The 115,963-nt window shown below is 36.6% G+C and overlaps 8 protein-coding genes, 5 long non-coding RNA genes, 1 other non-coding gene and 1 pseudogene across 36 annotated transcripts; 5 read left to right on the top strand and 10 right to left on the bottom strand.

Annotated features, from left to right (window-relative positions):
• Window positions 1–12,598: 12,598 nt before the first annotated feature.
• On the bottom strand, window positions 12,599–18,237 carry LOC126621075 (probable WRKY transcription factor 14). Its single transcript, XM_050289443.1, has 3 exons — window positions 17,199–18,237; window positions 15,992–16,132; window positions 12,599–13,963 (listed from the first exon to the last, which is right to left on the bottom strand). Exons 1-3 carry the CDS (start codon window positions 17,885–17,887, stop codon window positions 13,321–13,323), a joined length of 1,473 nt encoding a protein of 490 aa, XP_050145400.1. The 5' UTR covers window positions 17,888–18,237; the 3' UTR covers window positions 12,599–13,320.
• A 10,318-nt stretch (window positions 18,238–28,555) lies between these two features.
• LOC126621073 (uncharacterized) lies at window positions 28,556–33,474 on the bottom strand. 2 transcript variants are annotated; one of them, XM_050289442.1, is made up of 14 exons: window positions 33,319–33,474; window positions 32,973–33,206; window positions 32,679–32,853; window positions 32,511–32,594; window positions 32,060–32,301; window positions 31,427–31,673; window positions 30,906–30,985; window positions 30,741–30,825; window positions 30,401–30,532; window positions 30,168–30,281; window positions 30,011–30,058; window positions 29,422–29,506; window positions 29,169–29,225; window positions 28,556–29,073 (listed from the first exon to the last, which is right to left on the bottom strand). In XM_050289442.1, exons 2-14 carry the CDS (start codon window positions 33,176–33,178, stop codon window positions 28,931–28,933), a joined length of 1,698 nt encoding a protein of 565 aa, XP_050145399.1. In that variant the 5' UTR covers window positions 33,179–33,206; window positions 33,319–33,474; the 3' UTR covers window positions 28,556–28,930. The 2 variants fall into 2 exon arrangements, with proteins under 2 accessions (XP_050145399.1, XP_050145398.1); XM_050289441.1 differs by having other exon boundaries at window positions 32,973–33,214; window positions 33,319–33,454.
• A 934-nt stretch (window positions 33,475–34,408) lies between these two features.
• TRNAG-GCC (transfer RNA glycine (anticodon GCC)) lies at window positions 34,409–34,479 on the bottom strand. Its single transcript has one exon. It is a non-coding gene; the product is annotated as a tRNA-Gly (tRNA).
• A 16,241-nt stretch (window positions 34,480–50,720) lies between these two features.
• LOC126621097 (uncharacterized) lies at window positions 50,721–51,557 on the top strand. Its single transcript, XR_007622798.1, has 2 exons — window positions 50,721–51,101; window positions 51,284–51,557. It is a non-coding gene; the product is annotated as an uncharacterized LOC126621097 (long non-coding RNA).
• Window positions 51,558–54,636: 3,079 nt separating this feature from the next.
• LOC126621081 (protein G1-like1) lies at window positions 54,637–55,543 on the bottom strand. Its single transcript, XM_050289457.1, has one exon. It carries the CDS (start codon window positions 55,436–55,438, stop codon window positions 54,743–54,745), a length of 696 nt encoding a protein of 231 aa, XP_050145414.1. The 5' UTR covers window positions 55,439–55,543; the 3' UTR covers window positions 54,637–54,742.
• Window positions 55,544–64,679: 9,136 nt separating this feature from the next.
• LOC126621094 (uncharacterized) lies at window positions 64,680–67,351 on the top strand. The gene is made up of 4 exons (XR_007622795.1): window positions 64,680–64,937; window positions 65,034–65,222; window positions 66,240–67,232; window positions 67,337–67,351. It is a non-coding gene; the product is annotated as an uncharacterized LOC126621094 (long non-coding RNA).
• Window positions 67,352–69,656: 2,305 nt separating this feature from the next.
• Window positions 69,657–70,567, top strand: LOC126621095 (uncharacterized). Its single transcript, XR_007622796.1, has 2 exons — window positions 69,657–70,323; window positions 70,367–70,567. It is a non-coding gene; the product is annotated as an uncharacterized LOC126621095 (long non-coding RNA).
• LOC126621086 (receptor-like protein 19) lies at window positions 70,240–78,788 on the bottom strand. 15 transcript variants are annotated; one of them, XM_050289474.1, is made up of 15 exons: window positions 75,224–76,493; window positions 75,037–75,131; window positions 74,915–74,950; window positions 74,696–74,752; window positions 74,089–74,169; window positions 73,907–73,936; window positions 73,651–73,826; window positions 72,924–72,972; window positions 72,227–72,499; window positions 72,028–72,150; window positions 71,823–71,912; window positions 71,405–71,732; window positions 71,165–71,366; window positions 70,867–71,039; window positions 70,240–70,773 (listed from the first exon to the last, which is right to left on the bottom strand). In XM_050289474.1, coding segments are annotated over exons 7-12 (765 nt in total). In that variant the 5' UTR covers window positions 73,653–73,826; window positions 73,907–73,936; window positions 74,089–74,169; window positions 74,696–74,752; window positions 74,915–74,950; window positions 75,037–75,131; window positions 75,224–76,493; the 3' UTR covers window positions 70,240–70,773; window positions 70,867–71,039; window positions 71,165–71,366; window positions 71,405–71,504. The 15 variants fall into 15 exon arrangements, with proteins under 15 accessions (XP_050145431.1, XP_050145430.1, XP_050145425.1 ...); XM_050289473.1 differs by lacking the exon at window positions 74,089–74,169 and having other exon boundaries at window positions 74,230–74,752; XM_050289468.1 differs by having other exon boundaries at window positions 73,907–74,752; window positions 75,224–75,275; window positions 75,405–76,493.
• An 89-nt stretch (window positions 78,789–78,877) lies between these two features.
• Window positions 78,878–80,837, bottom strand: LOC126622887 (receptor-like protein 33; annotated as a pseudogene).
• A 1-nt stretch (window position 80,838) lies between these two features.
• LOC126621096 (uncharacterized) lies at window positions 80,839–83,571 on the bottom strand. The gene is made up of 3 exons (XR_007622797.1): window positions 83,018–83,571; window positions 82,737–82,784; window positions 80,839–81,990 (listed from the first exon to the last, which is right to left on the bottom strand). It is a non-coding gene; the product is annotated as an uncharacterized LOC126621096 (long non-coding RNA).
• A 483-nt stretch (window positions 83,572–84,054) lies between these two features.
• Window positions 84,055–86,107, bottom strand: LOC126621099 (uncharacterized). The gene is made up of 3 exons (XR_007622799.1): window positions 85,948–86,107; window positions 84,400–84,496; window positions 84,055–84,193 (listed from the first exon to the last, which is right to left on the bottom strand). It is a non-coding gene; the product is annotated as an uncharacterized LOC126621099 (long non-coding RNA).
• Window positions 86,108–87,119: 1,012 nt separating this feature from the next.
• On the bottom strand, window positions 87,120–91,621 carry LOC126621072 (protein CHUP1, chloroplastic-like). Its single transcript, XM_050289440.1, has 8 exons — window positions 91,081–91,621; window positions 89,813–90,271; window positions 88,544–89,464; window positions 88,266–88,397; window positions 87,928–88,109; window positions 87,731–87,842; window positions 87,508–87,651; window positions 87,120–87,415 (listed from the first exon to the last, which is right to left on the bottom strand). The coding sequence occupies exons 1-8, from the start codon at window positions 91,393–91,395 to the stop codon at window positions 87,335–87,337; spliced, it is 2,346 nt and encodes a 781-aa protein (XP_050145397.1). The 5' UTR covers window positions 91,396–91,621; the 3' UTR covers window positions 87,120–87,334.
• Window positions 91,622–91,831: 210 nt separating this feature from the next.
• Window positions 91,832–96,996, top strand: LOC126621069 (pentatricopeptide repeat-containing protein At1g30610, chloroplastic-like). Its single transcript, XM_050289437.1, has 9 exons — window positions 91,832–93,134; window positions 93,846–94,037; window positions 94,512–94,593; window positions 94,716–94,907; window positions 94,986–95,099; window positions 95,539–95,629; window positions 95,705–95,862; window positions 95,995–96,426; window positions 96,545–96,996. Exons 1-9 carry the CDS (start codon window positions 92,077–92,079, stop codon window positions 96,962–96,964), a joined length of 2,739 nt encoding a protein of 912 aa, XP_050145394.1. The 5' UTR covers window positions 91,832–92,076; the 3' UTR covers window positions 96,965–96,996.
• A 684-nt stretch (window positions 96,997–97,680) lies between these two features.
• On the bottom strand, window positions 97,681–103,783 carry LOC126621085 (60S ribosomal protein L8-3). Of its 5 annotated transcripts, none has more exons than XM_050289466.1 (3): window positions 103,208–103,783; window positions 102,317–102,516; window positions 97,681–97,980 (listed from the first exon to the last, which is right to left on the bottom strand). In XM_050289466.1, the coding sequence occupies exons 1-3, from the start codon at window positions 103,645–103,647 to the stop codon at window positions 97,841–97,843; spliced, it is 780 nt and encodes a 259-aa protein (XP_050145423.1). In that variant the 5' UTR covers window positions 103,648–103,783; the 3' UTR covers window positions 97,681–97,840. The 5 variants fall into 5 exon arrangements, with proteins under 5 accessions (XP_050145423.1, XP_050145422.1, XP_050145421.1 ...); XM_050289465.1 differs by having other exon boundaries at window positions 97,681–97,918; window positions 102,255–102,516; window positions 103,208–103,782; XM_050289464.1 differs by lacking the exon at window positions 102,317–102,516 and adding an exon at window positions 99,529–99,765 and having other exon boundaries at window positions 97,681–98,180; window positions 103,445–103,774.
• A 5,365-nt stretch (window positions 103,784–109,148) lies between these two features.
• Window positions 109,149–114,676, top strand: LOC126621078 (UDP-arabinose 4-epimerase 1-like). Of its 4 annotated transcripts, none has more exons than XM_050289453.1 (11): window positions 109,149–109,435; window positions 110,219–110,262; window positions 110,463–110,587; window positions 111,662–111,775; window positions 111,864–111,971; window positions 112,066–112,157; window positions 112,414–112,555; window positions 112,646–112,740; window positions 113,423–113,552; window positions 113,822–113,966; window positions 114,079–114,676. In XM_050289453.1, the coding sequence occupies exons 2-11, from the start codon at window positions 110,250–110,252 to the stop codon at window positions 114,321–114,323; spliced, it is 1,209 nt and encodes a 402-aa protein (XP_050145410.1). In that variant the 5' UTR covers window positions 109,149–109,435; window positions 110,219–110,249; the 3' UTR covers window positions 114,324–114,676. The 4 variants fall into 4 exon arrangements, with proteins under 4 accessions (XP_050145410.1, XP_050145407.1, XP_050145408.1 ...); XM_050289450.1 differs by having other exon boundaries at window positions 110,107–110,262; XM_050289451.1 differs by having other exon boundaries at window positions 109,149–109,542; window positions 110,107–110,262.
• The last annotated feature ends 1,287 nt before the right edge of the window (window positions 114,677–115,963 follow it).

Here is a 115,963-nt window from a genome sequence, read left to right as displayed (position 1 = left end):
ACATAGGGTCAAATCTTATACGCTTCCCACCAATGTCCCTTAAACTACTCAATTTCCCAAACTAGACCATTGTCTCGATTATTCATTCTCATTTATTATATGGCTGCATCTAACGTCTTGTTAGACTACCTACGTACCCTAAACAGCAATCAAGCCATTCGTAGTTCATATTAATCATTTATAGTAATACACATATGGATATATCATGATGAAATCTAAACTCAACCATCTCATAGTATTTTATAACATATAAATAAATAAATATATATATCATGGCATAGATTTCTCAATTTTATTTAAAAGCATTTATAGAATTATCAATCATGAAAGATATGATAAGCAAAGAAAGATCCACTCACCTGGAGTCCGCGCTACAACTTCCTAGCACAAACATTGAGGCGTCACAAAATATCGGTGCATGTGACCAATTATCAAACCATATCTCAGAATTCTCGTTGATACAATACATAACTTACATCGCACATGAGTCTACGTAATTCGGTCTAGAAGATCTACAAATCAGATCTCTAATCCGTAACTTCCAAGGATCCACAATATGCTTCTAGAATAACATACTAAAGTTTCGGAACGATCCAACGGTCGAATCTCCGCCAATTGCCAAAACCAAGTGGCGGTTAACATTTTATTTTACGAACTTACAAATCTAATTCAAGAAGATCCGTACTTCAGATTCCCAATCTGTAAGTTCCTATATTCCTCAAATATTATGAATAATAACCTATTAAAGTTTGATGACGATCCAACGGTCGGTTCGTCGATTCATATAATAGCCTATTAACGTATCTTAGAGAATTTTGGTTCTAACGATCAATCTACGTCATTAAATTCTCAAAACTGAATGCAAGGCATCAAATATAGTCTAAAAATAGCATTGGCAGCCCTCTAGCCAAGTGCCGCCGCATGCGCCGCCGTGGGTGGTGGTTGGCCGCCCTACTCGCCGGAAAAATCAACTATTTCTAAAAATTACCAAAATTTGGATATTTGAAGATCTCAATGAGTAGAACAACTTTCATATGTGACCAAGGCCAATTTGGCCTGAAAAGGCTCCAATTTCATCAAAACCCGTCGGAACCCTAGAATTTGGGTGTCCTCAATTCGACTCCATAGCAATTCCGACACCTCCAAACTTGTTTGGACTTTGTTCCTGGTCTCTAGAGGAGTATTTTGGTGGTGAAGATTGAATGTATTTCATTCGAAAATGAGTGGATTGTCGCCAAAAGCTCCACAACACCATTGCTGACATACCCCGTGAAATAGCTTCATTTACTTCGAATTTTTGGGTGGTTAACTAAGGAGGGAATGTGTGATGATGTTTGTAGGTGGTGGGAGGTTGTAAAACACTATCGGGTTCCTCTCCTTCTCTCCTCCTCTCCTTTCTCTTTTTTCTCTCCTCTCCCATTGGTCCCTCACTCTTTTCTTCTTTCTGGTTGGCCCAACTTTTCTCTCTCTCATGTTCCGATTGGGCAGCTCTGCCCATTTCTTTTTCTATGTTTTCCTTCCTCTCCCCCTGACGCCTTCATCTCCCTTTTCCCCTAATTCTAACAACCATTCATAAAATAATAATACTTCTCCATATATACCTATAAAAGTATACATAAATAGTAACAAAAATAAAAGTACTTCTCAAAAACACTAATGGATTAATTCATACACTTCGCTATACGTTGATCAACGAAAGTCAAAACCCCTGCCTCTAAGGGCATTTTTGTAAAATCACGCTTTTAAAATTAATAGAAATGTAAAATTTGGGACGGGTTGTCACAAGAGGTGGGTCTTGAAGGATTATTTTGTGAAAACATGTTCATTTGAATAACATCTATAGCATGCATTTAACATTTATATGGCGGAATCATGCTTGCATGCATTCAAAAACAAAACATTACCCATGAAATTCAAAGCCTAGTAGATTGGTGAACCAAGAATCAACTCAAAACAAAGTGAGTTGAAATTTATACCTTTGTAGATTCCTCTTTGCATAAGCAAAGGCTAATCACCCAAAGAGAGGGCCTTCATTCCTTGCATCTAAAATCTATGGATTTGGATGGATGAAAAGGTTTCTCCAAGTTCCCAAAATTGAGAACCTCTAAGTCTCTTCACCAAGGAGAGATTGGAGAAGAAATGAGTGACCTTGGAGTAGTGGGATTGCTAGATGCACCCTCCAAGGGGGCCTTCCTCCTAGAGAGAAAAGGAGAGACAAGTTCTCACCAATTTTCTCTAAAAGAAACACCTAATAAATTTTAGGCTATAAAGTTCTTTATATAGTCTCTTCAAATAAGTGACCTAAAGGACCAAAAACCCATTCTTCTAACATGGCCGGCCACTTTAAGGGATTTGGGCTTTTGGGCATTTGTGAATCTTTATTCATTAAATTTTCATACAACTTAAGTCAATGGGCTTGACGTTCGAAGCCCATTGGGCCTTAAGGTCCAAAACTATCCCGAGGTCTTTAACGAACTTATTTGTTTGATTAATTAACATATTAATTAATCCTTGCCATAAATAATTAAACCTTTTAATTATTCTTACTCATCTCCATTGTTTCTTCAATCTCCACCTTACACGGTGTACGATCCATTAGGTTCCTTTTAGCGAGGCAGTGGGCGATTAAAACTCTTTCAAATCGATTGTGAATTGAAACTTACTTTCAATTCTCCCTTTAGTGATTACACACGTTTAGGGCTTCCACAAACCATGAGTGACACCTAGCAGCATATCATGGTTACCCAAGCTAATCAGAAGAGGTGGAGAACCTATTCAGTTTAGGATTACAAATGCAATACGGTATTTCTCTAATACAATACTCTTGACCACATTGTTTGGTTTGATAGTTTATTCATGTCTACTATCCAATGTGATTCGTGTGCTTATATGATTACCTTGAATGTGATTTGGAACGCCTTCCTAAATCTCATTCATACTTTGGCCAAAGATTCTTAATCATACATAGAGTATTCTCCCTCAAACGGTTTGAAGGTTAGAGATCCCTTGTTGCGCATTCACTTGCCTCCATGGCTAAGTAGCTTAACCCCAACGATGCCGTGGACACCCGCGGATGGGGTGACTTTGACATAATCAAAGATCAAGGACTTAACCACAAGACAGCTGTGATGCCTCAGGTCAAAGGACTACTTTGTATTATCTCAACCATGAGTTCTCATGTGACATGAATATGAGAACTCTTCGTTGATCGTGTTCAGTGAACTCATTCTCTATTGAGCACCTACGTACTTGTCTTGATGTCACACACACCAATGACTCGAGACTAGTCACTCTCCCTAAGAGAAGACACATCACGTACTGATCTTAACGGACTGTCAATGCCCAATTGGCAATCCTATGATCAGGAACGTTTAGGATGTGTCTACGAAAGAATGGTCTCATGAATCTAACTTCTTTAGATCGTATTCTCCCAATCACATATTCCTTGGACTTATCGTTTAAGCATATAACATTTATATGAAACGGCTTAAAACAATAATCTATGCCCTTGATATTAAACTAGATTAGTTTAACATGTGAAATGTCCGTAAAGTATCATCATATGATTGGTTTTAGGGCACATTTCCAACAGGTCCCCCATGTAAAAAAAAATTAAATGATTTTATTTTTTTAGTTTTTAATATTTAATTAATTTTTTGATATTTTATTAACTTTTTTAATAGAGAATGGGCCATGTCTCAAGCCATGTCACTATTTAACGGAATGATTGACAGACAAACTAACGGAATGTATGAAATTGTAACAAATTCGTAAGATGAGGTATGACATTGACATTTTTTAAAGATGGGGTATGAAACTATGACTTGCCCAATAATTGAGGTAGTTTTATGTAATCTATCCCAAAATATACATAATAATATGTCATCGAAAGAGTTTCTTAGTTCAAATTTCTTTTTAGCAATACATGATCATATGACTAAGAGTCATTGAGTTATACCAAAAGGGATGGTAGCTCGAAATACGATCATTCGTACTTCAAAAATTCTCTACAAACACCATCATACTCACAACCCACACACACAAAAATCTCACAGAAGCCAACTTGCTTTATGCTCGTCGCAACCTCTCTCAATCTTTCCATGTCGTAACGAACAGTTTAGACCACATGACATAGGGAAGAGAAAGACTTATATGACACTAAATGCCACAAGAGCAATTTACAATCCACACCATGTAGTTGTTTTTGTAGAAAGTATGAATCTCACAATGGAAAAGTGAGGGACGTTGCATGTAATTGGGTTACTTCTTATATTGCCAATTAGTTTTATGGTGTAACCTCAAGTAAAAAACGTTAGTCTCTAGTCGGGCGGCAGGTTGGGGCTTGGCTCCTAGGCGGCTAGACAGTACCTAGGCGGGCGTCTTGGCGGACTAGGCTGATTTAAGTAAATTTATTGTATTTCATGTAAATAAGTGTGTTATACTTAAAATATATATAATTTCATCATAAACTAGAAAATAGAATGACATATATATTATGAAGTATTGGAACATAATGAAATTATGGGGAGCAAACATATAATATGTGTTTATTTAAGTGTTCAATGAGTCTCTTACAATTTATTAGAAACAATTAAAATGCAAAAGGAAAGTTATCTATTTTCTATCTAAGTGAGTTGCAACCTAGGTAGGTGTCTAGGCGGGTCTTGATGGGTTAGGCAGGTGCCTAGGCAATCTAGGTGGGCGCCTCAGCAAATCTAGGCGCCATTTCTTAATTTTCAAACGCCTAGGTATTAATCGAAGCGGTGGCCAGCCGCTTAATGCCTAGGCGAGGATTTTTAGAACAGTGACCTCAACTATCTTCATGGTATAGAGCAGCTTGTCTCATGTATGAAGCTCAAAGGCCACACGTGCTCCACATCACTCGATTTGTGTTGTTCATGTGTTAAGCATGAGAATTCTCACACATGAGGGTGTGTGTTGAAAGTATGAATCCCAAATTAGAAAAATAAAATATTTTATATGTGTTTGTAAGTAACTAAGCTACTACTCATATTACTAATTAGTTTTATGATGAAAATTTCAGTTACACATCCAAAACACTAAGGCGTTCAATGGATTTGCTTTTCAGACGATGCAGGCATGTTGCCTCGTTAGGATTCCGGCAAGTAGCAACAACATGACCTTTCTCCTTCTCCAGCAACTGTTTGACCTATACAAGACACAGAAAAATAAAAATGCCGCAAATTTGAGGCATCAGTACGTTATTAAGTCTCTCTTGACACACCAAAAATTCAAAAGCAAATCATTGAGAAGAAATGTTACGAAAACCTTGTTTTATCTGTATATACATTGAAAGCATGCTACATATAAAAAAACGCAGAAAAGTTATATAAACATGTATAGTATAATAGTATAAATCAAGTGAGCTAAGAAAAAGAAGGCTCACAAATTCAAGGCCAATTTCTTTAGCATGGAAACCCCACCTTCCCGTTTCCCAGCGGAAGAAGAAACTGAAGCCCTTTGCCTCGTTACCCGCATTAGTCTCAGAGGTCTCATCGCCGCCATGGATGCGCAATGTTGGTTCAGAAACAAGTGCCTCCGTTTGTGCATCTTCGCCAAACCACCAATTCGGAATGAGACCAACCGATATTTCTGCATTGTTTGGAGCTTGCTTTTCTCAGCTCTGCAAAGTGCAAACTAGTCTGCTGGACCACTGGGATTGAACCAAGGAAGCCATGAAAATAATAAGTTCCTAATTCATTGCAAATTTTGGCAACGTAACACTTGGGTTTTGCGGCTGATAAGACAACCTTCCCACCTTTGTAGTATTTTTCCGCTTTTATAGTCTTCAACTTTGGCTATTTTGAGAGGGTATGAGTTGGCTGCAGCTTTGGGGCATCGTTGGGTAATCATTGAGTCTGATTTGAAGGATATCATCTTTATCAACTTCATTAGAAAATGGCAGGTGGGAGGCCTTTCCTACCTTAACGGTTGTTAAATGGTTAGGGGAGTCCTTTCAGGACTGTTGCTAGTCTTGTGTTCCGAGGTCAGCCAATACGGCAGCAGATACTTTGGTGTTGCATAGTAGTACGGAGATGTGCAATATCACTTGGGTTAGTAGACCTCCATCTTCGTTGGTTCGTGTACTCAATAAAGATGACTTACCTTGTCCCCCTTGATCTCTGGTGGCAGTTGTAGGGGCGACGCTTGAATCCTGTTATAGTGTCTTTCTCTATATCCCCTTCACTGCTTTGTTGCGTGTTGGCCTCGGTGTAGGGTTTCCTTGTACCTCTCTGGCATCTTTGCCCTAGTAATACATTTTCAGTTTCCAAAAAAACAAAAAAAACAAAAAAAAACAGAAAAAAGAAGCTTAGTTGGTCCAATCGGTGCAATTTGGCCTACTTTGTTGTAAACTTAGGTTGGACTCTAGAATTTGGGTTGTGAGTTTTGAATGGAATAAATTAAAAGAAAATCTTCTTCTTAAAAGAAAAAAAGTAGTGCTATTCACATATCTATTTTTTACTTTTTATACTCTTTTCAATTTTCGACCATCGGATAAAAAAGATCATAAATAAAAATTAACAAAAGGATATAAAAGTAAAAAAATAAAAATGTGTGAATACCAGTACTAAAAAATTGAGTGTGGGAAAATGCTAATCACAGTAGTGCCAATTTTCTTTAAAAAAAAACAGTAAAAAATGGAGCAAACTCAATCCAAGTAGCATCATAATTGTTAATGGAGTAATGATGAGAAGTGTCGTTTAGGCCATGATCTGACATCCAGAATTTCCTTGATACTTTTTCATTTGAAGTTCCATGATTTGATTCGAGTCATTCACGATTGTCCTACGTTGTATCATTATCTAAACCGTTAACTCACAGCAATCTAATTAGGGCGGCTATAGCTTTTGGTCAATTCATATTCCCACAGCTACAAATTTAAAATCTGCATTAAACGCAGTAACTTTCTCAAGTAGAGACTATATAATAAGCTTTGACCAGTCAAATCATCAAAAGTCTCGAATGCATGCCTATATGTGTTCAGCATTATTATGTTCGAGGTCTCAAGTTTGAGCTCTCGTCAGTTTTCTTATATATTAATTAGAAAAACTAGAATTTTCTTTTTGTTGGAAAAGTGATAAACTATTTTGTCACAACTCACTTTCTGCCTGCACGATTTTATTCTCGGGTCTTCAAATTTAACACGCGTCTTCCTAAAAGAGATGAGAATTTTTAATTTTTACATGTATAGCTTCACAACCCACATGACATTGAACTAATTATATAGACAACCAATGTTATTATTTTGAGGTAATAAACAAACGATATTATTTACACTAAATATGAGGGGGTGAGTTTAGTCTTACAACGGGTTAGTAATAACGTGGTTCAAATTCGCCTTTGGCGAGAATTAAATTTAAAACCTCTCACTTACAAGCAAAAATGAATACTACTATATCGTAATACTAAGTGATAATACAATATTATTATTAAAACCCAAAAATTTCAACACAAAATCATCAAAGTCATATATGGCCAACAAACCCTAATGTAGTAATAGACAACAAGATTGGGGTTGATGAGACGGACGGTATATTTATAGGTCCCACACAAATAATAGAGGGGGCGCACAATATAAAAGATATGCCAAACCAAAGCATGTTCTGATCACCAAAACTTCGAATTGTTAGTGTACCATACCTTATAAATTCATCAACTAGATGTTTACATTTTTATTGCTTTTTTATCTTCTAAATAATTGAAATTTGAGTTGAAATCTCTATATTCAAACCAAAAAAGATGAAAACTTATCTGAGAGGCAAAGGAATAAGATGTTAAAAGTCGTTTTGCTGACCCTTTGTAAATGATTTCTATACTCTCACACTTAATTCTGTCAAGTTTCTTAAATAACACACAAGCTTTTGCGAACATCATCAATGTCATTTTCGAACATTTTTTCTATTATTTTGCAGGGACAACTGGCAAAGCTCCTGCCTATAGTGTGGTAAGCCTTAAAAGATAGACGGCTCGGATCACTAAAATACATTACAAAGTGAGTCCCTAAAATACATGTATAAAAAATTATGTAGAAAAAAAGTGCTACTGCTCCATCCCATATATATATATATATATATATATATATATATTGTTCCTGCAATTGGTATATTACCAAGCATCTAAATATATGAAGACATTGAATGATCTTTCAAGTGCATATATATGAACAAATGTCGTAAGATTTTGTGATGGGTAAAAAATCACCAAACATTTCAAAAGGAGTATAAAATGGTCATGAAACTTTATGGCATGCCATCATTTATAACTCCAATTCTTTCTTTTCAAAATCATGGTCACAGTCACTCCCATTAACCCAGTTGCACCCAATTTTCGGTATGCATAATGACTCTTACCCCATCAATCAAGAACGCGAAACCATTTAAGGAGAACTTTTTTGACTCTTCTTTCCTAAGTGTTAAATTGTAAGGGGTATATATGAGAACATCACTCAAAGTTGATCGATTTGACAGAACGTGGTGCCACTATTTCCCAATAAACTGAGTGAAAGGTTGCTTCCATTACCAAGGGAGGCACATTGTTTGGACGTGCATGCAAGATCAAATCGTGATACAGTAGGTTCAGTGGATATCTCAAATTCGAATTTCTTTATCTAATCCGAAGTTATTGAATTCCCGTCCCTCTCCATGGGCTCCTGTGATACAAGAAATAGAAGCAAAAAAGAACACTCGTTAGTCCTAGTTTCATTTCATATAGTATACAATATTATAAGTTAAATATCAACATTGATCATAAAAAGGAAACCAGACACACAACTAGTCACTTGATCAAGAAGGAAATTTACCAAGAAGAATTTCGGAAAAATTGATCAGTTTCTGCTAAAGCATTTTGTTGATATGTTTGCCTACATTAATTTCTAGTTCCCGAAAGACTTTGAATTGCCAAATTATTTAAACCTGCAAATCCAAATACTTATTTATAGTTTTTTTTAGTATATTGATATTTTTACACTAGGGAGATGAGGAGTTCGGCTAACCACATACAATAACCTTTTTGGAAGATAGCCTTGAAATGTACTTTATATTTCTTTTTCTTTTTTTCTTTTTTTGTCGAAAATGTACTTTATATTTCATTTGCAGATACTCAGATCAGATCTACTTCATTTCATGTTCGGACATTATCTTAATTTGTGATAAAATTATATGGGCTAATCACATGTTACCCCCCCCCCCCCTCCCCTCTTCCGTTTAACGTGAACTTTAAAATGGCTCAATTTTTCATATTACACTCTAAAGTTGACATTTAATCAATTTATATCCTTCATTTATTTGATCATATGATACTCTGTTAGGTTAATGATGTGATAAATATAGAACTTGTTTTAAGGCTAACTAGCTATATGTGTCACATTACACCATTGTATTTGTGATTGATTGTCGTTTTGAAATATGAAGCAATGATTGAGTAGAAACCGAATCTTGAGAAGCTAACGCTTCAGGCTTCATAAAGACTAGTTTTCATCCATGTAGTTCACCTGTACTTCGCACATCAACCAATATATTGGTCCTAATTTTTTAACTTCATCAATTTAATGAACAACCAAACAATCAAACAACCAGAGACATGGATTGAAACGGCTTAAAAATATTATGGAGCAACGGGAGAAAATTGAAAACTGTTGATTCATTTTGAAAAGGAGAAATTAGGTTTTCATTCCTTTTTTTTTTTTTTTGCTACTCCATTAATTAAAATCTTACTACTTTTCAATTTTTGATCAATGTCCTTATGTATTAATAAACGCCATTAATTATTTCAATAATAAAATAGTTTTTTATTTCTAAATATATTCATTTAGTGTTACAAATGGTACATTTGGTATATTTATATTTAGCCATCCTAAAATTTTTATCATATATTTTTATTTTTAGTTTGTACCTATTTTTAATTTGCTACCCTTTTTTAATTTGTACCAATTTTCTTTTCAGTTTTAATTTGTACCCATATATTAATTTCTTTTTGTGCCCATATATTTTAAAATGCTATTTGTATTTGTACCCATATTTTTTAATTTATAGGTACCCATTTTTTATTTTGCTAAATGTATCCATACTAATTATATGTATTTATTTTATGTTTTAAAATATATTAGTAGTTATTTTTTAAAATATGTTAATAATTATGTGGGTTGGGTACATTATTTTCTTGCTATAATTTTGTGAAGAACAATGTTACTCTAATATTTATTTTTAAGTATTTATTATATTTCAAAAATATTATTTGAATTTGTTTATATTTCATAATTTGTGGGATATTAAATGCATAACTGCATGAGTTAAATATCTTAATTAATGTTAAGGACCTCGATCAAAATATTTAAACAAACAAGGTTTCAGACCAACAATTAGGTTGATTAGGGACCGGAACCAAAATGACCCTTTTGAAAATCACTCCAAACCTAAAAAGTATGAATTGTAGTTAGTCTAAACTAGTTCCTTGCAATCGTCAATTTAAAAATATCTTATTTACTAAACCTTAAAAGTCTTAAGTTCTTGTGCAATATATGTTTAGGGTTTATTATACAATTTTAACATTGGATTTGGTACCTACTCTCATATTTGTTTACCTACACACCAAATATGTGAATTCACCACTCTTTTGTTCACACGAATCACATATAAGTCCAAGATGCACGAACTTCTTATGAACAGTATAGTGACTCTGAAGACCATGTCCATGTATAGCTTCTTTTAGTTGAACTAGTTCTGAAAATCACCTACCTATTAGTCTTTTTTAATGTTCTAAAATCAGCTTTGACCAGAAAAAATGTTCTATAAGGCTGTCAACGGACAGAACCTTGTAAAATCTTTTCTTTTTACCTAGTCAGAACTTTAAAAAAAATACGTGCATGCTTTGATAAAATCCACAGGATCACAAATAGCTAGACGACAATTTGGCATGCAAAAAGATTAAACCGTGATTTGTTAACGATTAAAGAAATGTTCAACAGACTCTTTAAAAAGTGAAATTCTTTATAGACTTTCTTTCATTTTATGTTTTTGACACAATATTTTATAAAGTTGTTTAAAAAATTGACGTTAAACTATAAAATGACAAAACAATTCATAAAGAATTCCACTTTGAAATAATTTTTTTAACATTTCTTAAGATAAAAAAAAGGGGGGGGGGATAAAGAGCCAGTTATGAATAGTAATTTTGTTTCCTGAAAAAAACAAAAACAATCTAATATTCGATTAAGCAATATTAATACACTTTAAGTAAACAATCTCCAAAGTAAGCACAACAACTTAGATGATAATAAAAGAAACAGAAAGCAGAGGAACCCAAAGCATGTATTTTATCAATCTCACATTTACACATCCCTAGACTAAACTGATGAGTAAGGTCAAGCCTTTCCTTAGTAATTCTTTCTCTCTTCCTAAGATTCTTTTGTCATCTTTTCAATTTTTTTGTTGCGACTTTTAGATTTTAGGATTTCAATAAGATTGTTTTTAGATTTTAATGTGAATGGTTTTCAAAATATAATATAAGTCCTTATTTTTAAAACTTATCTTTAAAACTTATCATATTTAAATAATTATAGCACATTCTTATTATTTATAAACTTACCATTTAAAATTCTTTACCCATTCATAATTAATGTTTATATTGTGTGCTCCAATCATATTAATAGATACAAATTCATTCAAAATTCAAATTCTTATTGTAACATCCCACATCGCCCAGGGGAGTGATCCTTAAATGTATATTCTCATCCCTACCTAGCACGAGGTCTTTTGGGAGCTCACTGGCTTCGGGTTCCGTCGGAACTCCGAAGTTAAGCGAGAAGGTGACCAGAGCACTCCCATGATGGGTGATCCACTGGGAAGTTGCTCGTGAGTTCCCAGAAATAAAACCGTGAGGGCGTGGTCGAGGCCCAAAGCGGACAATATCGTGCTACGGTGGTGGACCGGGCCCAGGATGTGGTGGACCCAGGCCGAGATGTGACACTTATTATTAAAAAAATTAAACAACAAAACAAAAACAATTTATGCATAACTTTTGAGACCTTATTTTATTCATAGGTACGGAAGTTTTGGTATATAAGTTTCGGTACGAATGTATCGGTACATAACTTTAGGTACCTTATTTTACTCATAGGTACAGAAGTATCAGTACGTAAGTTTCGGAACAAATGTATCTATACAAATATGTCAGTACGTAACTATAATATCAGTATGTACATAATATGCATATATATATATATATATATATATATGAAGAAATTCATGCACAATAAAAAATATATGATAATTTATGATTTTTCTTATTGTGGGAACAATGATAAATAACATTTTTATTATTTATGGGGATCAATATATAACCTACAAACAAAAAACTCAATAATTATTACAACCTATTTAATATTCAAAAATTACAATTAAATGTCAAGAATTAAAATTAGTTTTTAATCTTACGCAAAGTTTTATTAAAAAAGTAACAAGAATCAAAATAAAATTTTCCGTTTTTTGTTTTGTATTTTTTCCTTGAAATCTCTTACCAAAAACAATAAAAATAAGCTTGTTTCTTTTTCTTCTTAGAATACCCACCCACATGACCAAAGTTTCTTGAATAATTCTTCCCACTTTTAAAGATGAATAATAAAGGCAAGTCCCATCTTCATATCAATCTATCCTATCACACACTGAGAGACTGAGCTTTCCAGTCTTGTCTCTGATGGAGGTACCTGTTTCCACTGTAGAATCCTTCTGTTCCTCAGCTTTCTGTCCCCTCCACTAAAATTCCAAAGGGAATGTGGGACTCATTGGTTCTGCTCCCAATCAACCAACTACCTTCTCTCCCTCTCTTTCTTCTGGGACATGGATCCTCTCCGGATCCATGCATTCTAATATTAGGAATCCATAAATTCCGATCATTGAAATTTGATTTAATGGTAAAAGTTATTATAATTTTTAAAATGAGTCTTTATTTGTAGTCGTTTAATTAAATTTCAATGGTTCAGATTGATAGATCCCTAAGATTAGGATGCATGGATCCGGAGAATCCTTTCTTCTTTTCACATCACCTCTCTTCCCTAATCCCTGATTCTATTCTGGTGAATAACAAGAACCCAAAATTATATATAAAAAAAAAACTTACAAAAAGTAAAGAAAAAAAATTAGAACCCCACCCCAACATGTAAAACTCAATTCAAACCACAAGGACTAGGTTTTAAACTGCACCACCAAAAAGAAAGAACAAAAACTAACTTAAAAAGAGTATACTCTTAACTCTTGTTTTAGGGGAGTTGATGATATCTTTTCAGGGTGATTAGTCTTGGCCTTGTTATAACCGCCTCTTAGCTTCAGCAAATGAAGTATTGTTGGTGTTGTGATCTCCTGACCAATTATCTAAGAGATTGAATGGATCTAAGGGCTCTGCAGCCTTTTGCTGCTGCTCATCTGCCGAGAAACATTGTAAAAACAAGAGGTTAAGTGGGTCAGCCTCAATTTCTCCTAAATCAGCAAAGAAGTCATCAAGATGGTGTGACTGGTTGGACTGCTCATCAGGCATAGATGGTCTATAAGCAAACCCTAATTGCTGATGATGATGATGATCAAGCTCTAATTGCTTTTCAACGTCCTCAAATTCTTCCTTCACTGTTGAAGCACTTCCAGCGGTAATAACTGTTGGAGACATATGATTATCATCATTATCATTCACATTCTCATTTTGTTCTTCCTTTGTTGGGCTAGTTGGTTTTTGATGAGGCTGATGAGAGCTATTGGGAGAGATCTTCAAGGCAGCGGCGCCACCATTTTTGGATGGCTGGGATCTGGTTGAGCCAGCTAGGGCATTTCTTTGAGTAGGCCATGGATGGTTGTGTTCAGAAGTGTACGTGATGACCAACATATTTGGATCCGTCCGGCTACGCTCTACTTGTTTCCTTGCTGAGCAACCCTTTGAGCTGCTACATCTATAGTAACCCCTGCAAGTAGTATCAAACACATCGATTGACTTAGTTAAGGTTAAGTTCAATGTCATTGCATAATATATAGATGATGATTGTTATGATTATAAAGATGATTAATGTTGATCAAATCCTTTATATTGCTTTCATCACATATCAACTAGTAATAGTCACATTGAGGGGATATTCTACAAAACTGACTGGTACTAATGCTGAGTTTCTGTGCTACTTACAAACAGTGTCGTGAATTCACTATTCTTTTTGTCCACATATTTTTTTAAGACACAAACTTTCGCTACACTAGAATCATTCAAATTAAAATAAAGGTAAGTGTTTTGAGTTTGATGGAAAATGATTGTCGCACTTTTCGGTGCAGTTCTATTTATTTAGGGTTTTTTTTATTCTATCTACATGCTATGAATAAATAAGTAGTATACATGAAAAGAAAAGGTTATCCGCAGATTAGTTCCATAAATGAAAATTTATGAGAGTGTGAAAATTAGCTACATTGACCTATTTTAACCCTAGCCTAGTTCTCCACTTCTCACTCTACACGGACTAGGGACTTCTATACATAAAGCCTCAGAGTATGGATAGGGATGCTGATTCGGACTTTTGAAACATTAGATCTTTATTTTAAAATTACAAAAATTAAAATTAAACGGTTAAAAAATTCGTAGAATTTCATACTCCGAAGCACAAAATCTTTTTATCGGGCTAACATAAGGGCGCTTCACTCGTAGTGCACTAAAACCCTATTTTGAATTTAGAATTTAATGGAAATGGATATGATCAAAGAAAAGGGAACACAACCATTCATGGTTGTCAGTGAGATATGCAGGCAAATCCTTAGTTTTGCTTACATAGGAACTTTCTATTATATGACAAGTGAATATGAAACTTTTTTCAAGTATTTGTATATAATATATAGGAGAAATTAGGTTCACATCTTTCTTTTTGTTACTCCATTGATTAAAATCCTATTCATTTTTAATTTTTGATCAAGGTCCTTGGGTATTAATAACATGATTAATTATTTGAATAATAAAATATTTTTTGTTTTTAAATATATTCCTTTAGTGTTAAAAATGTTACAATTAGTATATTTATATTTATGGCTAAATTTTTAATCATATATTTTTATTTTTAGTTTGTACCTATTTTAATTTGCAAATATTTTTTAATTTGTACCAATTTTCTTTTCATTTTTAATTTGTACCCATATATTAGTTTCTTTTTGTGCCCATCTTTTTTAAAGTTTTATTTGTGTTTGTACGCATGTGTATACCGTCACATGACATTGTATATTTAATCAATGATAGAAAAATTACTTATGGTATATTTATGTTTTATGCCTAAACTTTGTATCATATATTTATATTTTTAGTTTGTACCCACTTTTAATTTGCAACATTTTTTTTTAATTTGTAGTATTTTCTTTTTAGTTTTATTTTGTACCCATGTATTAACTTCTTTTAGGGCCTATATTTTTTAAAAATTCATTTGTACTCATAATTTTTTAATCTTTTATATGTACCCTAATTTATTTATAATGTACCCATTCTTCTTTATTAATGTACCACTTTGTTATATGTGAAATGTACCAATTTTTTTGTAAAATGTACCAATTTTTTTAACACTATGGATACATTCTTTTGCCATTTATTATTTCTTATTTTTACATAGTTTTTATCCATTTATTCAATCAAAATGTTTGAATTCTTTTATTGTAACCGTTTCTAATAGTACCATAAAGAGGGATTTTAAATTTATAGGATTATAAATCTTATAAAATATCAAACAATTAATGTCAAAACTATAAAAATATAAATATTAATAGTAATATAATGAGGTGTTCAAAGTCAAGGGACTTTGATCAAATTTTGAATATCATTAAGGTTTTAATCAAAGAATGTTAAGGATTAAGGACCGCATTCAAAGTATCCCTAATATATATATATATATATATATATATCTATATATATATAGAGAGAGAGAGAGAGAGAGAGAGAGAGAGAGAGATGATGACAAGTGAAACTTACTAACCTTGGATAAGGTGAACCTTTGATGGGTTTCTGACCGTACTTTCTCCATGCCCACAGATCAGACGGAACTACTTCTCCAGTAGGCCTGCTGTTTGCAGCCGCTGGCGCCGGAATGCACACCACCTTCTTTGCCTGGCTCTTCCTGCTCATATAAGTAATTAAAGATAGTTAAGTATGATTCATGTAGAGTATTACGTACGTTAAAATTAAACTCACTCAATTTATATTAAATTGGTGGGAACGGATGAAATATCTCATTTTCCATCCCTGTTTTTGTTGAAATTAAAAGGATGAAGTAATAGATGGTATATTCCAAAGCAAGACCAATACCAATCGAAAAACAGTGAGTGATCCTTTCAGGCGATGTGGATTGGGGGGGAAAAGTAGTTTCCAGATACATAAAGATGAAAGCTATGTGTGTGATTGCTATTGTGACACAAAGCAAAGCCCCATACCTTTTCAAGCTTTGATTAAAACCCACAAAGACAAAGATAGATAACATGTTTAGTTATCTATATGCTAGATAGTAATGTTCACGCTTGTCACTACTTAACAATCTCACCTGAAAAACAGTCTTAGAGAGCTACACCCTCATCAAGACTGAAGACTCTAGAGCTAGTCAAACCTAACAATATTTGATATATTTTATTTTAGACAAGCGATGCTCAATCTAAAGTTATCTAAATTACAAGAAAAAGCCACTAAGTGCTACGGTTTGGTGGTATTCTTCTTCACTTATAAGTAAGAGGTCTTAGGTTCGAATCTCCTGGATGGCGAATTCGATATCAAATTAGGTTGCCCATTGTGTGGCTTAGCGGAACTCTTCCTCCTCTTAGTGTAAAATATATTGTTGTAATAAAAAAAAATTACAAGAAGGAGACTCAAACTTGAGTGCAAGAAGAGCAAATTGCTCTAGCCTATTTGGCTATACCCTAAACCCTGTTCATATTCATAATAACTAAGGAACGCTTTAAATAACAAACCCTATTCTTAGATTTTCTCCATGTACAAATTAAAACCCAAGTTGCATATAAGGCAATTTTTCATCAAGGTTGTTGATCTATGAAATGATGATGATGATAATGCCACCTTAATTACCCATCAGGATTAATTTATATACCAGTAATTAATTACTAGTTAGAATAATTAATTCATGGAATCATGGTCAAGTTGTAAGAAATATTAAATGCTCTCTCATGGGTCCTCACCTTCGCTTGATACCCGGATTCCGTGGAGATGAGATCTGCATCCCAGTGTTCTCGAGCAAGCAACCTTTTGCTGCTGATGAGCTGTTCCCATTAATAATCATGTCGCTTGCAACCATGGCAGTAGAAGCTGATGATGTTTTAATCTCCCTAGGAGACGACGACACTGCTGCACCTATCACCGGAGAATCACATGGCGACACCGGTACCTTTGCACTCGGAGAGATCTGTAGCATCCGTGAGAATATGTTGTAAGGCCTCTTTATTGGATCACCATCAACCACAACACCGCCACTTTGATGGTTGTGATGCCCAAGACTAAGTACATGATGACTGCCATCGCCACCGCTACCAAAAGTAGTAGCATCTTCCTCCGCACGAGCTGTACAATTGGGGCTGCTGAAAAGGCTGGAACTTGATATGCCTAGCTCGTTAAGCAGCGGATCGCGCATGTACGACAAAAATGGATCGCCAAAGTTGTCCTTAGTTTCTTCTGCTTCTTCCATGGCTGATGAGGATGATGGGAATATCATGCGATGATCAGATGGAAAGTGCCACGAGTCGGTGTAAGGTTCTTGATGATCAGACGGATCAGCTCCAACGGTAGCAGTAGTAGTACCAGCTCTTAGTATGTCGGTTAAATCACCTTGAAAATTCTCCATCCTAGTAGTTGGCATGAACAAGCTGCACATGATATATATACTCTCTTAAGGCAAAAGCTGCAACTTCAAGTTCAAGTATGTCATTTGAACCATATTGTAGTATATTGGGAGGTTAAATTTGATTGAGATTTCACTGTAAAATCAATTGACAATACACAACAGACTGATATGTTCCCAAAATGGGTTTTGATTATTAGGAGCAGGAGAGCAAAGATGTGGTTTTTGAAAGCTGATGTTGGATTCTTCTGTTCTTCTCAAAAACAAAGTTATGATGAGGGAGAGAATTGTTTGGAAGAGATCAAGAGAGGAGCTGACTTTTCATACAAAACAGGTCTTCTCCATACGCAACAAAGAGAGAGAGAGAGAGAGAGAGAGAGAGAGAGAGAGAGTTTAATATGAAATGGCCGAATTGCTAACGATAAATTATTTGTCATCAAGCTAACTGTAGTGCTTATTTTTATTTGTTAATTTAATATTATATATTAACCACTCAGTAGTACGGTTTGATGGTATTCTTTTTCACTTGTAAGTGAAAGGTTTTAGTCTTGGTTCGAATCTCGTAGATAGCGAATTCAATATCAAATTAAGTTGTCCATTGTGTGACTTAGCCGAACTCCTCTCCGTTAGTGTGTAAAATATATTGTTATACTAAATATTATGTGTTTTTTCTCTGTCAGAAAAATAAAAGGATTACCTTTGCCCAAAAAAATAATGAAAGTAAAAAGTCCTCTCCTTTGTTTCAGAAACAAGTGATAGGAAAGTAAAGAGGCGGCAAGTAGCCGTATTTCTCGGAGGAACGTTTCGAAACTTCAACAACTATTCTTGGTTTCTTTCAAATTTGAGTTGCCTTCATTCTTCTTCTTTTGCGTTACCAAAACGTTTGATGGTGATCATGTGGTGCTTTAGGACCCGCCTGCCCAATATTGCCGCCCAACCTTCAAAGAAATGAGTTCGTGGGGGGAAATGTTCTATTGTCTTGTATCACATCTTATGAAGTACTATTATTGGAGATTGGGGAGTTTCGAACTTGTGACGTATAGGTAGAAACTCAACACCCTATCTACTAGGATATTAGATCACGTGTAGTATATCTTATATGGTTACACTTACACACTATATACTCGAGAATTCAACTATCACAATATTAGGGTTTAAAACATCTTAGGCCTCATCCTTATACATTTGTTCTTTAGATTGAATGTTCGTATTTTAACAAAGTATCAAAATTGAGATCTTAGTTAGTTGGTCGTACGACCATATTTACTTATTGCATCTATTATATTAATCATGTGACTTTTATACAAAAAATATCACATGCAATTAGTTTTTTTTTCGTGGTTGTGATCGCTCTTGCTCAGTTGAGAGAAAGTTGTCAAAGAACTATGAGAAGGAAGCTCATTGACCATATTTTATTACGATCCATCGTTTGTTTTCTAGAACAATGATGAGTTATAATTAGACTCTTGACCTTTTTAAATCGAAGAAGAAAAACGTCTATATATAGGGTAATATATAAATTATTGTTACTACGCACTAAATCATGATCTTTTATATGTTAATCCCAAAGGATATGAAACAATACAAATTTTAAAGAGCACTGCAGATAAATTTTGGGAGGTCTTCAAATCAAATAAATTTCAATGTAATAGACAAGGTCAACTTGGCCAAACTGCACATGCCATAAAAATAGAGCCTCAAGTTTGGCCAAACCAAGGAGCCTCTCATCTGGTCGCCAAGGTGGAGCCTCTCCTGCCATAAAATGGCACGCCGATGTGAATCAAACTTGAGGGTTTCCTTTGCATTTCTCAACTTTCAGAAGCCACCAAGTTGCAGTTGTTTTTGGCAACAACTCTAAAGTTCATCCTTATTCCACATTAAAAAAAAAAAGTAAAACTAATGAAAATGACTTGAAAACTTTGAGTTTTAACGATAAGGACAAAATAAAGGGTAAAGTGAATATAGTACCAGGTTTGACTTTTTAGTGTAAAAATGTAGTTTTTCATTAAAATGAACAGTAACGTAGGCTTTTCATTAAAACTCCCTTAAAAAAGTATTTATATGCGGCTTTTGAATAATCATCTGAATAAATCAACGACACGATAATATGATTAATTAGTTAATCTTTAAAAAAACAAAGATAAAAGTGTAATTAGCGTTTTGAAAAGGTGATTATGATGAAACTGAGGGATATATATAAACTGGGCTCTGATATAACATGTCGGAATGATGAAGGGCAAGGATTAGAGTTAGAATCCTAATGAAGTATGTTTTATTATAAGGTTAAATTGATTCTATATTTGTTGTAATAGGTCCGATAAAATGCCTTCCGTTTTGGTCCAAATATTGGGTTCCTTTTTGGAGTCTTGTACGACCACTTCAAAGATAAAAAATGGTGCTAAACAAATAACATCGTGTGATTAACATCATTTGATTAGACATTTTTAGGGTTAAGGACTTCTCACCAAAAGATAAAGGTTTGGGGTTTTAATTTTAAGAAACAAATTCCCAAATGTCTCGCTCTATCCCTAGAATTATACTATTAAAACACAAATATTATTTGTGTGTATTGGGATGATATTGTGGGGGAGGAAGGTGGTTCTCGATTAGAATTTGAATGTATAATGGACCAATGATCATATATGTTTGATTAGACATTTTCAGAATCTACCAAACGTAAAGGTACGTATGACAGTATCTCTCTCTCTCTCTCTCTCTCTCTCTCTCTCTCTCTCTCTCTCTCTCAGGGGAACTTGAAGGTTTTGGCTTACGAATTCTTTATAAGACCATTGTTGCCATCCGTATTTCTTACTATTTCTTATTACTTTCCCTTCTGTACACTGTATCACTCACTACCATAATAGGTGGAACTGAAAATTTGAATTCCACAAGGACCTAACAAATGGTCAAGGGTTAGTTGCCCACATGTTCACAAGATATAATTTGTAGTGGTTGATAGATGTGAATCACAGGGTAGAGTCTTACACCAATTGATAATCTACAATCTACACACATATAAGTCTTAAACCAACTAATTAAACCATTCAATATCATTGATACATGTTGAATAATGTAAATCTCACGGTATGCTACAAATTCACAGTCTACACACATAAGTTTCAAACTAACTAATTCAATGATTCAAAATCATTTATACGTATGTGTTGAATAACTATTTTGACAAAGTTAATTCTTCCTGACTTAACAAATCACCACATTAAGTGCTACTGGCCTAGCCAACCTGTTGTAATTTTATATCAATAAACAGGTAGCTAGCTAAGAACCCAAAATTTACAAATTACAACCATGATCAAGTTGGTCATGGCATGCTTAAACTTCTTAGAAAAATAAGATCCCAACTGACTTCTACGGACCAGTTCAACAGGGTTTCCTAAAAGCAAACGGGTCTTAATTAAGATTTTAGTGGTCCAATCTACAAAATCCCCATAGTTTTAATTTGCTAATCCATTAATTATTAACTGGCTTTCAGACAAACACTTGCCCCACGTTCTTGCATGACAAGTTCTCCCACTCCCTCACACAAGAGAACAAAATTAAACTGGGATTCTCTGTGCAGTTCTCTACAGGGTTTTTGTCTTCCCACAAGAATCCCTAGGCCATGTGAAGCAGGCACATACTTAAAAAAAAAAAATATATATATATATATATATATATGATTACCCAATAACTATTATTAATTATCATATAATTTAATCAACAAAAGTTTTTATATATTTTTTTATGTTTAATAACACTACATTATAAGTCACCTATATATATATATATGTGTGTGTGTATAATTTAAGCATGGTCCATGACTCATTGGGTTTTTTTTTTTAATTCCAGCCTTCCCAGCTTACCTTGAATTAAATAATGCAAAAAATGAGGTGCCCCTTTATAATAATTCCATATATTTCTGGCCTGATTACGATAGCGTTTTACTGATTTGCACGCATGACACTGAGACATTTTTTGCTTATGCATTTTCACACCTCTCAACGTCACCATTCCAGTCTACCGGCAACCTCACCGGTGTGTGCCTGAACCAACTGCAGAATTCGATAAATATATAGTGCCCATCCACTATCCTCTACATGGACGGCTGTGATTTACTTGCCACCAGCTGTCTTTTGTCCCTGCCCTAATAGCCATCCTATCTCATTCTATTATTCTAATGCCCTGGTCCCACGTAGGAAAGGTCAAATTAGGGGTCCACGTTAAAATAACATAACACAAAGGCCTTTTTAATCTAGGGTTTTGAGGTTTGTGAGTGACTAATTAGGGTTTGATATAATCCAGTCTCTCTACGAGAGAAATCCTTTTATAAATATTATGAACGCCAAACCTAGGCAACCAATAAGAGAATGACAAGTAAATTCCCACTTGTAAATTTATAATGTAGCACTTTCTTAGCAATTACAAAAGGTTTTTCAAGAAATTTTTCAAGGACTATGTTTCGACCTAATTTTACACTATCGGCTCGAGTAATCAAGGTCGTTGAATGAGCAGGATTTTAGGCCATTAAATGACAAAGTGGCTGATATGATTTTGAGTTATTATTGAGAAATAATATTTTGATTTTAATCATTATATTATCTCATAGTAATATATTAAATTATTTAAACCTAATATTTGTCTAAATCCCAATTAAAATGATGGTGGGATATTGGGATATGCACGGCGTCAGATAATGAAGCAAGCAGTGCGGTTCAAATTGATTTGGATGTCTGTCAGTGGACGTGTAGCTTGAAATAGCTTGGAGTGGAGATCAGCATATGGGATTTGATGATCTTAAAATCATGGTCTTGGATAATGATGCGATAAGGAACCTAGGTAGACTAGGCCTTTTTGCATGGTGATGTCAGATGGGTTTAAAAGCTACTAATGGAGTTTTGATGATAAGAAGTCTAGGTGGGCTAGACTTCTTATGAGATGTGATAAGCCTAACTTTTATTAGGTTTGAAAAGTCAAGAAACAAATCCCACGGATCAATTTGAAGGATATGCCTTGGTTTTTGATGCGGATCAAGTTCAGTTCCGTGAATTAAAGTTGTAGTTGGACTCTACAAAATTATCTAGCCATGCCCAGTAGAAGATATGAATGCTATAAATACAAGGTGCGTTGCAACAAGTGAGCTCCCTCCAATTCAACACCCAAACTGCCTTGCACAATCTCTCTCTCTACGTGCGAAACCTCTCAACAACCTTGAGATTTTTATTTTCTTTTTTGCTGACACATCTTCAGTTTGGATAAACAGCATTGCGTCAAGGCCGACTGGTTATCTATCTAAGTCTCGGTCGAGAAGGGTTTTCGAATCCTTATTGGCAGAGGTCATCTCACGAACCTTCTCAGCGAAGTGAGGTGTTACGAATCACCAAACTTGGTGCGTTGAACGCCAAGTTATTTTATGATTGGATACTCACAAGTTGGATTTAGAGTTCGGCATTCTGACGGCCGAACCACATTTACGATTAAAACGTACATCTGCTTTGAATACTTATGTCCATATAGCCTGGTGTTAATTCAGTGTACTTATACTCTTACGAATATAATCACCGTGACCGAATCCGACGCCGACGATTTGTGAACTTCGTATAACTAGCAGCCTTGTCTTTAGGCTCTAGAACCTGAAGGTCGAGAGTGTTCCTTCCTCGGCCGCAATCGTAAGACCGAGAAGTTAGCAGCGCACCCAACGCAACATCAACATATTTTACTCCTCGGCCGACGAGTTGGCATGCCCCGCATCAACCGAAGGACCTAGTTAGCTCATTCGTTACTCGGCCTGCGCACCATGTAAGCTTGGTAGTTTTTAGGGTCAATAGACTATCATGAAAGGTGGGGGTTTGGCTCCTCAACACCAACCACAGTGAATGCCTATGGCCTAGGCTTAGCTATTTATCAAAATAAAATAAATAATCTAACCAATTAAAGAAAAAAAAAATGGATATATATATATATATATATATATATTTTTTCAAGTGATATTATTTTTCTAAACTAGACTAAACGAAGAAAGTGATTTGAACACGAATAGAAACACTACGTTCATTAACACAATCTACCATTTGTGATAGAGCTAACTTTGAGGGTGTGTTAGTGGTGCCATTGCACAAGGCCCCTAGTTTGGGAGGCCCCACCATTTACGATTTTATTTTACCTGTATATATAGAATATCTATTCAAAGTGCACCAATTAACCAAATTAAGCTCTTAGCGTAGGTGTTCTTGCACTTTGTATTTTTGTAGCTCCAACTGGGTTGAAATACCTCATGCGGCACTTTTTTTTATGTTTTATTTTATTGAAAAGCAAGAAGTTTTAGACTCAAAAACATGGATGCAAATAAGTACTTAGCCACCAAACCATGCTTCATTTCATTTATTTTCCTTTGCGTTATATTAATTTATAGACAATAAATGTGAAAAAAATATAGCAACCAAAATTAAGTACTTAGCCACCACATCATGCTTCATTTCATTTATTTTCTTTTGCGTTATATTAATTTATAGATAATAAATGTGAAAAGAAAAATATAGGAACCAAAATTTTAAACCTTATAAGAGCCTTCGTTTGAGTCTCGTATAGGACTCCAAAAATTTGATAGTTGGCTCTGGATCTGACTTGTGATCTAGCCTTTTTTTAGACTTTCACTAGTTGGCAAGCTATTTATTTTTTAGTTTTTATTTGGGTTAATTACACTAACACGCACTGAGGTTTATTGTGTTTTCAATAAACCCCCTCACTTTTGTAACATAACACTAACACTCCTTGAGGTTCTAATTCATTTTCACATAACCCCTTCAGGGCTGACATCACCTTAAAATAATTTCTTAAAGACAAATTTGCCCCACTATTAATTAGTTTAAAAAATAAAAAAGGCTTTTTAAAAATACATATAATAATAACCAATATAAAGAAAATAGATTTTTTTTGTTGGACTTCAAAAACGAACATTAACAATAAAAAAAAAAAAAAAAAAAAAAAAAAAAATGAAAATAGAAGGCCACCTGTGCATCTTCGGATCTTCCTCAAATCGCCACCTCCATCTCTTCGTCAACCTCCTTCACTCCTTGTTCACCCAAACTGAAACCAATTTCGACGAGAAAACGATATGGAAGAAAGCCCTGATTTCAAACATGGAGAAGAGTACCTGATTTGGCTTCTTTTGGAAGAAATTACCCGACCACATTCCTACTCCGAAATGCCCATAGGATTTAACAGGAGAAAGATTTGTTCTGCCAGGGTTTTTCCAATTAAGAAAAGAGGATTGGGATATGAATTAACAGCGTAGAGGAAGAAGGTAACAAGATTTCTTCAATTTTCTTTTATTTCCTTTTATTGTTTAATGTAAGATTTTAATTTGAATTTTTATTCTATTTATTTATAAAGGATTTTTCATAAAGTAATTAATAATTAGGGCAAAATTGTCTTTAAGAAATTATTTTAAGGTGATGTTAGCCCTAAGGGGACTATGTGAAAGTGAATTAGAACCTCAAGGGGTGTTAGTGTTATATTTCAAACGTGAGGGGGTTTTGTGAAAACACGATAAACCTCAGAAGGTGTTAATGTAATTAACCGGTTTTTATTTTGCTTTAGTAGGGGCTGGTTCATAATGCGGCATTGCACCAATGTATGAAACAAGGGAGCTTCTTCCCCTCTTGTTAATCCAAAACTTCTCTTTTGGGGGAAACCTTTAAAAAATATTGTAACATATCCCATACATGGGGAACTGGGCAATTGCCTCTCTTTTTAGTGTTAATAAATTAAAGAGTAAAGATAATTAAGCCCTTAAATCGTGTGCCACGTGGCCCTTTTCCCATGTGATTATAATGACTTAACTTTACTTCCAGTGAGAAAGAAGTTAAAAATTAGCTTAATTTCGTCTTGAGAAATGCTTAAGAACTGTCTCAAAAATTTTCTCTAGATTCTCTCTCACCTCATATTTTAACGTTATTTTTAAAAAAATATTATAAAATATGATGTCGAAAACATAATGTGGCAGAAAGTTCATAGAGCTTTCCATTTTTAAAAAAGTTCCCTTAATATTTCTCATCGGTCTTTCACTCTGGGGATCATTTTCAAGATCCTACATATGCCCCTTAAGTGAAGTTTATTGTTTTTTTTTTTTTTTTTTCGAAAGAACGCCCTTTAAGTGAAGTTCAGGTTGAGGAAAACCGTTGTCCTTGCCTGGCTACTCGCTTACAGATTGCATATTTATGTAAATTCTCTAAGGGCACATGTACATTTTGTAGATCTAGTACATTGTAACCGGTTGTGTATCTCTCTCTATTATTTATATAAATAAATTATCTATCACAAAAGAAAATAGGTGTTGTAAAACTAATTATTTGAGAGAGAATAGAGACGGTGCGGCTAGAGAAGAGAACAAGAGAGAAAGGCTTTGTGGGATCATGAATTTTCTTGGGTTGGAGTAAGGCATATCGAAATACTAATGTCTCAGAAGTCCGGTCATGGACTTAACGGCTTCGAAAACAGACTAAGCTGACTAAACGAACCAACAATGCCCTACACTCAGTTGGGCTCCGAACTAGTAGGCAGGCCCACATGTCTTGTTGAGGTCGACTATGCTTGTTTATTATGACACGGAGACCTGATCCGACTTGGAATTAGATTAGTTTTCTATATTCTTAAAGATTCCTACAATCTCGGGATTGACGTGCGCAGCAAGTAATCACAATTTAAAAGAAAGCAATATCTTATGCTAGATATCCTTTAGGTTCTCCCAACTTCATATCCTAAAAAGACTCTCTACTAACTAGTATAAATACATCAATCTAAAGTTCATCTTTGTTTACGCTTTTATTATTAACACTTTATTCCCTTACCACTGCTTGAGTTTTAAGGTTTATACTAACTTGACATTCAGAGAGCCTTTGGCCAATACCACACAGGTATATCATGTTAATCACAATTGTTTGTTCTTGTTTGTAGGTGGCCGTTCTCGCACAATTCAACCATACACCGCTGTGGGAGCGGCTCCTTGACGCGACAAGGACTACGATTGACCTCTTAGAATTCCTGCAGCCAAACCATCGTCCGCTGCAGCACCTCCAAGGGTTCAGCCAACTTCCCCTCCCAGACCACCTTATTGCGCTCCATCCAAAGCGCCCAAAGCAGCATTAATACTACATCAAGGTCTAATTTTGAGTGGATGATCAAAATAGTTTGCAATTATAAGAAACTAGGGTTATGTCCCGTACTAGAATTTTGAATACCTAGTTAGTATAAGAGCTATAATTACATAATTAATATACCTTGGTTTGAGGTCACAATGAGACCAATTTTTAAACAAAATTTGAAACCGTCACCAATAAGAAATAAACAACTTAATTAGCACTAATAATCTAATCAACAACAATCACATCATTTAATTTTTCTAGCATTACCCTTTTCTTAACGAGACACAATTTTTCAAAGAAAAGGCTTCGCTCCTCAATTCCCCGCCTGATCAATACAAACTTCATACATGCATCAGATGAGGCCAAATCTTTAATATCCAAAATGAGTGTTGCCTCTTTGTGGCCTTAGTAAGTGACTGACACGTATTTATTATATGAAAATTTCTTAATTTTGTTGTCATAAATTTAATGTGTCAAACATTTATAGAGGCCACATCTATTTTTAGTGCAAAAGATTTGATCTCATGTCAGATCGAAATTTGGTTAGGTTATGGTCTAATTACCTTCTAGAAGTATACCTCACATCTGACACATCACAAAACTGTCCGGAATTTTAGACATATAGTTGTTAAAATCTTAATAAAGTTGCTCCAAACCTCATAACTTGAAACTTTGGAGACTTGTTCTATTGTTTTTGAGTGAGGAACTTCCAAATCTCAACATGTTGTGTGTACTCACAAAAGTTTTGAAGTCTCATTGGGACTACTTCTGAAAGCGTTAAAAGTGCTTATAATATTGTTAGACAAATAAAATTAAAAATGGTTATGGATCAAAAAATGCTTTCTAGAGAAGCACTTTCAGAGCTTTCTAGGAAACACTTAGGGGGCGTTTGTTTGCCCTCACTAAGTGGGACTGGACTAGACTGGACTAGCTGTTAGTCCAATACCGTGTTTGTTCCATGCTGGGACTAACATTAATGAGACTAGAGGGGACTAGCATGGACAAAACCCTTCACTAAGAGGTCTTAGCGAGACCTCCCAATAACCATGAGACTAGCTAAGACTATCTTCTCTCGTCCTCGTCATGCTCAACAACCACTCCCGATAGACTCCCCGTCATCTCCGGTCACCTAAATCATAATAAAATATTAATAATTTATATATTAAATAATATAATATTAGAATTTGTTATTATCCAGCTTCTTAGTCCAACACTGCACCAAACGCTTCATTAAGTTAGTCCAGCTTAGTCTAGTCTAAGCCAGTCCAGTTTAGTCCTTGAAGCTAGCCCAGTCCGAGATAGTTCGGCGCAACAAACGCCCCCTTAAGGTTTCTAATAAAATGTTATGCTCTTCAAATAAAATCGCTTCTACTCTGATGTAATTGTAAACAATCACAAACGGGACCTTAGTTCGTTGTAGTTTTGGGCCCATTCTTCTAATCAAAACAAGTACATGGAGGCTGGTACTACTATAGGTATTACGGACACTAAAGAAAAGTTCTCCATCTCTGAGTTTCTTTACCATTGATTTCCAAGGGTTAGAAATTAGAAACAAGTCAAAACATGAAAATGCTAATGGATGCACTTGAAGTTTACAACAATAAATGAAAAAATTTACATGTCGTAGGTACGAAAGAATGAGTGTCGCTTAACTCCAACGATATGTTCTGTCACTAAACCTCTATACAAGCACAAAGAAGCTCACTATAACCCTGTTAATAGACAACGATTTTGACATAATTGACTATATAACATGTCAACCTATTCTATAAAGCAACAACATGACCTTGACAAACGACGACTCATAAATCAATCATTAAACGTAGCCTAATTGTCAAGCTCGACCTCCTTTCCTCTTAATCTACATGATTATATGGTGACTGGACACACAAGAAATTATACTCACGAACGCTGGATAATAGCTCGTACACTCTGCTTGTTATCTTCGTGGCGGTTTGTGTTGAGGTAGTGGGGGTCTAGTAGATTGCCGTGAAGGCTGAGAGCCTCCTGAGACACCCAACTGGTTGGGCACATGTAAGGGAGGGGTTCCGTTAATTGGTGAGTCCGGAGGATCAGGTGTGTCTGGAAAAAGCAAACAAGTGGAGGTCTGAGACTGCAAATACAATCTAATACTAAACAGACGACACTGAGGAATTCTGATTGCAACAAGCACATACCAAATAATGATTTAACAGATGGTCGTTTTGGCTTGGTATTCTTTTTCTTCAACTCAGCTGCATCAGAGTGAGCATTTGATGGTCAGTGAAGCTCTAACATTACACCAACTGAATGCCTCATCCAGTCATCCCCACCCCCATCACAAATAAAAGTTCTACTAATTTCTATATATTACCGGTTGATGCCTATTTATACACATTAATTCCTATCAATAGTTTTTTTTTATTTAACCGTATACTACGTAATACTTACCAATGCCAGGCATATGATGCTCATCAACAATTTCAAAATTCTTGTAGGTATAGCCGACGAAATTCGTATCCGTGGAGGAAAGCATCTGGAATGAGTGAAAGTATATGATTATAGATTAAACAGTCAATAGATATAAATAACAGGAATACAGAAAGACAAACACTAGCACAGAAACAGCAAAGAAAGACCAATCCACGAAGAAACTAATTTATGAGGGGCTGAAAACAAAGAAACCCGAGACTAATCATAACATTTCCAAACGAATTAGGCACTTCCCTTTAAAATTACATATGATAAAATTTGATTTTACATATTTTTGTGATATTCATAATACCTAATATATTTGATAAGATTTTGCGAGACTACATTCACATTAGGGTAAAAGTAATTGATTGATTGAAGATTAGAGTAACGCCTAGTGTAGGAGAACTACTTTCACATCAACTTCCTACACAACCAAACTTAGTGCAAGCTCTATCTTCCCTTCTATTTCAAGATGACTATCAAATCCTGTTTTCCAGTACTACCGCCGAAGCTAATTTGCAGGAACACCATATAGATGCAAACTCAAGTAAACTTTGATACTTGCCTTTCTCCACGGACCAGATTTTGTTGAAGTCTCTACTGGAGCCCCCAACTGCAACCATGAAAAGAAAAAGGAATTCAAGATAATGGTAAGCAGATAAGGTCCGTAAGGAAAGATAGGAAACATCCAACACTTGGATAGGTATCATCATTTGGCTCACCTCATCAAACTTCTCAAAGTTTTGAGTATCTAACTCATTGTTGACCTCTGGTATGAAAGCCGCTTCCATCTGATATAATCTATCCCATTGTAACCCATCAAACCATGGGTGTGCCTAACATAAGGAAACACATTTAAACTCTTTTTTTCTTTAACCAAATGAAAGATCTGTCAGCCATTAATGATTAAGAGAGAGAGAGAGAGAGAGAGAGAGAATCTGTAAAGCATGCTAACTTTTATTTCATGAGCTCCTTGCGTCCCAAGCCTCTGCTCAACATTGCAGAGGAGCTTGCAAATGAGATCTTTAGCTTCAGAAGAGAGCTTTGCTTCCCCTGGGAATTTCAGATGAGTTCTCCAGTTAACAATCTGCATGGCATAACTAACCATTGGTTTGATAAGATTCATAAGGATATGCAAATGAGATGCCAGCAGGAGATTTCTCAATAATACCGCTTAAAAAATAACCACAGTTCCAGAAAACTCCGTTTCTCAAATCTGCATTGCTAAACCTATTCAGAAATCTGAATGTTGCATATTACAAAATATTCAAACAAAAAATCAAAATTCAGTTTACCTTTCTGCATGTTGACATTGGTTCGTCAGAATAGAAAGGTGGAAATCCTACAAGCATCTCATACATGATTGCACCAAGAGACCACCTGATAGAGAAATTTTGTTACAATTATAAATCACTGTCACATGTCCCATGGTGAAAAATGTGCGAAATCAATAAACTAACCAGTCACATTCCATTCCATATCCTTTCTTCAGCAATACTTCTGGAGCAATGTAATCTGGAGTTCCAACTGTTGAATAAGCCTAGATGACATATGAAAGGACCATTTTATTTAAATACCTGAAGATTCGTTACAGAACACTTGAAGAGACAAGCGAATCATAATTACTGGACAAACGGAATTAACAAGAAATTCCTTTCTTAAGTACAAACTGTAAGCAACAAAGCATAGCACAACAAAAATGATACTTTTCCTTAAAGATAGCAATATTGCCATTGTGCATCCGATTTTATGTAATATCCGTGAGTGTATATGCCAATCGATAACTACAAGGCTGCCGTTTAAATAATTCCTAGATATTATATATCTTTTTCCTTCCTTCCTCTTTCAACAAGATTCTGATCGGAAATATAATCTAGCACAGGAACGTAGAAATACTCTAACTGGAGGTCATGTCGCAAACACTAGCAGTAGCAACAATAGTTCAAAAGATGAGTAAACCAAGAAATGAAACAGAACATACCAGCATTCGCCTGTTCTTTTGCCAGTGCAATAACTGTTCCTGCTGTGTCCTTTTTGGTGTTGCGGGAAGGTTAGAATGTTTATGACTCACTGAAGGGGATTTTGAATTCCCTCCAACTGCATTGCCATTCTCACCATTCTCACTAAGATCTGGAAAGCTGTTAGATCCCAAAGGCTTACACAACCCAAAATCTGAAAGCTTCATGTGGCCATAACGATCAAGCAGCAAATTATCAGGCTTAATATCCCTACAAAAGATAATAAAATTCAGGCTTACATGACATTTGAAGTGAACATCTGGGAAGCAGATAAATAAACACAGTTATGCAACAAATAAAGACAACAGATAGAAACCTCAAGGATAACACTTATAAAACACAGAGAAGGTTGCATGGCCAATGGCTTAAGGTTCGGTCAGTTATACAATAACTAAGGTTCTGATAGAATGGTTGTAAGTACACATTACCGTCTACGTTATTGACAAAACTATAGTCAAGCCTAAATATTTCTAGTTTCCAAGGCAAACCATTTTGAAAGCAGGATATTATGTTTAGGTATTAGCAGGCTATTCATGTCTAATCAACGGGCGATCAAGATTCAAACTCAGTAAGTGCGCAAATAAATGAAATAATACCTGTGGATGTAGTTGTGTTTATGAATAGACTCAATGGCAAGGACTGTCTCCCCTACATAAAACCTGGCTTCATCTTCAGTCAAGATATCTTTGCGCATTAGTAATGTCATCATATCACCGCCCGGAAGATATTCCATTATAAGATACAAAAATTCGTCATCTTGAAAGGAGCAGTAGAGCTTAACGATGTAAGGACTATCAACCTCAGCAAGAAGATTTCTTTCAGCTTTAACATGTTCCACCTTCCAAAAATGAAATTAAGTATGAGCGACGATGAACATATCAATAGTGGAGTAAAGAAAAAGCAAGCACATTTCTTCCAAGTTCCTTTCTTTACGGGTGGGCAAGTTCTTTCACACAATTCAGTTTAAATTCATAGTTTTTTCAGCAAGATTTAATTCAACTTTATGATAAATACAGTTATGAATCATGATCACTGGTAAAGCGGTACCTGGCCTCTCCGGAGCATCTCCGATTTCTTGAGCTTTTTCATGGCGTAGACCTGCCCAGTAGATTTCTCTCTGCAGATTCTGACCTGCATTTTTGCAACACATACAACATAAAGCCAATGCAATCGACATAAACAAAAAGCCGATTGACAACAAAATATAATGGTAACCTCTCCGAATGCACCCCTTCCGATGATGGTCAACAGCTGAAAGTCATCAACCCCCATTTTATGCCTCTGAAGATGCATGTACTCCGTCTCCTTCTGCTCCAAATACTTCAACACATTCATCTGATCCTCCTGCGAAACATCCGCGTCGGCGAGCCGCCTTTCGAGCATCCACCGCCTGCAATCCCACACAGAAACACCACATTCAACCCCAAATTCCACACAGTCAATCAACCAGCTTCAATTCCAAAAATGCTGCAGAATTTGACCGAGTCACAGCCAGTCAACTCAACTCACCTCTCCTTCCTTTCCTGCAAGGACTTCATTTGCGCCTTGTAGTGGTTCTCAATGTACTGTTTGGCTGCCTCCACCTTCTGTTTGGTCACGCTCGACGGCGCCTCATCGGAAACAGAATTCTGCTGCTCGGCCTTCGTATCCTCCGCCGCCGCCTTCTTCTTCGCCCTCGGCTGGAACTTCTTAAGCCAGCTCCTCGCAGAATCCATGGCTGAAAATTTACAGTCCTCCTCCTCCCTGTGTTTCTTCCAATCCAACTCAATTTCCCAAAAAAATATGAAAAAAAATCCAATAAAAAAAAAATTGGAAACGTATTAATTCGTTATTAATGACGAATTAAAATACTAACCGAATGCAGAGAAGATTGCATGAAGAGATTTCACGTGGGAAGTAACTGATTCAACGAGAAAAGCCGATGCCTTTCTCTTCTGCTTCCTTTTCTCACTTAAAAACTCAGAATACTCGAGCGGAAAAACAAGATTAATTCATTAATTTCGTTTTAAATCGAATTTAAGACAGGTGGATGAAATTACAAAACAGTCCTCTCGTTGAAGGGCTAGAGAAAAAAAATGGGTCCGTGAAAGGAAGGGTAATATGGGGAAGGACGAGTTTTGCGATGTTAATTAGCAGTCGTGAAAATCACCACGACGTCGACAGGGGGATTGCCGTCGCGTTAAGGTGGCTCTGGCAGCCGGTAACTGGAGGGAAAAGTGACCGGCAGTTGGTGTTTGGAACCGACACGTGTCGGAGAACGTGCTGGCACGAAGGTGATGGGGCACAAAGGCGCGCGAACTTGTGATTGACGCGTTTTTTGGGGGTCCCAGAAAAGCCTGGATGTGGGTGATAATGATATGTAACATGGGTTTATATTGGCGTTTGAAAGCGCGTGGAAATTAAACCATGGTTAAGATTATTTTATTTCTTGAAATTTAATACTACGGTTTAATGATATTTCTCTTTACAGTGAGAGGTTTTAGATTCGATTATTGCCAAAACTAATTTGAACCACATTAGTGTTAGTTTATTGAAAGGCTAAGCTCATCTCTTAATGTAAATAATATTTTAAATAAAAATAAATAAAAAATCATTTTCTTTCTTTTCAATGAAGTAGGTGAAATGTTGTTGAGTAAAATTACATCGGAATGAAAGTTGTTGAGAAAATGAATGAGCAAATTATAGGACCAATTAATAAAGGGAGTTTTAACGAAAAGACCATAGTACTGTTCACTTTAACGAAAAATCACATTTATACACTAAAAAATCAAATATGTACTATTCATTTTACTCAAAGTTTTCAAACCACTTTTATTAGTTTTCAAACATGTAATATTCACTTTACTCTTTATATTGTCCTTATAGTTAAAACTCAAAATTTTCAGACCACTTTTATTAATTTTCCTATTAATAAAATTATATTGATCAATTAGTTAAAAACAATTTGCATCAGCCGGGAATCGAACCCGGGTCTGTACCGTGGCAGGGTACTATTCTACCACTAGACCACTGATGCATTGATAAGATGTTTGTCTCTGCATATTATATTTATATAAGACTTGGTCTGTCCATTGCGGAGGAGTTGGTCCCTTCGGGGGCATCTCCGCCTTCCCTTCGTCCCGCCGGGGACATCCCCTACCTTTTTTTCTATTCGTTATCTCTTCCGCTCCAAAATATATGCCTTCAAATTCTCTAGGGTTTTGTTTTTGCTCTTTCTTCAATAAATTATTTATTTGAAGCAACCAGGTAGCTACTTAATTGGTTCTCATTAAAAAATTATTTTCTACACAATGCTCGAATACAAGTTGACGACAATCATGCACTACTTGTGTCTGCCTTCTCAAAGAAACTCCATTTTTAAAGGATTTGCGGCATGTCAAGTCCTGATAAGATTCTTTGTTTGCATCAATTTCCAAAATGGTAAGCCTTTAAAATTCACTTCCCTTGTACTAATTAGGTCAGGCAGGAAGGTTAGCTGCATTCTTTTCAATATTTATTCTTGGATTAGACATTACAACACAAGCACAATATATACGTCCAGTGGGTCAATAACGTGATTAGTCCTCGAGACCCTATGGCCCTACGGTGATTAGGAACCTAAAGACTTTCTAATTATACCCACCACCTTCTGTTGCTTAAAGTTAGGACTACATGACCCATATCTCCTTATCTTACCAGAATCATTTGATTAGGTCCTAACCGGAATCATTTGCCTATATTATAATCAACAAAGTACTTCTATGATTGCGTACAAAGAGGGTGCAAGTTTCAGTTATCACACTGATCCGACGAGCTAAAGAGAACTTACACACCTAATACTGTAAGATCATGCCAGTTGAGATTGCTTCTGGGATGGTTAAAAACACTTTCTGACAATGTACACTTTGCACAAAAAGTTAAAGTGCTTATGAAGAGAAGTACTTGATAGATGTTTCTTTACAAATCGTCTGAATTTTTAATGAAAACTTCTAGGTGTTTTTAGGAAAATCACTTATTGGCTCAGAGTGGAGGGATTTTATTAATGTGGTATTAATCACTTGATAACGACAACAATTTATGTTGCTTTTTTCCTATGGATTTGAGAAAGATACTTGTTCTTACAAATTATTTTATTTGCATACAGCGAGAGCGATAAACATGACGAGAAAAACTAAAACATGTTCAAGACTTGATCATGTTTGCCAGTCATAAACCTTTTCCCAGAAATTCCCCTTGATGTGGAATAAGGACAGTCCTTGATCTTCCGCTTTCCATATGCAATGAGCCCCCCCACACCTGCCAATAAACTTATCACTCGGAAAGAATACATTGATCTTATGAGCATGGTAATTCGAGAAGGAGAAATCGCAATCCCAAACTGACTCAAAGTCGAGGTGAAATTTCCATTCCCACTCCTGGTTGGGTGGAAGGTAACGAACACCAAGATCATCGTCCTGTGACCAGCAATGGTATGTGAGTTGTTGGTTGTTGCCAAGATTGTTAACAATACGCACAAAGCGCTTTCGACCAGGCCATAAACCGGAGGTGGCACTTGGGCCAAATGCCAAAGCAACGAAAAGCGAGAAATAGAACAACTGCATAACTGTATTTCCCTTCATCTTTCATTCGACCTGAGTGTGTTATTTGATCCTGTATATGCATAGTAGCCATCTGCTTTTATAGCAGAAAGAATGCTTCATTTCTTCTTCAAATTATTAATTGTGAGGGATATGAACCATATGATAGGATCAATTAGGGTATAACGTTCGTAATCTTACCTGTTATAATGTCTGCACACATGTAGGGAGAGCAAAATACATACAAGGAAAACAATTGTTCTATATACAAGGAACAAACTGCCTTCTCAACTTGAATCCATCATCTGAGTCAAAAGGATAGAGCATGTTCTTATATGTAATGTGCATATTCATATAGAAGTAGATACGTAGTATACATTCCATAAGGTATTCCAACAATTAAACCGTTATCTTTTTATATTTCCTCAAATATTCTCATTAAGGTTGTAATATGCATGAATGTTCATATAGAAGTAGATACGTAGTATAGATTTATAATCTTTCTTTTTTTGTTTTGACACAACATTCCATAATGTATTCCAACAATCAAACCGTTTATCTTTTTTATATTTCCTCAAATATTCTCATTAAGGCTAATATTTTGTAATGTTCTAGTATTTATAATCTTCCTTTTTTGTTTTGACACAATATTCCATAATGTATTCCAACGATCAACCTATTTATCTCAAATATTCTGTTCCAAAATTCACTCAAATTTGAAACCATCCTTAAATTAAATTGTAGTCATTTAGAACATCATTCAGATATTATCCACTCAAAAATTAGACAAATTCAAAATCATTAAGACATTTATTTGTAGTAAAAAAATAAACGAATTAGTATTTTTCTTCACTTGTAAGTGAGAAGTCTTAGGTTCAATTCTCGTCAAAGATGAATTTAAACCACATTATTGCTAGCCCATTTTGAGGCATAAACCACTCTCCCACCCCTTATATATATATAATATTATTTGTTCAAAAAAAAAAAGACGAATACGATTCTACAAAGAAATCCTAAACTCCTAATCCAATAGTCATATAGTTTCATATTTAGATGATTTTTTTATAAATATGGTCCTTGAAAGGGAAACCTAAAAAATAGAATGTTCGGGATGTTGAAATACATGAGTCCCATAAAAAAATTGTGGAAGAAATTGGTCGCACGGATCCGTCTCTTTAATTAAGAGATATTGTTAATTTTATGTTATAAAGAATTATATTTCTCATTAAAGCTAATATTTTGTAATGTTCTAGAATTCGAATTTAATCTTATTCACTTTGAATAATATCGTTACTTCAAACTCTAAAATTCAATTTTAAAAAAACTTTTAAGTTCGTTGATATAGCATGAGTGATGCTTACAATAGGTTTGTCATAATAATGTAGTTCAACTTCGCATTTGGTGATAATCGAATCTAAGAACTCTCATTTATAAGTGAAGAAAAATACTACTAGACCGTAGTATTAAGTAACTATTTGATAACATGTTTGTTGCATGATTAAAATAAAACACCCACCTGCAATCTCATCTCCAAAAGAATCCAGCGTCTCCACTTATTTCTCCCAAAAATATTATTCTTGTCACACTTTTCATATATATATTTGTATTATCGTTCAAATAGAGATATGACCAACATGTGTTCACTATCTCTACATATAGTACAAATGTAGTATGAAAATATGGTAAGTGTAGCATTACTCTTTAATTTCCGTGCCGGTCATCTCTTTCTCTCCTTGCATTGGAAAATTATTGGGTCATGAACAAGGCAAAGAAAAGTTGTTGTTTATGCCAAGAGTAATGCTAGAGAGACTAAATTTGTAGACAAACTTTGTAAACTAAATGATATGGAAGTTGATAATTTGATTATTACTTAAACATTGATAAATCTACTCATTTTCTATTGATGAACATCATTTAATTTACAATTTTGTCTCCAAAATTTAATTTTTGTAGCATTACCCGAATGCTCATCTCCCCCACCCCTTTCTCCATCCTTCACTTTGACTTCTTGTTTCCATGGCAGTCATGGCTGTCATCGACCAACAATTCAATAGCTTTGTCAAAACACAAAAATGAAAAATCCCAACTCCAATCCAAAAGAAAAATCTGGAACTTGGGGCTGCTCTGCGACTGATGAGTCTGCTGGGTGAATTCCCAGGTTCAAATTCGATTGATCTGGGCTCCAATTTGCGGGTTCTCTTGAGGAGGAGAAGGCTAAATGATTTGACAAAATTACCTTGTTCTTTTTTTACGAAATTTTACAGAATCACGGCAAACCGAAGCAAAAAATGAATTTCTACGTGCAAATACTTTGCTCACCACCCTAAACTAGAGTGTATGTGTATGGTAATCATACACCTAATCATTTGTAATGTCTCATTTCACTTAACTTTGGTCAATTTAAAAAAAAATTAAAAATGTAATATCTAATGTGAAAATTAACTAGAATTGGTAAAAGAACATGACAACTGATTATATGGTGTATACACCATAGTTGGTCGTGAGTAAAAATGCTGAGATTAAGTTCAAATTTCAAGAAGTATAGGTAAAAATAAGACACTCATCAACGAAATGAAACTAACACAAGAAAAAAATAAAACTTTTTATTGGTATTATTGATCACTGCGAAAACAGAAATACGTAATGGCCATTCCTAATGACCTCTTTTTATATATGAAATCAAGCAGCAAGATCTTTGTTCCATGGATAACACGGGCCGCCATTCAAGCAAGGGCCATTTTGATGTACTTTCCAAATGCAATTCTTACAATTATCCCTGTCTTGCTTGTATATATCAAACCACCTAAATTTATCCGACCATGTGAAGCCGCAAAAGAATAGTGTTTTCGTCCAAAAAATCTTTACTCCGAACTCAAAATCGTAGCTTTCTTTCGGACGAATCACATGGACGCCGAGATCATCGTTTTTTGATTTACAATGAACCTTCAAGTCCACGGCTGACTCCAGGGTGTTAATGATAGTAACCTTTATGTGCCTGGTGCGAAAGATGTCATCATCAACGCTATATGCAGCATTGGTGGTTTTTGAAGTAATAACTAGCACCAACACAAGGAGAATCACATTTCTTGGGAAGGGACTCATTTTTATCTTTTGTTCTTGAAGCAGTAGAGCAAAGTTTAGGTCGTGGAGGGAGAACGTCTCTCTATCTCTCGAATTTATAGTGCTCGTCCAAAGTCTCTCCTAGCAATTGAAGCCAAATACCGGTTTCATTCATGCATGTTAATTTTCTTGGCAATGAAAACCAGATAACTTTTCCAGCATATAACATTAAACGATTATACCATTTTCGTATGGATGCAGATGTGTATGAAATTGTTAATCTTGCAATGAAATATTCATGCAAATTTTAATCTATATATATATATATATATATATATATATATATATATATATATATATATATATATATATATATATAATTGTTAATCTTTCAAGGAAATATTGATGCAAGTTTTAATTTATATCTATATATATAATCGAAAGACATAAATGTTGATTTATTCATAATTCCAAAAATGTTTAGTTTATATATAAAGTCAAATGAGCATCATCTTCCTAATTGTCACATGCATGTATGCGCATAAATACGCATAAATACACTATAAAGTCAAATCTATAATCATAAATACTCATAAATACACATAAATACTCAATTTTTTAAAAAAAATTTCATTGTGACCGGAATATGAATGGTACCCCACGTGTTTTTATGTAAGTGGTGAAAATAATTTTTTTTATGTTATTAACTTTTTAGCACACATATCTCACAATTTGTATAGTAACACGAGATGGTACACCTTGTGTCCCGGTCACACTGAAAAATCTCTCAAGAACATGATGTTCTATCCTTTTGGGTGGAATTATGGAATCGGATTTATATGGCAAATTTTCCTTGTATGTATAACGCTCGTTATCCTTATTTTTGCTCACCCTATATGTATGCATGCACTATGCAGACATAGGTAAGATAAGGAATGTTATATATGGATTGGATTACATTTGTATCAAAATTTCCTTGAAGGATTAACAATTTCATCCACATTTGCATCCATACGAAAATGGTAACATCCTTTAATGAATTTGGATGAGCACTATAAATTCGAGAGATAGAGAGACGTTCTCCCTCCACGACCTAAATTTTGCTCTACTGAACAAAAGAACAAAATGAGTCCCTTCCCAAGAAATGTGATTCTCCTTGTGTTGGTGCTATTCATCACTTCAAAAACCACCAATGCTTGGACCATCCTTCGCAGGCACGTAACCGTTACTATCAAGAACAACCTAGAGACAAAGGTGGACTTGAAGGTTCACTGTAAATCCGCTGATGATGATCTCGGCGAGCACGTTATTCGTCCAAGCGAAAACTATGAGTTTAAGTTCTCAACAACGTATTTTTATCGAGAAACACTATTTTTTTGCGGCTTCACATTTTTAAATCAATTTCAGTGGTTTGATATATACAAGCAAAACAGAGATGAGTGTCGGCATTGCTATTGGTATGTAGGTGAGGATGGCCCTTGTTTGGATGGCACGGCTTGTCTTCCGTGGAACCCAAAGGAATGACCGTTATGTATTTCCTTTTTCACATTGAATAATATGAAAGATTATATTTCATTGAATTCCTTTGCTTGGACATAGTGTAACAGTGTTTGAATCACACACAATACTTTTTGGAAATCGAATTTAATCTCACATTCTCCCTCTGAAACAAAAATATGACCTTTACACCTTGAAACTTAATTTTTACTCCATGTTACCGCTATTCTGTTAATTTCGTAAAATTAAAAATAAAAAAAAAAAAAAACGAAATGTGCTGTCACAGCAGAAATATTGATTATGCAGCGAAGAAAAAATGAGAAGGGTAATTTTGTCAAATTATTTGTCCTTCTTCCTCCTCAAAAGAACCCGCAAATTGGAGCCCCAAATCCTTCGAATTTGAACCTGGGAATTTACACTGCAGACTCATCAGTCGCAGAAAAGTCCGAAGTTCCAGATTTTTCTTTTGGATTGGAGGAGGGATTTTTCATTTTTGTGTCTTGGCAAAGCTATTGAATTGGTGGTCGATGAAAGAATCACTGCCAAATAAGTAGTCAAAGCCATCACTACCAAGTTTTTAATAGACCAATGGTGTACTTTTTTTTTTGGGGACAAACAGTATTTACACTAAGAGATAGGAAGTGGGTTAAGCCTTATATTGGGCTAGCTATAATAATGATATTCAAATTCGCTTTTTGGCGATAATCGAATCTAATGTTAGAATATCATTATGATAACATGGATTTCACAATATGTGTAATCATGTGTGAAAGTACACTATAACATTAATTAGTATACCAATATACATATGATTGTGGTGAAATAAGTTAATTAATAAATAAGGAAAATAATATAATTAATTAATTCTAAAGGATGTGAATAGTTGTATTCAACAGGAAAAGTTGTAGCTTCCTCTAAAGAATACAACCCCTTTTGAAAGGGTATTCCATCTCTATATATTCACCAAATTCCTTTATGTTAGTACAATTCAATTCCATTCACCCTCTCTGATTCATATCCTTCACACCATATTATGATTAATAGTCCAAGCGGCATCGGTTTCCGGTCATGTGAACTACCCAATTTCTATCACCTAAAACCTCTCACTTATAAGTAAAGAGGAATACTACTAGACCGTAATATTAAGTGGCAACAAATATATATTTGACGAGTAAATAAGGTTGTATGTAGATAAGACAAAATTATTTTCTATTTTGTTCCTTATTATAAAGAGGGTTGTAAGTAAATTTTCAATTGTTATTAGCAGTCCAAAAATCTCATTCTACACTCCTTACAAGTGTATTTTTCTTTCTAATTATAGAAAGTTTGGAGTGTCAAATGAGATTTTTGGAGTGCTAATAACAATTCCCTAAAATAATATGGAAAATTTTATTTGAACCCATTTAACCTCTCCCTACAACCAACTTAAACTTTAAATATGAAATGTCTTTATTATCCTATTGCATAATTACCATCAAGTACAAGATGAATTTTTTTTTTCTGTTGAACAAACGATATTATCTACACTATGGGGAGGGGGTGGCTTAGCCTCTTAATGTGCTAGCAATAATGTGGTTCAAATTCGTCTTTGGAGAGAACAAAATCTAAGACCTCTCACTTACAAGTGAAGATGAATATTACTAGATCGTAGTACTAAAATGAAATTAATAGTAAAAGTAAAATTTACCAATAAACCTACGCTCAATAATCAAACACTAACCATTACATAATCTTTCTTCAACATTCTATCGTGGTAAAAATCCTAAGACACATTCATAAAAATAAAAATAAACTTTTTTATGGATGAATAGTGATTTTGAAGTTTTGGATGTCGTCATCATGACTACCACCACCACCATCCATCAACCTCATCACCACCATATCTCCAACATTACTCATCACCTGCAGGAAATCTCCTTCTACTTCTGCTATTGTTGCTGCCAAACCAATAAGCAACAACTGTTGGATTTATCCAATATAAATCAACCTTAAGTGGTCTACTACATGTAATAGGAATGTAATATTGGAGAATAATGTTAATTGTGATTTAATCTCTTAAAGATATTAATTCTATATAAGGTGTCTTATATTGGAAATAGGATTGATGAAATCCTTAATAATATATGATTATGATATTTTACTTGAGAGCCAAGAAATGAGAGTTTTAGTTTTCCCTTATGGACGGAATCTAAGACTTTTTGGCTAGTATATAAACACCGGTCCCTGCTAACCCTATACACGACAACTAAGGCTTCCCATAGAGCATTGTCATAAAGCTAGGAGTTTACAGAAGAGTTGGTGTTTTCTGTTTGTCACGGCAAACATAAAGATTGGAGTTTTATCGATCACGTCTTGCTGGCATGGCTACTGCATCTTTGATAACTACCATTGGAATCAGGTCAGTCACTCCTTAGTTTGTGTTTTAATTGTATAACCAATAAGGCTAACAATTGGTATCAGAGCCATTGGTTATATAATTAAAACCTATTAAGATTGAAGTTTGATTAAAGTTGTCGAGAAAATTGATGAACTGAGATTTAAATTGTTAGGCAACGTGTTGAGAGTACATACAATTGTCTTGAAATTTTGTGCAATTTTGTCTACTCACATCCCTTCAATTGCCGTGAGTAAAGCATACACTACAGTGATAATTCTTGAGCAATTGTATATATTGTCGTTATGACCTACTTCCTGGGACCGCATGCCTCTCTTGCAACCAATTGAATTTGGCTCTGATCATTCATGATAGTTTCAACTAAAACAATTATGTATGAGGTTTTGGCATATTAATAATTAAGAATTATACCTTGCTATTGATTTGTGATATGATTTAGACTTGTATATATGCTCCAAATCAGTTATAGTCCTATAATATTCTACGAAATTGGGATCTTTTGTGCATGCGACAACTCTAAGAAATTATGCAGTACTGAGTCATTCAATTTTAAAGAAGGAAAGTGGGTTATGCTCATGCGTATTGCTTTTGCACTAAAAGACGTTTGCAGCCCATTGCAAGTATGCAATGAATTTATTGTAATAGTTGGTTTTTTGTATATGGGGCATAAAGTTTATAAAATTTGAGCCTGCATCGTGTACCTGTGATTACATGGTGGTTTGATTGCCATATCATTTTTTATTCTACATGAATATTCATGTCAATTGCTTCAAGTCTCTAACCATGGAATATTTCAGAGTTTTTATTTCAATTTTAATGCTAATATTTTGGTTGACCATGTACTACTATTGTATAAGTTAAAGCCATGAAGGTTAGGGTTCCCTTTTACACATTCAGCGGCTGCAGCCTGCCGCCTCAAGGGCTTCAAGGTGGACTCTATTATTTTACCTCGTGATAGACCTCCTATGTTAGGTGCGTCCAAGGTGGACATCACAATGGCCACACACGGGTCAATGCCTAAGATCACAAGTTCACGTGACTGAACTCGGCAAAAGTATAGGTTACGTACAATTATAATGTCAATTTTTTCTTATAAGCATGTGTAGGTATTAACACTTGTTCTAACCTTGCATTGGAGAATTTCTTGAGATTCCTCAGTTGACCAAGCCCAATGAAGAGGTTCGTATTACATCGGTATATGAAATTCTGGTATGATCTTTCCTTTTGGTCTTCATGATAAATTATATAAGAAATGGTTATGTTGGATTCATGAAGTGTTATATTGTTCCCACAAAATCCAACCATGTCGTGACGTCTTACAGATTGTAGGAGACGGAATTAGTCATATTCTATAATTTATCAATACTATTGGGATATGTTGTGTCTACGATTGTGATAACATATGTTAAAGTTGTGTTGCAGGAATGCATATGCTAAGTTTATATATGTCTATATTTGAAAGTAGGACAATATAAATTTTGGCAATTTTTGTTATTGCATCTATAGCATCACAGATATGTTTCAAAGATGTGTAAGGTGACAAAATTTCTTCCATGACCGTGGAATATGATAAATTGTAACTAATTTGCTTGAACCAAATTTTTAATATTGTTAAGCAAATGGCATGTATAGTGTTGCTTGTATGGCTAATTTGGTTCAAGCATGAGATAACATATTTTTAATATTGCCATGGGTTTTGGACTATAGTGAATTGTAGTGTTGTTTTCACTAATTTTCACGAGATGTGAATGAACTTTTATGCCATTAATAGCACCAGAAATATGCATGACTAATCAATCAAGTTTGTCTACAATTTGCTTTCTTATCTCAAAAGTCATTTAAATTATACATGACTAGTTACTAGTGAAAAATTGATGTATAATTTATGAATTGACTGAGAATGACAGAAAGCATCCAGTGACAAGAACAAGGGTATTATACAAATGAATAAGGTTTGTAGTAATTATGTGACAATTCTCATTTGTATTTTTATCTATTCTTATATGAGAATTTTGATTGGTCATGTGATTATACATATGTTTACAAAGAAGTGGTGAACATATGAAGGCATGAGGTATGTAATCCATTCAAAGTATGTGGCTTAATTGATAAGCATGAATTTTCAAACATGTATTATTGTTTGTGGTTTTTCCTATTCCTAAAGAATTTAAACAGTACTTTGATTAGTAATTTTTATGTGTCATAAGGGGAGAAGAAAAGAAACTTATACAAGCCTAATGTATGGCATGTATTGGAGATGTTTCTTTTGAAAGAAAAGAATTTTGGTAGTTCCTTTGTTTAATTTGGTATTTACAAGGCTAATGCACGATTTTGATGCTAATGATTTAGGAGCCTTGTACTACGGAAAGAAATGTACAAAAGAAAAGGAACCCGTTTGACTTAGAAAACATTTGAGCAATTTAGTTTTTAAATTAAAGGAATGTATTGTTCTTTCCCATTACATAAAGTATTTCTATTGAGTAATTGACTCCATAAGGATAAGTTTTGACATTCTTGTGGTGGAATAAAACTTGTTCTATATGTGATTAATCTCTTTCAAGTATGCTGTCAGGTATTTTGAGATTAATTTGATGTCAAAGGGAGTCATGAAGGAATTAGCGCCATTTGTTGGCAAAAACTCAAAGCTCGAATCAGGTTATCATAATTTTGTCACTTACAGTTAATTAATCCATGTGACTTCTTGTATTGTTTCAGGGCGGAGTTGACCAATGCTTTTTCAACTAAGCAAGACGCAACGGCTTAGTTTGCAATGGGACTATGTTTTTGAGTTACTTCGGTCAACTTTGCATCTTAATTAGAATAAAAGGGATAATCTTCTTGCCTACAGGTGTGGATTACTTCTTTTAGTTTAATTAAGATGGCATAGTATGGGTTTTATTTCACAGAAGTTGTGAAAACCTTCATCTTGCCTACAGGTGTTGAAGTTTTTCATGAAGGAACTTTTGTGACATAAAATCTAGTACTAGAAACTAGTTAATTTGCTTGCCTACAGGTGTAAATTAATTTCGTTTCATGAAGTTTATTGGGATAAAGTTCCATGCCATCAGTGACAAATATTTCCACAATGAGCCCCATAAAAGGTTGTGGTTTGAAGGCATGGAAATCGGTTGCATCATGATGTATTTTGTATCTCTTTATGAGACTTGTTGATGCAAAGTATTGGACCCATGAAGGTTAATCAATGATTGCTAAGGTACGCATTGTTTAAGTCTTATGCTTGTAAATCTTTTCAATTTGAATTATGATGTCGGTTTAGAGGATGAAATTTGAACTACTAAAGTTTCTTTTGGACATCAAAATTGAAATGATATGAAATTGAATTTGTTATGGATGCATAAATTCATGATAGATGCACATAATTGTTTCTGGCAGATTGTGTGTCTTGATTTAAATCGGGTGAATGACATGTCTAATGGTCACCAAATGGCCTGCAGTTTGGATATGTTCAACATATAGATGTCTAATATGTGTCTGCAAAGTTTCGTAATTTTTTGCCATGTATTTTAATTATGGTGAATTTACTAGTAACCCATGTTCATATTGGCAGTTTTACTGGCAGATTGTGTTGGTCTTTTTGAGACATGACTTTAGACTACTATTTTGATCCAAAACGGCTCTATATTTGTATTTTATGAAGATTAGTATGTCTATTTTGATCAGTATAAATTTGGTAGCAATCAAGCTTGTAAATTAATTATGATAAATTCTAAAGTAAGTGTAACTCATTGCTGAAATTCTGTTTGACAACTTTATGTTGGTTGAGATGTCTAATATATAAAGAAATTTTCTTTAGGAATATCTTTGAAAGAATATATTAATGAGTGTTTGCCCAAGTGGGAGAATTAGTGAACGAAAATTGGGCTTCACACTCATTAACTTATTTGCAAGTATAAACTCTGAAAACTTAGTGGGAGTTGTTCTAAAATTTTGAGCACTAAGTGGACTTGCATGAATCTATTAAAGCATTATTCTATCTTCCATGAATTTGTGTTACTTGAATGTCTATAATATGTTTAAGTTGCACAAATGGATACTTGGTATATGCGTACATTTTCTATTACTTGCAATCATTTAGATTTCTCGATTGATCATATTGTTTTGGGGCTCATAAGGACTTAGCATAAATGTGGACTTATTAATACATATACGATGGTTGTTGGATGCACGTTTTTTGTGTAAACAGCAGTGAATGCTTTCATGCTTAGTTGTACCTTTCATTGAGGTAATATGCATTCATTGACTAAGTAAGGCTATTCCCAAAGGCATATTTTCAAAAATATGATTAAAGTATTGATTTGCAAATTAAGTGATGATGTTGCAGATCAGTGGGAGTATGAGTTTCGTGTTAGTAATGCCTTACATTTGCAGATGACCTATAAGGTATGTATAGAATCCATGCATTCATTTTAATCTTCAGTTGGATTCATTAAGTCACATTTTTTGTGTGCTAGTCAATTATCTGATGAAATATATATCAGATTTCAAGTTGTTATCAAATTGCATATTAAATGTCATGGCATGGTTTGTGCACTACCTCAGTTGTGAGGATTTCCATCTTGCCCGCAGGTGTTGGAAATCATTATGAAAGTAGCTGGTATGGTGCATAGATCAGTGTCAAAAACATATTAATTCATCTTGCTCACAAGTGTTGAATTAATTTTGTTTTATGAAGTTTTGGGATATTTTACTTGGACATGTGCCTATTTGGTATTTTCAGTTGTGTCCGTTGGTTACAAACATTGTTTGTATTGTTATCGGTCTAATGAAACTGATGCATGATTGTTTTGGAGATGTATTCACACCTGCAAGTTATGGTGGTTTCATTAGATGAAGGATATCTGCATTGGCAGATTTAAGGCTTCGAAGAAGCATAAAGTGTAACTTGTGAGTTACAATAAGGTGGACCTGAGATGATATAAAGTAAGACATTTTGGTTAATTTAAAGTTTAATTTTAAAGTTTCATCTCTTGATCATAATTTGTGTTTCATGTGAATGAGGATCTTAGCATGTGTGATTATGAAGGTTCTGGGTTGCGTCAACTCTACAACCTTGTTAGTTCCATGTTAAGAAATGCATTTGACAGAAACTGCATTAAGGACGAGATGTAATCACAGTTACATGGCCACTAAAGTAACATTAATCTCCAATCTCAAGTATAAACATGAATATTACATTTTGTAGACCAAGTGGGAGAATGTTGGATTTATCCAATATAAATCAACCTTAAGTGGTCTACTACATGTAATAGGAATGTAATATTGGAGAATAATGTTAATTGTGATTTAATCTCTTAAAGATATTAATTCTATATAAGGTGTCTTATATTGGAAATAGGATTGATGAAATCCTTAATAATATATGATTATGATATTTTACTTGAGAGCCAAGAAAGGAGAGTTTTAGTTTTCCCTTATGGACGGAATCTAAGACTTTTTGGCTAGTATATAAACACCGGTCCCTGCTAACCCTATACACGACAACTAAGGCTTCCCATAGAGCATTGTCATAAAGCTAGGAGTTTACAGAAGAGTTGGTGTTTTCTGTTTGTCACGGCAAACATAAAGATTGGAGTTTTATCGATCACGTCTTGCTGGCATGGCTACTGCATCTTCGATAACTACCATTGGAATCAGGTCAGTCACTCCTTAGTTTGTGTTTTAATTGTATAACCAATAAGGCTAACAACAACTTATCAAGATCAACGGCAAGAAAAGGTGTTGGGGGAGGAGAGAGTTCAGATATGCTTTCACTAGTACTGCTAACTCTTATATATGAGATCAAAACCCTAATTATTGTAAGAGTAGGGTTTCTCTGACAAAAGAGTTATCCAACTCTATGGCTCAACGGGAATCAAGCGTCTAGGTCCGATTATTCGCTACATCAACCCTAGTTAATCCACACATACATTGCTTGTTCTGAATTTTTAGCTACCAGTAGTTCTGAATCAAGTGTTTTTTTCTTCACTCTTATTATCCCTTTTAATTAAGGAACTAAAGTTTTTTTTTCTTTAATTAACATGTTCAGTATCTAATTAGTAGTCTTGTTGTGTTGATGCACTACAAACATGTGAGAGCATGATAATTATTCGTTTCATTTTGTTTGTAAGATTTTGTTTGGACACTGTTGAGTGTTTATAATTGATGATGTAATCTTATTATTAGTATATTTTATATATTCTGAAAGAGTTTCCAATTTTTAGTTTCTAGCTCACTACATGCCTTGCTAACTATTATTCCCAGTACTACAAGCCGACCTGCAAAATATGTGCGCATTTGTTAAACTAGCTAGGGTTTAGTTAATTTAGTTTGACTCTTATAGTATCATGGCACTGTGTTTAATTAGATTAATAGATTTAATTAACACAGATCTTGAGATTGATCCAGATAGCTTCTATAATGTGAAAAAATAATGGGAGTAAAGATAAATTTGCATATTGAATTGAGTTTGCAAGAGTAGTTTAGATAGTAAATTTGGGTTCAAAGAGATATTGATAGTTTAATTAAAAATGATATGGGTATAGATAGTAAGCTAGGTGTAGAAAGAAGTTAAATGAGTTCAAATAAAATTTCCCTAAGAATGTTGCTTATTGTATATATATTTTTACATGTTTTAAATAGTTCTAAAACTTGCAAACTTGCGCGGGATACTTTTGCTAATTTATACTAAATATCTACATGAGAATTGTTATTAGCACCAAAAAAATCTCATTCTACACTCCAAACTTTCTATATTTGGAAAGAAAAATACACCTATGAGGAGTGTAGAATGAGATTTTTGGAGTGCTAATAACACTTTCCTATTTGCATTTGTATGAATATTCATGCATATGACAATTGAGAACATGATCTTCTATCCCTTTGACTCGGATGATAGATTCAAAGAATACAACAATTATTTCCTTATATATATGACAATTGTTTTCCTTATGTATTTTGCTCACCCTATCTGTAAGCCGACATTATAATAGGTAATATTACGAATGTTACACCTTTTTTTTTTTTTTTTTTTTTTTTATGAAATGGGGTGATAGTGTTCACCGATTATCCACATAATCTTAATAAGGAAAAACGAAATACAAAGGAAGGGGACATAAAGCCAAACCTCGTTGACGGAAAAACATAGCTATTAATATGGCAGGGGAATAAAAAATCAACCCTGCTTACAAATGATAAAAATCATCTGAAACAATAGTTGGTAGAAGTAGAAAAGTCATGAATATAAGTATAAGTTGCACATGAAGGAAGATTGGACCACTAGTAGTATGAGAAATTTTTCATTGTGATCGGAACACGAATGGTACATCACGTGTTTTTATGTAAGTGGTGAAATTTTTTAATTTTTATGTTATTAACTTTTTAGCACATATATCTCACCATTTGTATAGTGACACGTGGTGTACCACCTCATGTTTCGATCACACTGAAAAATCTCTCCATGTTCTCAATCGTTGTATGCATGTATGCTCATAAATACGCACATATATAGTATAATTTAGGGAGATGTTATTAATACTCATAAATCTCATTTTACAGTCCACAAGTACATTTTTCTCTGCACCACATGTGTTTACCGTTAGAACACCAAAATATCTCGAACGTCAACCAAACATACAGTAGGTGCGACGTCTTTGTACTCTTCGCCACACCCGATGCCACACGGGTACATGGGAGCATATTCGAAGCACCTTTAGTTTTTTTCATCCATTGTTGAGTCACAATTATAATCTATAAAAACAATGCCGTATGTATTGATCACAGTTAATTCACCACGGACATAAAAGACTCGTAGAATATCTAGTATTACCACGGATATTTAAAGTCCGTTGTAAGTAAATGGTTTTAACAACGGACATTTAAAGTCTCACCCATTCGCTTCCTTCAGCGGTTTCTCCGAAATCTCCAAACTACTCATTTCTCTCTCCAAAGCCCCGCCCCCTCTTCTTCGAAATCGCAACCGTCTTCTGTCAGGCGCCCACACAAGAACTCGTCACTGACATAGAGCCCGCCGAAAGCTTCCTCCGGAAAACGACTTGTCGGTTGCCGTCCCCATGGCCTGGCCCACTCGCCGGCTCGACTTAGATGACCAGCCGTTCCTCAATTCCATGATTAGTATATCTCTCAATTTCTTTGTAAAAATATTAAAATTTAATTCCGTTTATTGAAACGGTACCGTGATTATTCTGCAATTAAAGTGTAATTATGAATATCTAAGTGTGTTTTTTTTATAATTCGATTTTGGCTAAATATGATAAAGATTAAAGCTTTACCTAGTTTTGGTTCAATACGATAAGGTGCAGGAGAAAGGGATGTGTTCATAACTGATAGGGTAAAGGAGGCAAGCATAACCAAGCATAGAACGAGCAGTGTGAAATTTTTCGGGGTCAAATTGTGCCCTGACAATGTGGCCTTGCAAGGCTTGCAGTCAGTTTTTAACTTTCCATTTAAAAGACGATTTGCATCTCGACCTGGCTGAGGTACATTTACATTCACACTTTCTGTTGTTTTTCGGAACTGGTTTGCTTTACATTTGTAGCTCTAGTTATTGAAAGTGGGATTCTTGATGAATTGTGAACTTAAATTGACGTTGGTGTGCACTGATTGGTAAAGAATTTGCTTCAAGGAACACGTGGTGTATCACTTTGTGTGACGGTCACACTAAAAAATCTCTCAAGAACAAGTCATGACCCATGAGAAGAGAATAAAAGAATTCAATATTGTCAGCACATAAGATAGAGTTACTTTTTTTCCATAACGAAAGAACTTTTTATGATTAAGCTGCGATGAGTGCTTAAAATAAACGCATAATTTACGGTTAGTTGCTTTATTATAATATTTTTAGATTTAATTTGTCATGACTTTTTACGGGCCAAGTTATTCATAATATATAAAATATATAAAAAAAATCTAATAAACACGTTTGTACCATTACTATAATATTATTGCTGTTCAGAAATGTAACCACAATCCACTACCATTTTCAGCCAATTAATGAAACAAATAAAAGAAAATCAATGAATTGATGCAGTTCTAGTATCTTTTAATTCTCACTCTTTGCCATGTTTATGGCTTATTCATCAGAACAAGGGTATCATTCGAAGACATAATTGATTTTCCTTGATATCTACAATAATGCATAAAATGATCCTTGAAGAACCATAAGATGGTCGCAGAAAATTATTAACGAAGACTTCTTCTACAAGATGAACATGCTCAAAATTGAATAGTTGACCCGGCTCCTTGTTGTTTGAAGAAACCCTCTGCTTCAATTGGAAAATTTTCACGAAAAGCAAACATGAGATAACAAATCCAGTCTTTCACTAAGATTTCGAATAACAGCTGTCCTGAATTCAAGTTGATTATGTTTCGCCTCTTCCTCAACAAAAGACGATCAAACAATTCCCAATCATGGTCCTTGCGGATCGGATCATCCATATAATATGCAAAAAGAAACTCCAAATATTTGATATCTTTCTCTTTGAATGGGATCTCAATTCCAATGAAGGTTTCATTAGATATTTTACAACTAGAAGCCCTCTTTTTTCTGATCTAGTTCTTCCACCACTGCGAACCCCAGTTAGATTCAGGCATGTTACACTTTTTAGTTATTGGGAGAACCCAAGTACTCTCTTTTGGATCCAGGAAATAGCTCTCAGAGATCTTTTTTCCTTTTGGAAGATACAGGAGCGAAACAATCAACCTATTGATGTTGGAATGCCAAAAAGATTATTTCGATGCATCATTTATGGGTCCAATGAAATTCATAGGTATAGGAAGAAACCCTGTCAAATAGAGATTTTTTCTTTCGACCTTCTTTCGATTGTTAATACGATATATAAGGACCGTTGCTACTGTTGATCCTAAAAACTACCAAGCCTACGTGGCGCGCAGGCCGAGTAATCTATGAGCTAACTACGTCCTTCGGTTAAATGCGGGGCGTGCCAACTCGTCGGTCGAGCTCGGCCGAGGAGTAAATTTGTTGATGTTGCGTTGGGTGCGCGGCTGACTTCTGTGTCTGGCGATGGCGACCGAGGAAGGAACACGTCTCGGCCTCTTGGGTTCTCGAACCTGGGACAAGGCTACTATTCTTACGAAGTTCACGAATCGTCGTCGTTGGATTCGGTCACAGTGATGGTATTCGTCAGAGTAAACTCACGCCGAATCGATACCAAAGTGTAAGGGCACAAATACTCAAAGCAGATATGAGTCTTAATAATGAACGCAGTTCGGCTGTCTGAATGCCGAACTCTAAATCCTACTTGAGAGTATCCAATCATAAAATAACTCGACGTGCAATGCACCGAGCTCAGTAGACTGTAACACCTCGCTTCGCCGAGAAGGCTAACGAGGTGACCTCAATCAATAAGGATCCATAGATCATTCTCGACGAGACTTGGATAGGTAACCAACCGTCCTCGCCGCAGTGCTGTTGATGCCAACGAAATATGCTGCGAGATCGGCTAATTCTACGGCGACATAGCTATCTATGCCAACTGAAGATATCACCAGTTGCTTTCACAGTGCTGTTGATGCCAATGGAAGATGTGTCAGCGAAAAGAGAAAATAAAAATCTCAAAGTTGTTGAGAGAGTTTGCGCAGGGCAGTTGTATGTTGAATTGGAGGAGCCCTCTCACGCTACACAGCGCCTTGTATTTATAGTAGTAATGTACCTTCTAGGTCGAGTTAACAACCTACTCGGATTAGGATTTCTTCTTCTAATCAAACATCCCCTCGAGTACTCCTACTCCCATCAGGATCTTGAACCTATCCTTTCATTGAGCCGGATTCACTTCCGGGTTATTAAACTCGCCGAGACTCCTTATTGCGCTTGGAGTTGATTTGTCTTGCAGCATGACTTTGCCGACCTAGGTTTGGAAGCCCACGAACCAAACGATCCATGGTAACTTTGTCGTAAGGCCTTCCGGGCCGAGAATAATTCTATACTCGGCCCAAACTGATATTTTGGGCCCAAACAGCTACAAATAGTACTACACCCTTGATCGTGAAATATCAATTGCTTGTTGAACCTCGTAAATGTGAATTGCATGAAAGTAGGATACTCCAAATTCAGGAGTCCAAGAGTTTTATAAAACGTTCTTGATAGAAAAAAATGTGAATAAAAAATCTCACTAAATTGAATTTGGTCCATGAATCTAAGAAATAGTAAGAATCCTGGATCTCTCTCAATATCTCTTTTTTTTTTCTTCTACTCTCCTTCATCTTCAAAACAAAAGAAAACACGAAGCCAAAGATAATTGGTGGCACAGAAAATGAAAGATAGTGTTAACTGTACAAAGCCTCAAACTATAATTACAATTGTGAAATAATGTATCAAAAGTAATGTAAGAAGGCTTTTCAAACCAAATTTTAATTTGTTGCTACGAACATGGGTAAAATCATTTCCAGTGATCCAAAGTAGCTCTGCCTTCTGCCTACTGCCTTCTTATTTTCAGCAGTATATCATAATCTCTTAGTGCAAACGTAATATGATTATTAATTTCTTTTCAGATCACCATAGATCTTGTTTTCTAGTGTTCTTCAATTGCCATAAACAGATTAATTTGTTTCTAGCAATTTTGCTCATATAATACCAAATTATGAATGAAGGAGAAAAGAAAACTGCAGTCTACAATTTGAAGGACTGATATCAAGAAAGGAAAGGTTAATAACTAATTAGTAACACAACCCCACATCAAAAGCCCTTACATATTCATTACATAAATATACTCTTTACTTCATTAATTTAAGCTTAATCAGATTAGCACAGATAATGGCATCATGGAGTCCCTGGCAGTAGCGGATGAAGCCCCAGCAGCACTATACCCATAATCTGAACCAAAATTACCATGTTGCCCATGCCTCTCCTCCTCATCATGTTGTTGATCATTCCCCTGCAGCTGTTGTGACGACCCTACTTTCTTTCTCTTCTTCTTCTCATAAGCAATCCCCCTTGCCCTGGCCTGGCTGTCCCTCACCTCCCTCAGGTACAGCCTCACTGCCCTTGCCCCAAACGGGTTAGTCTCGGGGTGCCCGCCGTTCTCCTCAAAAGCTGCCCGAAGCCGCCCAATGAGAGCGTCCAGGCTGCCCCAAGCCTGCCGCAGCGGGCATGGGCAGGGCGCAGGAGGGTTAGGGTGCCCGTAGAAAGGGCAAGCGTCCGCGTGGACCTTGGTCTTCCCGAACTGATCCAAATACCTAAGGAACTCCAGCACGTGCGCCCCACTGCAGCGGGACAGGTTAAGCGGCGGGCGGTGGTTCTTGAGGTACTGCCCGAACGTGATCCAGTCGCGCCGCTTCTGGGACTCGTACCTGCTCAGCACTGGCGTCACGGCCGCTAGCGGGGACGGTGTGAATAACGGTTGGTGGTGGTAGTTGTCGGTGATGGAGTTGCTGTTAGTGGAGCTCGAATTACTCAGTGCCGCCGCCGCGGACGCTGCGGCTGCTGCTGACATGGTACACAAAGTTTGATGGCTTTCAAAACGATTAAATTGTATGATGATATGAGGACAAAGTGCTATGTGTGAAATGTATGAGAGACGGTAGAAAGACGTGTAGGAATATATAAAGAGTGGGTAGGGGCCGGGGAGGGAAAGAAGGAGAGGAGAGGAAGTGGGGGGACATAATTTCAATGAGAAGAGAGAAGATGGGGGAAGGAAACAAAAGGAGGGTCCCATGCAAAAGACAAAACCACGTCGCTCAAGCAAGCGACGACAGTTTGGATGTCACTTCATAAACGTCATGTCTCATGATATCTACGAAACCTCACCTTTATTTAAGTCTCTCTCTCTCGTGTTTGAAACAGTGAAAATTTGATTACGAAGAAGATAATTATGTGATTTGATTAGGCAGTGGATGTGACTGGTGTGTAACCTTTGTAACCTAATTCTGGTGCGGCAACTGCCTGCCCCCTCTCACCTCAAACTGATCAACTCACATGCTTATCAGTTCTAAATATTAAACTGCCTATATTTGCTCGCAGCGCACATTTATTTCCAGAAGAGAGTAACAGTGCTTACTGTTTTGGGCTGCTAGGGCTAGCTAAGGACAGAACGTACTCTCACCGTGCAGTTTCTGATCCTCCAAATTAGGGCATCTTGAATGTAACTTTATATACATCTCTCTTCTTTTACAACAATTTACAGGTGTTATGGTTTGAATACATGTTCGCGACATGTAACATGCATGCAAGATTATTTTTCTCTGCAAATTTTAAAATGAGGCTCACATCCTAAGAGTTTATATTGCCAAACAAAAATTCTGCTAGGTTTCATGCCTCTCGATCTTTGATATATACATTGTGGCTTTATATATGTACTAACAAAGTTAATTAAGAATCAACTAATGTAGCATAATGTAAAAAAAAAAATGGAAAAAATTTGTAAATGTCATCTCATTTTCTTATTGAGTTGTAAAAGTTACTACTCATACTACATAATCCGTCGGTCACTTATAGAAGTTACTACCTTCCTTTTGTAACTAATTGCATGACATACATTGTGTTGCAGATTATATGTATGCCATGAATTAGATAGACAAACTTTAGCTCATGTATTTCTTTTGTTCGATTGCAAAGAAAGAGATAAAGCAATAAAATTTAAAACTTGTCCCAACCCATCATCTCTTTACAAATAAAGGAGTTCGGCTTTAATAGTACGTATCATTTAATGGATCAATTTTATGTAATATTTAGCCATTGAAAAAATTCATTAAATCTCTATATGCAAAACTTAACTGTTAGTTTTTTTTAACCATTCAATAATTTGTACGAAGAATAAAAAATTGGAAATAGAGTGACATAAAAATGGATAAGGAACCAAAAAAAGTTAATAGAAAAGGTAAAAGAAAAGGACGAGAGTCCTCAAAAGAAGCGTATTAATGGAGGGTAAATAGTAATCCAACATGATTATGTTTAGGGTAACACGGACTGTGCAACCAAAGACTTTTTGTGATGCTTGTTTGAATCTTATTTATTGTATAGCAGTATCGCACTGAGTTGGGTAAGAGGTGGGGGCAAAATAATGTTACATCTTGTCAAACATGTCAAATCCGATCGATGAGACTATTTTCTTTCTCTCTCTTTCTCTCTCTCTCTCCTTTCTTTTCTGTCCACTTCTTCTGGCTGCGATTGAATCAATCATGCACACACACAAAGTCCTCTTTTTACAATTTTGCCAGATCTGGCGCTGGATTTGTGTACGTGGGTCACCAAAACCTCAGCTGCCAATCCCTTATTTTAGTTCTGTGTTGTTCCCCTTTGAAATGCTCAAACATGCCATAGTAGTATCATACAGCCTCCCATGCTTTTCGATCCTGTAAAGCTATTTCTAACCAAGGGCTGACCAAATGATTCGTTTTAACCCTTTTGGCATTTCAATATATTAATATTTTAATGAACAGTACATAATCATATTTACCTTCATCTCTAACCGATGACCAAAGGGTCATAGGGCTCGTTTTAGCCCTATCATAAAAAACCGTATTCAACCGAAGGTCAAAGAGCCATATAGTCAAACATAATTTATTATTTAAAACCTACAACTTAAATTCAAATCCAACGGCTAAGTGACGTTAGCTAGCCGTTGGATTTGATTTTTATTTTTATTTTGCTATAAATAGGGTGGATATTGGGCTATAATTCACACAACTTTGAATTCAATTTATTTCAATTCAATCTCTTTCAATTCAAGTTTGCAATGAATTCCAACTTTGGATCCTCTTCGGATTCCAACTGGGGGGTCCTCATCCAATTCCAAATTGGAAGAAAAATGAGCGCAAATGAGATGAGAAGATGAGGAGTCTGATGAAGAATCAAGTAAGGCGCAACAAACAAAACAGAGCAGCAGCCATGGCTGCGGCCATGATGTGTCAGCTAACTGAGGAACAACCTCAATGGGGTGGTTTTGTTGCTAGTCGCTCTTATAAACCACAAAACAGAGCGATAACGCATGCCAATCTAATGAACAACTACTTCAACCCCAACTTGGTGTACACAAAAAAGGATTTTAGACGTCGCTTCCGAATGAGGCGTCATGTCTTTGAGCGTTTACTTCGTGATGTCTAGCAGGTCAATCCATACTTTCGACAGAAGTGGGACAGAGCAGGCCGCCTTGGTTTCTCACCTCATTAGAAGGTTATTGTTGCACTCCGAATGATGGCCTATGGCTCCTCAGCTGATTCGATAGATGAAACCCATGGTATGTCTGAGTCTACATACCTTGATACTCTTGAACAATTTTGTGACACAATTGTTCAGGTTTACAAAGACAAATACCTCCGCGAGCCAAATCAAAAAGATCTGAATCGGCTCATTCGCAAAGCTGAAGACCATGGGTTTTCGGGCATGATAGGGTCATTAGACTACATGCATTGGGATTGGAAGAACTGTCCCACCGGATGGCAATGAGGCTTCTGCAGAAGGTCAAGAAAGCCAACTATTGTGTTAGAGGCGGTTGCCTCATATGACACATGGATCTGACATGCTTTCTTTGGAGTCCTTGGATCCCAAAATGACATTACAATTCTTAGGCGTTCACCCCTCTTCAATCGTCTGACAGAAGGTAAAGCACCTCAACTTGACTACTACATCAACGACCGTCAATACAATATGGGGTATTGCTTGGCAGATGGCATCTACCCAAAGTAGGCGACACTTGTCCAAGCAATTCCAAACCCTACGAATGACGCGAAAAAGTTGTTTACCTTACCCTAAGAGGCATACCAAAAAGATGTTGAGAGAGCTTTCGATATTCTACAAGCACGATGGAAGATCATCAGCGAACCGGCAAGAGAGTGGAGTCGAGAAAATTTGGACTCCATGATGTCTTGCATCATATTACACAATATGATAGTGGATGATGAGCGAGATGGGTATATTGATGGAGAGTCTGATGACGACCAAGAAGATCCAAATAGGTCAAGAAGGGCTAGTTAAAAAATATATGATGGGCCTAATTTTCCTTTCAATCCAAGAACTTGTAGTATCTCTATAAATGAGTGCATGAGGCGCTATAGAATGATATGTTCTCATGGCACAAACAAGTACCTACAACAGGATATTGTTGCACATCTTTGGGCCAAAAAAAGTATGGAGTAGGCGTTTAAGTTTTATTTTGTTAAATGTTTTTTAAAATGTTGTTTAAGTTTCATGTTGTTAAATGTTTTTTTTATGTTGGATAATGTTATTTAATGTTGTTTCATATTGTTTAATGTTGTTTCATGTTACTTAATTCAATTTAATGTTGTATAATGGTTGAGGAAGTTATAGCAAAAAAAAATAGAATTTAAAAAAAAATATGAAACAAATTTTGTAAAATAGAAGTTATAGGAAAAAAATGGAATTTAAAAAAATATGGAACAAATTTTGTAAAATAGAAGTGATAGGAAAAAATAGAATTAAAAAAAAATATGAAACAAATTTTGTAAAATAGAAGTTATAGGAAGTTATAGAAAAAAAATAGAATTTAAAAATAGAAGTTATAAGGAAAAAAAATTGTAAATAAAAATTATTTTAAAATAACGGCTAGCTGACATCATCTAGCCGTTGCATTTGAAAATTTGGCCTAGCATTCCTGTCGGATATAACCGACAGGAATGCTCACATTTCTGGCCAGCCCTTGGGCCCTTTCAGATTACGTGAGGCCCACGAGCCCTCTGGCCTAGCCCTTGGTTGGAGACGTTTTTCGGCCCTCTAGCCCTCTGGACCCTTTCAGTTGGAGATGGCCTAACAATCGTATTTGGTTGAAGCAAATTACTTGCATGGGTAATTCCACACTTTTGTTTTTGCACGAACTATGGTGTCAACTGTTAAAATGAGAAAAAAAAAAAAAAAACTTATTGGCATGACCAAACATTTATATAAAATTCTACCTTAAGCACACGTAATACAACCATAGATTGTCAGAAAGCCAATCTATGAAATAACTTAATTCATGGACAATGTCGTTGTGGTAAATATTGTAATGCCAAAAGAATCATTACCGCATGATGTAAAGGGAGAGTTCATAAGCGTCTATACCATAAAATTGAAAATTCATTTTTGCTTATTACTTCTGTTAATTAAAATTGTGAATTTGTTGTTACAAAGTTCAGTGTCTAATTCAACATCCCTTATGCCGACACACTTCTCATGCTTACAATTATGCAGGTGATTAGAAAAATGCAATTAGGCTTCGCATAGTATTATAAAATTGTGATTATTATATTATAAAATTTGTTGAGAACGAACGTGATCATAAAAGTTGGGACAATATTATTTAATTAAACTGGTTAAATATTCCATTTCCCTCTTAGATTTCTATGAAATACTGAATTCGAAACTTAATACTGTTTGAATAAAGGTGCTGATATTATTTCATGGAGTCGACAAAAATGAGGAGAAAATGCCGCTCGTGAATGTGTTCGTTTCAGGATAGTTTGTTTTGTTTGTTGTGTATGTTGATTTTATTGTCATTTAATGTGACATGACATATATCTTCACCATACTCTCTTGTATTTATTGGAGATTCTTGGGACACCAATCAAACAGGAACGCTTATTTGTAGCACACCATTTTGTTACCTTATATCAAGAGTAATTACTTGGAAAACTAAATTTATAAACTAAATGTGAAACCCCATTCCAAAACATGTACATTTTTTATATTAGTGGAATTACGAAAGTACTTTTATGTATTTTATCGTTTTAACGGAGTTTGAAATGACCATTTTTACCCCTATCATTTACCCAATATGGATCCCCTTTTTAGATTTTCTCTAATTTCTCCTCCTCTCTGCCTGCCACGTGGCAGCTTCCTATCTCCCTTTCTCTTCTTCTCTCTTCTTCCCCCCCCCCAAGACACTCTTTCACTCTCAGCTCACACTCTCTCTCTCGGATCCTTCTCCTCTTCCCAGCGACAAACACACACTCACCCACACCCAAACCGAGAAGAACGACGACACCACCCACCGTGTTGGACCTTCCCCTCTCTCTCTCCCTCGCTTCTGTGAAGCATAGACAACCCAAGAACCTAGGTCCGGCGAGCACATGGCTTTCGAGGTGAAATTCGACCGATTTCGGCCACCTCATGGCTTGAGACAAGTACGAAACCCTCCATCTCGTCTTGCACTTCAATTTGGTACTTAGATTGTACCCTAAGGTTGCAATTTGGCGTCGATCAGAACTAGGGAAACTCCAGTCTTTTTCTTGTCGAAAGCCTGCCTGAAAACGAGTCGCATCCAACCCACCACCATTGTCCGACCCAACTTGTTGGGCCATTGAACCGGCCCGAGAGGCCAGCCCAACCCTCTAAGCCTAAAACCTAAACCCCTGCAAACCGGGTCTTCTAACCCAGAGATGTGGGCCGAGCTTTCAAACCTAAAGCCCTTTGACTAAACCAAGGGCTTTCGACCCTCTAAACCAACCCAAATCCAATCCCTTGGGCCGGGTTACAAGCCCAAAACCCCAAGGCCCAAACCCTTTGTACCTAGGCCCTTGGGCCGTGCCAACTAGGTCATTCGGCTTGTTTAACCTAACCCCAAACCCAGACCCATACCAGGATCCGGCCCAACCCAGTCAGATCCTAGGAACCCAGGCCATGCGTGGGCCGTGCATGAGCCTGCACGTAGGCCCGCGTGAAGAGCTGCCGGTGCCGACGCGTGGAGCACACTTGCCACCATCCACGACAGCGTCGACAACTTTTCTCGATGTGTGGCCGCTGGAGCCACCAACTTGCGGTGGCGCATAAGGGCGTATGCGGCGGTGTGTGGGGGTACCGAAGGTCCCCCCTTATGTTTTTTGACGTCCTGAATTTGTTTATAACGTTCATTTTTTGAAATTCAATTGTTATGATAGAGTTTTATTAAACAGACCCTTTATGTGCCTAGGTGCGATTATTAGCGACGATTTCGTCCCTCCTATTTCGCACGGCTCTTCGACGATGAAGTATCTGTGAGTGGACCCTTCTAAAATGCATGTTTTAATAGTAGAAACGCATACATGAAAAACATGATTTAATGGTTACGTTTTACGAAACGTTTTATGAGTAAATTAGATTTACAATTTATGATTATCATGCTTTATTGAGAATATTTTGGAATACCATACTTTATCGAATTTATGTTCTTTGTAGTATATATGATGGATGACTATATACTATTTATGAACATGTTTTTACACTCTTTGTAGTATATAGGATGGATGACTATATACTATAAAGATGCTTTGAGATATATGTACTTATGTTGGAAAGATTATATTCAATGTTTTTGTGCTTTTCTACTGGTCATTGTTCTGCCTACAGGCGATGATACTTATATTGGCATCGGCCAAGCATTGGTAGATGGCTACGACCGGGAGATACTTATATTGGCTTTGGCCTGGAGATATTTATATTGGCTTTGGCCGGAAGATATTTATATATGACACCACTATTTAGCACACTATTTGATATATGTTTATTGAAAGGTTTTATGGCATGCTAGGGTTTTTGGAAACCTATTACATATTATGCTATTAGTTTTCATAAACTTTGGGGGTTTGTACGTTATTGAATAGCTATATTTGTACTACTTATATATCAACTTGGTCCACTCATGTTTGTTTTGCGCCCCCTCAGGACATAGGAACGAGGCTTACGATCTGAGCTACGAGGCATTCCCCTACCAGTGACAGCGTGTCATCCCTTATGCTTTGACATCATTGTAATAGCACATTCATCGTGTATTTTGAATTAGATGTATGCTCTAAACATGTCATGCATTATTACTATCATTATCATTGTTGACAGTTGAATATTATTATATTACATTGTGTAGTTCGCGCGAAATTTACATGCATGTTTCTCATGTTCTCAGCATATGCACTCATTAAATGGCTTGCGTCACCCTCGGGTGTCGACCAACAAGTGGCAATCCTAATGTCCCCCGGACATCGGGACCGGGGCGTGTCACTAAATAACGTGAAAGTTGGTAATTGGATTAATACTTAATCGTTGATAAACGTGATCTTTTTTTTATTAGTGACACATCATTTGATTTGCTAATTTAGCTACAAATTTAGTATCAATGATCCATAGCATCCCTTTACCATTGGTTAATTAAAAGGAAAGGTTATCATTAAAAAAAAAAAACTTATTTCACCAATAACAGTATTTTACATTTACAGGTATTCACGCATCTCATACTCTCAACATCTGACGCTCACAATACAACTATGAGGAGATCAATAAGACTCCATTGTAACCTAACTATATACGGTTAAAAGAGAAAAAAAAAACTATATACGGTACGAAATTATTATTCACACGTAAAAAAACTAGTGGTAAGTTTTGTCTCTACCCAACTCTCTGCCTCCTTCGTAAAAAACCTATATCTAAGACTTTCACAGTCGTCGGCCCCTTGCTTCGGCTTAGGGATGATGGCAGCCCTTCTCCCTCCCTCCTAGCCTGCCCTCTTTCTCCTTTATGTTCTCCTCCTACCCCTTTATCCCCTCTGTTTCTGCACTCCTTTCTCACATTTCCCGTAGCCCTCCATCCTCGCGCCTCGTCTTCCCTCCCTCTTCCCTCTTTTTCTGCAGTTTATGATGTCTAATCTCCTCTTTAGTTTGGTTGAGTCTGGCCATTTTTGTTCGTAACGAAAATGGACCAATGTTGTTGCTTCTAAACTATGAAGGGGGTTGGACATCAAGCGTTTCCGATGGCAGCTTTTCCGGGTGCTAGCAGTAGTTAGTGTGTAGATCTTATGCCGTAGTTTTCTCTCGTTGGGTTGGACTTTACGGGGGCTTTGCTGAAAAAACTATCATTCAACCTTTGTGGGCTCGTGGTGGAGGCAGGCTACAGCAATGCAGCGACGTGCGTGGCTTCGGCTTATGGGACCCATTTAATTTATACTCTGCTATACGTTATTCTCTTTTGTCTCACTAAAGAAATTGATCATTTATTGTGCATGGATTCAGCTCAATGAGTTTAGTATATTAAACTCAAAATTAGAATCACACCCATAGAACTTAATTTTTTCTGCTTAGTATATAATTTTGGTTCCTATAGAATTCGAATCAAACTCAAATTTTCGTGAAAGGCCTAAGTACATGAAAATAGATTTGGATCCCATTCGGATTCATATTGTGGAAATCCTATGGATCCTTATATCTTAGTAATTCATCGTGTATCATGCAGTAAAAAATAATTTCATTTTTTTTATTTAAAATTAAACACAAATAATACATGACAAAAATTAATCACACGATGTACGATAAATGACTAAAATATGAAGATCCTTAAGATATATACAAAATGAATCGGAGAGGAACCTCTCTCCCATGAAAATAGCCAAGTGCTATCTACACACCCCATTTTACTTCTCACACACCCTTTGATAATTTATGTCTGTTGATCTTCTTCAATTCATCCGATCCGACGGCCGAAAATTAAAAAGGTGTGTGAGAAGTAAAATGGGGTGTGTGGATATCACATCCCAGTGAAAAAATAACAATAGATTTGAAAAAAAAAACTAAATTAAAATTGGACCAATATTAAAAAATGCAGGGTTTCAAAACTAGGCTCCAAGTATATGGGCTCACAGTTGAAAGCCACGTTTTTAACATTGCTGAATTTCGTAATTTATTACTACAATCTAATAGTATTTCTTTTTAATCGTAAGTACAAGATCTTATTTAATTATCGCTGAAGATAAATTTGAAATACATTATTACTATTACTACTAGCTCATCCTCCAGTTTGTTAAAAAAAAAAATATTGCGGAATCCCGGAGGCTCCGAATCCAAAGCCCGCTCATTTCTCAACCATATTGCCTTTCACAATTGGCACTAGTAAAAACCCTTGAAACCTCTCTCAGTCTCTCCAGTACCAACTCTAACGATCCCCTTATCTGTTGATTCTTCAACGATTCCTATTTTTCTAGGTACAAGCATCCCATACAATCCCAACAAGAAGCGCCAATCGATTCTACGCAATTTGATGTATGAATTTATGATCGATCCGCCTCTGATTTCGTTAAAGTTTTGTTTTTTGATGTATTATTTGTGTTAACTTTATGTGATTTTTTGTGTTTTTAGGTGCCATTGGTGATTTTTATGGCCTACTCCGATGTCCTGAAATTGTTGGTGGCGGCAGGAATTTGGTGTGCTGCGTACATGGCGGTAGCAGTTCTTGCCTTTTGTCAAATCTTTTGCTACGTCTGCGGCTGCTCAGTTTGAGAATTTAGCGGCGGAGCTGAGATTTCTGGCCCAGGAGCCACTGCAATGGTGATTCTCAATTCACTGCTTGATTCTGCACTGCAGTATTTTTTGTTTTCTATATCAAATAGTTAATATTTGCCCAAAATCTGGTTTTTCAGTCTGGTAATTGTTGCTGGAGAGCCCTTAAGCTGCTAAGAATCTCATGTCTGTATTCTTTTTTATCTAATTCGATAGGTTTTCCATGCCATGGGATAATTTTGTTTCGATATCAGGTAGTCCTTTGAGGAATTAAACTTCTAAGCCTAATGCGTGTGTCTAGTATGATGCATTAACCTTGATACTACTGATTTGTATCAGTGAAGGACTGAGTGAGTGAACTGTTAAGGTCGGGATAATTTTGTTCCGATACCAGGCAGTTCTTTGAGGCATTAGACTTCTAAGCCTAATGCGTGTATCTAGTATGATGCGACTGCATTAACCTTGATACTAGGCCGTCTATGAGTTCATATAGCCCCCATCCCTAGTGCTTTAACATTCATGTCAGGATAATTTTGTATTGATACCAGGCAGTCTTGTGAAGCATTAGACTTATATGAAGCCAGAAATTTTAAGTTTTCTTTGTTTCGGCCTTTGACAGTAGATGATGGATAAGTACCGCAGAAAATGAACAAGCGGTATAGGAGTTAAATAGGTCGAACAGTTAGTAAGTAACAAAAGATGTACCTCAACCATTTAGTATTTGTCATCCAGCTAACCTTTAGGTATTGCTTTTATTTTTCAAAACGGAGAAAATACTGTGCAGGTTCAGGGGAAAGCTGTATACTTGTACTCATTCTTATATACGGTGATAGATATCTGCTCTCCAGAGTTTCTAGAAATGTTTGAAGAATCATTGATTGTTCTATTTCCTAATGTTAGCAATGTGTACTGGTCAAACAGTGATTCTTTTGTTGCCGAAAGAGTCTGATTAGGAAAGTTGATTTTTCTTGTTTTGCTTTTGAAGTCATTTTGTGCTGTGAGAAAATAGTATGGATTTGGAGGTGTTATCACAGATGATTAACTTTGACGTGTTCACTTCTGCAGTGGACAGTTTGTTTTTGGTTCAAATTTGACAACTACCTACAATGTGGAGAATGTCAGACATAACGGTTAGGGACTTGGATCCATAGGATGGCGGCTAGGCCTTCAAATGATGATTTACTTGAGACGTTACAGTTGCAGGAACTGTTTTCTTGTGAGAATGTACAAATTTGTCACAATATACTGCAAAACCAATTGTGAATCATGAGAGTTATAATGAAAATGAGCTCCGATTATTGGTGAAGCAAATTAGTTTATTTTTTACTGGATTCGTAATGCAATTGATTTCATTGATGAAATGTTTGCGCGATTTGAAATGTTTGAGCTCCGATTGTTGTCATTGATGAAATGTTTGCACGATTTGAAGGGTGCAATTGCAATTGATTTCATCTATTTTTATTGTCTTTCATTCCAATGGATATGAGACCTTGTGCTTCTCCCTTCTTTGTCATCCCTATTTCTACTGCTTGGGTTCACCGATGATCTCAGCTCATTGTCACTGTCACCACACCAAGATATCCAGCAGATTCCATATCTCTCTATCACCCGAGGGCGCTGCAATACAACCACTATTGTGCCGTTTGTCTCATCCACTGCTATCACACTTGAGCCAACTTCTCCACAATCTCGATATGAAAGACTCCCAACACATGAGGAAGATAAGTACTTCGAAAAGTAAGTGTTTGTTGAGAGATGAGTATGAAACTCTGAAGAACTTGTATAATTCTTGTCGTACAACTTACAAGAACATGATGTATACGTTTGTTTGTCACACAAACAAACTACAGCCGAACTATGCTGTCTTCCCCAGAATGCTTACTACAGAACGTATACATTTTCCCGTATGAAGCTCACTGAGATGGTAAGCCAAAAATGTTCCATAAAGCATTCCACCTTTGCCTCTTTACTCTTTGTTGAGAAGATGAGCAAGGTAGCGAAGTTCCTCGAATGCGTGCATTGTGTCTGCGTCGAATCCCCCTGCAAACTGCATATCAAGTAAGAAATATATCTCAGTCTTGTGCACTTCCTTCTTGTCCTACCAACCTGATGAACTCTGAAAGCGAATCTCACTCCCTGAAGCAGCATGTAATCCATTGCAGGATCCTTCTCTGCTGCTGCCTTGGACTGAAGTTCCATAGCCACCCTCGGCATGTACATTTTTGCCAACTTGACTGAACCAAACTTTATCTGCAAGATTGGCATCAAATTAGATATGTGATGCACAAAGGCGTCCACTATTCGTTCAAAGAGAATATCAAAGTCTACCTTGCTTAAAATTCCGTTGTCAAGCATCCAATCTGTGGGGATTTTGAAGTCCCTGCAATGACGCATCAACGACTCCCTTGTCCGGAAAAGGTTACAGACGGTACGCTCCATCCTGTGGGAGGTAAGTTACGGGCTTTGCGGTTGGGTTGGGCGTTACGGGGGCTTTGCCCTTGAAAGCTATCTTCCAACCTTTTTGGGCTCGTGGTGGAGGAAAGATTTTTGTGTGATCGGCACACGAGGTAGTACATCACATGTTAATATAAATGGTGGGATACGTTTGTTAAAAAGTTAATAACTTAAAAATTAAAATTTTTCACCACTTACATAAAAACATGTGGTATACCACTCGTATTCCCGTCATAATAAAAAATTTGCAGGGTATTATATATATATATATATATATATATATATATATATATATATATATATATATATATATATATATATATATATATATATACTGCAGCATTAAAGCGAATGAGGTACAGTTGATATCAGCAATAGTACCTATCATCAACATGAACTTTTCATCCAAAGCAGCATTTAATTTCTTTAATTCTCATCATCTATGATATAAACGACTATTACATCTCAAAAGAAGGAAAAAAAACATACACAAAATGTGGTCAACATTGCTGTATAATTTCCTATCAAAAGGGCATGAAAAGTTGGTTGATTTCATTTGTGAACAAAATTAAAAACAAACTTAAACGTTAATTTACTGATGAATAGGTTGATTATTTGATGGTAAACCCAAAAGCTCATCTGTTTGATGCATTGGATGTGGCCTGTGGGAGTGTAGTTTGGCTTGTAGCCTGGAGAGGCTCTCTGTGTCACAAATTTCTTTCTCAAGTCTTGCACTCTTTTATTGATTCCCTTCTAGGGCAACTACAACCTCTTCTTACACAAACTACACATGCATGCATACGAAAAAAAATATGTGCTTAATTAATAAATTCATCTGATTTAAGCACCTACTTAATCAAGTCTCGAGTCTTGTTTGTACACCTGGTTTTGGTTATCCAATAGAGGTTGAACTAATGAGTCTAAATCAGCATACCACTAACTGCCAAGACTTTGAACAGTTGGTCTCCTCCAGCATCTGTTAGAGAGCAGAAAATATATCACAATTGATAACGAATGGATGATGGAGACTTTGAATAGATAGTCGACACTCTAATTAGTCTTTGGTGGAAAATCCTTGTGCAGCGGAGACTATGAATAGTTAGTCTCCTCCAGCGTCTGTTAGAGAGCAGAAAATATATCATAATTAATGACAACAAAATCCAGACAAGAACAAAACAAACAAACAAACAAAACAAAACATATGAAGTGTGCTTGTGTGCGAAAATCATTTATGACCTAGCAATTAGTTACAATTAGTAAAAAAAGTACTATGCTTCTAGTATTACGATGATACCCCTCTATAAATGTAAAGAAAGTCACATGTTTGAATTCCAAGATAACTACACTTGATCTATTGTGCGGTTACCTCAGACACATCAGGTCATGAACATATTCATGTAAATTTGTTAAAAAAGAAGCACGATAAACCTCTTTAACGCCAATTCGACATCAAATTAAAAGAATACATCGAATCCTTTCTTTCAAATTAACATCATCCAACAGCAAGCTAAATCTTTCCGTTCAAAATTACAATTCCTATCGAGCCATCAAAATTGTTATCCAGCCACAGCAACGTGCGAAAACTGCAATTACGAGCCCCTTTCGCAACCAACTTAGTCTCAATCTATAGCAGCATTGCCCCAGAAGATATTAAAGCTATAGTAAGTTAATTACAACTATATCAACAACCTCTACACTTGCACAGAAGTAAATGATTCACCTAAAGTGGCCCTAACCCTAATGCTAAAGTATATCAACAACCGCTACACTTGTATTGGGAAGCACACTAGAACCGTCACCAAACTCCTCAAGTTCTTCTTCTGTTTTCGGTACAAAGAAGGGATCCTCTGGAAGTGCTTCCCAGTGACTAAGCACAAGAAGAGCACTTGCAGCACCAGCAGTCCATCTTCTAAGCTCATCCGCAAAAAAACAATGGGTAGCCTTCCTGCATTTCCTCCTTCAAAACTCTAGCCCGCCTTCTCCCAAGCACAGCGTACATAGAACCCAAATGCTCAGTTGTCGTGTTCAACTCACAGAAGTACATGGGTTCCACAAGCCGAGGCTTCCTTTGAAGCCCTACCTCCAAGAATGTCTCCAACTAAATCAGAACTATCTTCAAGCACTTTAATTAAAGAAGGAGGGAGCTTTATGACTTGCACCCTTATCGTACACCTACCATTTGCTGTCCTTTTCTCAACATAATCTGAGCTTGAACGAAAGAATTTCAAATTCTCACGTTCATCACCTACATTACCCTCAATGGTCTCTTTATAAGACACGAGAGGTGGAGACACTTCCAGGCTTACCATTGCAAATCTCTCCTTCAAATCTTTTATGCATCTTTCAAGATGTACCTCTCCTGCAGCAGACACAACATTTTCACCCCTATCACAAACTGTTACCCCAACAAACGGATCAGCCCGGTTCAACAGCCGCAAACCCTTAGTGCACCCATATCTGCAGGATGAGTTGGCTCAATTGCACATGCAACTTGATTTGAGGCTCATCGTCAAATTGTTTGCTTTCGTAAAACAAGTACCGAGTCATTAGACCGTGTAACATAAATTAAGGGCTAATTTAAATCTATCGAAAGATAAAAGGGAGAAAATGATTGATCAATGCATTATGTACCATTAACAAGAAGCTAGATTCACACAGCAATAGCTGTTACAACAACGATGCGTTCACTTCCCACGTCATAATTTCTTAGCAACAACATGATGTTACACTTCAATAAGATCATAACATATATGCGTGCAACACAACATACCGATGTGAACTTCGGTACCAAATGAACAAAAGAATTTTGTAATCCTGAAAACCCAAGAGTAAACAGATGCCATCAGTAGAAGCGCTACGAAATATGGCTTCTTTACGACAAGCTTGATGGATGCCCTTCATCGTGTTACACAGGCTTCAATAACTGAAGGGGAAAACAAGTCTACTAGATGATGCTGAAGTCTTTAGCTCTTGAATTGTTAACATTCTTATCTTCACCCCTCTAAGCTGAATCGGAGTGGAAGCGTCTTCAATGGTTTTATCACTGCAACGCCACTGAGATCAGGGCTAGAGTACTTTTCGCATGTGACCTTCAAGCTTCCCACTCTTGCAGCTTTGTGAAATCTTAAGAACATCTCTGCACAGTCTATGCAACGATCAAACATCGATCATTAGAATTTAATCTGAAGCAAGCACTAGATAAGGAAACAAAGTTATTTACTTGTCTTTAAAGCAGTACCTGATTTGGGATACTTCATAACGAGCGGGGTCCAAGCCGGAGTAATCTGCAGGGTGAACCTTGCGACAGATAGGGCTGCTGCGCACAGCAAAGAGGGCTTGAACCTTAACGCTTCCTATTCAACCAAGCACAACCATATAAGGTAGAACCAAGTGTTCAAGCTGCAAAACAGTCTGCAAAGTAACAGACTGTTAGCAACTTTGCTGTTACTCTGACATGTCAATCTCTTTCTTTCTTAGTAATGGTGTTCATCATTAATCAAAATTTATGTCTGTTAGCTTTAGAAACTACTGAATACCTTTGTTTCTGACCGAGCAGCCTTGAGAAATCTTAACATGGAGACATATGGAGTAGGTGCATTAAGACGAAACTTCAGCTTTTTCAGAAAGGTTTTCTCCTGAAAAGCAAAGACGGTGTTTATTTTAGGACAAGCGAAAAGGGAACTATAGAATGCAGCATTATTCATACATGCACCAGGACATTTCCAGAGTCTAACAAAACAGATATACTGAATTAATCCGAGTCTAAAAAAAGCACATATCATTCCAAGCACCTGTACTCCGGTGTATGTCTCAACTAAGATGCTAATTAAATGTTTGACCTGTAATTTTTCTTCTTGTAGATAATTAGAAAGAAAATCACGAAAAATGCATGAGTTGATATATTGATATTAACCCTTGGATGCCAAAAGTCCTCGTATTTTGACGCCAGGAGGAGTGCAGTGATACCAACTGCATGTCATCCTTCTTAATTGTAACTTGGGAAAGATACTGATCGAGCAATGTCACCATGAGAAAAGAGTTTCTTGCACTAACTCGAATTTGTAGTGTACCCGTTCCGGATGAACAAATCAAGGGGACGGCCAGCTATTAAACATCATGAAATGTAAAATTGAACAAAGCAAGACAAAAAGGAATACAAAAACATCATAGTTCATCAAAAGGTTAAATCGGTCCTTCAATTAACCAGTTGACCAATATGCCTCGCATATGATGAGTAATGCCTGCCTGAATCGACATGAAATTTTCTGCAGGTGGATTCTGTGCCTGCAGTTAAAGACAATTTTAACAAAGCCAACAAGTCAGAATTAGAACTACACTAAACCTACTATCTTACCACACTAAGATGAAAACAGAGGTATAGAGACATCATAAACATTACCTCAGAAACCCAGTAATACTGGTAGATCTCATCAACATAATCGGAAAATTCCAGTTGCTTGCAATCGTCATCAATACTTGGCAGCTCTTCCTCCTTCAAAGCTTCAACACGGTCCTCTAGTAACTGCGAATAGGGCCAAGTGTGAATGTAGTACACGAGTAAGGAATAAAGGAATCAATAGAACACGGTAAGTCCCAACCCTTGATCCAGTCATCAATAGAGATGTGTAAGATCTCCTCCTATTTGATTTTCTCCTGGAAATGATAGTTGAAGCACTCTGGCTGCAGTTGGCTTCAGATGGGAGCTCTCCCTGAGTGGCTTCATGCTTAACGTTCTCAGGAAGAGAAGAAGTGGCCACTTTTTCAGTTTTGGATGAAGTTGCAGTAGCAGAAACTAATTTATTTGGACCTGATGCACCCTTGGATTTCAAAGTCCTTTGCGACTCACGAGCCTTTAGTGTGGACAAAGTTGGCTGGATCGTAAAAAAATTAAAGGGAAGATAAATAGAACGTAGATCTATTTCATATAGATCTAACATGCCAAGAAACAAAGTCAGGATGATGCAGTAATCTCATAGTAATGTAAAGCAATCACTCAGGCGAAGTACTAAATTGAATGCACTGCCGTAAAGCTTCAAGTTGATGCCAAAATGGATGCCTGTTACACAATAACACAAGTCAACAAATTTCAGGACCAAATGACTTTAAAAAAACTGACAGATTGTTGAAGTACTGAAAGTAAAATACGGCGACACAAATGAAATTGTTTTACTGTCTGAAGTAGATAAACTTGAGCAACTACATTTCAGAACTGGTCAAACAAAACAAGAGACATTAATTCTTTTTTCTCATTTGAGGAGGAGGAGGGACATGAGTTCTATTTCTGATTAGACTTACCCTGACAGAATTTCTTGTCAATACACGGACATTTGAATTACGCTGACCCCTGCAATCTCAAATCACATGCAAACTATTAACAGATAGAAATCTCAACCGTGTTTAATTAAGACATGAAAGCTTAAATGATCACTCAACATAAGAGACATTCAATGAATTAGAAAGTTAATGAATGTAGTAATTCAAACTACAGTAGTAAACAAGAATAAAATGAATACAGAAACCCAACAAGAGTAAAAAACAATGTGACTAAACCTAAAACCAAACTCTCCAATGCAGCAATTCGAAATTTATATGCTGTAAATTTCAAGACCAAAAATTGTATTCGCATGTAGCATTATAATATCAATTCTTAGATACCAGGGGACAAGAAAAATGATAAATTTTCCTTTTCCAGGACAAAATTAGAAAGATGTAAAAATAACTGGGAGAAGCCACAAGATTCATAAAATTGGGCGTGAACTGCAGAATACAAGTTCTTTGTTGTACTCCCTTACAGTTTTACTTGTGCATCTGCTATTATTTGCTTTGAGTTCTGAAATCGACATATTAGTCATGCCTGAAGTCAGAACAAACAATCCTATCCATAAAATACAAGAAAGATGCTTCCATTCCATTCATTCAGAAGCAAAATGAGGTTTAAAGGAATATGCACCAGTATCAGCAAAACCTTTTAACTGGCTTTAAGCAGAATAGAAAACTAGTACTATGGATCACTGTCCCTCACATAATCACAAAGATATCAATCACTCGATTCCTCAACAGATGGCTCCTCGTGGTATCGTTTACTCTAGGTACTACTTTCTTGCCAACCGTAGCCTTAATTGTATTCCATAATGCATGACATCAACCTTCGGAATACTTGCTTCCTCTGGGTTGACCTTCAGCACCAGCAATGATTTCCTTTAAAATAGAAAATACATCAATAACAGATACACATCTTATCCACAGTAAATAAACAAACATGTCTGCAGTTCAGATACCTTATCAGCTTAAGTGAAGTATTTGAAGTCCTGAAAAAAAAGTTATAAGTTTAATCAAGGATCTTTACATGTTTAGTTTCATAAGCATATGAGCCAGATTAGAATATTTCAACGGCACAACAAACAAATTGTGGCACAATTTCTAATTTCTTATAAAGAGGGAAAACAAAGGTGGCTCAGACCTGCCATCTGTAACAATAGATTCACGGTTTAGACCCATAGCCTTGGTCCTTTGATTCTCTGAAGGTTCAACTCTTTAATAGCTACAGTTTATCCATAATAAAAAAAATTCAAATGTTACAATTGAATCCAGGAAACTATACCAGCATTACTGAAGTATTAAAGCTTTCCCGCCCTTTTCCCTGATTGAAGTGACACAAAAAATACAATTGGAAGAACAACAATATATGAAATGATTGGTGTTGATACTCGCTAAGCTCGTCAAGAAAGACAAAACCCTGTCTTTGCGTTGTCAAACATACAACGGAACAGTGGAAAACAAAAACTTAGTTGACCTTCAAAAAGCAAAACATGGACAGGAAGAAAACTTTTAAGTTTTGCAACTTTTGTCCAGTTTGGGGGTAGAACTATATATGAAAACTAACTTGAAGTAACCTGCTCAATGGCTGTAAGTAACTATGAGATCTTTGAACCACTCATATGAGGGCCCTTTTGTTTATTTTCAGATTACAGAGAGATATCTACTTAAGTCAGTAGAACAACTCACTCTGCAATCATGTAAATAAGAGAGTTACAAGGAAAATGTATGCTAGGATTTAACATTCTTACCAGGAAGGATATCCTTGATGATAAAATTCAGTCTTAACGCCTGTACCCACTGAAACCCTACAAAAATACAAAAGAATACAATACTACATTAAAGCAAAAGCAAAAGCAAGGGATCTCGAACCTACTCACATCTTTGCTAACATCTACAGTTATATCAAAATATCAAAAGAATATTGAATTCACAAGCACGTATAGGTATCATAATATCAAAATGCATACCGCTGCAAAGATTTAATCCTCTCACTTTTACCGCTCCTGCATTGAAGATGGCCCAAATTTAGAACTTCTTAGATCAAAATCCAAAAATGAAGGAATATATGAGCAAATGAAAAGGTAACAACTTTCTTTTAGAGGCATCTCCCCCCAAAAATCCTAAAAGAGTTGCTTTTGACATTGCTGACATCGGCCAATGTGCCTCTTCCAACATTTGCATTTGCTAAGATAAGGACAACAAAAATTTGACAACGGAACAGATTCAAAATGTGTAACTCAACTTTGCATAACAAGTACAGTCTGGTTGAACCTTACCTGCAGAACTACCAAGCATGCCTTTTTGCTTCTCCATACTTTTCAAACCAGCCTTGATAACAAAACAATTTATAGATAGCAGTAAATATATAATTAAGACAAAAACTCCTTATCACAAGAAATAACACTCCATCCTAATCCACCTCAAAACAAGCAGCGGAATAAGGAGGTCGTTAGTTACCTTTAAAGAAGCTGTATACTCCATAGCCAATACTTTGTTAACTGTTGCATCACTACTGAAACTAAACGCAGCACATGGATATAATTCCCCCCAACAATCTAGGTAATTGCCAAGAACTTGCAGGAAGCGGGCGGATACAGCTAATATCTAATACTTTTTGGCCTCTACTTAGCTACATCATTGTACAATGCTCCCATTCTATTTGAATTGTTAGCACAGCTTGCATACAAATAAAAATCCCAAGAGTTGAACTCTGGAAGGAAGGCTTAGTTGATTTTAGTTCTAAAACAACTTCGACATTGATTAAAACCATAACATTCGATAATCGCAAAAATGAAAATATGCACACCTCCATTAGTTGATTTTCGTTGCAGAGGTCTGAGTCGTCTTGTTAAATCGGCGATTTTATTTTCGTTTTATGAAATAAACACGATTCTACCTTACTGCCCCTTTACTAATTATTATGCGATTGATAAGTACAAACTAGAAATTTTAATTACTTCCAAGTTGATACATAATTGTTTGTGGGAACATTTATTGAAAGGTAGAGTTTTTTTTATTCAATACATAAGTTACCAAATACAAAGGAAACCACAAATATACATAGTGCTATCAAACATCAGAAAACATTCTTCGGAAACGAGCCACTTTCAATGAAATTGCTAGTGCTACCTTGTCTTTGATATTGTTCAACAATTGAAAATATGCATACCTCCATGATGTCTTGAAGATCAACGTGCAGCAAACCCCCCAAAAGCCTACAATAAGGCCAAGTACCATGCTGACATAGAACCACAACTCATCATTTCCACCTTCATTCATGTCTTTTGTATCCTTAGATGGGAAAGTGTCATCTCCAGGGCACTTAGTTGAGAGAGGAACGCCGCATAGCGATGGATTTTTCATATAAATGGACTACTCATTGAGCGTTTGAAGCTGGTTTCCCTCAGGAATTCTTCCAGACAAGCTGTTGTAAGAAAAGTTCAAGTGGTTTAAAAAAGTCAAAGATGACAAGTTTTGAGGAATCTGTCCTGAAATGTGGTTGTGTGAGAGATCAAGTGTTTCGAGCAAATGCAAGTTTCCGATCTTGTAAGGGATCTTTCAGGTCAATTGATTACTAGACAAGTTCAAGGTACCCAATTGAATGATGATACTTATTTCTTCACGGATTTCACCTTGTAAATTATTTGATGAAAGATCAATGCTCCTTACAAGATCTCGAGTCATGTTGTACACAAGTTCCATTCCTTTTAGTGTCAGCACGGTTTGCTCAAGAAAAAATGAAGTATTTTTTGAACCGTTGACCATCGGAGACAAATTACCCAAACACTCGGAAATAGTACCTGAAATGTTGTTACTAAGGTCGAGGATACCAAGTTGTCGAAGATTGCACAGTTGCTGGGGTATATGTCCACTAAAATGGTTGGACCGTAATCGTAGCATAAACAACTTGGATACATTTAATCCTCCTATCCACTGTGGTATTTTGCCAAATAACTTGTTGTCTCCAAGATTGATACTCGTCAATCGGGAACAATTTTGCAGGGAATTAGAAATTTTCCCGTTAAAATTGTTGTTGTTGAGCTTTAATACTTCCAGTGAACTTAATACCCCCAATGATGTAGGAATATTACCCGAGAGATTGTTTTGACTCACATCTAGAAACATCATACTGCACCCGACACTCCCTGCATGACGAAATTCTCCATGAAATTGATTGCTCCTTAGAGACAAGACCCGCAACTGCTTCATGTTGTATACAGAGGGAGGAATAATTTCATTCAAATGATTCTCAGAAAGAGACAAAAATTCCAAATTGGACATCATCTGGTCAATATTGGAGTGAATTGGCTCGGAAAATGAATGCTTCGAAGAAGAAAGGAAGAGACCTTAGTGGCCTACCTAAGTGGGAATGGGCCCTCTAACTGATTACAACTCAAATCAATATACTTCAATTTCGGAGATTTTAAATGGGATGGAAGATTTCCACGAAGTTGGTTGTAAGACAACTCTCGTCTGATGAGTTGGGAAGATATCCTCAATAGTCATTCCTTTAGTATGAGTTGCAACCGGGTAAGATTTATGAAATGGGCAATCGGGTAAGATTTATAATTGGGTTCCTCCATTCAAGCTACACACAATTAGTATCATAAATTGTTGGATAGGTCCTGATTTTGGGGTATGGCTTCAATCTCAAACTGAACTGAGGTACATCAGTCTTACTCGTAATGGAATCTCGGATTTCATACCAAAGGAATGGCTATTGAGGATATCTTCCCAACTCATCATACTAGAGTTGTCTTACAACCAACTTCGTGGAAACCTTCCATCCCATTTGAAATCTCCGAAATTGAAGAATATTGATTTGAGATGTAATCAGTTGGAGGGCCCACTCCCACTTTGGTGGGCCACTAAGGTCTCTTCCTTTTTTCTTGGAAGCAATTCATTTTCCGGGCCAATTCACTCTAATATTGACCAGATGATGCACAATTTGGAATTTTTGTCTTTCTGAGAATCATTTGAATGAAATTATTCCTCCCTCTGTATACAACATGAAGCAGTTGCAAGTCTTGTCTCTAAGGAGCAATCAATTTCATGGAGAATTTCGTCATGCAGGGAGTGTGGGGAGCAGTATGATGTTTCTAGATGTGAGTCAAAACAATCTCTTGGGTAATATTCACACATCATTGGAGGTATTAAGTTCACTCGTAGTATTAAAGCTCAACAACAACAATTTTGACGGGAAAATTCCTAATTCCCTCCAAAATTGTTCCCAATTGACGAGTATCGATCTTGGAGACAACAAGTTATTTGGCAAAATACCACAGTGGATAGGAGGATTAAATGTATCCAAGTTGTATATGCTACGATTACGTTCCAACCATTTTAGTGGACACATACCCCAGCAATTGTGCAACCTTCGACAGCTTGGTATCATCGACCTTAGTAACAACAACATTTCAGCTACTATTCCCAAGTGTTTGGGTAATTTGTCTCCGATGGTCAATGGTTCAAAAGATACTACATTTTTTCGTGAGCAAACCTTGCTGACATTAAAAGGAATGGAACTTGTGTACAACACGACTCGAGATCTTGTAAGGAGCATTGATCTTTCATCAAATAATTTAAAAGGTGAAATCTCTGAAGAAATAAGTACCCTCATTCAATTGGGTACCTTGAACTTGTCCAGGAATCAATTGACCGGAAAGATCCCTTCCAAGATCGGAAACTTGCATTTGCTCGAAACACTTGATCTCTCACACAACCACCTTTCAGGACAGATTCCTCAAAGCTTGTCATCTTTTGACTTTTTTAAACCACTTGAACTTTTCTTACAACAGCTTGTCTAAAAGAATTCTTGGTGGAAACCAGCTTCAAACGCTCAATGAGTTGTCCATTTATATGAAAAATCCATCGCTATGCAACGTTCCTCTCCCAATTGACCTATCCGACAATTTATGATACTAATTGTGTGTAGTTTGAATGGAAGAACCCAATCATACGCGTGGAAAATGAGGGACATGGGTTGGACTGTGTCTCCTACACCAAGATGTTGCAACCGGGTACGATTTATGAAATGGGCTTCCGTTAGATTGCCCTCCAAAAGATTAGAAGACAGATCGAGGGTAACCAGATGAGAGAGTTGTCCCAGACTTTGTGGAATGGATCCACTCATTATTTTTAGAGCGGTCCAATGTTTTCAAGGATGACAAGTTTCCAATGGAATCTGGAATTGAGCCCCACAAATGATTTCTCATAAGTTTCAGAATCTGCAAACTTTTAAACATTCCTAAGGAGACCGGCAGTTGGCTTCCCAGCTGACAAGAAGACAAATCTAGTGACTCTAATGCAATATTTGAACAATTTGAGAAACTTGTCCAAAACTCTTCAATCCCCCCCCCCCCCAAATTAAATTCGTCCCAAGAAAGACTTAAGACCTTTAGCTTGCACAAATTTCCAATGACTCTAGGAATTTGGCCTTCTAAGCCTGTATTAGATAAGTGTAACTCTGCTAATGAAGGAAGCATATTAACAGCATACACGCAATTGACTCCTGTGGTGCCAAGATTCATGCCGCAGAGATCAAGGTATTTTAGAGAAGAGAGGCGAGACAGCCAATTCAAGTTTCTGGAAGTTAAGCCATAATTCCACCCAAGGTCAAGAAAATGGAGGGTTGACAGGTTACCAAGAGAAGGGGGAATCTCTCCTTCAAATGACGCAGAGGAGAGATTGAGATATTGCAAACTTTTAAGTTCCCCGAAGAACTTAGGAATTTGATTGCTATCAAAAAGATTGAGATCAAGGTAATTTAAATGTTTCAAGCTCAACAGAGAAGCATTTATCTTACCTCCCAATTCAAAGCCCAGACGTCCAACTCTTCATCAGAAATGGAATGTAGATATGGATGCCGGAGGTCCATCTTCACGACATGACCGGTGAGGTTGTCGCAATTTATCTTACCATTATCGTAATTTTCCATCTTCAAAGTTGCGGGTTTATTGCTCCTTTTGCCTTGCAGAGACTTCTCCCGATTTTCATAGAACGTAAAGTCATCTAGCAAAAGATGTTTTAGCGGTGTAACTTTTAAAAATGTTCAGCATTTCCAAACCTTGCTTGTGTCCAATCTGAACATTATAATACATGTGAAAGAGTCTTAATTACAATCATGTCATAACGATGAAACAGAGAACATCCAATAGAGCAAACAAGGAAAATGAAGCTATAATGTGTCACGAAAAAATGCAGCTGCCCATGAGATCAAAAATAGAAATAGTACCTCCTGAGTGTCCCGGGTAAAAGTTACTGGTCTGTTGTCATTGTTTTCCAGGATAATGTGCCGCAACTGAGGGTTCGGTATGTCCTTTATTACATGCCACTTTACTGGAAAGAATCCACTCCACTTGTCAACTTGCCAGAAATCCATATCTTTATTAAAATCTACCTGTCCAATCATCTCAGCTACACCGACAAACTGTCCACTTCCATTTACCTGAGAACAATAATAAAAGTTTATTCTCAGTGCATGACCGGGCATACTACATAATGAAACTCTATAACCCAAAAATCAAGAGAAATTGCATATACCAAACTAACCGAGAAGAAGAGAAAGATGGGATACTGAGTGTTTGTCTCTCTCAATTTCAACTCAGAATCATGAAATGCTGCATCCAATTTCTTATTGCCGTTGGGAGTGCTGGCCCAAACATCATATTTAATGGACTTATGGACATCATCTCCACTGTAAGACTTGATGACATAAAACTTCGCTTTTTCATAATCTGTCTGAAAATCTGGTAAGTTATATTTATCTCTACGAACAGTGATTCCTAGTTCTTCCTTCTCAATTGGTGAGTCTAATGGACAACTCTTGTTGCGGGACCTTGGACCACGTGTCAACTCAGCTGAAGATTCAAAATCTTCATTCCTGTTGTTTTCACACCGCTTGAAAGTTCACCACCGGCCAAACAGAAACAGAGTTTTGTACTAGTCTGCATGTAGGAAGACGCCAAAAGTAAAACAAGCAAATGGTGAGCAATGGTGAGGTGATAGTGGCTCTCCATTATTACGCACAATATTCTTTGCTATGCTTTTGGTGATGGTGACTTTTAGCTACTAAATTCCAGAATTCATATGAACAGATTATTGATGTAGTAGGTCGAGGAGTTGATACGAAAGTCGTCCGATGGTGACTCACAACCCCTTTTACAAGTTGGCAAGTCATTGTCGACACAGCTGGAACCTGATTCTGATGGGTAGCAGAAATCCGTGTGCAGTCGAAACTTTGAATTAAGTGTCTTCAGCTGAAACCTCTTCTTTTTTTGTAGTGTAAAATTATGAAAACGGATTTAGATACTTTTCCTCTGCGACCTGGTTCTACACACGTTTTTCTCTGATGGTTGAAAACATTTGTCCTACATGGCGTTTTCGGAAAGTGATTCTCACACTTTCACACATTACTTTTTAATTTTAACTATTAAATCGAATAAATCAGACATAATCACCGAATGCGTAAGAAGTTAAAAATGATATGTGTTTATCATTTCTTTTTCTTTTCCTTTCTTTTATTCTGAAATTAGGAAACTATTTCAGAACAAAATGAATTTGCAGCCTAAAAACACCGACATATTGTTGAAACTAGTATTGTTACGCTTTCTCAATCCTATATATATGCCTAACAAGTTTTGGTTCGATGCGTGTTCTACAGCAACCTATCTAATCAATAGGTTGCCAACCCGTGTCCTATCTCACAAATCACCTTATGAGAAGCTTTTTCAAACACAGCTAAAATATGATATGCTTAAAATATTTGGTTGGCAATGCTTTTCCTGGTTGGTGCCGTATGCACACAATAAACTTCAACAGAAAACAAAATCATATGTGTTTTTAGGTTATTCTTTGAAACATTAAGGCTATAAATGTAACAATTTGTTCACGAGACGCCATGTCTTATTCAATGAAGACTGTTTTCCCTTTCAAGGATTCACATCTTCCCTCGAGAGCGTTCAAACACAAGGTAGTCTCTTTGACCAGATCTCTTATTCACTTTTCCTCTAATTAATGCTCCTTTCACCGAGATATCTATTTCCTGCAAACATCAACCACCGCACGGTTTAAAAAAAAAAACAAATACCATCCACATCTGCTACCCCATGCCCAATAGTCACCCCATCTAACCCTACGTCTAAACCTATTCTACATGACACCATAGATGTGACTTCACACCCTACTCCTCTAGGTCCTCCTTCCGTGTTGAATGGGACAAGGATTGTTTGCTCTCCTCTTTCGGTATTCTTTCCGTGTCCTTTTGTTTTGTATGATCACGGTTATATCATATCAACATTTTATATTAATTTTTTATAAAAATAATAAGATAAAAATGAATAGTAATATAAAATATTGACGTGATTTAACCGTAACTACACAAATAGAAGAGCACGGAAAGAGCATCGGAAGTGGATGGCAGAAAATTCTTGTCCGGTTGAATGAGTAAGTTACAGTAAGACAAGAACCTTTGCCAGTGCCTCACGAGGCTCCTATTGAACCAGCCCACTCTATGACCACACTCTCCAAATCGGGAATACACAAACCAAATCCTAGGTATGCTATGCACGTTGCTATTAATGAATTTGAAACCGTGAGGCAATCAAATATCCAGAGTGGAGAAATGCTATGGTCAAATATCCTCAAGTAAGGGGGAACAGAAGAAAGAGAAATGGGAATTGCACGACTGTCAAGGGATTCCAGTGCTTACCAACACTGGGGAATGAAAGTGTGGGTGGGTGGGACCCATCTAATCTAAAATGCACATGAAAACGAAATAGCATGACTCACCCATTGAGTTGGACCGTCAACTGGCGCTTTGGAAGGATCGTCACGTACCTAGGTACCCAAGGGAAAATCTTAGCATGCCAAATCTGTATGCAAGTGTGTAGATACGTATGTGTGTGTGTGTAATATGTATGAATGCATAATACCTTGAGAAATTTTTGTATGGGCAACTTTATGTGGCCATACAATTGACAGCTAAGAAAGACCATCAAATTTTCATACACATAGTTGCAGATAAATGAGAATGACAATGTATTCACCACTCCAACAGCAAATTACTTTACCTCCACGAAAATTCCATCCACTCCAACAGCAACTGCTGTTCTTGCAATGCATGGTATCAATTTACGAAGACCACCACTAGCAACACCTCCATGATATGGATTTTAATTTCAACAAGTAATTATATCAAAGTAAAGTAAGCATATTATAAAGCGAAATGGATTTTAATTGCAATGCATGTGTGACGTCAGCAACCTGAAGGGAAACACTTGAGAGTTGAGTTAGAAAGCCAAGTGTTTCCTGTACTTCAACAGGCAAGACTTCCTACAGAAGCTTCCTAAAGGGACTTCTCCAACCCCAGAAGCACTTTCGTCCATTTCAACCAAACACTATAAAACGAAATGGATTTTAATTACAAAATAACAAGAGCACGGAAAAGGAAGAGAAGACTGTAAACAATAACTTACGACAGGACAATGCAAACAAACAAACAAGGATGTGATGAATGATGATGTGTGGCGCTGCATCGTTATGCATGCAAGTATATATTCAAGATAGGACATACAGATATCCATTGACCAAGTCCAAAATCAAGAAAATTTGGTAGTAGATTAGATTATAACAGTGTCTTGTCACATATTCTGCACACTTATTCATCAAGCAAACAGTGTCTTGTCAAGAAAAATTTGATCTTCCTTTGAACAGATGTAGTAAACAATTATGAATCAATTTCATTCAAATATTATTTTAACTTCACCAAATTCTAAAACAAATATTGAGAGTGTCAGTGATACCAAATAGTTTAAAACCATTATTTAATTCGTGCGTATACATGCAGGAAAAGAGTTGCCAAGCAATTTCAACTAAATGTTTGCATTTGTATGAAACACTATTATCTAATTTGAAAACAAATATTCAAAGTGGCACCAAATAGTGTAACACCGTTGTTTAATTGCTGTGTGTACTTGCAGGAAAAGAGTTGTCAACCTATTTGAACTAAAGAAGTGAATTTGCTTGCGTAACATGTTGAGGAAATATTACCAAAGTGCATATTAAATCATTTAAATATAATTTAAAAAATTAATAGTAAATAGATTGGTTTTTAATTAAAACATAGTTACAGCTTGACCTTTAAACGTGTAAAAGTCACGATAATCAGCAGAGACAATGCTTCAATCGACAAAGAAGCAAAATTTCAAGCAACATCTGCCAATAGTGTAACCATCAACTCGTCTTTTCTACAAGAAAAGCAAATTCCAATCAAATTTTTAACAAGTGAGTAAAAATTATATAAAGCAATCTATCAGCAAGTGTAATAATTAACAATGCAAGCACTAAACAATGATTTGATAAAATGGACTCGCTGGATAAAATTTAAATATTTTGTAATGCAAAGAAAAGAAACATGGTAAACAACTGTCAAGTAAAACGAAGGAAGAATAACCTTATGTTTCGAATCACTACATCACACTTCAGTTCAATTCGTTGATTAACTTGTTTCAGCACCAAATGTCTTACAGCAGTTATGTGACTCATGATATCTTCAAATTTAACAAAGAGTGTAGTTAGATTGTAAAAATACATTGTATAGAGAAATGTCAATATTTTTTCAATACATGCACATATGTATTTTCAATAATGAGAAAAGTATTTCAAAGAATTAAAACTTTTTTAAGTAGCATTTAGTTTCTTGAATGCAGAAAAATTTAATACCAACAAACTATTCAATATGGGGACAACTAAAAAGAACCAAAAAAGAAAGATGATAACAATAAAAAAATATTATCCCCGTTGTTCATCATCCTTGTTGCCAGGTTTATTTAAAACAATGGAACTATAATTTCTTACCCTTTCATCAACTAGTATGCAATGCAGGCCTAAATATGTAGCAGTAGTTTCGGGAAACCTTGGTCTCCAGATGAGGTTAATCCATTCTTGCCTTACACTCTCCTATCTTTCTTCTATTTTTCTACCACAAATTATAAATCTTTTTCCCACCCTTGCCACTTCAATTTTATCCCACCTTAACATTTTATATCTACCTTGCAACCCGTCGCTCTTAACTTAAAAACAACTATTCTTTACACAGTTTATTTAATCAAATATCGAGTATAAACAATGATGTCCTTGATTAAATAATAATGCCAAACAAAATGACTTACCGAATTACTTCACAATAATAAAAGGTAAAGAATAAATAAAAAGGCAAGTAAATGACATTATATCAACTGATTGAGCACTCTCCTTTTTCTTACACACACACAGAGATAGATATATATATATATATATATATATATATATATAATCATTCTCCTTTACATAGCTTCTTCAATAATATGCAAAGTTATGGACCCCAAGAAAATTAGTCCAAATCACAACCCAAAACCCAAACAAATTTCCAAATCAATTTGAAAAAAAAATTAGTCCAAAGAACTCAGCCCATTCATCTCTCACATTCTTCTTTCCTTCCTCTGTTTACGTACCCCTAATCCTAAATTTTTCTTCCATCCCTTCTCTACTATTTTTCTCTAACCATCTGCAACCTGAACCTGATTATATTACTTTGCAATATCCCACCCTCCAACTCGATATACTTCCGGATCTGTCAGAAAACTTGCATGCTTGGATAAGCATGCTACAAAACTCTCCAACCCAGAATACAATGGAATTAAAAATTTCACTCAAAAAAACTCCCCATGTCTCTCGTTAACAAAAAGTACCCAAAAAAATGCAAAATCAAAACCTTTGCCGCTAGAAACATGCAACACTTTCTTGCAAAGGACAGATCAAAAGAGCAGAAAAATATTTCGAACCTAACCAAATAGAAGCAGAAATAAACAATTCTAACAGATATTCGAAGAACAGCAAAGCAAAAGCCTCAAGATTTTGAACAACAAAACCTACAAAGAAAGAGTTAACACTTAAAATTGAACAAAACCAAATCCACAAATTTGAAAAAAGAACTGGCAGATGCAAGAATCGAATAGCTCACCGGAAAATGATGAAGTTGCCTAATGCATGTGTCTCGTACCTTGATACTAGGCCGTCTATGAGTTCATATAGCCCCCATCCCTAGTGCTTTTAACTGTCAAGGTCAGGATAATTTTGTATCGATACCAGGCAGTCCTGTGAGGCATTAGACTTACATGAAGCCAGAAATATTGGGCTTGTTTTGTTTCGGCTTTGACAATATGATAAAATTTAAATAGGTCGAATGGTTAGTAACGAAAGATGTAACTCGACCAATTTGCCTGCACCATCCAGTGAACCTTTAGGTATTGCTTTTATTTGTCAAAACAGATAAAATAGTGTGCAGGTCTAGGGGAAGCTCTATACTTGTATTCATTCTTGTGTACGGTGATAGAAATCTGCTCTCCAGATTTTCTAGAAATCTTTTAAGAATCCTTGATTGTTCTATTTCCTAATGTTAGCAATGTATACTGGTCAAACGGTGATTGTTTTGTTGCCGAAAGAGGTCTGATTAGGAAAGCTGATCTTTCTTGTTTTGCTTTTGAAGTCATTTTATGCTGTGAGGAAATATTATGGATTTCACAGATGATTAACCTTGACTTGTTCGCTTCTGCAGTGTACAGTTCGTTTTTGAAGTCAGACGTGACGATTAGGCCTTCAAATGTTGATTTACTTGAGACTTTACAGTTGGAAGCAACTGTTTTTGTGTGAGAATGTACAAATTTGTCACAATATACTGCAAAGCTGATTGTGAATTACAAGAATTGTAAAGAAAACGAGCTCTGAGTATTGGCGAAGCAAATTAGTTTACTTTTTACTGGATTCATAAAGGTTTTGATGTCCTTGATTGAATGTTTGCGAGATTTGAAGGGTGCAATTGCAATTGGTTTCATCTGTTTTTATCGTCTTTCATTCCAATGGATATGAGACCTTGTGCTTCTTCCTTCTTTGTCATCCCTGTTTCTACTACTCAAATATCTTAGTTGCTACCTACACCTTCACCCTGTCACTGTCACCACACCGATGCTATCCAGCAGATTGCACATCTCTCTATCACCGGAGGCCGCTGCAATACAACCGCTATGTAGCCGTTTTGTCACATCCACCACTATCACACTTGAGCCAACTTCCCCACAATCTCAATATAACAGTAAGGACTCCCAGCACATGAGGAAGATCTTGTTGAGAGATGAGTATGAAACTCTGAAGAAGTTGTATAATTCTTTTCGTACAACTTACAAGAAGTCGTTGCAGAACCTAATGTATACATATTTGTTTTCACACAATCTACAGCCGAATTGTGCTGTCTTGCCCAGAATGCTTAGTACAGAACGTATATATTTTCCCGTGTGAAGCTTACTGAGATGGTAAGCCAAAAATGTTCCATATAGCCTTCCACCTCTGCCTCTTTACTTTTTGTTGAGAAGATGAGCAAGGTAGCGAAGTTCCTCGAACGCGTGCATTGTGTCTGCATCGAATCCCCCTGCAAACTGCATATCAAGCAAGAAATATATCTCAATCTTCTGCATTTTGAATGGACAAAAAAGCACAAATAATTTTGGATCTTTTTTGTTCTACTAACCTGATGAACTCTGAAAGCAAATCTCACTCCCTGAAGCAGCATGTAATCCATTGCAGGATCTTTCTCCGCTGCTGCCTTCAACTGAAGTTCCATAGCCACTCTCGTCATGTACATCTTTGCCAACTTGACTGAGCCAAACTTTATCTGCAAGATCGGCATCAAATTAGATATGCGATGCACAAAGGTGACCACTATTCGTTCATAAAGAATATCAAAAGTCTACCTTGCTTAAAATTCCATTGTCAAGCATCCAGTCTGTGGGGATTTTGAAGTCCCTGCAATTACGCATCAACGACTCCCTTGTCCGGAAAAGGCTATAAACTGTACGCTCCATCCTGTGAGAGGTAAGGAAACCTTGGTAAGTTTAACTAGTAGGAAAAGGATTGAACATTCTAAGAAATTAGCCACAAAGGTTCTTACTTCTCAGACAAGGAAACCATTTTCTTTAGTGCAATGTCACAAGCCAGTCTGTTATCATCCTTGTAAGAAGACACTTCAAACTCTAGTTTCTTGAGATCCCTGTAGCTGAATGCTGCTTCTCGCAGTGTGTCAGCTTTCTTTTCTGGCCAATCAAAGTGCTTTAGGACTGCCCTCTCATCCACCTTTCAACAGAAAGTAAGCTTAACAGTAAGAAATCGGCATGGGGTCCCAGTTCCATTTGACACAAATCAACCATTACATCACAGTAGGTGAAGACTGAAATATTGCACAAAAAATTATAAACCGGTTTTTCTGGTCGTTTGAAAGATCAAACTTACAAGAAAGGAAAGTTCGTCATCGAGCCACTTCACGAATGCCACGACATCTTCAATGTTTTGATAAACTGCATTGTTCACTTCTCTTATCAACGAATTCACGAATTCTCCTTGAGTCTCCACATCTGCCTTTATCTGCAAAGCAAATGGCGGTTTCATTCAATAAGGATTTGCAGTGGTCTAGTCTGCTAGAAAGCCTATGACTTCAAAAGAAACTATAACTTAGAAGAAATGAACTTCAAGCAGCCAAATTATAAATAACGGGGCAAGTGATCACTTACAGCAAGCAAATGTGATGATCGATTCTCAATTTCTCCGATCATGCTACTACGAACATTTGCAACATCTGGACCATCAGGAACTCCTCCATTTGAAGAATCTTTCCTAGAATCTCTCTTCATCAGTGAATGATAAAACTCAACTACTTGTGGGGCTCTTTGTACCACTCCTGTGGGACTAGTCTTCGTCGCAAACTTAGGAGGAGGCGGTGGGGGTGGTGGAAGCGGTGGTGGTGGAGGAACTTGCGCAGAACTATCCACTTTGGTTCCACTAGAAATGGAACATGAAGGCCTGGGAGGGGGGTTGGGAATTCTCAAGGCCCTTTTCTCAACATCTAAGCAAGATGGAAGTTTATTAATTTCGTGACAATTTCCGAAGAACTGTGATCCGTGAAGGATTCCCAAATCATATTCTTGAGAGGTTACAGTCTTTGTATCTTTCTCCATTTCTTGGACACACATAAAACCATCAGACTGCCTTCTCTTATTTGTCTGCACCAAGTCTTCTGCAAAGAATCTTGATCCACTTATTGAGTGTCTTCTTTTCGGACTTCCTGCTTCCTCGTCTGAGCTTTCTAAGTTAGGCAAATCCTCGTCAGCAATTGGCCAGTTCTTTAGTTCCTTCATAAGATTCAATCGCTTTCCACCACTGTATTCTAAGTACTTGCTGCTTCTAAATGAAAGTGCTCCATCAGATTTTCTACTCCTCTCAATCGAAGTGGGACTTAATGTGTTATCAGAATTTGCGGTGGAGGATGAGTTCTGCAACTCGTTTCGTAAACATGAATTCACCCACCTCAGGTATGCCAGCTCCTCAACCTCATTCAACCTACTCATTTGTAAACCTTCAACTTGTTTGCACAAATCTTCGTTTGTATGTCTTAGCGCAGACGCCTCGGCTTTAATCTTCTCAAGAATGTCACTCTGATGATAACCAATATAACAAATTTCAGTAAGCAAACAAAGCTAAACCAGGACAACCAAGTCACGTAAACCAGTAATTCTAACGAAAACAAAGTAATTAATGTGTTTGGAATTCTTCTGATGGAAGCTTTTCCGCTCATAAGCACGTCTTCTAGAAATGCTTTCATTAGAAATACATTGAAGTTTTTATTAAAGAAGCATTTCGCAGGTGATTCTCCAAAAAGCGCTTTGTGTTGTCATGAAGCGCTTTTAGTCATTCCAGAAGCATTCTCAAACATAGAACACAAATTTAAGGTCAGCTTTGAGCTTCCGATGCCAAATTTAAGTAACCAAGGAAGTTGATTGTACCTCTGAAGCCTTTGCCAGAGAAGCCAACTGGGATGTTGCAGAAGAAAATTTGCTAGCAAGATTTCTCTTCTGAAGCTGCAACTCCTTGTTCAGGCGCCTCAACTCTAAAACCTCCATTTCCGCACTCCCCGATGCTGATGCCACTGAGGTTTCATGATCTTCTCTTTTCAAAATCACTTCACTCCTCTCCAAAATTGATGTCAATTGATCGGAGAGACTAGTTTTTTCTTCTTCCAGCAGCTCAACTTTCCGAGCCAGACCATCAAGCTCCCTCCTTTTCACCTCAAGCTCCCTCTCAAGCTCCAAGACCGTCGGGTTTCGCTTACACTCCGACAACTCAGCTTGCAACTGAAACTCCCTTTCCTTAGACTCCCGAAGCAAGTTCCTCAAGTGATCAAGCTCAATAAACAAATCTCGGGACGACTGCCTCCGGTGCGTCGGATGCATCTGAGGATGAACCTGATTGGAAAATTTTGAAAAATAGACAATTTTAGAGGCATGAATTGAATTTTAACCACACTTGCAAACTTCTTATAATCTTAACCAAAAACTCAAGTAAAAGGTCTTAGTTACCCGTAATAATAGAAATTCCCCAAATTTAGAGAAAACCCTGTTCTATCACTTCACAGTACAGAACCCAACACAAAACCCATAAAAGGAAACCTTGTATCCAAACAACACGTCACCCAACACAAAACCCAGAAAAGGAAAACCTTGTATCCAAACAAGAAGTCACAGAAACACATAAAAGTCCAATTTTAAACGAAGCACTCTTCCCTGTCACTTCACAATGCAGAACCCATCACAAAACCCTAAAAAAGGAAAACCTGAATCCAAACTGCAAGTAACACACTCACACGTATACAGACATGATCATATAGAATTCCAAACAAAGGAGGCTTATGAAATCTCCTTCAAAATTTCTTAATTTTCTTGCAAACCAAACACGAAAGGTAGTGCTGGGTACCATTCATTCATGTTCTTTCTATTCAATGGCATACATGTGCCTGCTTAGTTAAGTAGTCTCCAATTATCAACTTAGAAGATGATAAAGTCCTAAGAGGCCAAAGTCGGAGCCAAGACTGTTTTTAGGTTGGCCTACACAGAAATCAGGCTAAGTAATACTGTCGCCTACAACTCCGAACGGAAAGTATATGGATTGCTAAGGATAAAGACTTTTTATCTGGGATTTTGGTTAGAAAGTTAGAAGCTTTGGTTAAAATTCAATTCATGACTCTAAAATTAGCTACTTTTCAAAATTTCCCAACCTGATTAGCATTCACAGAGCACGCCAAATCGCCAATCAGCGAGCGTTTGACGCGCGGCTGAGCAGGCGCAAAAGGGATCTTCTGGTTCGCTAAATCGTACCCCGTTAGCGGTGGTTTCTTGCTGGTGACTGTGGGCTGCGCTTTGGCCTTCTTGTCCCCGGCAAGCCCTTTCACAATGTGAGAACCCCATGAGGAAGCAGACCTCAACCTCGAAGAATTGCTGCTGCCCTTCACATTCGAACATTTCGGAATCTGGTTTTGGTCTGAAAATTTGATCGATCTTGCTCTGGTTTCTGATGGGCTCTCTTCTCTCATCGTGAAAAACCACAATTTTTACAGAAAACGTCTAACAATTGGCACTCAATTGAAACATGGGATGCTCCAAAAAAACAACCTAAATCTAGTTGAAGTGATGAAATGGGGTGATGATTACATTCAAATCTTTGGGACCAAAGGGAAGATATAAAAGCTCAAATTCCAAGACCAGCTGAGGAGCTATGCGAGAGAGAAAAGTGGCAGCTTTCTTTCTTTATTTGTCCCAACTTTTGAATTTTTGAAATTTGAATGCTCTCTCCGGGTTCAATAGCTACGTGGCCAACGGTCGTATTCTGTGCCGGGAGACCCCACTTCTAGGGGGTGATACACTTTCTACATTACAAACTCGGGCCCGTACAACTTTTTGGGCCAATACCCGGCCCAATATTCTTCTTTTTCTTCCAATATTCGTTGATATTCCCGGGTTTTCAAGGGATATATCTCGAACGACAAATTCAAGTGCTTCTTCCCCAGAACCTTGGACTGCTTTCATGGTAGCCATTTCTGCTTCGAGCTCTTCTGCTTCTTCAATTTTAAGTTCGTAGTTCATCGTCTCTGTAATTGAATTCCTCTCTCTCTCTCTGTATTTCCTATATTGTTTCACTCAGTAGCTCAGCACGTGAGAGGGAAAGTCTCAAACTTTAAACGATGCTATGTGAAATTTGTTGGATGAATTGAGAAATGGAGGTGATGGTTATGGCCAACGCTCAACCGGGTGTCTCCAATTTTCAGAGGAATGGGGTTTTTGCTACGAATTGTTGCCCAAAGTCGCTTCCATTATCTGGGTTTTCGATTTTCCGGAGACCCATTTTCGGTGTTGGATTAAATGAGAAGAATGTGAAGAGGAATCGGGTTTTCGGTATTAAGTTCGTGAATTCCAGAACTGTTATTAGTGCTCTGTCGAAGGAAGGGTCTGAAATTTTAGAGAAGGAATTCGAATTTAAGCCGTCATTTGATCAGTACTTGAAGGTTATGGGGACTGTTAGGCTTAGAAGTGATAGAGATAAGCAGCAGAGATCGAAAGAAGAGAATCCGAAGCATAGTGTGCGGAGAAGAGGTGTTTCCAGGAGACTGTTGTCTGAGGGTAGTGAAGAGGATGCAAAATTGGGGGAGCCTGAAGGGAATTTGAATCGAGAGAAGGCGTCAAAATATGAGTCGCTTGGAAATAGAAATGGAAGCACGCATGAAAGTGAACGAGTTAAAGGGTTTAAGGATGAATATGATAGCAGACAGAACAACAAGGATGAAAAGGATAAGAAGATGATAAGGGGAGAGACAAGAGATGGAAGATGGTCAAAATATACTGGTAGGGTAGAACCAGGATTGGACTTCAAAGGTAAAAGTACAACGGTACGAAATGCAAAAGATGGCCCGGGAGTTACTGGTCGGCTAGAACAGGAAGTAGACTTCAAAGGTAAAAGTACAATGGCACGAAATGCGAGAGATGGCCCGAGAGTTTACAAGTCAAGGGATAAAGCCGTTGAAAGAGGGAAATTTGGTGTTAGAAATGAAGATGGAGTTGAAAGGAACCACAGCAATGCTGATAAAGCCACTGATAGAGGTTTTGTTCCAAGAAGTGTAACTAAGAGTGGTAGGGATTTCCCTAAAAGATTTAATGAAAAAAGCTTGGAGGTGGAAAGAGCAGCATTTCAGAATTTTGATGAATTCGGTGATATTATGGACAAGCCACGAGTTTCACAAATGGAAATGGAGCAGAGAATCCAGAAGCTAGCAAAATGGTATGCGCTCTGTGCCTTTTTCCTCTTCTTATATTGGAAGAATTACCTTTTAGATTGATGAAATTGACTTGGCAATTGTTGACAAATTAGTGTTACTCTTTTATTTTTAGGAAATTTAGGAAAAAAAAAAAAGAGACTGACATTATTGATTTTCAGCGTTTACTATTTCTCGTACTTCAGCGGACGACATGGTTTAAATGTATGGGGGGTATGGCCTATTAGTGAGTTGTTAAGTATGTCTGCTGGCTATATTATCATGTGTTTTATAGAGCATCATGCAAGCCAAGCTAAGTTTGGTCTTTTACAGCAATTGTATTATGTTTTCCGAAAAGTTTCTGTAGTTTGTTAGTTCATCAATCTTCTCAGTAGAACTAATCACGCCAGAGTTTATGCAACATGGTAGTTGTGTAGTTATAGTCTAGGGGTGACTATACTTAATTCCGCCTGTAAACTGGGTTGCAGAACCATCATGTGACTTTATACAGTGTTTTTTTTTTCCCGTTAGAACTACTTGGGATTGGGACGGGGACGGTCATGTCCTAAAAAAAAAAGATTGTCGTTGACAGTTTGATAGGTTTTGCTTGTCATTTCCTGTATTTTTCTCTATTTCCCTTTTTTGATTTACCAAATTAGATATCTCGTATCAAGTGTTAATATATTGTAGTTATGGATTCTCATGATCTCATTAATGTTAAGTAATTATTTTAACAGGCTGAATGGTGCAGACATTGACATGCCTGAGTGGATGTTTTCAAAGATGATGCGAAGTGCACAAATCAGATTCACAGATCATTCAATATTGAGAGTTATCCAGCTATTGGGAAAACTAGGAAACTGGAGACGGGTGCTACAAGTTATTGAGTGGCTTCAAATGCGTGAACGTTTCAAATCCCACAAGCTCAGGTATTTTTCCCTAAGAAACTATTAGAGCATTAAGTATGAAGCTTGGCATACACTCCTGCTTAGGAAAGTATGGCAAATCTCATATGGGGCTTTAGACTCCGTTTCAGCATTTCAGCATTTAGATGGGCTTGAATCCGTAGTGCTGCAACAGTTTCTTTTAAGAAATTGTCATGATTAGTGGATGGAACTTGAAGGAGTGTAGATATTACCAAAACTATTTCTAATATGTTGTGCAAATCATCTATCATCCATAGTGACTAATTTTCACGTGTTGCAATGTCTGGGTACAAAAGAATAGTTTTTGAAGAAAAGAAGTAGAAATCAAATGGTTCTTGTTAGTTGTTACTGCTTTCTTTGTTACTGTCTTGGCTTTCACATGACTGTTAAATATCTTGTTGAATAACTATGTAAGATTGCTGTCACTAATCGTTGTATCTGAGAACAATTTGAAGCATTTCCCCTTTTGAAATTCAGATACATATACACAACTGCACTTGATGTACTTGGAAAGGCAAGGAGGCCTGTGGAAGCACTTAATGTATTTCATGCAATGCTGGTAAGTCATGCAAATTGTTATTTTCTACAGTATGCTTTGTGCTCATAAAACATGATTATAGTCAAGGGAAGAAGAATACTGTGACCAACCAATCTTATCTTTTCTTTTTGTTTTATGTCCAGGAACAAATGTCCTCGTATCCCGACTTGGTAGCTTATCATTCTATTGCTGTAACTCTTGGACAAGTAGGACATATGAGGGAACTTTTTGATGTGATTGATACTATGCGATCTCCTCCTAAGAAGAAGTTCAAAACCGGGGCACTTGGGAAGTGGGATCCTCGGCTGGAACCAGATATTGTTGTCTTTCATGCGGTAAGTAGTAGTTGATGATAATTGATGCAAACATGAGTGCAGTTCTATATATATGGGTGTAATGAATTGTATGTGCAGGTATTAAATGCCTGTGTTCAGCGCAAACAATGGGAAGGAGCATTTTGGGTTTTGCAGCAGTTGAAGCAACAAGGCCTACAGCCTGCCACAACAACATATGGACTTGTCATGGAGGTATAAGTCCCCCTGGTTTCTTTCTTCTGGTCCATTGACTATCTCCCAAACCCCTACTAGTTGTTCCCAAGTATTTTCTTTTGTCATGAAGTCAGTGTTAATGAGTTTAGTTTTTCATGTGTGTGCTGGTTGGTTTATGTATTTATGTAGATATTCTGTTTGATTGTCAGCTTTCAATGAAACAGGGTATAACCTTGTTGAATTAAGTAAATTTAAGTATAGCCCCTCACTCATTTTTATATAGTTTTCTACCTGTCCTTGCTCTGGAGCTCCTTTCGTGCAACTTTTTGGGCCAATCTAGGCTTATTCATGAATCATTTAACTTTTTGGGCCAATCTATTTGATTTTATAATATTTATGAGCCTGGTACTAGGGTGCTAAATTACCCTGAATATCTCTTTCAAATTATGCATACCTGAAACTGTTTTCACTGAATCAGGTGATGCTAGCATGTGGCAAGTACAACTTGGTTCATGAGTTTTTCAAGAAAGTGCAGAAATCTTCTATACCAAATGCTTTAACTTACCGAGGTATTTTACTGGATTATTGTCTCACCTTGTGTTTTGTCGTAGATGGGTAATATTGATGGTTCCTTATGAATGCAGTTATTGTGAACACTCTTTGGAGAGAAGGTAAAATAGATGAGGCTGTATCGGTTGTTCACAACATGGAAAAACGAGGAATAGTAGGTTATGCGGCTCTCTATTATGACTTTGCTCGATGTCTTTGTAGTGATGGAAGGTGCCAAGAAGCACTAATGCAGGTAATTTGAGCTTCCATTGCATTACATCAGTGAAAATTTATTCCCATTAAGCATTTTTGTATCATTTGGCTTGGCACTTTAGCATGCATTATACAGTTGGGTCACTTACTCCATCATTCCTTCTCTTCACAGATTGAGAAGATATGTAAGGTTGCAAACAAGCCTCTAGTAGTGACTTATACCGGTTTAATTCAAGCTTGTTTGGACGCTGGAAGCGTTGAAAATGCAGCCTATGTTTTCAAACAAATGGAGAACTTTTGCTCTCCAAATCTTGTTACTTGCAACATAATGCTGAAAGCTTACTTGGACCACAGAATGTTTGAAAAAGCGAAAGATCTGTTCCTGAGGATGTTAGATGATGGGAATAATATCACCAATGGATCCGATTATAAGGTTCGGATAATACCAGATAGCTACACTTTCAACACCTTGTTAGATGCCTGCGTCACAGAAAAGAGGTGGGATGATTTCGAGTATGTTTACAAAAGGATGTTACACCATGGGTTTCACTTCAATGCTAAACGCCATCTTCGGATGATATTGGACGCTTGCAAAGCCGGAAGGGTATAATTTCTTTCTTGTATACTTATGTTCCACCTCTCGGAATATAGTCATCACTTGTCTGGAAATGTCCAGTGTTGATGACCTGAATTTGAATGTCTTCTGCATTCATGATTTTCAGGCGGAGCTGCTGGACATGACCTGGATGCACTTGACCGAGGCAGACCGGATTCCACCACCTCCTCTCGTGAAGGAACGGTTCTGCACGAAGCTAGAGAAAGATGACTATGCTGCTGCTCTCTCCTGTATTACCACTCAAAATCTCGGTGAGCTGCAGGCATTCTCGAAGACAGCGTGGTTGAAGTTGTTCAAGGAAAACGCGGAAAGGTTTCAGAATGACACTTTTGTACGGTTAGTTGACGAGGGTAGCATTCTTGTTAACAGAAGTGATAGGTCGAACCCTGTATTTCAAAACCTTATGGCAGCTTGCGGAGAAGTTGATAGAATCCGTTTAGCAGGAGCTGCAGGTTCTACACGTGAAACTGTATCTACAACTCAAACGGAACCAGCTATCTATTCAAAGATGTATTTTCCGGCCTAAGTAAAATAAAAGAGAACAGAATGTTCATTGAATCTTTGACCATTGATGATGTGGAAACTACCCGACCCGAAAACAATCGACATTGCGCATTTCGTAGGGTTAAATGCGAAACTGAATGTTAAAAGGGTCTCCGGGTCGCTGAGAGAAGCTCCGAACCCTAGACTAAAGCCAATAACACCAACTTTTTTTTTTTTCAGTACATACGATATTATTTATAGTAAGAAGCAAACGGGCGGGCTAAGATTGAGGCTAGCCATAAGCATGTGGCATGAAATTGATTTGGTAAGAATCAAATCTAAAACTAAGATCTGACTTCAGGACCACGTGTCTGCAGACCCTAAACACAGAATTCGGATCCTCTTCGAACCCTAATGTTCGAAGGTTTAAGACCAGAGGATTTGAGCTCTTTGTTTGTGTAAGAGAGAGATCAGAGCCCTTAATTTGTAGAAAGTGGCCTACTAAATAACTTAATGAAGACCGTCGGATTTTATTTGAGTAGTCGAGATAGCCTGGTCCTTAAGCTCCGGCTAATGAGATATGGAGAGGATCTTTCGTCCAAACACAACTACATAATCACTCCACCATACACCATGTAACGACCCCACCGCCTCACAGCACACTCATAGCCCACAACCTCCGGCACCCACACTTGCAATTTTCTCCTCTCACATACAGTTGAAGAATTAACAAGCACAAAGCAAGAACCAGATGACAACTAGTAAAACGTTTGAATGTTAATATCATGATATCTTGATCAAAGCATGAAAGGTTCAAACCGCACAAAAATGCACCAATCTAGTACTGCGATATAAATTAAAACGGTCCCAAAACAGCAAACTTAGGTAACAAAGAAAACGTAATCCCTCATAAGCCTCTTCACTTGTCTGCCTTAGATATGTTCGCAGCAGCTTGCCCTCTGAGACGACCAGTCCTCCTAGCAGCAATGAGACCAACCTTCTGCCCAGGAGGAGCGTCACGCCTGACTGTGCTAGCATGTCCAATATGCTGGTGATTACCTCCTCCATGAGGGTGCTCGACTGGGTTCATAGCCACACCACGAACCTTGGGCCAGCAGTTCCTCTTCACTCTGAACTTGTGGTAAGCATTACCAGCCTTGAGCATTGGCTTTTCTGTTCTTCCTCCACCCGCAACTTGCCCAATCATAGCACGGCACCCACTTGGAACAATCTTCTTGGCTCCAGACGGAAGCTTGATCCTGTTAGAACCAGTGGAAACAGAAAATTGTTCATACGTGTCTCCCATACAATAAACAGTATGTCAAGACATAAAGCTTTTACAATCACAAAGACAAAATATTTCAATAAGAGTCGATGACAAGCAGAAGATAAACCAAAACAATAGAAATAGAAATCATATTTTAAATAGCTAGTGTTATGAACAGAAATCTTGATATCGGACAATTTGTGGTTGATTCACACTCTTCTGAACGATGCAACCAAGTAAGGACTCCAAAAAATTACCAATTCCCAACTGGTTCTGAATGAAAGCAAAATACAGAATAAGGATATCAAATCGATAACTTAACAATGTGAACAGCAATCTAATCTTAAAATTCGATTTGTTTTTGCATAAAATGACAATCATATAAACAATACAACCAAATAATGGCCTTTATCAGAAAATTAGCAATTTCTATATAGTACTAAATGAAAAACACGTTCAAAGGATGACCCGTAAACCCATCACAAAATATCAGCTAAAATGCAAGGGTTCCGCGGATAAACAATCTCAAACATACCATACGCTATGCAGATAAAGATACTCAGCATATAAGATTTTATAATAAAAAAGGGTCAATAATCCAAAAAAATTTGATGACTAGCAGTAGATGAAGCAACAAAATGGACAGTCCGAAATCATCACAATCTTCTTAACAATGCAACCAAATAAGAAAAATCTTGTTAAAAACCAACTTCTCTATTGTTCTAAATGAAAGCAGAAAAGTAAAATGAGGTAACGAAATTCGATTAATTAGTACTTTAAACAACAATTTTAAAACCCGAGAATTTGCTTTTTAAGTTTCACAATCATAACATCAATCCAACCAAAAAATAATTCATTTTCAATTTTTCATTCAGAAGAATCATTGGTTTCTCTCGCTCCAAATTGAGAAAATGTTCGAGAACTGACCCAACTGCGTACCACATAATAAAACCTAAAACTAAACCCAACCCAGTTCAGCAAATGAACAAATTACTCGCTAAAGGGATACGATTTTTGCGATTCATCTCTATCGTTCTACATTGAAAAAGCATACGCATAATAAAACCTAAAACTAAAGCCACCCCAGTTCAGCAAATGAACATACTATTAGCTAAAGGGATACAATTTTTGTGATTGAATCAGACATCACATGTCTACATGCAAACTGCAATCATATGAGAAACTGGTAAATTGGTATCTCAATAACAATGTAATATTTGAACTCCAATTATCGAAATCCAATTAACAAATACACTAATATCTGTATACAAATATAATAACCCAATAATTTAGCAAGAATGAAAAGGAAATAATATGAACAGAGAGAGATGTATAAAGACCTGGAGGTATCGTTGTCAGGGTTGTGGCTGATAACAACAGCGTAATCACCAGACGCCCTAGCGAGGGTTCCGCGGTCCCCAACATGGTGCTCGACGTTACAGACGACAGCTCCCTCCGGGATCGATCTGAGAGGCAACACATTCCCGACCACCAAATTGGCCTTCTTCCCGCAGTAGATGAACTGACCGGTGTAGATTCCCTCGGCGGCAACGAAGAGCTCGTTCTGCTTCTTGTACCTAAACGGATGGCGGAAGCTGACGCGGGCCAACGGGGCACCGCGACCAGGATCGTGGATGATCTCGGTGACGACACCCTTGAGGTAGCCGTTGCGCTCGCCGAAGTCGAGGCTCCGGAAGCGGGCAGGACCCTTGCGGTGGTGGGTGTGCGACTTGAAAACGGAGCCCGCACCCTTACGCTGAGCTCGGATAACCCTCCCCATAGCTCCGGCGCGTGATTTTCTGCTACTAGCGGCCGCGCGAAATGGTGTTCCGTAAACCCTAGGATTTGTGTTTGGTTTTATAGGTCTTGGGAGAGATATGGCAGTGAGTGAACACTGAACAGCCTGCAAACTCTCTAAAACCCCAACGTGAAATAATATGACATCGACCCAAAATGTGGAAATTGGAAAAAGCCCAAAGTCAAGAGGTTGGTATAACGAGCAAAGGTTTGGGTCCTTCAATTCGAGTTCAAATTTTTAGGTATAAATTTTGTATGACAACTAGTTTTGTTGTCTGATATGAGAGTTAAAAGTACGATGTTGTCTCGTGTAGTACAAGAATTGCATAAGAGGAGATCAGCCTAATTAATATGTGGTGATATCCTCTTAATTATAGCACTACATTCGTGTTTGTTATAAAGATTGAGCACAGACGTTGGTGGCAAACCTCAAGTCCCTATAGTGACAAAAGCAAGCATTATCGCATTGGTGTGTATATAAACAGTAACAACTTTTCTATATTTTATTCTTATTTCTCAAAGGGAACTGTTATTAGCACTCTAAAAATCTCATTCTACACTTATGACAAGTGTATTTTTTTTTCTAATTATTGAAGGTTTTGAGTGCCAAATAAGATTTTTTAAGTGTTAATAACAATTCCCTTTCTGAAATTCAAAACTCTCGCATTATCCCTCTCTTATTCGTTGCCTTTCCTCTCTTTCGGAGCCTCCATCGTATGTCTCAAAATTTCAATAATAACAACTACTCTTTGGTTCGTGAATGTTCTTCCCTGAGAACATAAGACAAATGTGTTAAATGAACCGTGTCATCAATCATGTCTACTAGAGCTTTGTGATTTAGAGTGACTATTATAAGACTGTGGTTGTTATACTTTCGAAGACAAGCGTCGATTAATTGTTATCATCGTAATACAGCGTAGAAATGTTAAACATTTGCCTCGACCAATTTTCATGTTCTTTTTAAATTAGTTGTTCATGTCCATGCATTAAATTGTATACTTAATTATTGCGTGATTATTTCCTCTCTCTTTTTTATTAAACATAGCAATTATACCTTCTTCTTTTTTCAACAATTGCATGATTTATTTCAAGATTTTTCATGTGATTTTATAGCAATTAAAGTCCTAATTTTTCAACATGACATAGCCCATAGGTATGGTATGCAAAATTTTGTAATGAAATTAACATGATATATGGTTTCATTGATTGATTGTGATAGTTATATATAAGTAAACATGTACACCATCAATCTTAAATGATCATACGCATCCCACAATACGCATAAATAGGTGAGATATTGGAAGCAATTAAACATATAAAAGAATGATAAATTTATAGGTTCAGTTATTGAGATGTCAAAGAACTTTCTTATTTATCAAGAAAACACAACATAAATAAAAGACATTTATGTACATTGTTCATAGCCACCATCCAAACCCATTACTATCTGGCTAGTAGTCCACCCACCTCGACCTTGAGGATATGAAAGAATGCAACTCCAAAAGAAGGTTGAACCTTTACAGTAGTGAATGTGGTTGAACCTTTACGGTAATGACTGTGGTACTTGAAGACAAGCTAGCACCTTTAGGATGAGCTCTGGTGATTATTATCATGGTTCTGCTGGTGATGTATGTTATTAGCGACCTCGAATGCAAAAGTAGTGTTACTCCAAAACCCTAGGATTTGTTGACTATCATTGACTAATGCCAAACTCAGCATAATTTGTTGGAATATGGTGCAAACTCAGCATAATTTGTTGGAATATGGTGCTGCCAACTTTGTGCAAACTCAGCATAATTTGTTGGAATATGGTGCTGCCAACTTTGTTGTAATGTGGTGCTGCTCAGCAGAGTTTGTTGTAATGTGGTGCTCACAGCTATAAAAGCTTACTCTCTCTCTCTCTGTAATTCTCACGACCTCTTCATACATTCAATACAAACATAATTTTTCTCTCAGCTTCCTCTCTAATCTCTCTGTTACATTTTCGTTCTTTAGATTCTATGCAATAGTTACTTTTCGCATTTGGCATCGAGCTTGGATCATATTTAACCCATTTACCAACATTTTTTTAACTCTTAGTATGTTAAGCAACAAACATTAAATAATCCAACCAAACAAAACTTCTTCCACAAAATGCACCAAACTAGTCTTGGATAAAATAAAACATGATATAAACGAAAATGTAATCTCATCACTTGTCTGCCTTAGATATGTTGGCAGCAGCTTGCCCTCTGAGACGACCAGTCCTCCTAGCGGCAATGAGACCAACCTTCTGCCCAGGAGGAGCGTCACGCCTGACTGTGCTAGCATGTCCAATATGCTGGTGATTACCTCCTCCGTGAGGATGCTCGACTGGGTTCATAGCCACACCACGAACCTTGGGCCAGCAGTTCCTCTTCACTCTGAACTTGTGGTAAGCATTACCAGCCTTGAGCATTGGCTTTTCTGTTCTTCCTCCACCTGCTACCTGCCCAATCATAGCACGGCATCCGCTGGGAACAATCTTCTTGGCACCAGATGGCAATTTGATCCTGTTAGAACCAGTGGAAACACAATTGTTAACACGTCTCAAAAATACCATAAACTAACAGATAAACATACTCCTTACTCAGCGTATGAGATTTCACAATCACGAAGGGTCAATAATTCAATTTTTTTTACGACAAGCAGTACATAAGGAAACAAATCGTAATACGAACAGCAATCATAAATTCTGACTATTCTCTTTCTTAATTTCACAATCTTCACAACAATACAACCAAATAAGCATATCTTGTTAAAAAACAAATTCTCTATTGTTCACAATGAAAGCAAAAAGTAGAATGTGGTAATCACATTCGATTAATTAGTACTGTAAACAACAATCATAAAACCCGAGATTCGTTTCTTAAGTTCCAGAATCATAAGATCAATGCAACCAATTTCTTCCAGAAGAATCATTCATCTCTCGAATACCGACCCAACAGCACACCGCGTGATAAACCCTACAACTAAACCCAACCCAGTTCGGCAAATGAACGAACTATTGGCTAAAGGGATACAATTTTTGTGATTGAATCAGACATCACATATCTACATGCAAATTGCAATCATATGAGAAATTGGTATCTCAATCACAATGTATATTTGAACTCCAATTATCGAAATCCAATTAACAAATATAATAGTAATTCAGCAAGAATCTGGAGGAAATAATATGAACAGAGAGAGATGCATATAGACCTGGAAGTATCATTGTCAGGGTTGTGGCTGATAACAACGGCGTAATCACCAGACGCCCTAGCGAGGGTTCCGCGGTCGCCGACATGGTGCTCGACGTTGCAGACGACGGCTCCCTCCGGAATCGATCTGAGAGGCAACACATTTCCGACGACCAAATTGGCCTTCTTCCCACAGTAGATGAACTGACCGGTGTAGATTCCCTCGGCTGCGACGAAGAGCTCGTTCTGCTTCTTGTACCTGAACGGATGGCGGAAGCTGACGCGGGCCAACGGGGCACCGCGACCGGGATCGTGGATGATCTCGGTGACGACACCCTTGAGGTAGCCGTTGCGCTCGCCGAAGTCGAGGCTCCGGAAGCGTGCCGGGCCCTTTCGGTGGTGGGTGTGAGACTTGAACACGGAACCCGCACCCTTACGCTGAGCTCGGATGACCCTCCCCATGGCGCCGGTGAGTTATTTTTCTGCTACTAGCGGCGGCGCGAAATGGTGTTCCCAAAAACCCTAGAATTTGTGTTTGCTTTTATAAGGCTCAGGATAGACGTGTATTGCGGTTGAAGTGAAAAAGCCTCCAAAGTTCCAAACTCTCTAAAACCCTAATGTGAAATATATGTCGTTGGGCCCAAAATGTGGAAATTGGAAAAAGCCCAAAGTTTGTTAGCGGAGTTGAGATCACAACGGTCTCCAACTTCAAGGCCCAAAATGTGGAAATTGCCTAGCTGCTAGGTTATAGCCGGCAGTCTAACTAACGTCTAGCATCTTTTAGATTTCTGAATTTATATGTGGTGAGATACTTCTTAATTACTTAATATATGGTACTAAATATTGTAATAACAAGCATTTCACCGAAAAGAAAATGGACATATCTGACATACCATTCATCTATATGATATAACATGTGAAATATAACTCCATCAATTTGATCACACTAAAAATTACATAATCTTTAGACCTTAAATTCGATAATCTTTAGACCTTCTTTTGGAAAGTTAACAGATAAACTGCTTACTTTTAAGTATCAATAATGGAATGCACCAACTAATTTAACAATCGGATCGTCACTAATCATGTTAAATTTTGTTCGTCACCAGTCACTCAAATATTATATATTATTGTGAGATGAATCAAAATTTTCCGTCACAATGACGCGTGATATTTTATACAATTTGTTATTTGTTTGCCACATAATATAAGGTATAAATTCACCTGCCACGTGTAGGGCAGCCTTGGTAGGTTTCCCTACTACCATACTCAGTGAGTCAATTGTCATATGACTCTACGAGAAGAAATGAAAGTTTTGGTTCACATTGTAGGACCTGAATTGTCTGCCCTCCTTATTCCATACCCTCTTTATGCCCTTTTATTTATGTCGTCACGATTAAGCCACGTCAATATTTTATATTCTCATTACTTTTTGTTTTATTATTTCTATAAAAAAATCAATATAAAATGTTGACGTGACTTAATCGTGACCATAGAATATAGAAGGGCATGGGAAGGGCATGGAATAGGGAGGGCAAACAATCCAAGTCCCACATTGTAACGTACTGTTTATACAATTTCGTCCGACAAACAAGAGGTTAAGTACAAATTTGGCTGCCACGTGTAAACAATGCAATGGCTCTTATTGATGAAGAGCAGCCTTGGTTGGTTATACCGGTAGCATACATTATGTCATTGGGTAATGCTATTTACATACTTCTTTTTACTTTTTACACATTCTTATTAATTTTTGTTCATTGGTCTTCTTTAATTTATTCGATCCGAGACCAAAAATTGAAAGGAATGTGTGAGAAGTAAAAATAGGTGTGTGAATAGTAATATCTTATGTCATTATGTTTATGTCATTTCAACTATGAAGTCTCGCCTTCGTGAGTTTATTTAAAAGTTAGATGAATGTCATGTTCACCGCCGTATTTGTTTTGAATGGTTCATCATGCACGATGGCTAGCTTTACTATCTTTGATTTGGACTAATCTTTTTCTAAAGTTATATTAGATGGTTATAAACCTTGAATTAAGGATACTCATACTCATCACTCTACCGATCATTATACCATTAGGCTAACCCCAGTAAATTTCAAAACAAATAAACAGAATAATGTGAATAAACAGAAGTTATGCCACACTCGAAGTTAAATTTGGAGCTGACATTGCCAACTATTTATTGACTTTCTAATTCATTTATTTTTTTTCAACGTTAGAAAAAAATCTCAAATTCTTTCTACTTGTCGATAAAACAATATAAAATGAAAAAAAAAAAACTAATTAAAGAACGTTCCCGTAAATTAAGTCATCAACTCACACCCTCACACATGCATATGATCATAAAGATAATCTATTTGATGTTGTTCAAGTTTCCAAATTTATAAATGGCAAATCCTCAAATTTGTAATTAAATTAAAGTGAAGGAGCCAATAAATATGGCATTACATTACTTTGCGTTGTGTTCTTGCTGTTTACAGAGGGTTTATAATTTAAAAGCAAACAGAAAAGAACTGGGCACATGCAATTGTGCGTGTCATCACGTACATCCAATTATTTACATGCATGGATTACTTTACATAAAGTAATCACAAATTGTGATTAATAAAGGATTAGTAAACATGAATCAACATTTCTGTAAAGAGTGGTGCTATCTACACAATTATTTTTATTTTTTACTCATCCTTTGTTAATTTTTATCCTTTAATCGTTTTCAATTCATTCGATCCGATAATCAAAAATTAAGAAATTCATGTCAAAAGCTAAATAGATGACAACATCTGGAAAACTATAGCTTTCTCTTGAATATATGCTTAAAATATGTTTAATGTTAATAAAGATTGACAAGTATACAGATCAGAAGTAAACATCGAATTTGGTTAATTAACTACAACTTAAGCATTCAAAAATAGGACACCTAGCCGATCACATATTATTATATTCCACTCCACGCACCTGATTCTCTTGAAACTAGGGTGATTAAGATAACTGACCTTAATTATAGTATGGTACTAGAAATAAATTAATGTTCGTGGACTTGGAAGAATTAGAGGATAAATTTTTATAGGTACCAAAAACAAAAGCCGCAATGGGCGTTATTCTTAATTTTATAATATGGGTAGTTAATGAAGCCGATATATCATAATTTTAATATATATGTTATCAAAATACAAATATTATAATTTAAATAAGATAATAACGTCAAAAGACCGTATTTTTGATATACCAAAAAATACACGAATTAAAGGAAATTATCCATGATATATAATGTCGGCAAGTGCGAGATTCTCCTCCTACTGCATGCAAACATAGAAGGGGTAAAATTTGTGTTCGGTGTGTATGAAATTTGAAGTGGCACTTCGATCACCGTTCATGCATGGGGATGGGGGGTGCCACATACAATTATGTATCGACCCGACTCGTGAGAAAATGGACCACCGCTAATGTCAGAGATCGTAGAAAGGTTTGGTATACCGAAATAAAAGTGTCAATACTTGGTGAGTGTTTGGAAATGAAAGGGCTCTAGAAAGCTGAATTTATCATGAGTTTAACGGGTAACGTCGATCGTAGTCTAACTCTTTATAAGAATATGCAACGTTTTTTAATTAATTTTTCGAAATGTGATAAATACGCTTAACATTTCCATAGTCATTTAACTAAAATGGGTGCTTTAAAAATAAATAAAATAATCTTAAAGCAACTTTCGCTGTGAATGCATTTGCCCAAGCTTGTTTCTTGGTCATGAGAGGAAGAAGTCGTTACGACTTGTAGTCGGTCACCGTTGATATTCTATTTTAAAGAACCAATAACAAGGTATATATTGAATTCAACACAAATATATATAACATGACTTTGTTATCCATATAAATCGACTTGAGACCTTTTATTTGCAATTAATTTTGAATATCACTAAACAATAGCTCTAATTAGTTGCACAACATTCAATTTGAAGAAGATTTTTCAATATGCTCGAAGCACGGTACAATATGTCATATGTTATTATATAAGAGGGGATAATTTTTATTTCAAGTGTCCCTTTATTTATATAATAACATATGACATATGTCTTCGTGATTCAGCAACACTAAAAAATCTCTTAATTGGAGACTATAATTTGACTACACGTGTCCAAAAAGGGTGAAGGGGACCATTTGCATTGAATTTTCAAGAATGGTCCAAAAGTGCAAAACCCTACAGTTATTAGTCACTTTCTCACACCAAACTAATAAATAAATAAATTATATTTGATAAAATCAATTGGTAAATTCTTGGTAATTTCACAAAGAAAATTCTCCATAGAGATACAAAATTTAGCAACAAATTTTTCAACATGGTCCAATTTCTTTTCCTGAGTTCGAATTTCCATGGACCCAATACAGATAATTTGACCAAAAAATAATAGAAACTTAATAATTGTGGGCACATCATATCTCACTCTCTCACTAATTTTATTGTTTTTCCTTCTTTATTTTTGGTAGAATATTTGACTAATTTTGATATGGTAGTAAGAATAATATGTTGCTTACCAAAAATAAAACTTCAAAAAAAAAAAAAATATATATATATATATATATATATATATATAAATATCCTGAAGAAAGAAAAGAAAAGGAAAATTTCTGTCTCAAGACATGGGTCCCACACAGTGGTGGGTCCCGCAAAATTTGCGAAAAAGGTGGAGCTAGGGTGGTGAGGTGGAGGCCTGTAATTGGCTTAGGTGTACAGAAATCGAACCTTATTCAACTCTGAAAAGACAGCTGTTGGTAGAAAGCAGATGATTGGGGATACAAAGAGAAGATTCTGAACAAAATTTTTGTAAAGTGTTTTTTTTTTTTCAAAGTTTGATTTTTAATTTTTTTTTTTCAGTTTGGTTAATTGAAAAGACTAAAATTTTGAAGTTATAAGTTTTGTCAATTTGATAATAGCAATGTGCTCCATTATGCACTTAAATTTGAATTCGTTTTAAGCATGATTAATTAGTCATCCACCTTTTAGTAAAAATATATTGTCTTTTAAAAAATGTGAGTTTTAATTTTAACAAAACTCAAAAAATAAAGAAAAAACTATGCAACAATTTATTTTATTTTATTTTTTTGTGTTTTTGGAAATTTTGAAGTGTAGGAATTTCTTTGGAACAATATTTCGTTATTCAACGAATGAGTAAGAGTTCTTACTCAAAAGTATTTGTTGCCAATTTTCAATTTATGTTTATGATTATAACTCTTTATATTACAAATCACTCTATAACAATCACATTTGCAAAAAATCAATTAAAATTAAAGTCGTTTAGTCCTGGAATAGATGAATTGAATTGGTAAAAGGGTAAATTGTAGTAATGGTCCCTCAACTAAAAATTCATTACCATTGGTCCCTCAACTCATTAAAATGTGCAGCTATGGTCATTTTCGTCAACTTTGTTAGAACTTTCGTCAAAATGAATCATGCGCCATGCACGTGAGGCTAGATTAAGGGACAAATATGAAAAATCAAATAAGAAAAATTGTATCAATGGTCCATCAATTTTAATTCAACTGGAAAAATGGTCGATCAACTTTAACCTAATTGGAGTAATGGTCCATTAACTTTAACTCAATTGCAGCAATAGTCATTCCAATATAACTTATTTTGACAAAATTTTGACGAGATTGATGAAAATGATAATATCTACACGTTTTGATGAGTTGAGGGATCCATGGTAATAAATTTTTAGTTGATGAACTATTGCTCCAATTTGATTAAAGTTGATGGACAATTACTACAATTTGTATTTACCACAACAGATTGACTAAACGATTTTAGTTTTAATTATATATTAGAAAGATGATCATAAACGATTTATAATATGAACGATTTTGATGATAAACATAAAACTCTATAATTTATGAATTTTTTTGTAGTAGAAGCCAATCATTGTTCATTTATTTGTGCCGCTTTTTCTATTGCTGTGCACAAAAACAACTACTCAAGCATGAACACGCTGAGAAATCTCGGGCTATTATAAGCCTGACCTTTTCCTTTTCAAATCCCAAAAGGCAAAGCCACCCCCAACATTCAACACCAACACCTCATTTGCCCTGTTCTGAGTTGTGACTCTCTCCCTCCCCCTTTCCTCCTCCCATTTATACGTTTCTCTCCCCTTTCTCTCTCTCTCGTACGTTTTTTTTCTTTCAATTTCTTCTGGTTTTCTTACAGTTGCGGTCAATTCTCTGCTTTTTCTATTGGATTCACGCACCGCTGCCTTTAAATTTGTAAGCTTTTCGTGCTCATTGGCATGTTTTTGCATCTGGATCCTTGCACTTTTGTATTTTCTGTGTGTTAGTGCTTTTGGTTGTCGTTTTGCTTCGTCAGCTTTCAGGTACTATTGTCTGCAATAATAAATATCTCTGATCATCATACAAAAATCCCAGTTTCTTAATTGATTTTATTTGAATTTTTACCCAAAATTTGAAGTGGGTTTTGCCGGTGGATATCGAAGTTTCGAGCTTTCACGGGTTTTGGGTTTGTTTTCCCCTCAAATATTTCAGATTCCTGACATTGGCTTCCCCTATGCAAAATGGTCCTTCAAAGTTCTTCGTTTCTTTTGCAGACACTCTGACAGCCATTTGCTTCCCTCCTTATATTGTGAAATGTTACTGTTGGGGTGGTTTATTTTTTCGAAAACTTATGTGGGTTTGTTCTTCTGGGAGTTTTTGGATCTTGTGATTCTAAATCTAACCCCTTTTCTGTTTTGGAATTTGATGATGGCTGGTTAAATTTCCAGGGTTTCCAAAAATTTCCCCCCTTTGGGATTTTAGCTTTTTCAATTTGATTCCTGTTTTGGTATAGGGGCCCAGTTATACCCACCGCTTTTGAATCTCAGTAATTTTTGGATGTGATTTTTTTGAATTATCTGGCTGATTGTGTTTGGCTTTTATTGCAGTGCATTACACACCAAAAACATATTCAGGGATAGGTTATACTTGATTGAGGCATATCATTTGGTTCCTATTTATAAGCATTGAAGACGTTCTCCCAATGCTTAATTTTGGCAGGACCAGAAGTCAATCAAGGACCAACAGATCCATGTCTTTAGGAGGTGAGTTTTCGATTGCGCTCGATTATGTTTTTTTTTTTCTTTCTGTGAAATTTATTATGTTCATCCGGCGTTATGAGAATCGATGAAGGAGGTGGAGGTGAAATTAGAGTCTGCTCAATATGTTGCTTTGTTTAAATTCGGATATTTTGTGCTTATGTGGAAGTTTTAAGCTTATATCTTGGACCCTGTTGTGCTTGTAGGCATGGAGTACCCAGATCCCAAGAGGAAGAACAACTTTGTAGGAAAAATTCTTTTGGCTGCTACTCTTACAGCATTATGTATTATTATGCTGAAACAATCCCCATCCTTCAATACCACAAGCTCGGTAATCCCTTCATCCTGCGTATTTTCTTTGGTTGAAGGTATACTTCAGTATCTTATTATTGTATTAGAATGGCTATCTGAGTAATGATCATTTGCTTCATGCAATATGATCCCTTTCTGATTAGATAATTATCAGTAGCTCATTTTTCCTCTCTTGCCATTTGATCATTATCCAACAATAATTATTTTAGTAATGAGGTCTGACATATTCGAGAATATCTTAGTTGTATTGCTGTTTCCCTTGGATGCACGATTAACTGATATATGGCGACCTTAATTTAACTAGACTGCCAACTGCCAAGCCTACTTTGTGCTCTTTTGAAAAAAGCGACCCTGCTAGATGTTATAAATGGCGAGGCAACTTTCAAACAGAAAAACTTTTATAAATTTGCTCTTTTGTCCAGATATCACTGATGAACAGAAATGAATAGTTGTTACTAGTGCTATGTTTTTGGTTAGCCCCAGCGAGCCACCATCGCCTGAATGGCTTGGTGGTCACCACTGACCACTGCGGAGCCTCCATGTGTGCCTCAAAAATAGGCATACACCTCTGTTCTGAGGGAGGGAGGACACAGTGAGGGAATGCAGGATACCAGAGAGGAGGAGGCTAAGGAGTCCTAATAGCCTTACCCTAGGAAATCATAACGGGGATCACAATTTGATGTTGATTTGGTCCCTTTCATTGGAGAAAATCATTATATGATCATATCATCTTGCATCTGGTTGGGGTTATCAACTCTGGTCCAGTGGATTTTCTTGTTGTATATTGTTGATACCTGCTTGGATCAATAAATTGCCTTCTTCAATCTCCTTACTGCTGGACAGAGTTATAGACTTTTCTTTTGGTCAACTATTCTCAGCATTTTGATTGTTGTTGATACTTAAGATATGAAAACTTGGATACAAGATTTTTGCACCGTTGCATTGTAACATTTTGCTAGTTTTATTATCTTTTTTGTGTGGCGGAAGTAAAATGTTCTATTTTGTTTTCATGTCTTCAATACAATATCAGAAGTTCTATAAAATGTGAAAAATTGGGACCTTTTCTTACTGTGTACAATTTATATTGGTCCAGTTCTCCATTCATGAAGCAGGGGTAACTCATGTCCTAGTAACTGGAGGTGCTGGATTTATTGGTTCACATGCTGCATTACGACTCCTAAGGGATCAATGTCGTGTTACTATTGTGGTAGGTCTCTTTTGGATGAAGGCGGCGTCTTCTTTTTTACTTAACTTGGTAATTATTCTAGATGATTAAAATTTTCTTCCTTCGACAGGATAACCTCTCACGGGGGAACATAGGTGCCATCAAGGTTCTCCAAGAGTTATTTCCTGAACCTGGGAGGCTTCAGTTTATTTATGCTGACTTGGGAGATCCAAAATCTGTATCCTTGTGATGTTCCTTATGAGTGTTGTTCAAAATATTTTATGCAAATTAAAAGTGCAAAGCATCAATGTAGCCTTAACTGAATATTCCAGGTCAACAAAATATTTTCAGAGAATGCATTTGATGCTGTGATGCATTTTGCAGCTGTTGCATATGTTGGGGAAAGCACACTTGATCCACTTAAGTAAGTACTATCCATGAGCTAGATCCGGACCATTTACTATTACTGGAATATGCTCGTCTTGCTTATGTGCTTTTATTTTTACCAGAACTTTCTTTGTTTAAGAATTTTCCCTTAATGATGCGATGTGGATATTCATGAATTTCAGCTTAGTATTAGGAACTTAGGGCTGATGTTGGAGGTTGACAAGGCCCGAGAAGACTTTTGATATAACATGTACGTATAATCTTACCAATGAAACTTTTGTACTTTTTCACAGGTATTACCACAACATTACATCAAATACCTTAGGGGTATTGGAGGCAATGGCTTCACATGGTGTGAAGACTTTGATATATTCTAGTACATGTGCAACATACGGAGAACCTGAGAAGATGCCTATTACTGAAGAAACTCTGCAGGTGGGTTGTCCTATGCTCGTGTTTTTGTTTTACTTCCCAATAAATAAACTCGTTTAGTTGCTGACTTTGATGTTCTGGCAACACCTTCAGCTCCCAATTAATCCATATGGAAAAGCAAAGAAGATGGCAGAAGATATCATCTTGGATTTTCATAAGAATTCAGACATGGCAGTCATGATCCTGAGGTTTGAGTCCCAATAAATTTTTTAAACCTTTTGTTGTTTTTTGAAATGTTCTTGACATAAACTGTGAGTAACCTTGCTTCGTAACCACTTTTTCACTAATGTGTTTATGTTAATTTGCAAGTGAAACATGAATTATTTGGCAATATTGTTGTGTCACCTTCAACTCTTCATAGCTTAAGTTCCGCTTTTCTCCTAAACTTATGTGGTGTTTGGACTTGGAACCTTAGCTCACTGTGTGGGGTTTGGCTTAGTGGCAATGGATGTTGGGGTTTGGATGGAGATTTTCTAAAAATTTAAAACCTTTGTTCCATTTTCCAAGTCGGCTCTCTGGGCAAAGCTTGTTTCTTGCCTTTTTCACTAATAAGCTGGTATCTATATTAGTAATGGGTTCATCATCTCATTTCTATATTAAAATTAATGAGCACAAGAAAACCACAAGGCCACGTGATACTTTCTGTAAGGTCATTTGTTGTCCAACTGAATCTTAGTACTGTCATCTTTTGTGACCTACATATGGTCCGTGTTATAACTTATGTCTACACTTGTATTATGCTGCGAGTCATTGGCCACAAAGGATGTCAACCAAATAAGGCATCTTCGAACAATTTACTTTAACAAATTTGATGAATGAATAAATTGTCCTGTTGTCTCAAAACTTGTTTTATTTTTCGAAACCTTCCAGATACTTCAATGTGATTGGGTCGGACCCAGAGGGCAGATTAGGTGAAGCTCCCAGGCCTGAACTTCGTGAACATGGACGAATATCAGGTGCTTGTTTTGATGCAGCTCGTGGTATCACGCCTGGGCTAAAGGTAAGTCATTGCATAATTAACTGATATATCTTTGGTAAAGATCAAGTTATACGTTTGGCTATTGAAGTTATGATTGTCCTCGTGTATTTATGAATCATTTGAAAATTTCATACCAATTCTCACCTACCATAAAGAGATAAGGAAACAGGTGTTTGGGGTTTTAAAGAATATATCTGTATATTTTGACGATTTCAGTTGGCTTTCTTGCATCAGCTTTTTCCACTGTTTTTTTGAGTGGCTGGAATTTTAGTAACGAATGTGCTTTGCAGGTTAGAGGCACTGATTACAAAACAACTGATGGCACTTGCATAAGAGATTATATAGATGTCACTGATCTGGTTGATGCTCACGTTAAAGCTCTTGAGCATGCACAGCCCCGTAAAGTGGGAATCTACAATGTTGGAACTGGAAAAGGTAGGATAAACGAAATCAATACGATTCTATTTCATTTCTTGTTGTGCAAAAAAATGTTGTAGGGGATGGCAAAACTGTATCTTAAGCTTTGTGCGTGGCTGTCGATTACCAGGTAGTTCAGTAAAGGAGTTCGTGGAGGCATGTAAGAAGGCAACCGGTGTGGACATTAAGGTTGATTTCCTTCCCCGCCGGCCTGGTGACTATGCTGAAGTCTTCAGTGACCCATCTAAGATCCTCCGTGAACTGAACTGGAGCGCTCAACACACCAACCTTCAAGAGAGTTTGCAGGTTGCGTGGAGATGGCAAAAAGCACATCGCGATGGGTACGGAACCTCCCCGTTGGTGATGTCTTCTTGAACCAAAACCCTTTGGCGACGTCTTCTTGAAATGGTCACGGCATTGCATAGCATGAAGATCGACAATGTATCCGTTGCAGTGCCGAATCAAGCCACGCTTCTTTAGCTCAGTTAGATGGGGGATTTCAGAATCCCCATTAACCAAGAAGGATAAAAAAGAGAGTCGAGTTGTTTGGGAACCAATATTAATTTTTGTCATATTTTATGTATTATTATGTTATAATTCTTTAGTAGTAGCAGGCCATCTTCCGGTGGCCGGAAAAAGGAGCGGCAGCTATGTGTTACAGTCGATGTATTCGGATGATGATATAGTTCAATAATGATGATCAGGAGCAGTATAGCCTTTTATCATCATATCTTCGTGCCCTTCTTTTGACCCTTGTCCACTACCAGTGCTAATCTAGAAGAGTTGAACCTTTGCTAGGCATATAAACAACAGCATGAAGCGATCGATAATTAGTACATTCCGTCTACTTCAGCGGATTCAACGCCAACCTCCTCCGCGGACTCGCTCGATACTTCAAAGGAATCCTCAAATGTGAGGACTGGATATAGAGACTCAAAAAGTGGGCGCACTGTTGATTTTGAGTGGGAAACAAATCTCATCCACGTGTGAATGCTGCACAACAGCTTCTCTTTTCGTTTTTTTTCTTGTTTTTTAAACTCACCCACGTGAATGCTGGTAGCCGTTCCTGCAACTTCTCTTTTTCCCCAACGGTAGAGGTAACTTTTCGGTGGATATCAACGCCCACAATACTCAAATAGAACAATAATTTTTTAATATTTTAATCCCTACATTTAGGATTATACTATAAATACTTCCCATTGCAGACAATATTTCTTCACGGACATGAATATTTCCTTGAAGTCCCTAAATGAGTCTTCAAAATTGGTGATGGGCGGATGCTCTTCAGCCCCTACAGTAGTTACATTCTAATTTTAAAATTTAGAAGTGCATAAGATGTTTAGTTTAATATTCCTCATCCTAATTGGATTTCCAAACATTCCCAAGCAACATTAATAATGTATTTTCTTCTAGTCGATCTTCCTCTCTTTGAGCCCGAAAACCTTGTGAGTGCTTTCCGACTGTCTAATCTCTCACGTTCGGACGTCTTACCGATCGCGTTTCTTGCTACGCAAGTGATCTCTATTTTTCCTTCAGCCACGATCGTTCTCTTCTTCTCGGCACAATGTCGGATCACTTGCTGCTGCTGCCGGTGCTTCTCTTGTAAGTTTTATGCTAAAGGCCGGGATACGGTGGAAAAGTTGGCTCCGGATTGTGGTGATTGGGCTCGAACGCGTTACGCCGGTTGCGGCATGCATTACGAACTCGTTCGTCGATCGGAATCGGATGGCGAACATGTTAGGTATTTTTGTAACCCAAAAAAAATAATATATTGAGGTAAATTTTTAGCTTTTATATATCTAGCGAAGATATTCTGGATATCAAACTAAAAATATAAATAAAAAATAGTATTGGATATCAAACTTCACATGGTTATTACTTATTAGTTTTTTTGTTTGTTGTAAAATACTTCAACACCCATTTCAGTTCCTACTTTATAAGAGAGATTCTACCTTAAAATCGAGAATATACATCGAAATAAGTATCATGACAAAAGATTTCACCCAAAGCCTGTA

Source organism: Malus sylvestris, chromosome 5, assembly GCF_916048215.2.
Source record: "Malus sylvestris chromosome 5, drMalSylv7.2, whole genome shotgun sequence".
Classification (NCBI taxonomy): Eukaryota; Viridiplantae; Streptophyta; class Magnoliopsida; order Rosales; family Rosaceae; genus Malus; species Malus sylvestris.
Note: the sequence above shows the minus strand (reverse complement) of the source record. Positions and strands in the feature narration are given on the sequence as shown.

Coding starts and splice junctions, on each gene's coding strand:
- LOC126621075 (XM_050289443.1), bottom strand. CDS start 17,887: ATGTGCAGCTTGTTCATGCCAACTACTAGGATGGAGAATTTTCAAGGT. Junction 16,133..17,198: donor AATCCGGGTATCAAGCGAAG/GTGAGGACCCAT, acceptor TTATATGAGCAG/GAAGAGCCAGGCAAAGAAGG. Junction 13,964..15,991: donor AAAGGTTCACCTTATCCAAG/GTTAGTAAGTTT, acceptor TACTACTTGCAG/GGGTTACTATAGATGTAGCA.
- LOC126621072 (XM_050289440.1), bottom strand. CDS start 91,395: ATGAGAGAAGAGAGCCCATCAGAAACCAGAGCAAGATCGATCAAATTT. Junction 90,272..91,080: donor GCTCTGTGAATGCTAATCAG/GTTGGGAAATTT, acceptor TTTTCCAATCAG/GTTCATCCTCAGATGCATCC. Junction 88,398..88,543: donor GATCATCACATTTGCTTGCT/GTAAGTGATCAC, acceptor TTTGCTTTGCAG/ATAAAGGCAGATGTGGAGAC.
- LOC126621069 (XM_050289437.1), top strand. CDS start 92,077: ATGGAGGTGATGGTTATGGCCAACGCTCAACCGGGTGTCTCCAATTTT. Junction 93,135..93,845: donor ATCCAGAAGCTAGCAAAATG/GTATGCGCTCTG, acceptor TTATTTTAACAG/GCTGAATGGTGCAGACATTG. Junction 95,630..95,704: donor AAATGCTTTAACTTACCGAG/GTATTTTACTGG, acceptor TTATGAATGCAG/TTATTGTGAACACTCTTTGG.
- LOC126621086 (XM_050289469.1), bottom strand. Junction 71,913..72,027: donor AGTATTACTGGGTTTCTGAG/GTAATGTTTATG, acceptor CTTTAACTGCAG/GCACAGAATCCACCTGCAGA. Junction 71,733..71,822: donor TGGTCAACTGGTTAATTGAA/GGACCGATTTAA, acceptor GATGTTTAATAG/CTGGCCGTCCCCTTGATTTG.
- LOC126621081 (XM_050289457.1), bottom strand. CDS start 55,438: ATGTCAGCAGCAGCCGCAGCGTCCGCGGCGGCGGCACTGAGTAATTCG.
- LOC126621085 (XM_050289466.1), bottom strand. CDS start 103,647: ATGGGGAGGGTCATCCGAGCTCAGCGTAAGGGTGCGGGTTCCGTGTTC. Junction 102,517..103,207: donor CCTGACAATGATACTTCCAG/GTCTATATGCAT, acceptor TGGTTCTAACAG/GATCAAATTGCCATCTGGTG. Junction 97,981..102,316: donor CGAGCATCCTCACGGAGGAG/GTAATCACCAGC, acceptor CTCATGGAGGAG/GTAATCACCAGCATATTGGA.
- LOC126621073 (XM_050289441.1), bottom strand. CDS start 33,339: ATGCAATCTTCTCTGCATTCG. Junction 32,302..32,510: donor AGATGCTCCGGAGAGGCCAG/GTACCGCTTTAC, acceptor CATTTTTGGAAG/GTGGAACATGTTAAAGCTGA. Junction 30,826..30,905: donor TATGGAATGGAATGTGACTG/GTTAGTTTATTG, acceptor TTTCTCTATCAG/GTGGTCTCTTGGTGCAATCA.
- LOC126621078 (XM_050289450.1), top strand. CDS start 110,202: ATGCTTAATTTTGGCAGGACCAGAAGTCAATCAAGGACCAACAGATCC. Junction 112,158..112,413: donor AGCACACTTGATCCACTTAA/GTAAGTACTATC, acceptor ACTTTTTCACAG/GTATTACCACAACATTACAT. Junction 113,553..113,821: donor GTATCACGCCTGGGCTAAAG/GTAAGTCATTGC, acceptor TGTGCTTTGCAG/GTTAGAGGCACTGATTACAA.